This window comes from Balaenoptera physalus (assembly GCF_965194825.1).
Source record: "Balaenoptera physalus genome assembly, chromosome: 10".
NCBI classification, from domain to species: Eukaryota; Metazoa; Chordata; class Mammalia; order Artiodactyla; family Balaenopteridae; genus Balaenoptera; species Balaenoptera physalus.
Window position 1 is genome coordinate 109,005,546 of NC_138889.1, and position 131,079 is coordinate 109,136,624.

The 131,079-nt window shown below is 52.4% G+C and overlaps 4 protein-coding genes and 1 long non-coding RNA gene across 23 annotated transcripts in view; 3 read left to right on the plus strand and 2 right to left on the minus strand.

The window, feature by feature from the left end:
- Positions 1-4,617, minus strand: part of LOC309636584 — a 7,816-nt gene extending 3,199 nt beyond the window's left edge. The window contains exon 1 of one of the 2 annotated variants that reach the window (XR_014250084.1): positions 3,238-4,617. This is a non-coding gene — a long non-coding RNA (uncharacterized lncRNA). Of the gene's footprint in view, positions 51-3,237 lie in introns of those variants that run through there. The other variant, XR_014250085.1, reaches the window with a different exon arrangement.
- On the plus strand, positions 202-18,076 carry ALDH3B1 (aldehyde dehydrogenase 3 family member B1). Of its 7 annotated transcripts, none has more exons than XM_082409794.1 (11): positions 215-335; positions 839-998; positions 5,425-5,587; positions 9,137-9,247; positions 9,360-9,480; positions 9,776-9,861; positions 10,364-10,445; positions 12,657-13,043; positions 13,754-13,920; positions 15,468-15,567; positions 17,377-18,076. In XM_082409794.1, the coding sequence occupies exons 3-11, from the start codon at positions 5,426-5,428 to the stop codon at positions 17,565-17,567; spliced, it is 1,407 nt and encodes a 468-aa protein (XP_082265920.1). In that variant the 5' UTR covers positions 215-335; positions 839-998; position 5,425; the 3' UTR covers positions 17,568-18,076. The 7 variants fall into 7 exon arrangements, with proteins under 7 accessions (XP_082265919.1, XP_082265920.1, XP_082265918.1 ...); XM_082409796.1 differs by lacking the exons at positions 215-335; positions 839-998 and adding exons at positions 1,438-1,454; positions 5,132-5,216; XM_082409793.1 differs by lacking the exon at positions 839-998 and having other exon boundaries at positions 202-335.
- Positions 18,077-19,442: 1,366 nt separating this feature from the next.
- NDUFS8 (NADH:ubiquinone oxidoreductase core subunit S8) lies at positions 19,443-23,602 on the plus strand. The gene is made up of 7 exons (XM_082409836.1): positions 19,443-19,532; positions 20,493-20,550; positions 20,639-20,689; positions 21,264-21,353; positions 21,448-21,620; positions 23,200-23,328; positions 23,414-23,602. The coding sequence occupies exons 2-7, from the start codon at positions 20,493-20,495 to the stop codon at positions 23,543-23,545; spliced, it is 633 nt and encodes a 210-aa protein (XP_082265962.1). The 5' UTR covers positions 19,443-19,532; the 3' UTR covers positions 23,546-23,602.
- Positions 23,603-26,226: 2,624 nt separating this feature from the next.
- On the plus strand, positions 26,227-37,901 carry TCIRG1 (T cell immune regulator 1, ATPase H+ transporting V0 subunit a3). 3 transcript variants are annotated; one of them, XM_082409741.1, is made up of 21 exons: positions 26,236-26,300; positions 27,304-27,409; positions 28,567-28,687; positions 29,074-29,152; positions 30,006-30,226; positions 30,315-30,400; positions 30,648-30,771; positions 30,856-30,938; positions 31,115-31,208; positions 31,318-31,530; positions 32,218-32,362; positions 34,901-35,040; positions 35,153-35,310; positions 35,386-35,476; positions 36,020-36,138; positions 36,217-36,430; positions 36,808-36,930; positions 37,023-37,127; positions 37,203-37,320; positions 37,504-37,681; positions 37,764-37,901. In XM_082409741.1, the coding sequence occupies exons 3-21, from the start codon at positions 28,571-28,573 to the stop codon at positions 37,840-37,842; spliced, it is 2,487 nt and encodes an 828-aa protein (XP_082265867.1). In that variant the 5' UTR covers positions 26,236-26,300; positions 27,304-27,409; positions 28,567-28,570; the 3' UTR covers positions 37,843-37,901. The 3 variants fall into 3 exon arrangements, with proteins under 3 accessions (XP_082265866.1, XP_082265867.1, XP_082265865.1); XM_082409739.1 differs by having other exon boundaries at positions 26,263-26,302; positions 27,305-27,368; XM_082409740.1 differs by lacking the exon at positions 27,304-27,409 and having other exon boundaries at positions 26,227-26,300; positions 28,566-28,687.
- A 2,274-nt stretch (positions 37,902-40,175) lies between these two features.
- On the minus strand, positions 40,176-106,975 carry CHKA (choline kinase alpha). 10 transcript variants are annotated; one of them, XM_082409743.1, is made up of 13 exons: positions 106,153-106,969; positions 76,389-76,500; positions 66,247-66,276; positions 65,244-65,297; positions 59,035-59,148; positions 55,141-55,274; positions 54,645-54,749; positions 53,807-53,865; positions 52,112-52,199; positions 51,591-51,699; positions 48,683-48,789; positions 47,233-47,314; positions 41,208-41,408 (listed from the first exon to the last, which is right to left on the minus strand). In XM_082409743.1, exons 1-13 carry the CDS (start codon positions 106,860-106,862, stop codon positions 41,349-41,351), a joined length of 1,764 nt encoding a protein of 587 aa, XP_082265869.1. In that variant the 5' UTR covers positions 106,863-106,969; the 3' UTR covers positions 41,208-41,348. The 10 variants fall into 10 exon arrangements, with proteins under 10 accessions (XP_082265868.1, XP_082265871.1, XP_082265870.1 ...); XM_082409742.1 differs by lacking the exon at positions 66,247-66,276 and having other exon boundaries at positions 40,176-41,408; positions 47,240-47,314; positions 106,153-106,970; XM_082409746.1 differs by lacking the exon at positions 66,247-66,276 and having other exon boundaries at positions 41,176-41,408; positions 106,153-106,968.
- Between the last annotated feature and the right edge of the window lie 24,104 nt (positions 106,976-131,079).

A 131,079-nucleotide genomic window follows, 5' to 3' on the forward strand; every position in this document is an offset into this window, starting at 1 on the left:
CTCCCACCCACCAGTACCTCCCCAGGTGGGTCCCTGATTTGCCGTGTGGCCTTAGATCAGTGGCTGCCCCTCTATGGACCTGGTTCCTGGCTGACCGCTGCCAGGCTCAGCTCCAGCCCAGCCCCGCCTGACACTGGCTCTGCCTCTGCCTGGCTCAGCTCCAGACAGCAGGGCAGGGCTATCACATGCTGAGCCACGTGACAGGCAGCGGCTGGGGGCTCCATCCCACGCAGAGGACGGGGCCCCTGCAGCCCCTTACCCCAGTCCCAAACGGCTGAAGCCTCCAGGGGCTACCGGAGCAGGTGTGGGCCGGGAGACCTCTCCTGCCCTCCCAGGTAGGCAGGGGCAGCGGGGAGGGCGGGGGCAGTGAGGAGCATCTCCCAGGTGCCCAGTCGGCCCAGAGGCCCTGGGCCCGGATCCCAGGCAAGACCTAGGGCACCCAGGTGGAAGGGCAGCAGCGGGCCCAGGGCGACAGGCATGGGGCGATAGCACAAAGGATGTTCCTGTCCCCCTACCCGTAACCTAATCGCCTGCCTGTTTGACACCAGCACCTGCCAGGGGATCATCCCCCTCTGTGCTGGCTCTGACAGGTGTGCCCGGGGTGGGGGCGGGGTGAGGCAGAGGGGCAGGGACACAGGAACCTCATGGCGACACTTATATCATGACGGCTCACCTAGAGGGCAGAGGGTGGCGCTCTTTCCCGGGAGGTAGGAGGGGACAGCAGCGGGGTGGACCCAGCCCCGCTCTGGAGCAACAACCTTCTCATGTGGGTCCCAGCCTGTCACTCATGCCCTGTGCCCTCTCTCCGGACTTCCGTTTCCTCATTGTAAAATGTCAGGTTGCAGGGGTGGCAGGTGCTGTGAGCAGGGTACTGGATGAGGTGGTGCTGTTGGACACAGACGCGCAGAGGGCAGGGACGAAGCCTGCAGCGGGCCTGGGCCCTGGGATTGTATTTCTGGACTCCAGCTGTCTTTGGATCTGACCTCTTCATTTTGCAGGTGGGAAACTGAGGCTCAGAGGGGCTGGCGGGGTGGGGGGACGGCAGGTTGTGGGGAGCGGGGCTTTCCCTGCTACTCCAGGCCACAGCTTGCACCCCACACCGTAATTCCTGGGCCCACTACCCTGAGTTCATCCTCCATCCTTCCCATCAGGGGTCGAGATGGACCCCTCAGCTCAGAGCTTCCTGGAGACCTGCTGTGTGGCCCTGGCCTGCTGCTGGCCCTCTCTGCGCCCTGGCTCCTTCTCTGTGGTCCAGGAAAGGATCTAGAGGCCCCTGAGGGAAGTGATGGGGAAATCTCAGCCTGCAGCCTCCAGCCAGCCCAGAGTCAAAGTCAGGCACGAGGCCAGGGCAGCCCCGCCCCAGGGGCTGGCCCAGCCTTGGACATTTCGTAACGGAAGGGCAGCTGGGTAGAGCAGGGCCGACCAGGAGGAAGGGCAGCTTGGCAGGGCCTCAGGTACGGTGTTCTGCAGAGGCTGGGGATATAGCAGCGAGCAGTCGGGGCCAGGGACCCGCTGGCAGGTTGGCTTGGGGACTCTGGGTTGCCGTCAGTCCTGGCAAGCCTGGCCACTCACGGCCACGCACGGGGACTAGCTTTGTCTTCTCGGGGCTTCTCTGCTCGCCTGAGGAGAAAGGGGAAGGAGGAAGGGAGTTCCCTTTGCCCCAGCCTAAGAGAGCAAAGAGAGAGGGCCAAGAGTCCCCGAGGCCAGGCAGCACCCTTATTTTGTCGGAGCTGGACTGACGCCCCTCCTCTCCCTGGAGTTACCAAGGGAGCCAAGAGTCCCAGCTCTGGACCGGCCGCCCCAGGAAGGAATGCACCCCTGTCCCTGGGGGCGGGGGTCAAGCATCCATTTGGCAACACATTTCCTGGGCAACTGCCACGCATGCCCGCTGCTGGGGTGGGCTACGCAGCGAGCGGTTCTGGGCGATCGTGTTGTTGGGAATGGACTCTGCCAGGGTCCAGGAAGGAGAGACTTCGCCAGCATCAGGCAGCCGGTGGCACAGCCTCTCCGTGCGGCGGGGCGGGGGTTGGTTTGGCCCACGGCCCAGGGTTGGTCCCCAGCTCCCCACACCCACCATGGAAGGGAGGGGGCTGCTCCCCAGGGTTTGGGAGACCTTGTAAAAATCCAGGTTAAGGCTACACGGGGCAGGGAGGGGAGATCAGATTGGAGACTCTAGGGTACTGGGACCTGCAGAGCCTTCAAGGCAGCCCCGTGCCGTCCACCTTCTGACAGGCTGATGGGGGTCCCCTGGGCCCTCAGATCACCATGTTCACCTCTGTCACTCTTGCCAGCCCCGCATCCCTGCCCCCACCTGGGTCTCAAGTTGATGTCCCCTTGCCTCCCTGGTGCCCACACTGGGCCAAGGTCTCCTCGGGTTCCCACCCCAGGGTCTCCTCCCCGAGACCCCCCAGCACAGCTGTCCTTTGCAGTCTGAATAACCACCGTTCAGAGCCATCCTCACTGAGCACTCACGGGGCTCGGCCCTGCGCCAAGCACTTCCCAGCACTATGGGGTACCTGCAAGACACCATCCCCATTGCACAGATGGGAACAGTGAGCCACAGAGAGGCCAAGCCACCTGCCCAAGGTCTCCTAGCTGATAAACAGAGTTACTGGGATTGGGACCCAGGTCCTCAGGCCCCCGACACATCACACAGAAGGTGCTCTTAGAAGACCTGTGGTATAGACAGGGAAACCGAGGCAGAAAGGATGAGAGGGTGGGCAGAGGTGGGGGCTGCGAGGTAGCTCATCGGCAGGACCAGCCAGGGCCCAGGGACGGGGCTCGGGCAGCAGCTGTTTCTTGATGATGATTTGGAGGCAGCAGACCTGAGTGCCCGCCCCTTTTGTCACCCTCCTCGATGCCACATGACCTGGGCCTCAGCTTCCTACAGGGGTGCCATCCAAAAGCCATGCTGCATTCACATCAGGCATCCACGCTGGCACAGTGCCTGGCACAGTCAGTGCCTAGTCACTATTATTATTATTATTATTATTATTATAGAATCCCCAGGCTCATGGCCTTGAGGGAAGGTGGCTGGCCCTGGGGCCCGGGGAACCAGGCCCATCCCTTGTCGCATCAAGTGACTTAGCAACTCCCAGGGAGGTGGGCTCAGGGCCCCCAGACCACCTGATGAAGGAACCCTCTCATTTGTGTGTCCACAGTGGCTGCTCAGCTCCCTTGTGGGCTCGCAGGCCCAGGGTCCCCCCAGGCCCAAGGCAGCCTTGTACATCTGCTTACCTGGGTTGAGTCCAGTTCCCTGCCCTGCAGCAGTCACCCCTTGGGGCCTCGGTCCTGACCAAACTGCAATATGGTGAGAGCTGGCCTCTGTGTTGCCAGGAGAGGCTGCTGGAATGTTCCAACCAGACCTCCACCCCCACAGAGCTCCCCACCCCACACTGTACTCGGAGATGCACTATTCAAGTGACGTGCCTTGCATTTTTGTGGGTTCTGCAGACTCTTAGGAAAGTGCAAAGAACCTTGTGGAGGCGGGAGAGGGGCGGGTGTGGTTTGCCCTCAGCAGAAGTCTGAAGGTGAGAGAGGATGGGAGGAAGGAAGAGGGATAAATATTTGTTGAATACTTGGTAACAATAACCACAGCTGACCGTTATTAAGCTCTTACCACGCGCACAATGGCCAGTGCTTCATGTGGTGGAACGGTAGCACCCCCTTTTTACAGGCATGGAAACTGAGGCAGGGAGAAGATGAGTGACTTGCCTAAGGTCACACAGCCAGAGAGGCAGGGTCAGGGTTTGAGCTCAGGTGGCGGCTTTAGGGGTCAGCAAGTCTCTTGGCTCTTGGGTCTCTGGCCAGTATGCCTTCCTCCCTGGAGGAGGGTTGGAGCTGGGGACAAGCCTGGAGCGAGAGGAGCTCTGATGAGGTCCCTCTTCTGCTACAGTCACCCTCTCTGGTGGATGTGGTGCCCGCCCTGTGCCCGAGACAACTGCCCCGTTTCTCCTGATCGGAGTAGGAGGCCTGTGGGGTCGGTTTGGCCCCCATCGTGCCTATGGGGACAGCGTAGGGCTCCAGCCAGGCTCTCAGCACAGAGTGCCCATCAGGCCAGGCCATCCTGTTGGCTGGAACAGCTCAGCCCTTGGGGTCATGGAGTCCTCCAGAAAACTTAAGGCCGTGGTGGCAGTAGTCACTTAACAATGGCTGGCAACCCTGAGGGCACTGACGCCCTGTCCTGGGCTTAGAACTGGCCAGCATGGTCTCATCCTTGATAAACACCCATCAGGTGGTAGGTGGAAGGGTGACCTTAACAGATGAGGAGATTGGGGCACAAAGACCCAAATGATAAGTTAAGTAGGCAAAGAGGGGTCCTGCTGCCCAGTCCAGTGGGAGGGGAAAGAGAGGGATGGGGAGGCGGGGCAGGGAGGTGGACAGAAGGAAACCAGGTATTTATCACAAGGTATGACACAGTGCGGTGGGGAGCAGAGCCAAGGGCCCACTGTGAGAATGTGTAAGGGAGTAATCATGGTGGGCTGCCTGAAGGAAGCATCAGCCAAGCAGAGACCAGAAGGGAAGTGAGTCAGAGAGAGAAGGAGGAAAGGGTCCCCACTGGTCCTTGGCACCAGGCCGAGGACTGAGTGCATCAGAGAGCTCCTCTGATGAGCTTCAAGTAAGCAGGCGGGCGCCCGGGGGAATGTCAGAGCCCCTACCCTGCCTGCCATCCCTGGCTGATGACAGCATGGAGGCATGACTGCCCCCTCACCCCTCACCCCTCAACATTCCCTGCTTCTCCAACTCTGTGGCCGATGGGGCTGGGATGGGCAACAGGGCCTCTGGGAGGTGGGGTTCTTCTTTCCCCGTCTTGCTGCGGAGCTGGGGCACAGGGAGAGTCCTGTCACCCAGCCCTCTGAGCCACCACCAGCCAGCCTGGCCACCCTGGGCAGGGCCCCCAGGCTGGGGACAGTGGGAACAGAGCATTCCGTGTTGGGAATGTCCCAAAGTGGTGGTTGCTGGACTCTCCCTCTAGTTACCGAACTCCCCCTGCTTACTCCACTCAGGCCTGCTGGGGTAAGGGCTACCCGTCTCCAGGAGGGGCACCGGAGTAGGGTGGGGGCCATGGCTTAGGACTAATTTCCGCGTGGCAGGAAGAAGCGTGACCCCCTGGCTCCCTGCTCACTCTTAGGGGCCACGGAGTAGCTGTCCCCAAGCCCACACCCAGTCTGGTGACTGCCTTGGGGTCCAGAGCCCTCCTGCCCACTGGTTAAGAGGTGTGGTCTGTAGCTCTGTCAGTGGGTGTCCAAGTGTGCCCCTTGCGTGTGTGTTTGTGTGTGTGTGTGTGTAGGTGGGGCAGCCCTGGTCCCTGGGCTGACGTGTGAGTCCCCATGGGGGCGCCCGTGGGCCCGCGCGGGTGCAGGCAGGGGCGGTGGAGGGCGCCTGGAGGTGGGGTGCCCCGGCCCATGCTGCCCCGCCCGGCAGGATGGACCCCTTCGTGGACACGCTGCAGCGGCTGCGGGAGGCCTTCGGCTCAGGGCGCACGCGGCCGGCCGAGTTCCGGGCTGCCCAGCTGAAGGGCCTGAGCCGCTTCCTGCAAGAGAACAAGCAGCTTCTGCAGGAGGCGCTGGCGCAGGACCTGCACAAGGTGGGTTGGGGGGGAGGGGCAGGGGCGGGAGGAGGAGGGCAGGGGCGGGGAGGTTGAGACAGGGGAGATGGGGACAGCTGCACCCTCCTTGAAGGGGAACTAAAAGCCGTCAAACCCCACCTCCTTTCCTGTGCCGTAACCCGCCCTTCTGCATTCACCCATTTGTTCATTTCTTCATTCACTCCACTACTATTTTTTTCTTTTTTTGGTCGCGCGGTGCAGCTTGCGGGATGTTAGTTCCCTGACCAGGGATTGAACCCGCGCCCTCGGTAGTGAAAGTGCGGAGTCCTAACCACTGGACCACCAGGGAATTCCCTCACTCCACTACTATTTACTGAACACTTACTATGGGCCAGGTACTGTTGTAGGCTCTGGGGATACAACAAATAAAACAAAGTCCCTGTGTCCAGGGAGCTGGCCTCCTGGGGAGAGACACAACTAGACAGTAAATAAATACACAGCATGTTGGATGGTAATGAATGCCATGGAGAGACACTCCCAGTGTGAAGGGGGTGAGAGAGGGCCAGGGTCAGGGTGCTGTTTTGTATGTGGGAGTCAGGGAAGGTTTCTCTGAGACAGTGGCATTTGAAGGAGGAGGGGGAAGGATCCATGTGGACAAGGGGGGGGAAACAGCAGAGGGCACAGCATGTGCAAAGGCCCTGAGGCAGGAGGTGCTTGGTGTGTTTGTGCTTGAGGAGCAGCAAGGAGGCCAGAGTAGCTGAAGGGGAGTGGAAGAGGCAGAGGTATGCAAGAGATGAGGTCCAGGGAGCTGGGTCACACCGCTAGGGCCGCATGTGGAGGACTTCTGCTTCACTAGGTACTGTGGGCATCATGGCCTCTGTCCAAACCCTGGAGGCCTGGGGGCTCGGCCCCTCCCATCTCCAGCAGCAGCCACAGCAGGACCTCAAGAAATACACTTCCTTGTAGGCAGCCTTCCACCATCTCAGCTAGCAGGCCCCACCCGTGTGGCTGCCGCTACCCTAGGACAACTGTCCAGGGGCTTCTTCTCTGGACAAAATGTCCCTTGAGCTTGCCACAAAGGCCACGGTGTCCAAGCTCACCCCTGACGCCCCACTCCACTGGCCCCTCACCACCTGTAACTTTCCAAGGCTGTGACTCTTTACCAGCTGGTAAGGTGCTGTTTTGATACTTAACACTCAGGACAGGCCCACGGTGCATATTGGCTGCCGGCCAGCCCCTGTGGTCACCACTTGTCCCCAGGGGGCTGCAGCAGTCCCACACTGGCTCATGCTGGGCGCTGAGCTCATCTTCTCCCCAGACCTCCTGAGCCCACGAGCAGAACCCTGGGGTCATCCCTTTCTGCCCTCCTGTCTCCCCTGCCCTTCCGGTGGGCCTACTGGCTCCACCCAGGTCATGAAAGAGATGCCGGCACTGGCAGGCCTGGGCGGCCCTCTGCAGCCTCCTTGGGCCCCACCTGATTTGCAGGCACCCAGCCAGGTGTCCAGAGCGGTCACGGACTTCGAGACTAGTATCTTGTGGCATCTGGGGTCATGGATCGGGCACCCCCGTTCACGGGGGCAGCAAAAGCTGGCCACAAGGACTTGTCCTGAGGACGTGGCCTCCTGGTGACGCCTACTGCCTTTCTCAGGGTCCTCAAACCTTCTATTTATCACCACGCTCCGGGACTGTAGCCAGGTGAGACCCGGGCTCCCTCGTCAGCCATTTCTGGAATCATCTGCTATCCCATTTATGAAACCAGGGCACCGGGTCGTACTCTCCTTGGCTCTCTGACACCCAAGGGGCCTGGCTTTGCCTCCCTGTGGGGAGTGTCCATTCACTGGACCTGGTCCAGGACAGAGGGGGCTCACACCCCCTACCCTGGCATGTCGGGCTCCCTGGGGACTGACACCCCACTGAGTCTCTGCCCTGCCCACCAGCTGGCCTGGCCTGGCCGCCTCCGTGAGACCTGACCCGATGGTCTATCTGGTCCCTGTTCTCCCTACGGCTCAGATTTCACCTCCTGCCTGCAACTCTCAAGGCTCCAGGAGCCCGTGCCCCACAAAGGGAGCAGAAGCCCAGAAAATCCAATCTGGTCCCTGCCTCTGGTCTGGTCCCTCCCTCTGGGCTCGGCCAGCCCTGTCCGCCACCCTCCCAGCAGGCAGCAACTGCCCTGTCTGACCTGCACAAATCCTCCCATTTAACCCCCCGACAGCCCTTCCAGGTAGAGGTGGTCACACCCAGTCACCCCCAGAGGAGACTCAGAGAGGGCATGTTCTTGCCTAAGGGCACAGAACCCTGGTTCAAAACAGCCTACTCTTCCAAGCTCCTGGCATTCAGCAGGGTCCAGATCATCCCTTAAACAGGCCCAAACCTCACTCAGGTCACAGGAGACCTCGCTGGGCAGGAGTGTGGGCTGTGGACACAGACATAGTAGAAGGCATGCCTGAAGCAGGCTCAGCTCCTAGAAGCGCTGGTGGGCGTGGCTTCTCCCCCCCAAGGTCCCTGCACCCTCCCCCTCCCCCCAAGGCTCAGCTCTGGCACTCCTGGGCCCATCGCCCTCTCTTCTGACAGGAAGGAACTTGCACCATAATGGCTGAGTCTCAGGCATCAGGACAGCCTGGCTCTTGTGTCCTAGGCCATGGGCCTCCAGCTGCCTGCAGCCCACAGGCTGGGTCCCTCCTCCCTCATGGGGGTGGGGCAGGCATGCCGGCAGGCAGAGATCAGGACAAAAGCCCTATTGATTTTCTCCTTTTTCCGACTCCTGCCCTTGAAATCTGCCCTGGCCCCTGGGCTGTGGGAACTGATGGCAGAGACAACTGTCCCCAGTGACCAGTCCCCAGTGACCCAGAGACACCTGTCCCCAGTGTCCCCTGCAGACTGACATCCACACAGCAGGCCACAGAGGGCCACACAGACAGTCCTGTTCAAACTTAAGTTAGATCCTGTCCCTGCTCTGCTCAACAGTCCTCACCCCAGCTGCCTGGCCTCATCACCTCACCCACTCTTCTCCCTGCTAATCAGGAACATAGCAAGCCTGAACCTGCCCCAGGGCCTTTGCACAGGACATACCATCTGCCTGGAATATTCTGCCTCCAGGTATCCATGGGCTCCTTCCCTCCCTTTCCTCACTGCTCAAATGTCACCCCATCCCAGAGGCTGGCACTGACCATCTTATATAAAATAGAGCAAAGACACACACACACACACATGCGCACATGCACTCACACGCACGCACACACACTCCAGCCGTCTCTATCCCTCCTATCCTGTTTCATCCTCCCATTGCGCTTGTCATGTCCTAACGGAGCAGTCAGTGTTCTCATCATCACGTCGACCGTCCCCGCTACAATGTCAGCTCCGTGGGGCAGGTTTTCTGTCTGTTTCAGTCACTGCTGCATCCCCAGCACAGAAACGGCACCCACACACTGTAACCATTCAGTGAACATGGAGTGAATGAATGAATGAATGAATGAGTGGATAAGACAGGCCTTGCCTGGGGAGGCTTTGCCCACCCCACGGCTCCGGCCACCTGCAGATCATGGGTACCCTGGCCCAAGCCCTGCCCCTGCCCCTCCCCCTCCCTTGCAGTCAGCCTTCGAGTCAGAGGTGTCTGAAATCAGCATCAGCCAGAACGAGATTAACTCGGCCCTTAGGAACCTGCGGGCCTGGATGAAGGATGAGAAAGTGCCCAAGAACCTGGTGAGTGACCCTGGGGGTCAGGGCCGCAGGCAGCCTCTCTGGGTGGCAGGTGGTGCTGAGGGGCTGGGGTCCTGGCACCTCACCGTTCACCATCACTCCGGCCCCGGCCCAGGCCACGCAGCTGGACTCGGCTTTCATCCGGAAGGAGCCCTTCGGCCTGGTGCTCATCATCGCCCCCTGGAACTACCCTCTGAACCTGAGCCTAGAGCCCCTGGTGGGCGCCCTCGCAGCAGGTGAGAGGGAACCACCACCTTCTCCCCCCACCCCCCGCCCATCCCCCCAGCCTCACAGCCGCCCACAGAACCAGGGAGGAGGGGGGAGCTGGCACCAGGTGGCTAAGAAGGCCTGGTTCCCATCTGGCCCAGCATCCCCAGGCTGTGTGGCCTTGGGGCCTCATAGCACCTCTCTGAGCCACATTCTTCACCTGAAGGTGGAGTGAGGCCGGCACCTGCCCTGCAGGTGTGAGGACTGAATGGAGACGGGGTGTGGCTACAACTGGCCCCCTCCTCTCCCCGCCCCGCCCCTCAGGGAACTGCGTGCTGCTGAAGCCCTCGGAGATCAGCAAGAGCACTGAGAAGGTCCTGGCCGAGGTGCTGCCCCGATACCTGGACCAGGTGAGCAGGGCCAGGTACAGACCAAGCAGCTACGCTGGCGCTGAGCAGGGCTCTAAGCAGGTCCCCCTGGGCCGGGCAGCCCTTGGGTGGCTCCTCAGACAGGACGTGAGTTCCAGCCTCACTCCTGCCTCCTCTGGGCTGTGTGGCCTTGGCCAGGTCACCGCCCCTCTCAGCCTGTTTCCCTCTGAGTGAAACAGAGGGGTGGGGCCTGTTCCCCAGGGGTCCCTGTCTGTCTCTGGTCAGCCCTGCTGGCCCAGTCCCGGCCTCAGTCCCAACCCCAAACCCGCCAGGCCCCAACCTTACACCTGTTGGGCTGGGACTGCCTGTGCCCAGTGCCCCTGGGGAGCTCCCCGCTCCCCCCCCCCCAGCCCACCTGGAGCCCTGGCACCTGTGGGTCAGGCCAGGCAAGGGGGGAGCCGTCCCAGGCAGGCAGGCAGGCAGGTGCCCTGTGGGCTCTCAGGCTGGCGTGCCAGAGGGAGCCCTCCGCCCGTCTGCCTTGCAGAGCTGCTTTGCCGTGGTGCTGGGCGGGCCCCAGGAGACCGGGCAGCTACTGGAGCACAAGTTCGACTACATCTTCTTCACAGGTGAGGCACCAGTTTGGGGGCTGCGCAGGATGGGAGAGGTGAGAGGCTTGAGCCCAGCCCCACCCTCAGGGGTCTCATCTCCAACTCTGAGAGAGCCTGCAAGGGACAGAAGCAGACAGACAGCCAGGGACGATGCAGACTGGGGCAAGTGCTGGGTGGTGCTCTCGGCCCCAGGACGAGCTTGCTCCGCGCTCCCTGAGCAGGCTGGGGAGCAGCCCCGGGCCCCTGGGGACCCTTGGGAGGGATGGGCCCCATCCCGGAAACAGGCCTCTCCACCACCCACAATCTCACACATCACAGCACCTGCCCTGGCTGAGCTCCCGCTGTGCCAGGCACTCATTCAGGAGCCCACGGCCCTTCTGGAGGGCTGGACAGATGAGGGATTGGGGGCTCAGGTGACAAAAAGATGCAGTGCCCACTGCACTGGCCAGGATTGGGGCAGGCTGTATTTTGCTCCCAGAGGTCACCTGCCATCAGTCTGACATGTGCCCATGTGGTCCAGACACCACCTAGCTTCCAGTGACCAGGACGGAGCTTCCAGAAGAGATGGAAGGGCGGAGGATACAGACAAGACGAGGCCCTGGGGGAGGGAGGAGCAGACCCGCCTCCTGTGCTGCACACCTTGTCCCCATCAGAGCAGGGGACGTGCCGTCTCTGCCTTTCTCCTGCCCAGACCCTGCCACGAGCCCAGGACAAGGCCTGCCAGCCGCCACCTTAACAGACAGGGAGAGCGACTGTGGGAGCAGAGGGGCCAGGGTCCTCAGCTGCTCCTACGGATTCCCAGGGGCTGGGAGCACCAGGAGGAGGAAGCCGGGGGGTGCCTGACCACCCTCCACCATCACACCCCGGAGCTCGGTGGACTCTGGGCCCCGGCCCCCCGGACCGAGGGTGCAGCGGCAAGGCAGGCAGACCCCCGGAGGCCAGCTTCTACGCCAGGTCCCCGAGGCGGTCTGTGCAGAGGCCGATGGACCGCCAGAAGCTACTCTGCCATAACCTCCTGACTTCTCCAGGCCTCAGTTTCCTTATTGGTATGATAGGGGCCATCCCCAAGTCACAGGCCTGTCTTAAGGACAAATGAATGAATGAAAGCCTTTGTCACAGCATGTGGCCTGGGCAACATCCACTCACTCACTCAGTGAATGTTTACTGAGAGCGCAGACGGGCACCGCGAGGCCTTGGGATAAAGCAGGGCTAGGAAGGCAAAGCCTCCTACACTGTCCTGGAGCCCGTGCAAAGGTGATCAGGGTGGAGGTGGGGAATTCAGTTGTGGGCGTGGTCAGGACGGCCTGACAGACAAGGAGGTGTTTGAACAAAGATAGGAAGACCTAAGGAAGGAGCTGTGGTAGGGGGAGGCCCCTGGGGCAGGCTCAGCGGACACGGGGGCCTGGATGGGAGGGAACGAGGGCAGGGAAGCAGGAGGAAGTGAGACCAGAGGGGTGACTGGGCTCTGGGCTCCCTCGGGCCGTGGTGGCTGGCGAGAAAGGCCAGGGTCATCACGACAGAAATGGCAGCGTGGGACCCTGGGCCAGGCATGGGCAAGAGTGTCTCGAGGCCTGGGGGCGCTGTCAGGAGTGTTTGGGGGTGGCTGAGTGGAGGAGGGGACAGTGAGACCCAGGACACCAGCCCAGAGGAGAGGTGGGGACGTAGGGGAAGCAGGGGCAGACGGCGGGTGTGGAGGGCGCCTCGGCTGCCAGGTTAGGTCAGGGAGGGGAGACCCACGTGTGGACCAGCTAGAGCTGGAGCCGGCCCATAGGAGTCACTTTCAGAGGAGAGTGGAGGGTGGGGAGGGACTTCGGGCAGCAGGTTAGAAAGAGTCGCCTGCAGGCCCAGCTGGGATCAGAAGCAGGGAGACGGGGGCTCCTGGGTGTCTACCTGGGCAGGTCAGGAGAGGGAGCCGGGCCTAGCTTGCAGCTGTGGGTAGAGCTGGTTGGGGACCTTCCACTGTGTTGGGCTGGTGGGGGAGGGTGGGAGGAAGGGGAGGGGTGGACGACCTGAAAAAGGTCCCAGTGCAGCAGCAACTGACAAGGAAAAGCCAAGTGAGGGCGACTCTCCGCAGCCCCCCACCCCGCCCCCGCCCCACCCTCCACTCTACTGCCTCTCCAGGGAGCCGCAGGGCAGGGAGTGAGCCCCCTAGAGGGGTCCCAGCCCTGGGCTGAGGCCATCCCGCCTGGTCCAAGTGACCGAGAGCCACTCTGGTTCCTTCCACCCCAGGGAGCCCCCGAGTCGGCAAGATCGTCATGGCTGCTGCCGCCAAGCACCTGACGCCCGTCACGCTGGAGCTGGGGGGCAAGAACCCCTGCTACGTGGACGACAACTGCGACCCCCAGACCGTGGCCAACCGCGTGGCCTTCTTCCGCTATTTCAACTCCGGCCAGACCTGCGTGGCCCCCGACTATATCCTGTGCAGCCCCGAAATGCAGGCTCGACTGCTGCCCGCCCTGCAGAGTGCCATCACCCGTTTCTATGGCGAAGACCCCCAGAGCTCCCCAGACCTGGGCCGCATCATCAGTGAGAAGAATTTCCAGCGGCTCCGGGGCCTGCTGAGCTGTGGCCGAGTGGCCATCGGGGGCCAGAGTGATGAAAGCGATCGCTACATCGGTGAGTCCCGCCCTCCCTGCCACTGTGCCCCACTCCCAGCCCACCCCAGCTACGGCCCCTCCACGCTGGGGGCCACAGCTGGGCCCCGAGTCTGGGCCCAGCCTGTAACCTGGGGCCCTGAGGCTCCCCGACCCCACTGCTAGAGCCCAGCCTGGTGCACGGCTCTGGTGCCACGATTCTGTGACACTAGTGTTCCGCGTTGCCGTGGCTGAGCCTGTGACCCCACGACTCAGCACTCTGGCCCAGGCTCTGGATTCTCCAAGCTCAGACCCCAGAGTTCTAGGGCTCAGGCTCCAAACTTCAGCCCCAAGCTCGCTGCTCCACGGGGCCATGACCCCAGGTCCTATGAGCCCACGGTTCCTGGTTCTGAACTTCAACAGCCCGTCCTGAGCATCCGCTATGCTGTGAACAGAGCAGCCCCAGTCTCCTGGGCCGAATGGCTCAGAGGGTGGCGCTGCTCCCCAACAGGCTGGGACCTGGGACCTCGGGTCCGGTCACCCTCTGACTGTAAGACCAAGGCTGAGGGGCTCTCTGGGCCCCACGGGCCCCGGTCAGGCTGGGGAGCCCCTCAAGGTCACTTCCCGGGGGCTGTGGGGAGATCACCTTCCCCAGAACGTCCCTGAGCCTGGGGCCCTGGGGCCCTGGGTCCCTGAGCCCTGCCTGCCCAAGGCCCCACCCCTGGGGCTGAGCCGTGCCCTGTGCCCGGGCAGCTCCCACGGTGCTGGTGGACGTGCAGGAGACGGAGCCGGTGATGCAGGAGGAGATCTTTGGGCCCATCCTGCCCATCATGAACGTGGGGAGCCTGGACGAGGCCATCGACTTCATCAACCGTCGGGAGAAGCCCCTGGCCCTGTACACCTTCTCCAACAGCAACCAGGTGGGGCTGGGCAGAGGTGGGCGCAGGTGGCAGCAGTGGAGGGTGGAGTGAGGTCAGCAGACGGTGAGGTGGCTCCAGGACCAGAGTGGACCAAGGGGCCTGGCAGGAGGGGAGGGGGTCCTGGTCCCTCGGGGACAGTCATAGGAGCTCTGGGACGGTGGTGTTGTCTTGGCTCTGTCCCTCTCCTTTCTCCTCGGGGCAGCAGGGCCTCCCCCTGCCCTCCAGTCTAGGCCACATTCTCCTGGGCCTTTAGTGGGCGGCTCCCCAGGGTCTTCTCTAGGGTCCAGTGTCCCCTCTAGGTCAGCCCCACCTCCATTCTTCTGCATCATCATGGCCTGGTGGCGGCAGTGTCCCCTTTCTCTGCCTGGCTCATGGAAGGCACACACGACATGGGATGGCACGACTGGGGGAGGATGAATGACCAGGACATGCAGGCCCAAGAATGAGCCCTGGTCCCCTGCCCCTCCCTGGGATTTCTCTCAGTGGGATTTCTGAGTCGGCGGATGGGGGTCCACTCCACCCACCAGCAGGCAAGCCCCGACCTAGCTGTTACCTGAGGGTCACACGTTGCAACTAACTATAGCCAAGTTTTCGTGCAACTACTGTTTAGTGTCTACTAATCTTTTCCTCCTCCTTTCTTCTTCTTTTTTATAAATCTATTTATTTATTTTTGGCTGCACTGGGTCTTCGTTCCTGCACGTGGGCTTTTCTCTAGTTGCGGCAAGTGGGGGCTACTCTTTATTGCAGTGCACAGGCTTCTCATTGCCGTGGCTTCTCTTGTTGCGGAGCATGGGCTCTAGGCGCGTGGGCTTCAGTAGTTGTGGCTCACGGGCTCTAGGCGCGCAGGGCTTCAGTAGTTGTGGCTCACGGGCTTAGTTGCTCCGCAGCATGTGGGATCTTCCCGGACCAGGGCTTGAACCCGTGTCCCCTGCATTGGCAGGCGGATTCTTAACCACTGTGCCACCAGGGAAGTCCCCCCACTACCCCACCCCACTGCCCTCATTCTTCAAATACACCTACAGACTGAAGAGGAAGGGCCTTCATTAAGTCAAGCAAGGATCAAGTTCATGTTTCCAAAACCCAAATCTCAATGTCCTCCCTGTGCTGCACACAGGCCCCTCGCTGCATCCCTGCCCCACCCCACCCCTGGCCTCCCCACCTGCCCTTCACTCTGCCTGGGGGGCCCTCCTACTCATCTCTGCCCCCCCTTGAGACTCAGCAGGCACCTCACATCCCTCTCGGGAACGCCTCCCTGACTGCCCGCCCCTCACCCTGCACCCTCCACGTCCCCAGGAGGATGCTGGGTTTCCCGCCTCCCCATCAGGCCTGAGTCTGTGTCCACAGTCACCTGCATGGGCCACAAGCAAGGGACGCTCAAGAAACACGTCTCCAGTTGGGGATGGGTGGCAGGCTGCTCACAGCCACCCCCTTCAGCCCTCACGGTGGCCTCAGACCCTGCAGTGGGTCCCAGGGCCCTGAGGGGGCCGGACAGAGCCCCCACGGCCCCGGCAGCTCCGCCACCAGCCTCATAGCTGCTTCTCTCCCAGGTGGTCAAGCGGGTACTGGCCCAGACCAGCAGTGGGGGCTTCTGTGGGAACGACGGCTTCATGCACATGACCGTCGCCAGCCTGCCTTTCGGAGGAGTGGGTACGTGCCGGCAGAGCCATGCCATCTCTTACCGTCATCTCTCACCCTGCTCCCCTCTGCAGAGTCTGAGGCGGAACCTTCCATACCTGTCTCTGCACGTACATATGTAGGTGGACCCACAGATACACAGTTTAGGTTTTTTTTAAACATCACTGTGATTGCTAGGGCTTAGCACATGCAGGGTGGCCTTGGGTGTTCTCTTTACTCCACAGTGAGGCTACATGCTGCTCCTTTAACCCCTCCTGTGTCCCCTCTGTCCCATGCTCGGCATGTCGCACAGGAGACAGGGGCTCCTGCCGGCTCCCCCCTCCACCAAGCCCCAGCAGCCCCCAGTATCGCTGTGAAGTCCTGGCCTCTGAGGCTGGTCCCAGCAAGCCTGACGGCTGTGTGATGTAAGGCCACCACTTCCCCTCTCTGAGCCCACCTCCTCCTCAGGGGACGAGAGGGCCAGAGACTTGCGGTCCCACCACCTGCCCACACCTGGCACTAGAGTCAATGACCAGCAGGTCCTGGCGGGCTGCCCTGGTGGGCCTGGACCCTCCCTGGGGAGCGGCTGGTGTCACAGGAGCACACGGCAGGCTGAGATCGATGCCATGGTGGTGGAGGTCCAGGGCTGCACACCGCTGCTGTCCCCGGTTCTGGAACCCCTTTCCCCAGCACCCCCTCCTCAGGGAAGCGTGGGGGTCTGTCTGCGGGGGAATCTGGTCCTGCTGCTTCCCTGACAAAGCCTTCCACGGCGCCCAGGCCCTCAGACGGAGCCAGGGCTCTGACTCAGCTTCCTGAGGCCACCCTTCCTGGTCTGGCCATGGAGTCCTGCTCCCGCCTCCTTCCCCGCTTCCCTGGTTGCTGCCCCAGACACACAGAGCTCTGCCCAAGTCCCAACACACCACGGTCAGCCACCTCCAAGGCTCCCTGAGTTGTCCCCGAGCCTGGGACCCTCTTGCCCCACACACCCACTTTATCTGGTCAACTCCACATCCCTCAGGCCTCACCCACTCAAGGAAGCCCTCCCGGATTACCCCTGATTCCACCAGGCTGGGTCCCCTGGACTTCCCACTGCCGGGTCCTTGACTGCCTCCCTACCTGGACATTGCGACTCATAACAACACAGCACTTACTGTATCTATGGGTCTGAACACTTGCCCAATCCCCGTAACTCTAGAAGGTGGGTGCCACTGTCACCCCATGTCACAGAGGAGACCAAGGCGAAGTCACTTGCTTAAGGTGACATGGCTACTTCAGAGCTGAGAGTCAACCCTGGGCAGCTGCCCTGGAATCCACTTTTTTTTTTTTTACTTTCCCTCTTTTTTTTCTAATTGAAAATGTTGATTTACAATATTGTGTTAGTTTCAGGTGTACAGTAGTGATTCAGTTATATATATATACACGCTCTTCTTTTCAGATTCTTTTCCATTATAGGTTATTACAAGATATTGAATATAGTTCCCTGTGCTATACAGTAGGTCCTTGTTTATCTGTTTTATATAGAGTAGTGTGTATCTGTTAATCCCAAATTCCCAATACATCCCCCACCCCCCAGAATCCACTCTTGGCCACTGTCTACCCATCGTGCCCCAGCACCTGGTGTCCCCAATATTTATTTGAGTGGGTGCTGGGGCCAGGCTCAGGGCTAAGCCCTTTACCCACAGCATCTCATGATTAGCCCACTTTACAGCTGGGGAAACCAAGGCTCGGGGGGTGAAGTAGCCCACCCAGGTCATACTGTGTGACTGGCAGAGCCCAGGTCTGTCTGATGCTCCTCGACTGGCCACTGGGGGCCTGACTGCTGTGTTCCCTGTCACCGTACAGGCGCCAGTGGGATGGGCAGCTACCACGGCAAGTTCTCCTTCGACACCTTCTCCCACCACCGCGCCTGCCTGCTGCGCCGCCCTGGGCTGGAGAAGGTCTACGCTCTCCGCTACCCGCCCCACACTCCCCGCAACCTGAGTGTGCTGCTCATGGCGATGGAGACCCGCAGCTGCAGCTGCGCCCTGCTCTGAGCCAACCCACGCACAGGGGCTCCGAGCATCCCTCCCAGCTCATGTCTACGCGTCCTCCGCTGCCGTGGCCACCTGAGGCTGGTGGAGACACGACCTGGGGTCCACGACACAGGAGGAAAACACCTGCCGGGGCCACGGCCCAGACCAGTGCTTGCCCTCCTCCCTCCTGGGGCTTCTCTTTTCAGGCCCTAAGCTGCCCCCCAGCCAGGATGGGCCAAGGTTTGGGAGCATGGGAAACAGTGCAGTAACCTGCCCTCCCGCTCCCACGCTGGCCACCTGTGTTCCGGGAGATGAGGGCAGATGTGGGCACCTCTCAGGACCCCCCTTTCTGTGGAGGGTGCAGAAGGGGTCCTGGCATCCGGTCCATGACACACTGCAGGCCTGCTGTGACCTGGGTCGTCCCTGCCCTCTCTGAGCCTGGTTCCCTATCTGTTGCACACAGGAGGTGATTAACACCTCCTGAGACCATCGTGAGGATTAAATTTTGGAGCTTAATTGCCGACTCCAGGCTCCAGGCGTCCTGTCTCCTCATTTGGGAGGGGGGAGGCTGCTTCCCTCTACTCTCTCCGCACCTCTCCCTCCAGGTCAGGTTGATGAGATGCCCACGGTAGGATCTCCCTTCCCTTCACCTCGGGCCTCTTAGGAGCTCTGAACTGGCTCCTGTCCCCCAGGTGGCTGGCCCTGGGCACCTTCCCCTCACCGTGTCCCACACTGGACTCATCCTCTTCCCTGTCCTCCTGGGCCCCCATGCCATGGAGTGATCCCCCATCCACTCAGCCACGAAGCCAGACTCCCGGGCCTCCTGCTAGACACTCCCTCCTCACCTCCCAGTCCCATCTTTGAGCAATTCTTGATGATTCTATAAAATACCGCAGACTTCTCCAATCCACACACTAATCGCTGGGCCCCGGGCCATCCATCACCTACCCTCTTCCCCCGGGGCCCAGCCCTTCCCCTCAGAGATCTTCCCAAAGCCCACTGGACCATACTAGCCCTCAGCCTGAACCCCTTCAGTGGTTCCCCTGGCTCACAAGTCTGGACCCATAACAATCCTTGGGAGGCTCCGCACAGCCCTGTGCACGCCCCCCCGCCCCATCCTTGTCCTCTTCTAATGCACTGGATGTGTCCTCCTTCTCTGGTGGACCTCCGCACAGAAGCTGGGCATGCTCTCTGGCCCTTCTGATTCTGCTCGACTCCTCCTTGCGCTCTGCTTGGATATCACCTCCTCTAGGAAGCCCTCCCTGACCACCTTCCACTCCCCTCAACACACAGGCGGCCTCAGGGGCTTTCTCAGTGTCCGCAGCCTCTGGGGTCCCTCTGCCACACAATTCACTGGGAGGAAACACGGGTTTGCGGGCTGTTGAGGGACGGGGCTACCGGGTCATACAGATCCAGGAGTGGTTCAGGCGGCCGCACTTCGCAGATCTAAGGCTTGGGCCAAGTTACTACACAAGTCCGTGCCTCAGTTTCCCCATCTATAAAGCGAGAATAATCGTTCCTCCCCACAGGGCTGCCGGGAGGATTAAATGAAGACGCCAGGATGAAGGCTTAGCATAGAGTAGGCATGGCTCCCGCGCGGAATCACCACAGGCTACGATTCTCATCACCGTTATCACACACGCCCCGCCGAGGCCAAGCAGGTGTCCTCCGGCCCAGGGCGCCGGGTCCGACAGGAGCCGCAACCTTAAACCACGCCTCGGATGTCCCGCCTCCAAGTGCTCGGGAGTCCCGGCTCACTAGCTTCTCGCACCCAACCCGGCGGCGCTCTGCACCACTTCAAGCGCCTGCCTGCTCCCCTAGCCAATCGGAGAAAAGGTTTTTTTGATCCCGCCTCTTTCGGCTGCGCCATCAGCCAATCAGACCACACCATGAAGAGTCCGCGCCCAATGGCAGCATCCCAGAATGTAGGCTCCTCCTCTCGACGGACAGAACCCTCGGCCCTGGAAGGAGAGGCAGCGATTCAAGGTGGGTGTTCGGGGCTCAGCTGTTAAGGCCCAGCCTGGGCAGCGCGGCATCGGGGTCGAGTGTGCGGCCCCCGTTGGCTCCGCCGGCTCCGCGCCCGGGCTTTATCTCGACCCGCTCAGGACCCGCGGCCTCTGTGTCCTTGAGCGTGCAGCGGGCGGGAAACCGGCACCCTCAGGGCGCGTATGCACCTCCTGCGCCCGTCGGGTCAGAGGTCATGAGGAAGGTCGGGGAAGGAGCCGGGTTGGGCGCCTGGCACTTAAGTCAGCGGTCAAAAGAACTGGTCCCGCTAGAGGTCACAGGTCACGAGAGGGGCACTTTTGGGCTCCGGCTAAGTGCCAGGCTCTGGGCTAAACCCTTGGCGTCTTCGGACCCCCTCCATTCTCGTGACCTCCCATTTCACAAGTGAGAAAACCCAAGGTCACTTGGCAGGCGGGGAGACAGTTCCAGAAGGACCTTGAGGCTGGGGAGAGGAATTTGATCTTGAGGGTTATGTAAGCCTTTAAAAGGTTCAGCAGGGGAGGGCTGGGGGTGTAAAGGGAGGGGTCTGGCCTGGGTTCACATCCTGGTCCCACCCCCCTCAGTGTGTGACTTTGGGCAAGTCACTTAACACGACTGAGCTGTGGCTTCTCATCTGTGCCTCCCTCTGAGGTCCTCATGTGGACAAAGTGACAGTGCACGTGATCCCTAGCACAGTGCCTGGCACGGTGAGCTCTGAATAAACGCCGGTGGCAGTTGGCAGTGTTAACCTGGGTCAGGTTGGAGGCCGGGAGGGGCTGCACCTGGGAACAGGAAACCCGTCTGTGCCTCTGACTGGAATGGGGGTGAGCAGGGACAAGCTGACACAGTGGCACTGGGGTCAAGGGTCAAGGCTCCTGCAATGCTCGGGTTCCCGGGGGGGTGGGGGTGGGGAACCATGCCTGTCTGAGACCCACCTATGCCTCACTCTCTTCATGCCCACAGATGCGCTGCCTGACCACGCCCATGCTGCTTCGGGCCTTGGCCCAGGCCGCACGTGCAGGTAGGACCAAGGGAGCCTTTCCTGGGTGTGAGGGGCCCAGCCTCGAGCATGAGGTCGCATCTGCACAGCGTAACCCCTCTCCTTGCAGGGCATCCCAGCGGCCGGAGCCTCCACAGAAGCACAGTGGCAGCCACCTACAGTGAGTCCCGGGGCGCCTCAAGCCTCAGGCTTTCTGATCAAGGTCCCGCCAGAGGCAGGGGAGAAGGCCTGGGTCCTGGTCCTGGCTTTGCTGGGGACTCGCCCTCTCGGAGCCTCAGTTTCCACTCTGTAAAAAGAGGATGGTGATCAAGATTGAATATGATTCTTGGGGGCAGGGTCTGTCATTGCAGGGGGTGGAGGGCCTTCCACGCGGCCACACCGTGTGATCTCAGACCTTCCCCGTGTGGGACAAGGAGGGAGCCGCCAGGTGTGAGCCCTGGAAGCTGTGCCTCTTCATCGGGACCCCAGCACCCGAGCCCCTTCCACCCCCCATCAACTCCTGGCTTGGGTGGCCACACAGGCACGGGGAGAAGCAGGCGAGGACTGCCCAGGGCCTGAGGCTGGCCTCGAGGGAGCTCACTGAGGCGCGGGAGGTTTGGTGAATGAACAAACCCCTGGGGGGCCCAGCTGTTGCACCCAGAAGGAGGCCAGGCCTCACCTCCCTGAGCTGGAGTCCTTGGGGAGGGCCTGTGTGAGGCCTCCTGCCACGGCCTCTCTGCCCGCCTCCCCTGCAGAATATGTGAACATGCGGGAGCCCTCAATGGACATGAAGTCGGTGACCGACCGGGCAGCTCAGACCCTGCTGTGGACCGAGCTCATCCGAGGTGGGCCCTGGGGGGAGAGGAGAGGCCGGCTGGTCGGGGGCACAGATGTGTTAGGGAGGAGGGCCCCCTCCCACCGTGCCTGTGCCGCCCCCAGGCCTGGGCATGACCCTGAGCTACCTGTTCCGAGAGCCAGCCACCATCAACTACCCATTCGAGAAGGGCCCACTGAGCCCGCGCTTCCGCGGCGAGCATGCGCTGCGCCGGTACCCGTCCGGGGAGGAGCGCTGCATCGCCTGCAAGCTCTGCGAGGCCGTCTGCCCAGCCCAGGTGAGCCCCTGACCCCACCTAACCGCCCCCGGCCCCTGCCACTGGGAGAGGGAGGCCACAGCCAACTGCAGAGAGAGTGAAGCGGGCAGCCCTGGGCTCCTGCTGGGTGTGTGTCCCTGGAAAGTCCCTTTCCCGCTCTGAGCCACTTCCCCCCCATGAATGGGAGCCGACTCAGAGGCAGTGAGTCAGGGGAGGGAAGCTTCTGGCCCTAAGCAGGCCACGTGACGCACGTGGGTCCAGCCCTTGGGGGTCTGGGCGGGGGCGTGAAACCCAGGCCTCGAGCCACGAGGCGGCGCCTGAGGGGCTCCACTTTCACCCGGATGCAGCAGCAGTTTCAGGAGCACTGCCTGTGTGCCTGTCACAGGACCGGACCCAGGGACACATGTGCCGCAGCCGAGGCCCTCACTGCCCCCGGTTGCTGCTCCTTTGAGCCCCTGGCATTTGGTTCTGTCGGAGGGTCCCGCACGGACTGCCTGGAGTCACGGCCTGTTAGTGCAGAAACAGAAAGACACAGCTGGGGCTCTTGGGCTGGTGGATGTGCCTGGCAGGAGCCCAGCAGGCTCGGGGGTCCTCACTGTCCACACAGCGACCCCCTCCCAGTGGCTGCTCCAGGCCGCATCTCTTTGACTCAGGATGGCTCCTGTCCATGACCTGCCTCATTTCCTGGACCACTCCCAGGTCCTGCAGGCCTCGGGTTGTGGCCTTGCTGTCCCCAGTCTAGCCACCGACCTGGAGCACGTAGGAGAGCCCCGAAAAAATAATAACAGTGGTGGCATCCAGACAGTGAGTGCCAGCTGTGGACCAGGCACTGAGCCAAACTCGTGACTCATCTCTGCAACAACTCTAGGAGGTAGAGATTATTATCCCCATTTTTATAGATGAGGAAACTGAGGCACAAAGAGATGAGGCTACTAGCCAAAGGTCCCACTGTGAGTGGTGGGCATTACACTCCTGGGGACATCTGAGGGCCTTTGCCACATCCCTTTGAAGGTCCTCCCAGCTGTGGGAGGCCCCAGGCCACCCCTTCCCCCAGCTGGTGCAAGTGTGCGCCCAGGAAGTGAGAGTTAAGGACCTGTGTTTGAGTCTGGGCTCTGCCCCTCACTTACTTTGTGGCTTTGGGAAACCCCTCAACCTCTCTGAGCCTCAGTTTTCTCATCCATTAAATGGGGATAACTAGATGTAATTGGGAAGGTTGTTCAACATACAACCGACAGTAATGGGGCATTTTTTTTACGGGGTGGGACCCCTTGGGGCTGCAGGTGCTATGGTGAACAAGGCAGGCAACGGCCCTCTCCTCGTGGGACTCACGTTCTCAGGCAGGAGGTGCTGGCAGTTAACAAACAAGAGAATGTCAGCTAGGGCAAGCACTCAGAGGCCAACGTCACAGCCGCACCGGGCGGCCTGTTAGGAGAGGGGTCAGGAAAGGTACACGCGGGCCGAGAGTGGATGACAGAGGGTCCGCTCTGTAGGCCCCGGGGGACCAGTCCCCCAGGAGTGGGAATGAGCCGTGGCGGGGGCTGGATCCTGTGCCTGGGGCCAGCGTGACTGGCAGGTGACAGTACCCTGTGCCACCCCCCAGGCCATCACCATTGAGGCTGAGCCTCGGGCCGACGGCAGCCGCCGGACCACACGCTACGACATCGACATGACCAAGTGCATCTACTGCGGCTTCTGCCAGGAGGCCTGCCCTGTGGACGCCATCGTTGAGGTGAGCGGGCCCCGCGGCGGGGGAGGCCGGGGCGGAAGCTCCTCAGAGGGGCCTGACGTGGCTGCGCCTGCTCCCCTGCTCGCAGGGCCCCAACTTCGAGTTCTCCACGGAGACGCACGAGGAGCTGCTCTACAACAAGGAGAAGCTGCTCAACAACGGGGACAAGTGGGAGGCCGAGATCGCCGCCAACATCCAGGCCGACTACCTCTACCGGTGACCGGCCCGCCGGCTGGCCCGAGGTCCCCTTCTGCCCAATAAAAAAGCTCTGACCTGCCCACCGCCTCTGTCAGCAGTCTCCCATCCAGACCGAGACCGTCCGCGGCCTGACCACGGCCTGTGGCTTCCTGCATTGGACCAGGTCCTCGGACAGAGTCACCCTCCTGCGCAACTCTGTGGGACCTGCCAGGCCCTCCCCGTGGCTGGGCCCCGGCCCACAGCAGCATGTGGCCCACACATCTTCCTGGGCATATTCCCCAAGGCTCCGCAGGCTGGAGGTCGGCCCAGGTCCACTGTTCCCATGATCCTGTGTGCCCAAGGGGTGGGGCTGGGGCCTGTCCTCTCCTGAGGGCCACCCACAGCTGAGACCCTAAGGACCTAGAGCCTCTCCCAAGGCCGCAGGCAGAAATACATCAAGAGCAGGAACTTGGAAAGGCCAGGGCATCCTTGTTGGGAGGCAGGGAAAGCCTGCTCGGGGTGGGGGGGGGGTGACAGTCACGAGGGGGTGACACAGGCCCTGCTGCCTGTGAGCTGGCTCTGCCTCTCCTCCAGCCACATCCCCTTTTCTCCCCAGGTTCCGCAGACTAGGCTGCTGGCTTGGCTTCTGCTGCTCAGGACTTCCTGCTTTGCAGTCTCAGCCAAGTGATGTGGTTCCTTCTGGGGCCACACGCAAGCCCAGTGGCAGCACAATAGCCAAAAACAACCTCCTCTAACTTGGTGCTAAGAGGTGTGAGAGGATTTCAATTCGTTCTCAGCAGTGAGGAAACTGGCTCAGAGGGGTGAAGAGTCTTGTTCAGGATCACACAGCACACATCTGATGAAAAAACTAATTCAGGCCTGAGAGATCTCAGAGTTCCCTTTCTCCATTATTTCCAAAAGTGCTTTTTACAAGACACTGATCTCCCAAGATGCTTCTTGGAAGGGTGTTCTATGGACCAGTAAGTGTGGGAAATGCCCCAAGTGCCTCTCCCCTCTGGGACAGGCACTGCATGATAGCACATTCAAGACTCTGAGAAGGCCTGCAGCAAAGAAACCCAGATTACCCAGCTCATTACCAGGGAGCCCCTTTTGTCAGATCCCTTGCTGACACCTGGACCTACTTACCAGGCCAGGCTGGGCCATCTCCTGATGCAGAAGTGGCCCAGGACTTGTGTGGGCCCCACCACTGGCCAAGGTTTTGGGGCTATTTGAACCCACAAAATGGCACAGAGGTGAGAGGTGCAGGACCAGAAAGGAAGACTTGAGCCCGGGGAGTGTCCACTAGTCCTGCTGGCTGCTGGGGGCAGGAGCTCTCCAAAAACAAGGCCGGTTGTAAGAGGCAGGCTTTAAAATCCTAAATTGCCTCTAATTTCGCTTTTCCCACACATAACCAGCACTAGATGCTTGACATGAAGCCTATATCTGTATTCAGGCAAATAGAATACTTTCATTTAAAGTGGATGAGTCTAGGGACTTCCCTGGCGGTCCAGTGGTTAAGACTCCACACGTCCAGTGCAGGGGCTGTGGGGTTCGATCCCTGGTTGGGGAACTAAGATGGCACATGCCATGCGGCACGGCCAAAAAAATAATAATAATAATAATAATAAAATGGATGAGTCCATCCAGCTCCTGACTTGATTCTCTCCCTTACTGCTGGGTCAGAGTGCAGCTCTAACGCCATTTTGTAACATGATAGAGTTCCAGTTTGCCCTGAACAGGAAGTATTGACCCGAGGTCCCCACTGGTACTCAGTTTGATTGTGTCAAGGTTACTCCTTGAGAATAGCCCTACCGTGCCCCAGAAAGTGTCTCCCATTTTTCTGAAGACACTAGCCTTGGCTGTGACTCAGTTACCAGCCCCCAGCTCTGGGGCTCCGTTTGCCCACCCTCCCCCCACCTCTCACAGGCCCTTGCCCTGTCGGGGTTCAAGAATCACCAGAGCTGAGGGGCCCCAGCGGGTGCAGGCTTGACCTGTCCAAAGTGCAGGCAGCTGGACAGTCGTGAGCCCCAGGTTGGGGGTGCTGCGATAGGACAAACTGCATGGAGCTCAGTAGGAGCAAGGTCATGGGGACACATCCAGCCACAGGAGGAGTGACAGCCAGGGCAGAGCATTGCCCAGTGCCTGCTGGGTGCGGGCCGCATGCCCTGGCCCTCGGTGTCCTGCTGCCATTGAGGAAAGAGGCCCAGAGAAGGGCAGCCACCCACCCAAAGGCCCAGACCACTGGACCTGGAGTCCAAGGTGGTGGTCAGAAGCAGGAAGCTCTAAGGACCTGTGTAACTGTGGCCTCACGCAAGGGGGAGGGGGTCCCAGAGGTGGGGACACGTAGGTCTTGGGCCCCAGGCCTGAGCATATTGGGGTCTTATCAGCCATAGGCCCAGTGAGCCCTCTAGATGGTGGAGATCCCACCCTGTAGCCCCGGAGCTGGGCCTAGGCTGGGCATCTCCCCACATCCCGGCCACGGAGATGTGCGCGGTTGGCGCTGGTCAGTGTCTGCTCCCGTCTCGGGCCTCCTCGCCCGGATTAGGCGGCCCACAGCTCCGAATGGTCTCCCAGCCTTGAGCGAGCAAGCGAGGCTGCCAGGCCATCCCAGCCCAGGGCCTGCCTCGCACCCGCGCTCCAGCTCCCAGGACGCCGGGTGAGGGTTCGGGGCGGGCCAGGGGCGGAGCTTCCCTGGCTCCGCCCCGCCCGGCCCCGCCCGCCGCGGAAAGTGAGTTGCGTGGGCGCTGCGGCCGGGATCGCAGAGCAGAGCCGAGCAGCGCCGCGTGCGGCCGACCCGGGGGTGAGTGCCCCAGCCGGGGGCTGCAGAGCCCCCAGCTCTGCCTGCCACCCTCGCTTCCCACTGCCCCGGGAAGGGGGGGATCATGGCGCCCCCAACTAGCTGGGTCAGTAGAGGCAGCTCAGTCCGCCGGCCGCCGGCCCGCGGGTGTCAGCCGTTGCTGGGGGCCACAGAGGCGACTAAGAGGAGAAAGGAGGAGAATGGGGGTGTTAGCAGCCTGTAACAAACAACTAGTATTGAGCTCAGCTGTGCTGGGCCAGGTGGTGCTCAGAGCGTTCTCTGCTGCATCTTCCTGGCAGGGAGGGAGGGACCCATTCTACAGAGGAGGAAACTGAGGCCCACCCAACTAGAAAGAGGCGGAGCTGGAAGAGAGCACAGACCCTCGCCTCCAGCCCAGCTCATCGTAGCGGGCCAGGGGCTCAGAGGAGAGATCTGGTGGTTTTCTGGAGGAGTTGGCCTTAAGCCTCCAGCCTCCCAAGGGAGCAGGAGGAGAGGGGCACAGAGTGACTAGAGTCTGGACCCTGAAGGACGGAGGCACCTTCATTTGTTCTGTAAATGTCGCTGGGGTGGCCCCTGCCTCAGGAAGGGGCCAGGGAGGATGAGGGGGAGGGAATGAGACAGTGGAGGCCTGAAATGCCAGGGGAGGGATCTGCCCAGGTCTCTGCACCCCTGTGCTCACCACGGCTTGTCCCATCCAAGGGACGTGCCCAGGCCCCAGGGCTGCTGCCCCGCCTGGATCCCCAGACCTAGCTCCCTACAACCGCCATTTGGCCAGCCCAGCCATTCGGGGTACCTGGGTCAGAGGACAGCCCTCCCCTGAGTGCATATTGTGGGCTGGGACTTCCAAACCTGCAGCCCCAGGGCCTGGCTCCTGCCTGGCTCGGTCCTGTCTATAAAACAGGTCTACAGTGCCTCCTCCCCCAAAGATTGCTGTTAGATTTAAATGAGGTATTGTGGGTAAGGGAGTTACATGGGGGCCATGGTTATTTTTATCTCCCCACCTAGGTCCTGTCTCTGCCAGGGTGGCCAAGTCCCATTCACCCAAAGAGGAAGTGGAGGCCCAGAGAGGGTGAGAGACTCCCCAAAGAACACACAGCTAATCACAGCTTGGTAGGGCTCAGAGCCTTGGTCCCTGGCCCTCTTGCCCACCCTTCCCTGTTCAGGGCCTGGCGGTTCCACAGCCCCCAGCTGTCTCTCCGCATTCTCTCTTCTCTCCTCCGGGGGCTGGGGAAGGGGCTGCTTTTCCTATTTACATTTAAGTAAACCAGACCCAGGAGAGGAAGTGACCAACTAGGCAGGCCCCAGCCCAGCCCAGACAGCAGGCCGGGTGTCAGATGTTCACCCTCTCAGCGGGGCCCTGGCCTGTTCCTGTCCCCTCCCCTCCCCTCCCCCGCTCAATTTGAGAGCTAAGGAAACTGAGTCCCACAGAGGGGAAGGGGCCGGCCCTGGGCCCCAAGGGCAGTGGCCATGGAGTCCTGGCTTGTGGGCTGGGCGTCTCCAGGGCCCAGGGAGGCCACCCTGGCCCTCCCCCTGCCCTGCCGCCGTTTGAGCAAAGGCCTGGCCAGGCCCTTCCTGCCCATTTCAGTTTCCACAGTTTCACTTTTGCTGGTTTCGACACCTGGAGGGCTCCTCCCTCGGCCCCTACCCGCTAGGCTGCTGCCAGGCAGCGGGGCCTCAGGGGAAGGTCCTGCTTCCTCAGCGCCCCCTGCCTGTCCTCTCTACCCTTCCTGAGTCCCAGCGGAGGCCCCCACCCCTCAGTGCCCACAGACCCGCAGGGAGGGAGGAGGGCCCTGGCTGCCTGTGGGGATGGGGAGGACCTCAGCCCTGCTGTTCCTTGTCAAGGATGCTCCCCAGGGTGGAAAGGCGAGGGCAGTCAGGTGACCGGCGCTGGAGGTGGCCCTTGGCCTGGGGCCCCGAGGATGTGTAGGATCTCTGGTGAGGGCAGGTCACGGAGAGGGCACAGCAGGAGCAGGGACCAGGTGTGAGAAGAGCCAGTGTCCCCAGGAGCCACTAGGGGTGGGGGGCAGGGGTCTCAGACGGGGCAGAGCCAGCTGGGAAGGAGCTTGACGTTGGACTGTGGGTCCGGCTGTGAGGTCAGCTGTGCCGTTTACTTCCTGTGTGACCTCAGCACCCCGCTGAGCCATCCTGGGCCTCAGTCTCCCCATCTGTCAGATAGGGGTGGTAGCAGTACCTTGCAGGATCATGTGAACCCAGAATTCACACCTGGTGGGGAACCGCCTGAGCTCCCACCCCTGCCGGCCCCGCAGGACCATGGGCTCCATGTTCCGGAGTGAGGAGGTGGTGCTGGTCCAGCTCTTCCTGCCCACAGCTGCTGCCTACGCCTGCGTGAGCCAGCTTGGGGAGCTGGGCCTTGTGGAGTTCAGAGACGTGAGTGGGGCCGGGGTAGGCGTGGGAGGAGGCCTCGTCCTTGGGTGTCCCATATGGTGGACCATCTTCACCAGACTGACCCCCGGCCCTGCTTGAATCCCGGCAACCTCTGCCATGGATACTTTGCTCTCAGACCGGCTTTACTCGTGGCTGAGACCACCCTGCCCCAGCCTGGGTTCAGCCAGGCCTCCTGGGCCCTGCCTCACCCTTCCCAGGCCACATGGGGTCTGGTGTGTCTTCAGCTGGGCATCTGGAGGGTCATAGTGTACTCAGCACTTTTCTAGGGGAGGCAGCTATGGCCTGAGGAGAGCCAGGCCTGGGCCCTGGTGGGGGGACCTCCTTGGCCCTCTGCCTGGAAAACTGACCCCTCCGTTTGGCAACCACAGCTCAATGCCTCGGTGAGTGCCTTCCAGAGACGTTTCGTGGTAGATGTTCGTCGCTGCGAAGAGCTGGAGAAGACCTTCGGTGAGTTGGCCCTGGGCCCACACCCCAGGCACACTTCCTGGAGGAGGCGCCAGTCAAGCTTGGTCTGAAAGGAAGAGTCCGAGTTGCGCAGGCGGATGGCAGAGAAGGGAGGTCCGGGCCAGGCCCTGCAGAGCCGGGATAGGGCAGCTGGGATCTTTGGGGTGTTCTTGGGTGAGCTGAGCAGAGGGTCCAGGCCAGGCCTGGCTTGGAAGAGGCCTTGAATACCGAATGAGGGCTCGGGACTTCATCCTCTGGACTCCAGGATCCACCCATAGGTTCCTAAGCAGGAGAGGAGCATGGACAGAACTTTCTCTGCTGCAGATGGACTGGGGTGGGCAGAGGCCAGGATCCTGGGTCGGGTGCCCCCACGGAGCAGCTCCTTCTTGGACCTGGGCAAGAGGGACCCCTGCCCTGGGTTCTATTCTGGAAACCCCTCTTAGGAGGATCCTGCAAGGTGGGAGGATAGAGCATGTCTGTTTAATGGTTAGCTTGACTGATAGGTTTTAAGTCGTCAGGCAGGTACCCTGTGGGCCTCCATGCAAGCTCTCATCCCCTGCAGTGCTAGGGCCACCTGCTGGGGGACCGCTGTGGGACCCAGGCCAGGGGCTGGGGACGGAGAGCAGCCCAGAAGAGCCCCAGGGCGGGGGGAGGCGGAGCAGACCTGCAGGGATGGAGGTTTAGCCTGAGGTTTTTCCGGGGTCTCAGACGCAGTGAATCAGTTAGCTGGTGGCCAGCGGAGTCTGGGGAGGCAGTTGGAATTCCCTAGGTGTTAGCCATCCCTTGGCTAATAGTGGCCATTGGCTGGTGGTGGCCCCTGAGCGGGATCCCCTGACGCCCGTCCCTCTGCACCCAGCCTTCCTGCAGGAGGAGGTGCGGCGGGCTGGGCTGATGCTGCCCCTGCCCGAGGCGGGGCTGCCGGCGCCCCTGCCCCGCGACCTTCTGCGCATCCAGGAGGAGACGGATCGCCTAGCACAGGAGCTCCGGGACGTGCGGGGCAACCAGCAGGCCCTGCGGGCCCAGCTCCACCAGCTGCAGCTCCACTCGGCTGTACTGGGCCAGGGCCACGGCCCCCCGGTCAGCTCCGGCCTGGGCAGGGCGCGGGGAGGGGCGGGGGCCCCAGGCCCCACCTGGGCGGGGACTCATGGCGCCTCTCGGCTCCTAGTTGGCAGCCAGCCACACAGATGGGCCCCTGGAAAGAAGCCCCCTGCTCCAGTCCCCCGGGGGGCCGCACCAGGACCTGAGGGTCAAGTAAGTGAGGGGCAGCTTCGCTCTCTTTCCGGTTGGGGCAGGGGTGAGGCAGGCCAGCTCGGACTTCTTGTCTGGGGCCCTTCTGCAGCCACCCTCAGGCCTGGACTTGCCTTTGCCCCTGGGCGTCTCTTCTGGCCCTGCCTCGTGGGCTCCTGCCTCCTCTGTGGGGACGGGGGCAGTGTGCCTGGCTCGGGTGAGGCGGGGGGAGGTCGGAGCAGCCCCTGCCCAGCCCCACCCGTCCCCGCAGCTTCGTGGCAGGTGCCGTGGAACCCCACAAGGCCGCCGCCCTGGAGCGCCTGCTCTGGAGGGCCTGCCGCGGCTTCCTCATCGCCAGCTTCAGGGAGATGGAGCCGCTGGAGGACCCCGTGACGGTGAGCTGGCCGGGAGCAACACAGGCTGGGGTGCATCCTGGGTGGAGCGGGGACTGCAGGGTGATCCGGGCCCCGCTCCGGCAGGGTGAGCCTGCGACCTGGATGACCTTCCTCATCTCCTACTGGGGCGAGCAGATCGGGCAGAAGATCCGCAAGATCACTGACTGGTGAGCCCCCATCGGGTGGGGGGCTGGCCACCCGCTGCCCTCGTGCCCAGGCCCCTGCGTGTCACCTCCACCGAGCCCGCTCTGTCTGCCATGCTGCCCTGTGGGCTCCCTTTAGACTCAGCCTCTGCAAGACCTGGACCCTGTGCCCACCTCACCTCCCCCCTCCTCCCTGCCAGCTTCCACTGCCATGTCTTCCCATTTGTGGAGCAGGAGGAGGCCCGCCGCGCAGTGCTGCAGCAGCTGCAGCAGCAGAGCCAAGAGCTGCAGGAGGTGGGTGCCCGTGGCCTGGCTGGACCCCTGCCTTCCCCCTGCCCCTCCCCTCCGGACACCCCTCCCCCTCCCCCCCGCCACTCCTCCTGACCGCCTGCTCTGGCCACAGGTCCTGGGTGAGACGGAGCGCTTCCTGAGCCAGGTGCTGGGCCGGGTGCAGAGACTGTTGCCGCCCTGGCAGGTGCAGATCCGCAAGATGAAGGCCGTGTACCTGGCCCTCAACCAGTGCAGCGTGAGCACCACACACAAGTGCCTCATCGCCGAGGCCTGGTGTGCCACGCGCGACCTGCCCACCCTGCAGCAGGCGCTGCAGGGCAGCTCGGTGAGCATGGTGGCGGGGGGGTGGGGGTCTCCCGCCCTCCCCTGCTGCCAGGCAGGGGCTGGTTTCCTCCTCACAACACATCTCCCATTCCCGGTGCCATCAGCGCCGTGCCTTTGCCAGGGCTCATCCTCCTCCAGGGAGTCCACCGTGATGGCCCTGGCCCAGCAAGCCCTCTCCCTGCCCCGACTTCCCAGAGGCCCTGGGATGGGCCGTCACACCCTAGAAGCTGCACTGGGTGTTAAGTTAGAAACCGGGTTCAAATCCAGGCTCTGCAGGCACTGGCCCTGTGACCTTGGGCCAACTGGAGGGAGCCTTGGGTTCATCTGTGAAATGGGTTTGCTGACCCTGCTTCCAGGGGTCACCGTGGTAGGTGCTCACCTATGGCAGTGGGGCTCCCTCTCCCGGGCCACCTGGATGGGAAGAAGCACGCTTCTGTTTCCCAAGTGACTTCTGGGTCAATCTCTGGCCCTCCCTGAATCCCCCTGAACTGGGGCAGGTGGGGCTGGTTGTGCTATTTCACAGGGAGCGGAGGGGCTGCCCTGGGTCCCCTGGGTCCCACCCAGCGAGTCCCCACAGTGCTCTCCATCTCTAGCTGGCCGTGGCTGGAGGGTCCGAGGGTCCCTGAAGGCCCCTGCCATCAGTCTTGTCTGTCTGTCTGCCTGCCTACCTGCCTGCCGGGTGCCCCAGAGCGAGGCGGGTGTGAGCGCCGTGGTTCACCGCATCCCCTGCCGGGACATGCCCCCCACACTCATCCGTACCAACCGCTTCACGGCCAGCTTCCAGGGCATCGTGGACGCCTACGGTGTGGGCCGCTACCAGGAGGTCAACCCCGGTGAGAGCCGCCACATCCCACAGCCCCGGCCTTCGGGAGGCTCAGCTGCCGCCGTGGGTGGAGGCCTGGGAGGGCTGCGTCCCCACACTGGGCCCGTCCCGCCCTCCTGAGATGAGAGGCGCACTCCCGGTCATGCTCTTGGGGGTCCAGTGGAGGCGCTTCGTGTTTATCCCCCGCAAACACCCCCACTGCCCTGCTGTTAAGCTAACAGGGGAACCAGCAGAGTTGTGCAAAGAATAGCAGCTTTGCGGTAGGAATGGCCCAGGTTGGAGGTCCTACTCACTTACTTTGATGAGTTTCTTAGCTTCTCTGAGCCTCAGTTTCCTCATCTATAAAATGGGGATAATGGTACAGACCTGAGCAGTGTTGGGAAGATTAATGATCGCCAAAGGTTGCAAACCAGCGGTCCACGAGGCCAGCATCAGTCTGCGGATGTGTTTTGCTTGGCCACGTTGTCTGGCCACATTGAAAGGTTTGAATTGGGTGCAGCCCCAGGTCAGGTTCTCCCAGAAGCAGACCCTGAGATGGGGTCTCTGATGCAAGTGGCCTATTAAGAGAGGTGTTCCTGGGAGAAACCAGTAAGGGACCTCAGGGGATGGGGAAGCAGGCAGGAAGGGGAGAGCTGAGTAGGGCCAGTCTCAGGTGAAGTCCGGCCTCAGCCTGAGCCTGCAGGGAGCTCTAGAGCGTGAAGGACACTATGGTGTGTCCACCTCAAGGCTGATGAGCAGGGCTTTCAAACCCAGCCCTCAGTCGTCTGCCGGCCCTCGCGGGTGGGCAGTGAGGCTGTCAGCTCCAGGCACGTCCACCTGGGTGCTCACTGGCCTGGCGAGGCTCTGTAAGTGGCCCACTGGGCAGAGGGTTGCACAGAGCTGCCAAGGGAGCTGCGGCCGCCTGGGCAGAGCCTCAGTGTCTGCTGCGGGTGCCAGGGTTTAAAGTGGGAGTTTTTGCAGAAGTCTGCATTTTCTCAAGACTGGCGAAAAGTGAGAGATTTGGCGACATGGCCCACCTCCAACAGGCTGGAGCTGGGTGGTGGCAGCCCCCTCCTGTTTGCCAGTGCCCATCCCGAGGGCAGCAGGCACTGGCTTTCCTCCCTTCCTGGCCTCCTCCTCCTTCCTGAGGCCTGTGGGACCTGGCCTGTCATCCTCCCGGTTCCTCTCCCTCCAGACACCACCCTCCGTGTAGCAGGCTGGCTGCGGTGTGGCCAGTGGCCCAGCGTCCCCCTTGTCACTGGGTAGGGGCTGCAGTGCATCTCTGTGTGAGCCCAAAGAATGGGTGTGAGGGTGAACCGTGATGAGGTCCCTTACGGGAGGCCAGGGAGGGGTCCTGCCTCATCCAGTGGGCAAGAGGCAGGGTTTGGGGTCCCCGGGGCGGTACAGGCAGCACATGAGGACGGAATCCAGGGCCGTGTGGACTGAGACCAGGGTCACGTGGTGCTCTGGGGCCTGCTGACCCTGCAGGACCAGCATCTGGGAGCTTGACGTGGGACCCCCAGCCCATTTCACCGGCCCGTAGGCCCTCTGCATCAGCAGATGCCAGTCCGGTTAGAGCAGGCCTGATCACCAGATATCCACGGTTGGTAATATGCCACCAGCTCTCAAAGCAATAGCTTTGCGGAGGTATTCGTTTGCTAGGGCTGCTGTAACAAAGCATCACAGATGGGGCGGCTTAAACGATAGGTATTTATTGTCTCTCAGTTCTGGAGGCTGGAAGTCTGAGAGCAAGGTGTCGGCAGGGCTGGTTCCTTCTGAGAGCTGTGAGGGAGAATGTGTTCAGGCCTCTCTCCTTGGCTTGCAGACAGCTGTCTTCGTGTTCGTATGGCATTCTCACGGTGTATGTGTCTAAGGTCTAAATTTCCCCCTTTTTATAGGGACACCCGTTATATTTGATTAGGACCCACCCTAATGACCTCATTTTCACTGGGTTACATCTGTAAAGGTTGTATCTCCAAATAAGGTCACTGTCTAAGGTACTGGGGGTTAGGACTCCAACATATCTTTTGTTGGGGTGGGGGACACAATTCAACCCATAACTGGGATGTGCATTAGAATCCTAACACCTATGAGAAAATTTCCCCATTTTACTAAAGGGAAGCTGAGGCCCCAGAGGTTAAGTGACCAACTCGGCCTTCTGGAACTTGCCATGTGCCAGCCAGGACTACCACTGGGCTCTCTGTGCTTCTGCTTTAAGCTCTTCTCGTAAATAATAATAGCTAGAACTGCTAACGTTATATTGAGCATTTATGGTCTCCCAGGTACTGTCCAGGGATAAACTCATTTATAACAGCCCTATAAAGTGGTGGTATTGTTATCTCCATTTTGCAGATGGGGCAGTGGAGGTTCAGAGAGGTTAAGACACTAGCCCAGGGTTGCACAGCTAGTAAGTGCCTGGATCTTGAATGCAGGCAGGCGGTGTGGCATCCCTGCCTGGGTACACCACCTTCACGTCTCCTGGGGCCCTGGAGCCTGGCTTGGGGGGCCTCTGTGGCATCCGGTACAGGGATGGGGGTCCTGGCTGACCGCATGGCCCCTCTGCCCGCAGCACCCTACACCATCATCACCTTCCCCTTCCTCTTCGCCGTCATGTTCGGTGACGTGGGACACGGGCTGCTCATGTTTCTCTTTGCCCTGGCCATGGTGTTGGCCGAGAACCGGCCAGCCGTGAAGACGGCGCAGAACGAGGTGAGGGGCGACAGGGGGTGGGTGGTCTGGGGGGAGGGGGGGGTGGGGGTTGGGGGGGGGTCTGGGCACAGCAGGGGGCCCAGGCCAGCTCTCACCACGCCTGCACCCCCAGATCTGGAGGACCTTCTTCGGGGGCCGCTACCTGCTCCTGCTCATGGGCCTGTTCTCCGTCTACACCGGCTTCATCTACAACGAGTGCTTCAGCTGCGCCACAGCCGTCTTCCCCTCGGGCTGGAGCGTGGCGGCCATGGCCAACCAGTCGGGCTGGAGGTGAGGCCCAGCCGCGCCCGCCCCGCAGCCCCGAGGCCCCCGGGCCCCTGACCAGCCCGCCTGCTCTTGTCACAGCGACGCCTTCCTGGCCCAGCAGCCGCTGCTCTCCCTGGACCCCAACGTCACCGGCGTCTTCCTGGGACCGTACCCCTTCGGCATCGACCCGGTGAGTCCCGGCCGCCTGTCGGAGGCGGTGGCGGGCGGGAGGGCGGGTCCGGGGCTCCCCGCTCGCCCAGCCCCTCCCGAGCACCAGGCCCAGTTCCGGGTGCAGGAGGCAGGAGCCCCGCCCCTAGACCAGGGCCTGCCTGGCAGGGGGGCCTGCACTGCAGCCACTGGAAAAGCAGAGAAGCGAGTCCTAATAAGGGCAGCGCTCTGTAGTCCCCTCTGTGCCAGGCAGGCACCGTTCTGAGCCCTTGTCGAATTGATTTTATGTCTAGTCCTCGTGACAGCTCCATGGGAGCACGTCAGTACCGTCCCCATTTTACAGGTGAGGAAGCTGAGGTTACACGCCCAAGGTCACCCAGCTAGGAAGAACTGGGGTTGGGGCCCAGGCTGCCCGGCCCAGTCTTTGCTCTTAACTGTTCCCCTCTGCTGCCCCTCGTCGGGCGGGTGACGGGTTGTGCGGAGGCCCTGGAGGGGCAAACGGGCCGATGGGAGTGACTCGGGTGGAGAGGCGCCTTCACGACACCCATCCCTCCCGCCACCCCAGGTCTGGAGCCTGGCTGTCAACCACCTGAGCTTCCTCAACTCCTTCAAGATGAAGATGTCCGTCATCCTGGGGGTCACCCACATGACCTTCGGGGTGGTCCTGGGAGTCTTCAACCACATGTGAGGACCGGGGGCCTTGGGGTGGGGGGCCGGGCAGGGCCAGGGCGACCTGGTGACCCGGCTCCCCTCCTGTCCCAGGCACTTCGGCCAGTGGCACCGGCTGCTGCTGGAGACCCTCCCCGAGCTGGTCTTCCTGCTGGGGCTGTTCGGCTACCTCGTCTTCCTGGTCGCCTACAAGTGGCTGCGCGTCACGGCCGCCAGCGCTGCCTCGGCCCCCAGCATCCTCATCCACTTCATCAACATGTTCCTCTTCTCCAGCAGCCCCACCAACCGGCTGCTTTTCTCGGGGCAGGTAGGCTGGGGCGGAGGGGGCGGCTCACACCCGGCCCCGGGGGCCCCCTGGTTGCTGGGCCTCTCAGCTGCAGGATTCTCACACCCTGCCCCGGGGCCCCCTGGTTGCTGGGCCTCTCAGCTGCAGGATTCTCGTCCCAGAGGTGGGATGCAGGCCTGAGGCCGTGAGACAGGCAGGTCGAGGGGCCTCCCTGGGAGCTCCCAGCAGGGCTGGTGGCTTCTATGCCCAGAAGAATTCCACACGGGGTGACGTCCATGCCTAGCGAGGGGCCCTGGGCTGGAGTGGGCTGCGGGCTCCCTGGGCCCCCGGGGACTCGCGTGGCCCGAGCTGGCCGGTGGCTCGCAGGGGCGCCCTGACCATCGCCCCCTCCTCCGCAGGAGGTGGTGCAGCCCACGCTGGTGGTCCTGGCCCTGGCCATGGTGCCCATCCTGCTGCTCGGCACGCCCTTGTTCCTGCACCGGGAGCACCGCCGCTGCCACTCTCGGAGGAGGCAACAGCCGGTAGAGGCAGGGGAGCCTGGGGGTGGGGTCCTGTCCGGGACGTGAGCCCCGTCTGGGGCTGGGGGTCTGTGATGCCGCTGCTCCACCCCTAGGACGAGGACACGGCCGGGCTCCTGGACCCGCCTGACGCGTCCCTGGCCAGCCAGGGCTCTGATGAGGAGAAGGCAGGGTGCCCAGGGGACCAGGAGGAGGCCGAGGTGGGTATGGTGCCTTCCCGAGTCGGGGGGTGGCTGCTGGCCCCGCTCGTCCCTCACTGCCGCCTGTTCCCCCAGTTTGTCCTGTCCGAGGTGTTCATGCACCAAGCCATCCACACCATCGAGTTCTGCCTGGGCTGCATCTCCAACACGGCCTCCTACCTGCGCCTCTGGGCCCTGAGCCTGGCCCACGCCCGTGAGTCCCGGGTCCTTCCCGCACCCAGCTGCTGGATGGGTGGCCTCCTCTGGTCACTTCTTAGTATCCCTGTCTGTAAAGGGGGGAACGTTGGAGGAGGTCCCCCGCTGGCCCGCGGGGAGGGTGGGCTTCGGGACGCCGAGGTGGCGTGGTGGTCCCCACGGTTCCCTCCTTCACCTGCAGAGCTGTCACAGGTCCTGTGGGCCATGGTGATGCGAGCCGGCCTGAGCCTGGGCGGCGAGATGGGTGTGGCGGCTGTGGTGCTGGTCCCCATCTTCGCCGCCTTCGCCGTGATGACCGTGGCCATCCTGCTGGTGATGGAGGGGCTCTCGGCCTTCCTGCACGCGCTGCGGCTGCACTGGTGAGTGGCCGCCCGGCTGGTGTGGGCAGCACGGGGGGCGCCGGGGGGGCGTCCCCTCACCGGCTCTCCCTTCTCACCCCAGGGTGGAGTTCCAGAACAAGTTCTACTCGGGTACTGGCTACAAGCTGAGCCCCTTCACCTTCGCCGTGGAGGATGAATAGGGGCCACAGCCCTGCCCTTGGCTTGCTGAGCACGGAAGAAATAAAGGGGAAGGCCCAGGGCCCGTGTCTTGGTCTTGTCTGGGAGGCAGGGGCTGGGGAGGCTGGGTGTGGAGGAGCCTGGGCTCTGGCATGGGCTGGTCCTGTCCCTGGGAGCCTTTTGGTTGGATGGACACCATGCCAGCCTCTGTGCCCATCTCCCTTATGTCTGTCTCTGCAGATGAAGTTGGTGTGGGGTGGGGGGAGGTGGGAGCCACTGGCCTACGATCTGGGGCCTCAGGATGTCAGGAGAGGACCCACGAGCACATCTGCAACAATCCCAGACTCTTGGGGTAAAGGGGGGCAGAACTAGGACCAGGGAGCACTGTTTCCAGTACATTCTAGCTCAGAAAGATTGTCCTGCCAGGCTGGGCCAGGAGGAGTGAGCTCCCCATCCTTGGGGATATGCAAACTGGCTGTACAATGATGTCTGGGCTACCCTGGGTATGGAGGGTGGTGCCTGACACGAATCGGCCAATATTCTCACGTCTCTGTGCTGGCGCCGGCCCCCGGCACTCAAGATGCCCTGCAGCAGAGAGCAGCCTGGGACACCTGAGCCGAACGCGGCACTCCACGTGGGACAGTGGTGTCACACCCAAGGCCACCTTCCTGCAGACAAGGGCAGAAGCTCGTCCAGGGCGCCCTGAGACTTGCCCAGGGCTCCGAAGGTCAGATAAGGGCAGAGCCGGACTCCAGGCCCTGCCGCCCCAGAGGCCACAGTCTTCCCCCATCCCTCCCCGGTGGGATGTCCTGCTCCCAGGCCATCCTTCCGCTGGTGGGAAGGAGGTGGCATCCTCGGGGCTCTCTGGTCTGGGTCCCACCACCAGCTGGGTGGCAGAGCCAGTGCTTCTCAGAGGCCTCGTTCTCTCCTGCTGAGGAGCTGCCAAGTGGTTCTTCCGGCTGGAGGCCCCAGGAACAAAGGCTGCCTTGAAGGCAGAGACGCCCTGGGCGCGGCGAGCCGGGAGGCCTGGCCCCATCACCGTGGCTCTCGTCTGGCCAGCTGCCGGGGGGAGCCTGTCCCTCCAGAGCCCAGGGCCGCCCCGCTCAGGGCCCCCAGATGCTGGGCTGGGGTATGAGGGGCTGTCTGGCTGCGGTATGACACACCTGGCAGAGACTTGGCTGCAAGAAACGTTGAGAGCAGCGTCTGGTTAGGAACGGAGGAAGCGGTGTGCGTCTCAGGATCTGGCCCAAGCCCAGGACTCCAAGCTCTACCTTCCTGGGGAGCAGAGCCGTGCAGAGACTCGCAGGGTGAGGCCGGTGCTCAGCGCCAAGAACGTGGCACATCTCGGGGGTGGGTGGGAGGCGTGACCCCAGGGAGACGCTAGCTGGCCCTGCCCTGGCTTTGACACGTGGGCAGCTGGCAGCCTGGCTGGAGGGCTGGATGCTGCGGAACCAGCGTGCACAGAGGCCCTGGAGGGGGCGCCCCTGGGGCGTGGAGGTCACCTGCACTGGGGACAGGCCTGCTCCAGCTAGCGTTCAGTCTAATCCAGGAGGATGGCTGAGCTGAGCGAACAGATGGGCATCCCAGGAATTCCACATACAGAGAAAGAAAGTGACAGCCAGCGAGGGGACGTGAGCGAGCCTGACCCCAAAGCCGCCTGGCAGAGGAAAGCGCGAGAGCGCCTGGTGTCTTAGGGACGAGAGAGGCTGGGGGCAGGGGGCTGGCAAGGCCGGTCGGGCCCCGTGGGCACAGGCAGGAGCTGGGAGCTGTGTTCTACGATCTCACACACAGGGCAGCAGCATCTAGGGCTCAGTTGTTTTTTTTTTTTTTAATTATTAATTTATTTTTGGCTGCACTGGGTCTCCGTTACTGCGCGCGGGCTTTCTCTAGTTGCGGTGAGCGGGGGCTACTCTTTGTTGCGGTGCGCGGGCTTCTCATTGCAGTGGCTTCTCTTGTTGCGGAGCCCAGGCTCTAGGCGCAAGGGCTTCAGCAGTTGTGGCTCGCGGGCTCTAGAGCACAGGCTCAGTAGTTGTGGCGCATGGGCTTAGTTGCTCCGCGGCATGTGGGATCTTCCCGGACCAGGGCTCGAACCCGTGTGCCCTGCATCGGCAGGCGGATTCTTAACCACTGCACCACAGGAAAGTCCCTAGGACTCAGTTTTATTGCTTGGATATCATAACACACTCACCTGGCTAAAACTTTCGGTGTCCAGAAGGCCGGGCAGTGGAAAGTCTCCCTCCTGGACAGCCCAGTGCTCCCCCCTCCCTCCTGCCCAAGGGCTTTGCCTCCGGAGCCGGGTGGACGCACCGTAGACCTCCCCGAGACTAGGGATGCATCCGAGGGTGACAGCAGAGGATGGGCTTTTACCTTTTTTATTGTTTGTATAGTACAGTCTTTGTGGTAGCAGGAATGTATGCACAAAAAACAATTCAAATAAAAGTTCAGAGTGAAAAAAAAAAGATTTATCCCAAAGGACTTTTAATACATACGGATTTCACAGCTATACTCTATCCCCGCCCCCATACTCCACACACAGGCTGCGGTTTCCCACCAGAACGACCACACGAGGTACACCGGGGAGCAGTGAGGGCAAGGTTTCCCTCCCGCACCCAGCACACCGAGGCCCCAGCACAGGGGCGGCAGGAGGCTTCCCTGGGGCACGACCATGCCTGGGGGCGGGCAGCGGCCCTGTCACAGGAGCCCAGCTCCAGGCTGAGCAGAGGTGGAGGGGAAAAGGCTGCAGAGTGCGGGACAAAGCAGTCCGCTCCCTGCCAGGAACGCGGATTGGGCGGGGGCGGGGGGCATGTGTGTTCACATGTCCCCGTGCCGCCTGCTGGCCCTCTGTGGCCACGGCCCACTGCCGGCCCCCGAGCCGGGGTTAATAAAGCACTTTCAGTTAGAGGGCATGGCGGGGCTGCATCCAGTTAGGGTGAGATTCATCTGGGATTCACCTGCAGAGGAGAACACGGATGACGGGCAGCAGTCAGCGGGCAGCCAGTCATCCCCGCCTCTGTGCACCCCGCACCTCGGGGGCGGTGTGCGTCTCCCGGGACCCGGTCAGGCCGCGGGCATCGGCAGTGTCGCAGCCCACTCGCCGCCCTACACACCCATCACCTACACAAAGCCCGGTCAGCGCTGTTCACCAGCGCGGTCATTAACATCCTTTAAAGATCAACACTAACCAAAAAGGCACCTGCAGTGACACTGCTTACTCGTGCTGTTTGCCCCACCTGACTGAAGTAGAAAATGCCTTCTCTAGATTAAGGGGGTCTGAGATGTTGCACTATTGCACTAGTGTACTATAATTCTGCTTCCTGATCTCATGTCAGAGTCCTAGTGAAATTGTAAACAAGATATGAAATAAATGTTCCTCAACTTTAATACAGTCTTTCGTATCATACACATCTGTGTTCGGCAGCGAGACGTCCGAGCCTTCTTGCTGCAGGTACAGTAGTTGGAGCACAGAGGGACCCTCGGGCGTGGCCGCCCCCGCGCAGTCCAGGGATGCAGCGCAGGCGGGCCTCCCCAGTCACACCCCAAGCTTCCTCTTCTGGTCGAAATAGGCATCGAACCTGGCTTGGGCATACTCCTAGGAGACAGAAGGAAGAGGGGCCTCACCAAGGGTCCCACCCGCCCCCCGGCACAGAGCAGAGCAGCTCCGTGCGCTGCAGGCCATCCAGGAGCCACGTTGCTCTCAGGACGGTCCTCTCCCGCTGGCAGCAGCCCCGGTCACCGCCTTCCCTTTACCCTCAACGTCCCCCGCTCGATCAGTTGTGCCGGCCCGGCCCTGCCATCCCAGACGGGAGATGGGACTTCTGTCTATGTTATCTGGTGCAGCACAGTTCACCGACTCATTCACCTTGAACGCTACAGACGCGGACTGACGGACACAACAGAGGCTTCTCTGTCAAAGCCCAAGGTCCCCGGGGCGTTAGCAAGTGTAGACAGACGGTAGGTGCCACCTGTTTGCTGCAGCACGATTACTAAAAGGACACCAGGAGGGAAGTGAGAAAACCTGGCCAGCCACCGGGCCCCTGGGTCCCTTCCCCTCCCTGTCTGCCCACCGGTGTGCGGAACACAGTCTCTTAAGGACCACTCCAAATCGAAAAGTCTGCAGTGCTAACTGCCAGGATTACAACATCAGTTCAAAAACAATTAACGTGGAGGTATAATTTATATACCACAAAAATTAACTCATTTAAAATGTGCGGTGTTCGCTAATGCACACACCTAGCTCAACACCAACACCACAATCACCCTCAAAGTTCTCCTGGGTCTCTGCAGTCAAGCCCACCAGATCGCGACAGAAAGCTTCCACGTGAATGTAAGCATCCGCTACGTCCCCTCTGGTGTCTGGCTTGTGTCTAAGACACATCCACGCTGCCGTGGGCGGCAGTGTTCGTGGCTGAGCAGTTTTCCGTGATATGGCTCCAACACAGTGTGTTCACCCGTTCATCTGCTGATGGGCATGTAGGTTGTTTCCAGTTTGGGGTTACTGAAAATAAAGCTGCTGTGAGCACTTGAATACAAGTCTTGGCGTGGAAATAGGCTTTCATTTCTCTTGGATCAATACCAAAGAGAGGGACTGCTGGGTTGTATGGTAAGTGTACGTTTTTTGTTTTGTTTTGTTTTAACTTTTCATTTTATTGAAGTATAGTCGATTTAAATTTATTTATTTATTTTGGGGGCTGCTTTGGGTCTTCGCTGCTGCGCACGGGCTTTCTCTAGTTGCAGCGAGTGGGGGCTACTCTTCATTGCGGTACGCAGGCTTCTCATTGCAGTGGCTTCTCTTGTTGTGGAGCACGGGCTCTAGGTGTGCGGGCTTCAGTAGCTGTGGCACGTGGGCTCAATAGTTGTGGTGCACAGGCTTAGTTGCTCCACGGCACGTGGGATCTTCCTGCACCAGGGATCGAACCCGTGTCCCCTGCGTTGGCAGGCAGATTCTTAACCACTGTGCCACCAGGGAGGTCCCGGTAAGGTATGTTTGACTTTATAAGAGGCTGTCCAACTGTTTTCCACACTGGTTTCACCCTTTTACATTCCCACCAGCAATGTATATGAGGTCAGGTGCTCCACAGTCTTGCCAACATTTGGTATTGTGAGTTAAAGTTCTAGCCATTGTCATGGGTGTGCAAGGCATCTCACTGGGGCTTTAACTTGAATTTCTTTTATGACTTTATATCAAGCAGATGAAAAGATGCTTACTGGTCATTTATCTTCCGTGTAGTGTTCAAATCTTTTGTCCACTTATAAAGTAGGTTGTTTGGTTTCTTGCTGAGTTATGAGTTCTTCATATATTCTAAATACAAGTCCTTTGTCAGATATAAATTTGCCTTATTTTCTCCCAGTCTGTGCCTGGGCTTTTCATTTTCTTAATGGTGTCTTTTAAAGAACAAAAGTTTTAAATTTTGATTAAGTCCAATTTACTGTATTTTTTTCTTTGAGGGTTAGTGCTTTATGTGACCTAAGAAATCTTTGCCACAGTTACGAAGCTTCTCTCCCGTTTTAGCTTTTACATTCAGGTCTATTATCTGTTTCAAGTCAATTTTTGTGTAGAGCGCAAGTTCAAAGTTCATTATTTTTTTCCATATGGCTTATTCAGTTGTTCCCGCATCATTTTTGGAAAATCTAATCCTTTCCGCAATGCATCATTACCTTGGCCTTTCTGTGGAATACCAGTTACCTACATGTGTAGGAGTCTATTTCTGGGAACTCTAGTCTGTTCCATCTGATTTATGTCTATCTTACTACCAACACCACATGGTCTTAATTATTGTGCTTACTAAGTCTTGAAATTAGGTAGCCTAAGTCTTCCAACGTGGTTCTAGTTAGTTTTAGTGTTTTAGTTATTCCAGGGCCTTTGCATTTTCACATAAGTTTTAGGATCAGCTTGTCAATTTCTACCAAAAGCCTGTGGGGATTTTGCTGGGGTCACGGAGACGACAGATAGTTTGGGGGAGAATGGACGTCTTAAGATTAGGTCTTCTAAATCCACAGATGTGGTGTCTCTTTATTCAGGTTCTTTTAGCAATGTTTTACAGTTGTCAGTGTACAGATCATACACATATTTGAAAAATTTTATCCCTAAGTATTTCAAGTTTTTTATGCCATCGTGAACACAATTAAAATTTTTTCATTTACAGTTGTTTCTTGCACATAGAAATGCAGCCGGGTTTTGCATATTGAGCTTGTATCCTATGACCCTGATAAACTCACTCAGTAGTTTAAATAGCTTTTCTATTGATTCCTCTGTATTTTCTCATGTGCATGATCATGTCACCTATAAAAATAAAGGCAGTTTTTCTTCTTCCTTTCTGGTACTTTTGCATTTTATTTTTTTTTCTTGCCTTCCTATGCTGGCTAGGCACCCCAGCAGCCTGTGAGGAGAAGTGAACACGAACACCCTTGCCTTGCTGCTCTATATTTGGGGCAGAGGTGGGAGGAGCATTCGGTCCTTTACCATCGATTACCACGGCAGCTGTATAAGAGCTGTATATATGCCCTTTACCTGGTTCAGGAAGTTCTCCTCTATTACCAGTTTGCTGAGACTTTCTATCATGAACAGGTGTTGAATTCTATCAAATGCTTTTCCTGCATTCACTAAGATGATTGTATGATTTTTCTCCTTTATTCTGTAAATACGGTGAATTACACTAATAGGTTTTTCAAATGTTGACGTTAACCTTGCATTCCAGGGATAAATGCCCCTTGGTCATAAAATATTATCCTTTTACATATGTTGGATTTACTTTTTGCCAGTATTTTGATAATGGTTTTTGGGTAATGTTCATGAAAAGCGTTGATCTGCAGTTTTCTTGAAACGTCCTTGTCTAGTTTTGGTGTCAGGGTCATGCTAGCCTCACTGAATGAGTTGAGAAGTGATCCCTCCCCCTTTATTTGCTACAAGTCTGTAGGGCTGTTATTATTTCTTCCTTAAATATTTGATGATATTCACCAGGACCTGAAGTTTACTCTATAGGTTTCTTCTTTTTTTTTTTTTTTTTTTTAAGAGGGTGTATGTAGCCTTGAATGCGTGGCTAAGGAGGCTAGTAGCATTTATGTTTTTTTTTAAATTAATTAATTCTGGCTGCATTGGGTCTTCGCTGCTGTGCGTGGGCTTTCTCTAGTTGCGGCGAGTGGGGGCTACTCTTCATTGCGGTGCACTTCTCATCACGGTGGCTTCTCATCGCAGTGGCTTCTCTTGTTGCGGAGCACGGGCTCTAGGTGAGCGGGCTTCAGTAGTTGTGGCTCGAGAGCTCTTGAGTGCAGGCTAAGTTGTTGCGGCGCACGGGCTTAGTTGCTCTGCGGCATGTGGGATCTTCCCGGACCAGGGCTCGAACCCGTGTCCCCTGCATTGGCAGGCGGATTCTTAACCACTGCGCCACCAGGGAAGTCCCAACTCTATAGGTTCCTGATTATGAGTTCAACTTATTTAATAACTATATGGCCATTTCTTACGTCAGTTTTGGTCATCTGTATCGTCCAAGAAATTGGCACATTTCAGGCAGGTTGTCAAATCTGCAGACAGAGTTGTTCATCATCGTCTTCTATTTGAACATCTATAGAGTCTGTAGTGATGGCCTCTCTTTGTTTTGGTAATGTTTGTCTTCTCTTTTCTTTCTTGCTTAGTACAGCCAGAGGTTTATAAATACTTTTGTGGTATCATTAATTTTCTCTATTTTTTGTCCATTTTACATTTCAATGATTTCTGCTCTTACCTTCATTCTACTTCTATCTACTTTGGGCTTAATTGGTTTTCCTCTTTCTAGCTTCTCAAGGTAGCAGCTTATATCACTGGCTTGAGAACTTTCTTCGTATCCAAGACATTTAAGCTGCAAAGCCATAAGTTTCCAAATGCTGCTTTAGCTGCATCCCACAAATTCTGGTATGTTGTGTTTTTATTATAATTCCAAATATTTTCTAATTGTCCTTGTAATTTCTCATTTGATCCAGGGTTTATTTAGAAGTATACAGTTTAATTTCCAAATAACTGAGAATTCTCCAGATATTTTTGTGGTTGCTGGTTAATGATTTCCAATTAAATTGCACCGTGGTCAGAGAACTTACTCTGCAGTAAATTTGAGGCCTGTTTCACAGCCCAGCCTGTGGCCTATCCTGACGAAGACTCCACATTCTCTGAAAAGGATGTCTGTCCTGCAGCTGTTTGGGCTCCACACGTGTTCGTCAGGTCGAGCCGCCTGGGGTGACGTTCAGGTGTCCACCCTACCTGTGGCAGGGTTTCCTGGGTCCACCCGCTACCTAGAGGTGTGTAATCTACTTGGTGAATATGCCCCTCTTTCCTTTCAGCTTTGTCACTTTTTGCTCTATGTCTTTTGTTTCGGTCTGTTTTGTTTTGGCTGTGCTGTGCGGCATGTGGGATCTTAGTTCTCTGACCAGGGATGGAACCCGTGCCCGCTGCAGTGGAAGCGTGCCGTCTTAACCACTGGACCGCCAAGGAAGTCCCTGCTCTGTGTCTTTTGAAGAATTCAGGGGCACACACACTGAGGGTCTCTCTATGTCCTGCAGATGAAGTGATTGCCTTCACTAGGATGCAACGCCCTTCTCTACCTTCAGTGGTTCTCCTTCTCTGAAGTCCACTTTGTCTTACAGTAACATCTAACCATGACTCCAAATCTGCTTTAAAAATCCAAATTTCCCCTTCTTTTGCCTAAGAGCATCTGTGCATTACCAAACCTTCTGCCTAGAAGCAGAAACCATCCTCACTGAGGACCGAGGAGGACAGAATGCACCAGTCCTTTCCCACCACCTGTCCCAAAGCAAGGTGCTCGCTACACCTGTGTGCACCCCTGCCCCAGGACGCCCCCCACCACTCACTATGGAGCAAAGTAAGATGCCAAGGACAGCGCTTAGGTTAGAATAAAAAGACAGCCTGGTTTGGTACAAACTTGCTGCACAAAAGGGGGTCTAACTCAATCAGCACCAGCTTCCAACTCTTAAGTTGGGTGCTGTAGGCCAGAGGATGGGGTGATAACAGGCAAATAAAAGAAGGTACGGTAGGTACCCCCCCTTCACTCAGTGTCCCTTGTGTCACAGGGGACTGAGGTCGGGGCTGGACCTCGAGGGTCTGGATTTCTAACATCCCCCATCAGAACCACAGGACCACAGAGCACTTCTCTGAAGCAGGGGAGGCGGGACCTGCTGGCCCTGGGAGTGAGGGCAACTTCCACAGGCAGACACAGCATCAGCAAAAGCGGCTTCAATTATGCAGCCTTCCTTTCTCCCTCAGCTTCCCCGGGGGGAGCCCGCTGTCCTGGTGCTGGTCACCTGGTTCAGGTACTCGGAGAGGAACAGGTAACCCCCTGGAAGGAACAGGCATTTACTGCCGAGCATTCACGTACATGGAAGCATTTCTTTCCTGGGAGCAGAAGAGAAAAACCACCCCCAAAACATACCATGTACCCAAATTCAATGGATGAAATCTTGGCCTGTACGATGGACCAAAGTCCCCAGAAGAAATGGGACGCAAGGGCAAACCTGTAATTACAAAAGCAGGAAATGCACATGAGATGTGTGGGACCAGCTGGAGGACCGATGACGTCATTTCCTGCCAGATGGACGTTCTAACTCATCTGGGTGCAAACTGTCTGCCTTGGCCGACCCAGTGGGACGATACTCCACAGCAAGAGAACAGCGGGAGCCCACAGCCATCCTCTCCCCACCGCTGGCCAGTGACCTTGCAGGCGTGAACACCCCGACTCCCTGTCCCTGGCACACGGACAACACTCGAAGGACCCACCCGGAGGCCTCAGTGGCCACTGCTGGTGAAGCGTGGGTCACACAGGGAGAGAAACCCTCTGCCACGCGCGTGAGCGCACAGCCTCGGTGGCCCCTGCCCCACCAGCAATAGGTGGAGGAAAGCGCGGGCCTCCGCACAACCTGCTGCCATTCCCCATCCCCCTCTCCCCCGGAAGTGAATCAGGAGGAGGGTGTGGCCAGGCCCCCACCTCTAGGCTGTGCCATGCTCCTCTTCACTGCGAATCCAAGTTCTTCTCAAAACAATGAATATAAAGGTCTAATTCAGGAACGAGGGCTTCGGTGCCCTCACCAGACCTGACTCTGCTTCTCTTCATCCCTGACCCACTAGATCCCCTGGTGCTACCCTTTCTGTCTGGGTCTCCTCCACCTCTGCTTTCCTATTTCCATCCGATCGAGAACCGGGGAGGGAAGCTCTCTTTTGCAGGCGGAGCCGAGGGGCCGCCAGGGTGGCCTCAGCGCAATGAGAGGACTGGGGACAGTTCCGAGGACACCGAGGAGGGGCTCTGTGCTGAGGGAGGAGGGCCACGGTCACTCAAACCGTCACTGTTAACTAATAATCTCATGGAAGACCCCAAAGATTAGGAGTAACTCAGGCCTCCTGACCAAAGAGACGAGTGGGTGTGAGTACACAGTGGTCTAGACCTCTGCGGAATCTGGAGCTTTCTCAGCCCTGCTTTGACAGCTGTTGAGGAAACAGATTTTTAATTATTTTCTAGGAGAACCATGTTACTCGGTGGCACCCAGCTCTCCAGGAGCACGAGTGAGAAGAGTGAGCAGGCCCTGGTGGCAGCGGCTGTGCAGCAGAGTCCGCGGCGGGGATGATGGCTCGGAACGCCACGCACGCGCCCTGACCTGGTGCACAGGCCCTGCTCTCCTCACTGGCCATGTGCTGACATCTGGGGGATCCGAACACACCCAGCCACGTGGACGAGAACCAAACGTTCTGTTTCTGACAACGTACAAGACCTCGAGATGTATGGCTGTGAGGGAGCTCCTAAAATACTCCTGTTTGCAAGGAGCCATCCCAAGTATGCACTATATAAAGAGGGAAGCTATCGTTACAAACCGACAAAGGAAAAAAATTACCTATTGACTTCAAGCAACATTTCTTCTTCTATAACGGACTTTTCTTCATTACTGAGGTTTTCAAATTCATTTTGGAATGCAGCCAAGTAATTGGAAATGAAATGGAGCTTAAAAAAAAAGCAATGACATTAGGATCAATGATGGTTAAAAAACAGATGATGTCAATGCTGTCACGAAGCGCACACATCAAGCGTGACTCTTCTGGACATCAGCGAAGCCCGCCACCCTGCTCTGCCCAGGGGCGTGGTCCAGGGAGCTCACCCACCCGGCTGGGATCACCGGGTTACAGTCAGGGAACTAATGGACTCGATGCCGTACTGTTGGCAAGACCACTGCTTCTGCAGAAAGTAATTTAGGTAGAGCTGTTTCTTCTAACTCACACTCCTGTCTTCCTTCCACTGACCGCAAAGCAGCGTCAGCCTACTCCACACCTCCCCAGCCTGGCTGGCGCTCCACGCGGCGCCGGCACGAGGCACCACGGCACCCTGACGTTCGTCAGCAGATGCTGCCTCAGGGCAGGCGCCGGACCAGGCGCTGTGAAGGGGCCTTCCACCCCTAAGATGCTGTGATGATTTCCACACTTATGCCATAAACTGGCAGCGTCTGATTCTGGTTTGGAGAAGACACAGTTTACCCTAAGGTTCTACCAGGTTGCACGTTGAGTCTACATATGAATTAAGATTTATGAGAGCCCTTGTTCTTCACTATTTCATACCGTATCAAAAGGCAACAGAACACAGCCAACTTCGGCTTGTTTGCTTTTGTAAAGAAGAAAACAGCCGTCAGTCTTTCTTCCCTGTAAGAACCCTTGCTACCTGGTTACCCGGCTGGAAGGCACCCCCCACCCTTTCCCTGTGTCGCCTCTTCCATCTTCCTGCTCTAAAATTGGCTTTCTTACACTACGCCCCCTCCTCCACCAGAAAGCATCATTCAAGATCAAGCACTGTCCTAGGCAGGGGGCCGTAGATTCTGAAGTAAACCTGGCACAAAAAAGATGACTGCTGATACCTATTAAATTCTGTGTAACAGGCACACTCCCCGTGACAACAAAACAATTTTTGCAGATGAGAAAACTGAAGCACAGAAATAGTCAGTACGTTACAACCAGCAGTGGCAGATCTGGGATTCAAATCCAGGCCCATTAGTTTTTAAAACCCATGCTTGAACCACCACCCTAGATGGTTTAATTTCTTGGAGACACTAAACGCTGAAGGTGGCAAATGAAGATAGAAAATTTGAAGAGACTGAAACCCTAAGAAAGTGGTAATTAATGACTCTCCCTCCCCCAAAAGTTCTAGGCCCAGATGGTTTTATGGGCAAAGTCTACCAAACTTTCAAACAACACCATCTTAGATAAATTTGTTCCAGAAAATAAAAAGGGACACTCAACTCATTTTGTAAGACTAGTATAATTTTTATTCCAAAAGCAGGTATGAATAATTTTTTAAGTGAACATTAAAGTCCTGTTTCACATATATGCATAGATGTAAAACTCCTAAAATAAAAAATTGCCTAACTGGATCCAACAGAGCATTACAAAAGAACGTTAACTCGTTCAAATAGTTTATTTCAGGAATTTCAGTATCGTTTAACATTTTAAAACACTTCAATGGATTAAAGACAGAAAAGCATGAGATTACCTCAGTAGATACAGACAGGTTATCTAATAGAGACCAACACCTGTATGTGATTTTAAAACCTCTCAGAAAACAGGAATGGAGCTTCTTTACATTTCCATTGCTGTGCAGTGTCGGGGGTTACACAGCTCTGCCTTCCACTAAAATGAAATGTGTCTTCTTACTGAAAATCTCCCCTTACTGGTTTGAGAGTTCTCATCTCTGGAGCTGCCTGCCCAGTGTTTATAAAAGTCTAATTTCTTTTCAGCATGGCAGGAACCTGAAGCCTGCTGTGTGTTCCCCTCCCTGGGGTCAACAGCCCCACGTTCTCCCACCCTTCCTACCCACACAGCTTGAACTTGAGGTCCAAAACCGTCCTGGTCACTCTGCTCTGGACACACTCAAGGTCATCAGGTCAGCCTGAAAATGAGGCCAGAAGAGAGCAGCCCAGGTCTGGCCACACGGCAAGTCTGTATTTGAACGGCTGCCCTTGAGCGTGGCCACCTGCTGGAGACTCTCCCCATGCCCAACTCAGGCAGGTGCTTGAGAAACATCTCCTGAGTGAGCTACTGCAGCAACTGACTGCATCCCTGTCCTCACCCCCAGCCCCTGGGAAACGTTCTGACCAGGCGGGGATCCCGGGAGAAGGGATGTCGGGCAGCAGGGCCGCCCAGCGCGGGTGGAGCTGCTGCCCTGCAAGGCTGGCAGAGGTGGGCGCAGTGCCCCTCTCCCCAGCCTGCTAGCTTCTGCATCACTACGTACTTACCCTCAACCCAAGGCTTCGGCAGAGGCTGAAGAATGGAACAGAGGGCTTCCGGGGGAGAGAGTCCCACAGGACTGACCCTCCAGTCACTGGACTCCCACAGCCCAGGACAGGAAAGGGGACGGGAACTCGGCCACAGCTGCCGAGCCACGGCGCCCACAAGACGGCTTCTGCCTGCACAGAGTGCAGCGAACAGAGGGAAGTCAGGGATCCCCGGAAGAAGGCCACAGAGCAGGACGGGGGCTGGGCTTTGGGGAAACACTAGGAGGAGTTACGAAGGAGGCTGTGCTCCTCTCTGACTGGATGCAGCTTACCTCTGGCACAGGGATTTAAAAAGGCTGGACTCAAATACTGAGTCTCTATCTTGACACAAAATAACATTTTAAAGCAAAAGGACCTGCTTAACCAACTCCATGGTTTTAAAAGGGCATCTTTAAAAGTGAAGCTGTAATCATCTCTGACTGGGTAAAACTGAGGTATGTGATTTACTTCTCAGCAAGTGTACTGAATACAAGCACGAGTCTCCTACCTGTTGCTTCCTGGTGGGATACTTCAGGATGTTTGCTCTGAAAAGAGGGTACTTTTCATAGTTATAATCGTACATCCATTCACAGAAATGATTCCCAATGTCGAATCCCCTGAAAAAGAGCGAGAGGCACAGAAAATGAGGCAGCAGCCCCGCTGAGAGCCCCCCCACCCCGGACCCCAGGGTCCCGAAAGCATGACTGCTTCAGTGACAGGACAGACCAAAGCACCCTGGCCCGCTGTCTGAGCAACTGCTCAGGAGTGCCGTCCTGCGGTCAGTGCTTTGGTGAAGCCAACGGAAGGCCAAGTTCTGGATTCTGAGGACCTGGCCCCTGCTCCCCACTGACACAGCTAAGAACAGGCTGTGCTTGCCCCACATGGCCATCGCGGCCGCTGGGACAGAAAGTGCTGGCCTCCAGGGACGAAACTTCCAACTCAGGATGGTACCGTGACCTACTTTCTCCTTCGTTTCACACACATATTAAAATACTAACAGAATCCTGAAATAAAAGCATTTGACTTTACCTGTAGTTGTAACTGCTGTATTCAAAGTCGATGAGCATCAGTTTCTGGTTTTCAGAAGTCTCCCTGCCTTCCAGCAACAAGATATTACCTGCAAAAAGGTTTGGATGACATGACCTTTGCTCTGGGCATGTTCTGTCACTGAAGGCGCAGGTCTCCAACCGCAGGGCCCAGGGTGGTTCTGAGCCTGTCAGGGCATCCTGACCACGCGGCGAGCTGACGTGGCCCTGAGTCACGGGACAGGGGACAGGGTGCCAGGAGCAGCACTGACCTGGGAGGCCTGGCCCGAGAGCCCTGTTGCCAGCAGCCCAAGAGCAGCGTGGCCCTGGGCTCCCCTGCATTTCCACATGGGGGCAGGAAAGGAAAGGTCTGCTCGGTACCCTGGAGCTCTGGCACCCCCAGCAGCCCCGAGGCGGGCGGGCTGTGGCCCCCAGCTGGCAAGCTGGGTCCTGGTGTCCACACAGGCCCCACTGCTTTGCCCCCAAGGAGGAGAGCACAGCCAGCGCTCCCATGACCATACTTCCCTTAAGGCTGAATTCTGGGCAGAAGGGGCTTGGCTGCCAGACTGGCTCCCCAAGCACATGCTCGGAAAGCCCCACGCTCTACCCAACGTGCTGCATCTCTCACAGCGGGGCTGGCGGGTGGGATCTGGTGAGCCAGGTTCAAGGCTTTTTGGCACACATCGTCCGTTTCCGGGAGCCATTAATAGGAGAACCGGGGCCAGACCCAGTGTCCAGCTCCCGCCCCTTCCACACTCTCCCCGCGTTGCTGTCACCAGCGGGGGCCTCCCTCAGCCCGTCGGTGACGTCTGGGCCGTTCACCATCACCCGCTACACACACGAGGCTGCGGCTGACTTGGCCACACCCTGCTTGACCTGACTTGCCCAGCAATCATCAGCTAATTAGTAACAGGTATTCTGGCTCAAGCTAACGTCTCACTGATGACAAGTCTTCACCAGGGACTGTTCTCAAAATCAAAAACAAGCCGTAGAGCCTGGAAAGGGCCCGAGGGTGGACCTCAGCCAGCTGTGCTGGGCAGCATGAGGACAGCAAGGCAAAGCCAGGCGCCTCGGCAGTATCGGGGGGAGGTGCCCGGGCGGATGGGGCCTCTGACGAAACTGTTATGTCTGAATAACACTGGCTAGAGTCTGGTTACAGTAAGGGGTACATGGGAGTGCAATCTTTTAAAGCAGAGAAACCCAAAGTCATTAGAAGCATGTGAGCCAATGCTGAGAGAGAAGGGGGCTCTGGCCAGTGTTGTGGGCTGCAGGGTGCAGAAGGCAAGGGCCCCCGGACTGGTCGAGGGGGCCATCTTACTCTTTAATGCCTTTCAGACTGACAAAGTCAATTGACATGTTTACCGAAAGGAGTTAAATACTGAACACTTCGTTTATCCCAGCTCTCGGTTTAGTGGATATTCTCACATTTTTTCTTACAGAAATGGGATGATACCCTACACGTTTTTCTAAAACTTGCTTTTTCTCCTCTTGATGTATCCTGGAGATTTTTCTGTTGGTTTGTATAAAACTCGACCTCACTCTTTTTAATAGTCACACAACACTTCGTGCATGGCTGTGCCATAATTCCATGCACCTAACCCTCTGTTCATGGGCACCTGGCATTTATCACACACGCTGGAGGGAATCTTCTCAGCAGACACACGAGCCCATCTTCAGCGTAACAGGTAGCAATTCTCACCTTCCTGACAGTCATTGTGACAAAACACGACTGGAGATGGAGTGGATTCAAGTAATGATCTGGAAAAGGAAGGTTTTGCTGTTACTTCTCACCCTTTCAGCTCCCTCCCGTGGCAGGACCTCTGCACACGCTCTCCCCACTCCGGGGGGCCCTCCTCGGAGCCGTCTGACCTCGGACCCCAGGCAGAGCCCTCTGTGTCAGTCTGTTTTGACCTCTGCTTTCCTTCATAGCTCTCATCACAACCTGACATTTTTTTATTTACTTATTTTCTCTCTCTCCTAACAAAAGAGAAGCTCCTTGCAGACTGTCTTGGTCACATCTCCTCAGAGCCAATCCTGATGCTGGCTCAGCAGACTCTCAAATATGTGAGTAGTTAAAGGTGGAAACGCTGACACTCGGGCGACGGATGAAGGCTAGAAGCCTGCGTGCCCGCTGCACCCTGGACACACCAGCGTAGCCTCTACTCAGAAGCCAGCGTCAAGCTTCTTACTCCATCCCCCGCTAGCTTGGGCTGATCTGTTCCCCTCATCTGCTGACACTCGCTGGCCTGCCCCCATGGTTCTTGTTTTTTGTTTTTGTTTCAGAAAAAACCTACCGCCCTAGTCACTGACCAGGACTAGAATTCTGGAATTTTACTTCCTCCGTGAAGCCACTCATATAAAACTGTAATTCCAGATGACAGAATTAATGTTTAAACTCATCCCACAAAACCAATGTAAAACACCAAGCCTGAGGTGATGCTTCCTAACGTTCATTGAAAGCAGGTGTGGTGACTAAGAACATTTACATTTCTGGACAGATGTACTTACTAAGTTAGGAAATGGAAGCAAACACTCACCTCAGGCTTTCTAGTTCCAAAGGCAGGTTGTAACTGAGGAATTTGTGGAGCTGCTTAACTTTGGATTCCCCGGTAAATTTAATTCTCAGCACTTGATTCAGGTATCTTGCAAAAGAGGGGAACAAAGGATCAGTGCTCAATTCACCTAGCTTGCTTTTGGGGCTCTAGTTCAATGTAACCATGCAAAACCCACAGGGCCCCTGACCCCAGACGGAGAGGAGGGAAAGGGCCGGGGCTCAGCACACTCGAGGATGTGGGTTTTCTGCCCATCCAGCCTGTTCAGGAGCATTTCTGCAAACAGTCTTCCTTCCTGGTTCAGGAACTGATTTTTACTCGCAAGAACAATTTATTCATGAGACAATCATCACCAGCGGACAGCCTGTGCGCCGGCGGACCAGGGAAGGCCTCTGACCCGCACGGCAAGCAAGAGCTGCTCCGGAGCCTCTGGGAGCCACCGGCGAGAAGCTAGGTGAGAGCCCAGTGGCTGATCACTTACTTTTCCATTGTTCCAAAAAGCCATTTTGGTTCCTTATTGAATGGCATTTTCATACCATGAAATCTGGCCATTTTCTCAGCTATTTCTGCGGAAATATCTGGCAAACTTAATTCTTCAGTGTCTAATCGCCGGCTCTGGAATTAAAAAGGGGAGTTAGAAAATGGCATTCATCCAGGTAACCCTGAAGCATGAGATCACACAACCCTAGAGCTAGAAGCGTCTCTGTAGGGCATCTAAGTCTCATCCAGGGCACAAAATTCCTTCAGAATGGGCACTGTGCCCTGCAGACAGCACTTCTCAGGGAGGGGCAGGCCAGCCACAAAGGTCCATTTCGCTGTGACAAAGTCCTTCTCAGGCTCCTATGGTCCTGCCCTCCCGTCACTCTACCCCACACTGCGGGGGCCTCCTCCCTAGGCTCAAAGCGCCGGGTCGTCAGCGGTTTATGCCGTGGCCCACGTCCAGCTCCCCCACCGGCGCGGCGCTCCTCCCAGACACAGGGCAGGCGGTGCGGTGCTCAGAGCAGCCTCCCAGCAGAAGGGGCGCCAGGCGCTCGGGGCGAGGGTTTCGCACTCCTGCCCGCGGGGCAGCCCGGCGCCCCGCCTGGCCCGGAGCAGGCTCTCGGGGCGAAGCCGACCAGGGACACGTGTGGCGGGGGGCTTCTCCGTCTCCTGCAAGTGCAGCCTGAGGCCACACTCGTCCTGGCTGAGCTTTCACGGCTACCCATGGGAGCACCTCTTATCTTTTCCAAACCAACCACTTCCCTACCGAAACCCAAAGAGAGATTCTTCTGAGACTCCGAAGCCATACAGCACAGGAGTTAAGTGTGAGTGTCCCCAAGTTAGAGAAACCCCAGCTCAAATTCTGGGTTTAACGCTCATTTCAACGCTACGTGGCCAAGGGTGTACTTTTATACCTCTGTGCCTCGTTTTCCGGGTTCTGTAAAATGGGAACCAGGACATCAAGTCCCCGACAGGGCGCTCTGAACTAAAGCAGACGCTGCAGGCCAAGGCCCCGGGCCAGCACCCGGCCAGGGAAGTCTCAAAAGATGGCAGGTGCCTTGTGATTGGAGCTGACAGCTCCCTGAGAGCATCAGGCTCAATCATCCCCTCAACCCCAGAATCTCCCAAGTTATCAAGTCGCGACAACGACTGGGGACTTGGCGTCTAGCGGCGGGACACCAAGGATTCCTCAAGGCGGCTGGCGCAGCCTTCATTCGGCTCTGTTAAAAAACGCCCGTAACTGGTTAGGCAACGGGGATAATTTAAAGCTAACGTGCTCAAAGGTGAACAAATCTTGGAATCCAAGTTCTTTTCCCAGCACAAAGAAATATAAGACTGACTACCATTCTCAGAGGTCACCGCTGGAACACAGCCATGGGAACAGGTGAGATGGACTTCATCTCACCCCATTCAGCGATCAAGGGTAAACCTGGAAATAACATACGCTATCAGGCTGAGCCAAATGGAATCGCTGTTTCTGGCGGGCAGAAACACTTGAACGCTGGCAGTTTCATACGGTTCAACCTAGCATTTTAAAATAATTTAAAAAAAAATCTTTACTATGTTATGTAGTAAACGTGTACACGAGTACAGAACTTTAAAAAAGGAGAACAAGGACTTCCCTGGGGGTCCAATGGTTAAAACTTCACCTTCCAATGCAGGGGGTGTGGGTTCGATCCTGGTGGGGGAGATAGGGGGCCAAAAAACCAAAACATAAAACAGAAGCAATATTGTAACGAATTTAATAAAGATTAAAAAAAAAAGTTAAAAGAAAATAAATTACAAAAAAACCAAAAAACAAAAAAACCAGAACAGTAACTATTCCACAGACATAACCACCTACGTGCCCTGATCTCAAGCTTTGTTTCTCCTCGAGACATTTCCATTATTCTAAGTTGTGTTCACTGGTCCTCTACCTTTTCTAAAAAGAGAAGTTTTATCACATGTGTATTTATTAAACAATTTGTATCCTGCTTTTTACTGGGCTTTATACGAATGGTATGATACCATTTGTAGTCTTCTGCAATTTGGTTTTATCAACGTTATGTTTTTTAAGATGGATCCACGTTGGCATTTATAACCATATGAAATGTTTCATATTTCTAAAATTCTTTCTAATACTTTGCTATCTCATTTGATTCTCATGCTAGACAGATGTTACTGTCTTTAATGGGAAAACTATAAATAAAACTATAAATAAACTACAGGGATTTCCCTGGTGGCGCAGTGGTTAAGAATCCACCTGCCAATGCAGGAGACACGGGTTGGAGCCCTGGTCCAGGAAGATCCCACATGCCGCGGAGCAACTAAGCCCGTGCGCCACAACTACTGAGCCTGCACTCTCGAGCCCATGAGCCACAAATGCTGAGCCCGTGTGCCACAACTACTGAAGCCCATGCGCCTAGAGCCCATGCTCCGCAACAAGAGAAGCCACCGCAATGAGAAGCCCACGCACCGCTACGAAGAGTAGCCCCCACTCGCCACAACTAGAGAAAGCCCGCGCACAGCAACAAAGAGCCAACGCAGCCAAAAATAAATAAATAAATTTATATTAAAAAAAAAAAAAACAAACCTACAGCCAGGCGCCAGGGAAGAGACTGAAAGGACTCTTCCATACAGGGAGGTACAACCATTCCTTCAAACACACCCCAGGCTGGCAGCCGGCACGCACGGCACCACGTGTGAACAAGGAGAGGGCACCCTGCCCCGTCCAGCCCCCGCTGGACGCAGGCCTGGCGAGCAGAGCACCCTGTCAGCCAGGTGTCCTTGTGCTCTGCAACACCTGCACAACTGTACCGGGCGGCCCTGCACACTGAGGCCTCTCGTGCCAAGACATCACATGAGGCAAGACATGAAGGCAGCAGCCCCTAGCCCTTAGGGAGCTCACACAGCTCAAGAAGGGGAGCCCTTCCACGAGCGGGAACACAGGCCAGCAAGGCTCGGCATCTCCACCCAAACGAGCCGGTCACCAGGCCCAGAGTTGCCCCACACGCAGCTTTACAGGGAACTCTTGCGGCTCAAAGCCCTCTTCGGGGCTCGGGGCACGGGGCACGGGGCGGGGGGCTAAGCACACAGAACTCTAAATGAGGCGTGCTGGCGGATGCTAGGGCAACACTAACAATGGCTCAGCACAGCAGGGAAGGGAAAACAGTCCTGACTCCTGCAAACAGAGGATCTGAGCAAGGCCTTGAAACGTGAAGGAACCTGACGGGCACATGAGGGCAGGGGAGACCCTGAAGTGAGGGGGGGCAGTGGGAGACAAGGGAAAGAACAGTGGTGGCGGCCGCAGGGCAAACCCAGACACGTGGCACAGTGCGGGCAGGGCCACGTCCTGCAGCGAGTTCTATAACCAAGGCCCGGAAGTTGTTAGGTTTCACAAACAGGCCTCCTCGAAGATTCTGGGGGTTCGGTCCCAGACCAGCACAGTAAAGCGACCGCAACAAAGCGAGTCACGTGAATTTTTTGGTTTCCCAGCGTGTCCAAGAGTAATGTTTACACTATACTGCAGTCTATTAAGTGGCAATAACATTATGTCTCAAAAAACAATGTACATACCTTAATTAAAAAATATCTTATTGCTCAGAAATGCTAACCATTGTCTGACAATGCAGGGCCACCACAGACCTTCTATTTGTAAAAACCCAGCATCTGAGAAGCTCAGTTAAACAAGGTCTGCCTGCATGTTTCTCAATGGATGAATGTATCTTTGCAGGAAAGACAGAGGTTTTGATGTAAATTCAAGAGAAATTTTGTTTTTCTTTACTTCTGTGATAACACAGGCCACATTTACTATTACGGACCACAGCGCCTCGGGCTCCTGCAGTGACGGTGACGAGGCAGACTCCGTCTTCTCGCTGTGGCTCCCATCACCTGACCAGCCTTCCGCACATCTTACCGGGATAAACTGCTCCAGCCGGCCTTGGGGGAAGATGCCAAAGAGCTTTGGCCCCAGCGACCTCTCTGCGAGGATGGCAAACATAACGCTCTCCAGAACCATGGCCTCGGCGCCCTGAAACAGATGGCAACACACCAGCCGGTTACTGAGTGTGGACCACGTGCCAGGCGGCAGCAGTCCTTTCACATGAGCCGTTTCACCCACTCCCACAGCAACCCTGATTGCACATCATCATCATTATTATTTTTACCAATTGTTTTTATTACCACTGTCCCCACTTTAAATACGAAGAAACACATCTGTAAACTTCAGGATCCATGCTGGCAAACATCACACTATATTGATGAGATTTAAAATTCAAGTTGAATTTAGGTCACTGGTTCCAAAAATAGAACAGTATCGATATTTTATTGCTTCTATTTATTTTAAAACTCATATGAGTCTCACCCTTGGCATCTTATCAAAGGTCACAACAATTCCATCCATTCTGGTGACGGTCGATCTGCTTTTCGGTCGAGAGTGCCCAGGGAAAGAAAATGGTTCAAAGGGCCCTCTGCCCATGAAACTGGCCTGCGGGGTTCCCCACGGGGTGCGGGGTCCGTGCCAAAGTGCACCCTAGCATAGGGCGCTCAAGGTTTCTGTTTTCTGCTCTAATCCCCAGTCCCCTCTGTCATTTAATGTTTGTCTTCTTGTCTTCACCTCTCTGACACTCCTACGTTCCACCTTTAGTTACTCCTAATAACTAAGTGGGATCTAGAGCCATTCTGCCTTCAAAATCCACCTTTTGGTCTCAATTCAAATCCATTCCTTAGTCCTCTTCCCTTAAGCAGGAAATCACAGCTTAAGAGTTCCCATCGGTTGGGGTGAAGGGCGGGAGGAGCCCTGTACCCAAGTCTCTTAAGGAGCTTCTACAGATGGAGCTTCTAGGTCGATGTGTTGGGAGGGGCACCAGGTGTGGTCTGGAAACACTCTCAGGTGATTCTAGGTCACCCCTTGTTCAGAAACGGGCTGTGGGGACAGGATCTCAGAGAAACATTGCTCAATAAAACAGAGCTCTTTTAAATACACTCATTTTACCAAAATGGATGGAGAGGCTTAGCGGGACAAACTCATCAGGCAGGGACATGATTCTAAAGTTGGCGAGAAGAAAAGAGAAAGGAAAAAAGAAAAGCTACTTCCAAAGGACATGGGGCCACATTAAAGTAAAAAGTAATTCAGTCATTTTTACATTTTGGGGAAAATGGGTTTGTTGGTAACCCATCCACCATCTTGTATAATCTCCACAATTATGATCTAACCATTGTCACCTTGTGAGGCCCAATCTATATTCACTAATTTGCGGTCCTGTACATATGACTGCTATGAACTGGACTGTGTCCTCCCAAAATTCAGAGGTTGAAGCCCTCACCACCAGTGCGATGTTATTTGGAGATGGGGCCTTCGGGAGGTGATGGATTTAGGTGAAGCCACGAGGGTGGAGCCCTAATGGGGTCAGTATCCCTATAAGAGGAGACCCCAGAGAGCCTGCCCTCTCTCTCCGTTTCTGTCTCCCTCTCCGCCACGTGAGGACACAGGCAGAAGATGGCATCTACAAGCCAGGAAGGGGCCGTCACCAGAACCTGGCCATGTTGGCACCCTGCCCTTGGCCCTCCAGCCTCCAGAACCATGAAGAATAAACCCAGGTAGCTTTTTCTGGCAGCCCGAGCAGACCAAGACGACGACAACCCAGACACAGCACTGATCTGTCAAGTTGACGGATTTTAGGAGGACTTCGACCAGACGGGTTTTATTTCTTAAACGCTTAGAGAATGAGGACGAATTCCTAACAGCTCTATTGAGCTGGCAAAATGTTTTCACTCACTCATCTGACCTCACAGCAAACCTAGGCAGGAGGTACGGTCAGTGCCGGCCCCGTTTACCTCAACTCCGGCCTCAGAGACACCCCACGGGAAGTGAACCCTCTGCTGCCGCCCGCACAAGCGATGGGAGGCTGGCGTCGTGGACGAGGAGGTGCTGGGCTCGGCCCAGACCAGGCCGTCTGCGGGCAGTGGCTCTTGGCAGCCCCTTGCCCTCTGTACAGTCTCCCACCTCAAAACTCCAACCCAACTGTTTCCAAAGAGTAGGATCGGGATCTCCTCTGTCCTACGTAGCCAGAATTTTGTCGGGATTAAAATTTGGTTTTTCAACCCTTTTCTGTGTAGAGTGACGAAGCTGGAGGGCACTGGGGTTGGCATATGTAAGACACACACTTGCAGCCAATCTGAAATAGCCCTTTACGTCTGAAATGTCTAGTTCTAGACACAGATTTAACCCACAGTATGACTTCAGGAAGTGCACGTGGTGCCCATGCAGCGCAAAGGCTGCTGGGAGCTGACTTCACACGTGGCACCATCACTGGTACGCAGGCCGAAGCCACGCTGTCCAGGATCCTCCAGAGCAGGGTCCACCCGGTGCCAGGATGGTGGAGAGAAGATGGAAAGAGACTTAAAGAACTTCCCAATTCTCTTCAGCACTGCTCTGCACACTGTGAACAAGAAATACCTTTGTTCCTCTGTGATACTGCAGTTCAATATTTATTCACAGTAGGGAGAAGGCGGGGTGGTGTGTGGAGGGAAGAATTTGGAGAGGAAGAAAATGAAAGAAAATGCCAAGTCACAAGCAAGAAAGATGGGTAGGTTACGAAGGACAGCAGGTATCCTCAGGTCTCCAAACCCTCAAGGAAAGCGAGCTCAGTGAAGGACGGGCGCAAGGGCGTGACCCAGTCCACCGCCCGCAGCACCTGGGGGCTCGGCCCCCACCATCCACCCAGGGCTGGTTCTGCTTTCTCAGGAGAGCAGCTCAGTACCTCAACTTGAAACGAATCACGATGGCTTCAGAAATACTCATTCATATATTCACCCCCCAAATGTAACTTGGACATGTACTCTGTACCCGGCATGTGCTAAGCCCCAGGGAAACAATTAGAACAAGACACACGCGGCTGATGCCCGGACAGAGCCTGCATTCCAGGGACAGAAAGGGCCGGAACCGAGCAGGGCCATGGGCAGATCGGGGCAGCGCAGAGAAGGAGCAGAGGGTATCCTGACGGAGCGCGACGGGGTGGCCACCCCCAAGCAGATACGGTGACCCTGATGGGGGCAAAGCAGGGCCTGGGAGGGGCCGATGCCCGGAGCAGAGGAACCGAGGAAGAAGAGGACCGAATCAGCCTGGAGAAGCTGCTGGGGCTGCCGCGGGGTCTGGGCCAGATACAAAGTCCTCGGCGTACGGACAGCGTTACAGCTAACGAACTGGCCAAAGAGGGGGAAGCAGCACAGAGCCTGAGGACGCCCAGCACCTACAGCAATGCTTCCAACCGGCTGTGCCTACAGCAAGAAACACATTTTACACGGCAACCTAACACCCCCTGATGTAGCTGGGGCAGCAGGAGGGGAACCAGGGCAGCCGGTAGTGCGGGAGGCGAAGACGCCTGCTGTCAGGACGGGCGACAGCGTGTCCTGTGTCAGACGCTGTGGAGACAGCGAACAGGGGGCAGAGGAAAGTGGGCCTTGGATTTGGCAACACAGAAGTTGCCGGTGACAGAGCCAAGAGTGGCTCCGGGAGCAACGGGGACAGGGTCAGACGGAGACCCGGGCAGAGCGGGCAGAAGAGGGGGAGGGCCCAGGGTGGGGGGCTGGGGGAGGGTGAGACTGACTTCTCACTTCATCTGTGTGGTTTTCCTCCTTTAAAAAGTCCAGCAATAATATCGAGATTATGACCCTCCTGAGAAGACGTAACAGCATTTCTCTGGTGGGGAGGGGAGGCCAAAGAGCAAAGGTGAGACACACACAGCTCAGGCCAGGGCGCTGAGCCCACCAGAGACTCGCTGGCCCCCTTCCGAGGCTTTGCCCCACAAACGGGAGTGGAGCCAGGCCTCCCGCTGGAGGAGACCAGCCATTCAAAGAGGCTCAAAGAACACAAACCACCTTCCCCATTCTGACAGCCACCTGCCCACCTTCTGACGCAGAGGATCAAAACCAAAATCACAGCACCTACTACCGCTGCCTGCTGGGCCCCGAGCAGAGATCCAGCCGGTTCAGGAGGAGGAGGTGGTGTGGCAGTGACGCACGGGTCCCCGGCGGCGAGGGCATGCTGGACTAACGAGAGGAAGGGACAGAAGAGTGTGCACAAGCAGCGGGACCCCGCCCTGAGTTTAGAATCTCACAAGAACAGGCAGACGTTAACACGTAATACGGAAACTTACAGCCACGGAAAGTGCCAAGGAGGGGCGCCCGGTGCTGCAGGAGCAAGCCTAGACGAGAGAGCAGGACGGGGCTCCCCGTGGAAGGAACCTGGGAGCTGAGCTCCCTCCCGTAGCAGCAGCTGGGGGGGTGGTGCGGATTGCGGAGCGGGGCACTCCAGCCAGAGGCAGCAGCATCTGCACAGGCCCCGTGGCAGGAAGGGAACCTCAGAGCTTCGGGCCACACGGCTGGGGAGCAGGGAAGGCGGAGGGCGTTGTGAGATGAGACCGGGAAGCTCGGCGGGGGTCAGGCTGCCGGGACCTGGCAGGATAAAAAGCCCACCTAACTGGGACCAGGGCAGAGAGCCACCACTGAAGGACTAAGCGAGAGGCTGACACGATCGGATGAGCAGTTCAAAAGCTGGCTCTGGCAAAGACGAAGGGAATGGTCTGCAGGAAGTAAGAGTGGAAGTGGAAGCCCAGCGGGGAGCTGGTGGCAGCTTGGACTAGGCAGGTGCACAGTCCAGAGATGGGGAGAAAGGAGACAGATCCAAGATATGGTTCAAAGGAAAACCACCAACAGACTTGTGGATGGGACACGGGGGTGAGGGGACAAGGGTACAGAAGGTGACTCCCTGCTTCCTGGCCTGCCCAGAAAGGCCGGATTTAGATTTTGCTGGTTGGAGGGGTGGGGAGAGTATGGGTTCAGTCTTGGACCTGGTGAGACACCCCAGGAGACGGGTAGCAGCTAGTGTTAGTTCCAAGCAGGGCTGTGGGCTGGAGGAGCTGCAGACCCTTGGCCCCTAGGAGAAACGCAAGGACCAGCTTTAGATCAGGTGGCCGGGTAAGGCGGGGGGGTGGAAATAGGGCCTCAGGCCTGGGGACTCTGAGTACTTAAGACAATCGGAGAATGAGCCCACAAAGGAGGGAAGGAGGGGTGCAGGAAACGAGGGGCCTTTACTTCGTGTCCCTATGTCCTGGCCGCCTTAGCTGCTAAGAAGTCTAGATAAAACGGGAGCTGGAAACACACTTCAGATTTAGCGTCATGGAGGTCCTAGTGACCCAACAGTTTCAACTCCCAGGAAGGACGAAAAGTCTATACACAAAGGGCCCAGGAGGCTGAAGACAGAACGTCAGTCACGTCCCACTGACAGCTTCTCAGTCAGCGTCACCCCAGAGAGCACACATTCCAGATCCTCTAGACCACGGTCTCCGGAGCAGGGCCCGTGCAAAACATCCACGGAACCGCGAGGAAAAAACAGCAGCGCTTTTATTCCTTTATATGATCTCACCTCTTTTACATTTCTATTTCTTGATCACTTTAATAATTCGTATACAATTAGTAAAACCAGTGTATTTACGTGTGTCGATATGACGGGGTGTGTGGTGTGTATGCTACACACGCACACCCACACACTCCCCCCGTTACACACAAACCTCCACACACCAGGGGAGTGGGCTCAGAAGTTGTTCTCTCCCCGGCGTGTGGAGATCACTACTCCAGACGCCCCACCTCTGAGCCTCAAAGAGGAGCAGGTGCTCTTGACCTCAAGCTCTTCTGAATATACGCATTTCTGAGTGAAATCTCGTCTTTTAGGAAGCAGCCTTTGGGAGCCGGGTACCACGCAGAGGGAAAAACACTCCTGCCTGCCCCGGGGAAGGGCAGCCACTGAGACACCTGGGCAGTGACAGACTACCTCCGCATCAGAATATCACGCACGCAGGTCACCCCAAGCCGCCACCTCCTAGCACCCCAAATGCTGTTCAGATCACCCTAAAGGCACAACGTCCACTCCCTACACCCTCAGTAGGAAATGGAACACGGGTTGTTCGCTGGGTCTCACTGCGGCGGCTCCCAGTACCCCCAGAGCCCCTCCTCTGGGACACACAGCAGGACTCCAGGGCAGGAAGGGGCGCTGCCAGAGCAGGGGGGCAAGGCTGCCCACCACCAGCTCACACCTCACACAAATGCAGAGCGGACTGAATTACTTACTTGAAATTCATTGTCTTTCTGAGCTTGTTCGGATCCCTCCTTATTACAGGACCGCTACGAATGAGAAAAAGCAAACACTTCCAGTGAGATGGGGAACACTGAGCAGACACTAACTTTGCAACCATCAGAACAGTCGGGCTTTACAAAACATCTCAGATCTTTAGCGAGTGTTTCTCAGCGCAGTCTAAATGCACCACCAGCGTCCCACACTAGGACCGACACCTGAGGAAGCACTTCATTTCTTTACGAGAAAAGGGATGTGCTGTCGAGACCACACAGCTGTGAGTCTCACCACCACCCCGAGTACCTTTTCACAATTTCATTGCTGGAGGAAAGTCAGTGGCGGCTGCTCTCCCAATCAGGCCTCCTCAAGATAGGCGCTGGGCTGGCTTATCTTGTTTAGCCAGGTGGGTCTTTGGAGGCAACGCCAGCCCCAGGAAGGTGCTGTCCTGCAAGGGCAGGGGGCGCACATGGGCTCGCGGCCGTCGAGGTCAGCACAGGGTGGGCGAGGGTGCCCTGTGTGGGCAGGAAGCCCGGCGCCCGGCCTGCGCGGCCGAGCCTGACCATCAGGGCACCACGAGCTCAGCGTGGGGTCTCCCTCCACCCGAGAGAGGCCCGTGCCAGTTTAATAAAGGCCCAAGCTTATTTCGTATGTTAACGTATTGAGAGATACTTTCATCACTTTCCTCAATGAAATTGCAAATTATTGGTAACCAGGATTCAGTCAATAACACACCTCAACCACGAACTACCATAAGCAACTCTCTGGCCACATCCTTTCTTCATGGCAGATCTTATCTTCTAAAAGCAACCCCCCACCCCAAGTGCTTTAAAAACCTTCATACGTGTCCTGTCAAAATTTTATACTCAAATATTGCCCCTAGAACAATGTTATTTGTTAAAATTAAACTAAGTCTGCTTACGTCAGACACAGAAGCCCATAAAGGAAGCTCTTTTAAAATGTTAAGGTAAAAGATTCTTGAACATCCCATGAAAAACATACCTTTCCATTCCACAGCTTTATCAAAAATACCTGTACCAAGGGTAGAAAGTGTGGACAGGAAAAAAAAATGCCACGTTAAGCACCACCAGCTACTCTAGCATCATTCAAAACACCTCAGCGGTTTAAAGCGACAGCTCCCGTCCATCATACACGGAAATGACGTCCCGCAGACATTTAACATTTTGTGTAAACAGTACATGTTCTAGTTTACTCGATATAAAAGTAAACACAATAAATAACCACGTTCATATGAAGTTATCTGCAAAAGACCTGCACTTATACATACTCAAATAATATCTTTAACACACAGTTAAGTACACTTTGTACAAAGTACAGAAAGTACAAATGGGGGATATATGATATTTTCATTTGTGTAATCTGCATTTCTCTGATGAAAAGATGTTACAGGTTAAATCCCGTTACAATGAAAGCTACAAAATGAAAATACTACAGAAATACTTTTAGACTTTTGCTGATGGCTTGACGTAGGGTGTGACAGAAACCCTAGGGAGGCGTATCTAGGTACCATGAAAGCGTCGCTCCTTCCTTAACTCCAAAATACCCTCCCGACTGCACCGTGGCCTCAGACCTATACCTTAGTTGCTCCCTCTCCCCAGTGGCCTACACGTTCCCAGTGAACAGGGACTCCGTCTTTTCTTTACTGTTGGTCTCCCCAGCAAACCCGGGTGCTCACCGCACTTTGTGGCTGGCACAACTAAATAAACACTCCTGCGCTGGGAAGCTCAAGGAGCAACCAAGGGAGACGGGCAGACTTACACCTGTGAGCCCAGTAGTGGGGGAACTGGCAACAGTGTCAGAATGACCGATGGGGCTGAAATGTCCCCCAAATATTAAATCCTTGTGCTTTTTCTCCCCAAAGACAGTTAAGAACAAAAAAAGTTCTATAATCTGATATACTGCATATAATATATATACATATTTTTTTAATTTTGATACTTTGTAGGAAAAGACAAACAAGGAATTTGGATATCCTACTGAAATTTGTTGTAACGGGATTTGACCTGTACAAAATTCTAGATGACTATGGTTATTCCTATGCTGTTGTTACTTGAACTGTATCTTCTTAGGGAGATACAGTTAAGGGGTTATTTAGCCAGCAGAAGTTCCCTTTCCCTTGTCTAATGGTGCTCTCAACGCCAGCAAGTCACCTCATCCAAGTTACAAATTGGCTTGCTTCCGAGGCCACTGCTTTTTAACATATTAGCGCTGTTAGGTCGAAATAAATTCTATTAATAATTTCCCCACCCCTGCCCACCCCATTCCACCCCCAAGTGAATGCATTACTTATCCCATCAGAGCACCATCAGGAAGGCAAGATGGACTTCTGCCATACCCAGCCCTCTGTTCTGTTTCCTCAGTACAGAATGTTCAGGTTCCCTCAATCCTGTAGGTAATAAGGGCAAGACCAGGAAATCGCAAACCAAGCGGATTGAATATTCACGGAAAGATGAGAGAAGCAGCCTCCTGCACAGGTAAGCCAACAAGAGAGAGTGGCCAAAAAAGAGTCAGAGGACTGTTTTGTCCAGGAAGAAAGGAGGTAAAATATAACTTGGAATCTGTGGGATTTTATTTCAGAGGCACAAATTTATTTGAAGCAGATATTAAAATATATTGTACAAGCATTTAACATGACTCCAAATTCTTCACCAACTAACTTGTATATTAATAAGACTTAGCTTTCAGTAAGTTATAAAATAAAGGTAAAAAATTTTAACATTTATTAGAAATTTGGACACTAACTGGTTATTTAATATTAAATAATTATTAAAAATTTTAATGTGAACACTAATGTAGTCATGTTTTTTTTTAATCAGTTTATATGGGTACAGACTGAAACCGTCATGGAAGAAACAGTACAATGTCTGGAATAACCCTGGAGAATGAATGAAGGTAAAGACGAAAGAAAGCTGGTCAGAGAGAAAGATGGATACTGGGTACCTGGGGTTCATTATGCTCTTCTGGTCTACTTTTGTGTGCATCTGAAATTCTCCATAATAAAATGTTTCTAAAAATAAACGCTGAAACTTCAAGACCTAAGAAGTCAGAATGTATCCCACATGCTTAAGACAACGCCCAACTCTGTGAATATACTAAAAACCACTGAATTGTACACTTAAATAAATAAGTGAATCGTATGCTACAAAGACGTCATAAACACAAAAAAAGAAGACACCCAATGGTAATAAAAATATACTGCCACTGGCTTCCTCCCATCTTCCACATTCTTTTCTTCCTATTTTGGGCTTGGTTTTCAAGAGAATCTACAAGTATTCACTATGACCCATGTATTCATGAGCTGTGCTGTAACAAATAGGCTAAAGTGGTAACAATAATAAAGGGGGTGTGGCTGATATTTTGTTTTAAAGTTATAGAAGAGTTCAAAAGAGGAAACAGATCTGCGATTGACCAAGCACTTGTAAATTTAAAACCTAAATTCCTAAAAGCCCAAACTCTATTAGCTAGGGCCAGCGGTCCCCAACCTCTTTGGCACCAGGGACTCGTTTCGTGGAAGACAATTTTTCCACGGACCGGGGGCGGGAGGGATGGTTCAGGCGTAATGTGAGAAATGGGGAGCGATGGGGGGCGGCAGGGCAGATGAAGCTTCGCTCGCTGGGCGCGCACCTCCTGCTGTACGGCCCGGTTCCTAACAGTACCGGTCCACGGCCCGGGGGATGGGGACCCCTGAGCTAAGGCAGTAAGGTGAGAGCATAGAGGATTCTGACTTTTCACTTTACATATGCCTATACTTTAAAAAGTGTTTAAAAGTATATGTTACTTTTACAATAAATATATTTGGTACAAGGTTTCAAATGTTACTTTTTTGGCAAAATCTCATTTACAGGCTTTTAGAGGTTTTTGTACTTTTTAAAGAAGACTATGAAAAAAGTAAGTTACCTGATATTCCACAATATAACAGGCTTATTTCTTTAAATTTGTTTAAGCCAAATAAACGCTCATTGCTTGGCCAGTTCTTAACAAAAGATTCTGCTAATGCTGAGGGAACTAGTTTTATGATTAAACTACTTTAATAAAACCACATTTGTGAGATGAAACAAAGCAGCATCTTCATTTTTCCTAGTCTGTGTATGTGTGGCTGTGTGGAGATAAAGGCTCTTTTAAAACAGGAGTAAGTTGGCTGCAGCCTTGATAAAGTGCTTTGGGATCTATAAATGAGTGATTAAGAAAGAATAATCCAAATGTTAGCTAGACTCAACTTCTAGGGCATCTAAGATCTGGTCTAGGAAAATCACCCATCTCTTCACTAACCTGAGATTAACCTCCTGAGTTGAGTCCCGAGGGACTCCAGACTATCAGTGTTTATCCTGAGAGTAACAGGCTGGGCTGGCCCTGGAGGGACACGGGCTTCCTGACTATACTGCCTGTGGCTCTGAAGAGTCTAAGGTCCACCCTGGTTATCTGACCATGTCGACTCTCTACGAGAGAAGAGGTTCTCAACGGGGGGGGGGGGGGGGCGCACACCTGTCACCATCCCTGTTAACGATCGATCGGACTGTGTCCCACCTCTCAGGTGAGCTGGGGCAGGAAAGGGTGAGAATCCTGACTCCCTAGAATGCACAGCAGTCATGCGGTTCTTCTCACGTTTTCTTCTCAGTATCACGGACCCTAACCTTCCTGCTTCCTGATCTCTACGAAAACATTCTGCATTTACTGCTTTCATGGCTTCTTACGGCCTTTTCTGAAAATATTTTACAGAACACATTAAAATGTGAGATGACAATGCAATGATTTAAAGTATAGCTTATGTGATTACCTAGTGAACACATACGGATTACGAGAATTTAAACAGACAAATGATTCCTAACATTTTACTGGACAAATGATTTCTAACATTTTTCTAGAGTATGTTCGATCTACCCAAGGACCAATCTAAGACAATGTGATCCTGTTGAACTTCACAAAATCGGATGCCTTGATGAACATCAAGAGGAGACTAGAATGTCTAAAAGGCTCTAGGCAGGGGCTTCCCTGGTGGCGCAGTGGTTGAGAGTCTGCCTGCCAATGCAGGGGATACGGGTTCGAGCCCTGGTCTGGGAAGATCCCACATGCCACGGAGCAACTGGGCCCGTGAGCCACAATTACTGAGCCTGCGCGTCTGGAGCCTGTGCTCTGCAACAAGAGAGGCCACGATGGTGAGAGGCCCGCGCACCGCGATGAAGAGTGGCCCCCACTTGCCACAGCTAGAGAAAGCCCTCGCACAGAAACAAAGACCCAACACAGCCATAAATAAATAAATAAATAAATGTAATACTAAAAAAAAAAAAAGGCTCTAGGCAGACATGAGCTAGGAGAAAGACAGGTGAGTGGAAGTCCAGGTAAAGAAGGCGCCTTTCAGGACCTTCTCAAAATTGAGGTCTGATCCAGGGTAACCTGAGGCCCCAAGACTCCAAAGGCTTCTGAGTTCCTTCGGCATGAGCACCCCAAGGGTTGACTTGTAAGCAACACGTTTCCAGGAAGAGCGCCTTCGCTTCTCCAGCCTGTGTCCTGCCACGTCAGATCAGCACTGCTGAGCTTCATAGAGGCACAGGGTGGGGGAGAAGGACACTAAATGACTAGGACAGAAAAGGAAGTTTCTAACTCTAACCAACATATCAGTATGTACATGGCATTTCCTTAAGGCTGAAAGTAGTATGAAGGAAGAAGAAGCTAAATACTTCAAATGAATTTTCAAGTCGAGGCCCATAAATTTCTAAAATTACAAAATGTTTGTCATTTTCTACTGAGGAAACAGAAGAAAGGGTCTGATCTGCTTTGGACCAAAAAAAAACCCCCAAAAAACAAAAAACCCAAAGTGATATATTCAACATTCTGAAATCTTAACTACTGTACCTCTTTAAGCAAGCACAAACTGTAGCTGGTGCTACTTAACGTAAGCATTACAACTTTGTTTTTAAAAAACATTTCTTGAAACCAAGAACTAAAAGAAAGAAATTACAGCTGTAGAGAATGCTCCGACTTCAGAGGACTCATACTATACCGTGAATCGTGTCTGTCACCTGGAAACCAGAGTGCTCCAGGCACGATCGCATGGACAAGCCTGCAGCAGAGAACACATGCACATACAGCTAAAGTGGTACATTACCCCCAACGCCCTTCACGCCACCCAACACAAAGACATTCCTTCCCAAGAGGGCGGGCTGCGGTCACACCAGCGTTCCAGGGACCAGAAATCTGTACTGGCTTCATGCTCTAAAGCCCAAACATTTAAGACCAGCAAGACAAAGACACTTCGCATATGTCAAAATTAGACACAGTATAGTCTGTGGTTTATTTAGTTATCAAAAGAAGGCACCAAAGCAGGTACGGAAGGTGATACCACTGTAGGTTGTAATTTGGCAACTATCTTTGGAGAGTATTAATGGAAGAAATACTAGGTTAGACCAAATGGGAACACGCAATACTAGAAACATGTTTCACTTCTGAGAGGGAGGTTTTGACTGCCTTAGAAATAGGTATAATTACACCATGCTCAACACATACAAGGGGGGTTTTTAAAAGCAGAGTAAATTAGGTCATGATGACCTAATACAATGAGAAAAAAAATCGAATGCGCTGCGTTCAGTTAGCGGGGACACGCGCTCAGCCTCTCGGGACCGAGCAGGGCTCTGCACGGAGGAGCCATGCCGTCTCAGCTCCAGCGGGAAGTGCTGCAAGCAGGCAGCTTCTCAGCAGCCAAGAGGTTACTGCCAACTATCTGTAGGCTGCTCTGTAATTTATCGTGACTGAATTTTTAATTAAACTGGGGTTAAGAGAAAACAGGGAAGAAGACATTTTGTTTTCTGGATTCAAAAAAGACCGTGTCCCAAACGGTACTCTTTTGAGTCACTGATACAAATCTGCGTTGTGCCTTGATGCCTTTCATTTAATTATTGTTAGTACATCAACAAACACTAATATTAGCCTTCTACTACTCAAAGAACAAAAACAAAATTTTCCCAGACAGCACTCGAGAGATCGTTGGTGTATTATAAACGTTCATGCCTGTGAGACCGTGCAAAACGGTGAGGCCAAATCTCTCCATTCGTGCAGAGAAGGGACTGGCTCGACACAGTCACTGTTCTGACAGAGGCAGGGACAAAGCCCTCTGAGACTTCCGCCAACTGGCACAGGTTACATTGAAAGAACAATACGTACTGACATTTGTGTCTTCCACAATTCATGATAAATAAGCAAACTGGTTATTTGTAATCAGCCAAACTTGCTTCTGGGAAAAGGCTGCTACTGGACGATGCAGAGCTCATGTTCCTTCCCAATACCAGAAAGGAAAAAAATCAAGTTACATTGACAGCTAATTTTATCGTTTCAAGCTCTCTTCTAGCAATTATATCTCTTTCCACAATGGCAAAGGCTAAACCAGTACTTCTCAAAACTTCTACTGAGCTATCCTACCTGCTTTAGTCACGGGTAATTTTATAGTTGAATTCGGTTTCCATCGTCTATGCAGCTAATGAGAATAACCTCCTCGTCATTAAAGTTAAAGCTGGCCTATGTGAAATAGACACTGAATTCTACTGACATTCATTGTTTTAAGATCACACCAATATTTTTATGTTTAATAATCTCCTGCAAATAATATCGTGTGGTGTGGCAGTTTTTCGAAGCTGTGTGTGTCTTACCTTGTTTTATTCTCAAAAGGACCCATTTTTCCCCTTGTCCACTACAGGACTTTCCATACGCCCTAAAATTAACACTAATCCTAAACAAAACCTCCAAGGTACAGCTGGGAAGTCTGCTTATGTCTCGTCTTATACAGAAATGGGGGGTGGCAGAGGTAGCTGTTTGTGGGACAGAGCTGTGGGCCTTAAACCCAACCAGGAGGTTTTACCTTGGCCTTCTGCTACTTAACCCTTAGTGAACTGCACCAGAGAGCAGTCATTTCAGGGCTGCTATGGAAATCAAGGAAGTCAGACATCTCGCAACACCAAGATGAAGAAAAACGAGAAAGTCGAGAAGCATCTCGTTATTTGAAACCAAGTTACTTGTAAATGATTGCAAATGTAAATCAAAAAAATACTGCTACATAATATTTGATTCTCACAGAGGTAAAAAATTCCAAAGCTGGAACGAGGAGGAGAGAGGGAAAGAAGGGACATACTAAACTAAACCAGTCTATCACGTAATTAAGCAAAACAGCTAAACATTCTGAGAAAATACATACGTCTATCATTATGTGCAGTCATCAATTAACATGTTTCAGGGAAGGAGCTCATTCTAATCCACCTTGAAGGACGTGACAACTGCATTTACATGGCCAATTTAGGAAATACCAAGTTATATTTGTACAAATGCACATGCATGTATAGGGATGTGTGTGTGTGCTTTCCTCTAAGTAGAGTCAAAAATAAGGAAAGCATAACGTTTGATTTGCGTGATATTTCTGTCTTTAATCCATGCATTTATGAAAGTAATGTGACTTATTATTTGGGTTCCACAGTTGCTCAGCCACATCTCTTAATTAATGCAAATCCTGGCAAGTTACTATCAATTTTGGCCATTTTTGGTGAAATCCCTGGCACCGTGCTGTGAGAGCTCAACTTGTAAAGCGCACGGCACTGCCGCCGGCCTCGAGTCTTATTGACTGCTTAGTCTCGGCCCCTTACTTTCCTTCTCTCTTAAACTGAAGTTCCTGTTCGGAGTTCCTGAATTTCTTCCCCTCCTCATGTTGCCAAAGTATTCAAATGGCCAGCAGCTTACAATGGCCATTAATGTCCGAAACTCAAACTGGCAGCGAGTGCCCCTGCCAAACCTCAAAGAACTTGGGAACCAAAAATACTTGAGGCTGTAGGATTCATGGTTTTACTAAGTTCAAACTTCAACAAAAAAGTGTACTTGAACTAGGGACTCAATCAACTGAGTAATGATATTGAAAACATTGAGTCCCACCTATAAAGCAAAGGAACAGCTTTTTTCTAACAAAAATGAGTTTGTCGTCAGAGTCAGTTGTGAGACCGTCAGACGTTTGCTCATTATCCATCTCCTGAGCTACTTGCTTCCCTTTCTACCCATGTGCTTTCAAGCATAGCTTCTACTCTTCATCAGCAGATGCAGTTTCAGGAATGGAAACTAACAGCCTAGTAAAAATAGAATTGAGAAGCTAAATCTAGAGTGCTGCCCCCTCCTCCCCCATTAACTGCATGTAAAACATACTCTGATCCATTCGTTTGGTAAAAGTTAATTCCATTTTAAGTGGCTTCAACTCTTCTCTATTTTTCTACTGAGTTACCTAATAGTCTTTTTTTTTTTCCCCTTAAAAATAAATAGGGACATCGAATTCTGTTCAAACAAACTCTATTTCCAGACATTTCTATTGCACTTAAGTACTATCAGGTAATAATTCTAGACTGCTAAAATTTCAAAAAGGACAAAATATTAACTACTGATGGTGAATCTTTATTAGGGGAAAAGAAAACCGCGAGGTCACGGCCTGCGCTGCAGCCGGCTGTTGCTAAGTTACCTGTCCTTAACAGGGCACACGTGCCAGCCAACGCAGCAGCCACCAGCGCCATGTAACCACTGCAATGTAAATTAAGTAAAATTACGTAGAATGTAAAACTCCATTCCTTGGCTGCACTTGCCACTTTTCAGGCATATGAGGGCCACACGTGGCTGGTGACCGGCGTCCTGGACAGCACGCGTCAGAGCACCCCCTCACCTCCACAGGGCTCTGCTGCTCTCAGGGCACAGGGCCTGCCCCCGGCCTAGGAGGAGCGCACCGTGCACACTGAAAACGCTCCTATTTAAGTTGAAACAGAAACAAAGGCTCCATAAATCAGATTTAAACAATAGTCTCATATCACATGCAATTCCAGCAGCTGGCTATTATTTTTAAAGTGTTGCTTAAATGAAAGCACACGAAACGAACGGGCAGAAATGGGACTTAATTGCTACAGAAGGTCCTCAGAGAAAAAGATGGCTGAAGGTTGATTTCATTAAAAGTCCCAAAAGGACATTAATTGGGTAGTTCAAGAACTGTTCTGAAACTGCAACTTGATTAAATAAAAAACTGGACTGCATGGTAAGCACAGACCCTGTTCTGCTTGTACACTGTCAGTCAGGGGGCAGGGTCGGCTGTCAGTCAGCACGTGAATCTAGTGCCAAACTGGCCTCAGGTTTCCTCAGACACGCTAGCTTGTTCCTAACCTCAGACCCTGGCCACTCTCACATCTGGACAGGGATAAGGGAAAATTACCCAATGAAAAGGTTCAGTCACATCATGACAATTTTTTTAAATGAGTTAATATGCAGAGTGCCAATTTTAACTTTAATATTTCTCAACATATAATCGAATCATCACAGATATGGACGTGACCTGCTTTTTAGACTGAGCTGAAAGAGACTAGTCTTTAAAAAAAAAAACTGAGTCAGAAAACTATTCTCTGTTTCATGAAGATCAAAATGGGCCCTTCCAAGGAAGATTTAAATGGATATCAAAATTCTACCACAGAAACATACACACATTTATATGTGTGGTCAGTAAAATGATAAATTCATGGTATAGTTTTTTTTTTTAAATCCAGACATTTGGGATATCCTATAACCGGTTAAGACAATTCAACAAATAAGGTACTTTAACTGAAAGATTCAATTATTTAAGTAATATAAAAATTTAGAAAGATTAGGAATCTAACAAATTCAAAGTTTTAAAGAAATCTCAAAGGGAGGTAGTTAATACATTCGGCTTCACTGAGCTTATACTTTTCCACTGGGACTATCCTGTAAACCCTTTTTGATGATGCTATACAAACAATACTTTCCCCACATTCGAATTTTACAACCTAAATCTGAGCTGAAAATTTCAGTGTGTGGAAAATCCAAGCATTATCCAGCACTATTAAAGATTTAACCAACATTGTACTTCCTCTGGATATAAAGCTGGGCGTATTTGTACTAGTTTACTAACAAATAATAAGTAAAGACAGAATTTACTTAGAATATAAACAAAAAACCAAGTTGTGCAGCCCAATTAAAGCAAAAGCAATATATTTAAATAGCTCTTACAACACCACTAACAACGTATTTTAAGTCTCTTCCCAGGTTAATTAGGAAAGAGGAGGAGAACTGTGCCCAGGCCCCTCCCATCCCCAAGCAGCCGAGGAACTCACCATCTTCAGAATCGCGCCGTACAGCCGCAGGAGCACCTTCCGAGGCTCGTCACCAACGGTGGCCAGAGTGTCGGGTAAGGAGCACTGGAACAGCATGTTACTGAGGCCACCTCTGCCAGAAACAAGAGGACCATAAGTATCTGTATTTTGGAAGCAAGCTAAATCGCTTGTGGATGAGAAGTCAGGACCCATTCCACAAGAACTGTCCTCATCTAAGTCTTCATTTAATCTCTCAGCATACTAGCAACATAAATGATTAACTCCGCAGTTCTCAGATCAATTCCACGAGTCACATTAAAAACAGGCAAATTCTGGATCTGTTCTTCTAGGATAGTGATGGGGGGAGTTTTTATAATTGCATGTGGCATCTGCCTCAGAGAGTGACAAGGAGCGAGGAGACCCTCTTCAGCCCTGGTAATGGGGGGAAATCCCAGATGCCTCCCTTCCAGCCCACATTCATGTATGATCCAAAATTCCCATCATATACCCATCACTGCCAGATTAAACTCTTGGGGCAATACTTAAACCATCTCCTCCAGGACTTTCCACTATGAAGTGGAAAGATCCACCCCTTCTTAACCAGGTTTGCCTAACAGCCTTTTCAAAAAATTTGCAACATTAACAATTACTGGAGCTCTGAGAGCTCCAATAATTAACAATTATTGGAGCTCTCAGAGCTCTCAATACCCTAAACCTTCTACTGTGACTACCAAAGACAAGCAACAAGTTACAGGGGACGTTTAAACAGGAAAGTATAGCCCCGGGGACAAATCACCTACCTGGGTTGGAAATGATTAGATGCAGAGGGTGGTTAGTTAATGCAGGGATTGGAGTTAAATGAACACAAAATACTGTACAATCAGGAATTCGAGACCAGAGGCACCTCATCTGTAGTAGACTTCAGAGTCCCCAAACCCCATTCATAGCTAGTCAATAAAGTGTAAGGAGCTATTACATAAGCAAAGCACTATGCTGGAAGCTCGGGTAACACAAAACTGAAACAGGCTCTGGTTCCTGCCCTCGAGAAACTTGCGCTCTAATGAAGAAAGCAGACATAAAACTGTAAGAAAGAATTCAAAATCATGGGACAATGTCTGAACCAGACGCTTCAGCAAACCCTGAGTCTACACCTGCCTGTCAGATGCATCAATGTCACACAGCAGTATAGGTGAAACTCGTGGAGAAAAAGTTATCAGCAAGGTGGACCAGAGCTTCCTAGAACGACGTCCCCCAGTCACAGAAGCCAGCAGCCTCTTTCCCTGTTCTATCCACTGACAGTCTTAGTGAAGCTACATTCCCCTAAGTGAGGCTAAATACAAACCTAAATTGCATCATCACACACCCAGTCAGACAGGGATCCTGAGCACGCAGTGACAAGCACCGCCAAGAAATGGTCCAAGAGACAGAGTTCACTTTGTGTGAGGAAGAAAGATAACAGGGAGAACTTTTTATCTGGAGGTTGTTAACGTTGCTGCATTAACGGTGCCACAAAAGTGCTCAAAGTTCCACCCCTGTGGCGGACACTCCCCACCCTCCTAGGTTAGAGAACCTGGGCTGTGCTCAGGCAGCAACGTGCAATGCGTCAGGACTCTATTTACCAGTTGCCTCTACAGCTGGCCGGGCCTGTTCGACCAAGTGCTGGCAAATAAAACGTCAAGGAAGTGTCTATGTGGCTTTTGGGATATCAACGTCGACATGCTCACGCGCTTGCCCCCTCTTCCCCATCCATCCTGCTGTGTGGACCGAGGAGACAGTGGTGGGTCAGGGCTAAGCTACTGCCTCTGGGCTCCAAATTCCCACTCTAGTTCTGCTGTGATGCTGGGCTGGGACTCTGCCGATGACATATCAGCTGCTCCCATTCATCAGGTTCTGGCGCAGACGTGTCTGCCTGCTGCTCCTGCCTGCGTGCTGCGGCAGCAACCCACCCGTTCCCGTCCTCACTTCACTGGGCGACCCCACACCAGCCTCGGGGTCCCCAGCGATAGCCAAGCAGTGCCCTCTCCTTGGAGGTCGGGATCCCAACTCCGTGGGTCCCTCCTCTCAGCTTCCAGGTTCTGATCACCCCAACCTCTTCCCCTGTCCCCCAGCCCCGGGAGCCTGCTTCCTGCACCACCTAGTATTCCTTATTTTAATCACTTGTGTTCCCTTTTTGCTTTTTTGGTTCTCCACCGCCTGTTCACCCAGTTCCCTATATTAAATCCTCTATGGCTGCTGAAATACCTAGTGGTGTTTCCGTTTTCTTGCCAGGATCCTAACTAGCACATGTGGCCAGAGCTTTAGCAGCTTCTTAGATCACGAGATTAACGGCCACATCCTAGGAACAGCAGAGCGGTTAGTTGAAAGGAGTCTGCATCCCCATCAAGCCGTGAAGCTGCCACACCTGCTCAGCCTGGCTACTCCTGGACCTGTTTAATGCACAACGGAAATAAATTTCTATATTGTTTAACCACTGTGACTCTGGGGTCCTCTGTTATAAGCAGCTAAACCTAGTAGTAACTGATACAGCGTCACCACATCCACTTACTCCTGTTCTTCCAGTCTGGAAACTCCTCATTCTTCTCTGCCATCTAAAAACTACCTACTGGGCTTCGCTGGTGGCACAGTGGTTAAGAATCCGCCTGCCAATGCAGGGGACACGGGTTCAAGCCCTGGTCCAGGAAGATCTCACATGCCGCGGAGCAACTAAGCCTGTGCACCACAACTACTGAGCCTGCGCTCTAGAGCCCGCGAGCCACAACTACTGAAGCCCGTGTGCCACAACTGCTGAAGCCCGCACGCCTAGAGCCCGTGCTCCGCAACGAGAAGCCACCACAATGAGTAGCCCCCGCTCGTCGCAACTAGAGAAAGCCCACGCACAGCAACGAAGACCCGACGCAGCGAAAAATAAATAAATAAAATAAATAAGTTCATAAAAAAATAAAAACTACCTACTGTTTAAAACCAAGTTCAAAGCCCAACCTCCTCAAGAATCTTCTGCTGTCTTCCCTGCTAGCTCCTGAAGACAGGGGCCACGTCTAACTTCAATTCTCAAGGCCCAGAGGCCCCAGATGGCGGATGCTCAATGGAGACTTTCTGAAAATGACAATGACCCACAGCACTCTCCCGGAACCTCCCTTCTCCAAACTCCTCCCTGCTACATTGGGTAACTGACCATCGCACATTGTTCTCTGATAGGCTGGCGGTCAGCCTTGGCTCTCTAATTAGACTGTAAGCTCCCCAAGGGACAGTCCCCTCCTCCTGGGGGAGGGCATCATGTAAAAGAAAAGCCACAGGCTTCAGAGCCAGGGAGCCGATTCAAACCCTAGTTCTGCACTTACTAGCTGTGTAATCTTGGGCACGTTGCTAAACCTCTGTGACCCTCAAAAATGCACTCCTCTGTAAAGGAGCAGCACTTAAATTCAGTCACTGTAAGACCTCAGGGTCACGGAGCCCTGGGGCCGCAACGTCCTGAGCATGCAGCAAGGGTGGGGTCATTCCATCCTCCGGACAACCTACAGGGCAGTGCCAGTACTGCCTCCATCTCACAGAGGAGGAAACAAAGCAAGAAAGTGGCAGAGCCACGATGGAAGACGGCATCTGGCTCCAGAATCCTTGCTTTTAACCCTCATGCTGAGAGACGGGACACAAGCAGGAGGGCACCACGTGCCATGCCAGACACACAGTGGTGCTGCGGGCACCGCCATCCATCACAGGAGCCCAACGTCAGGACAAGTCTGTACTAACTTGCATAAGACAAATGGCTCTGTTCCTGTGGCTGCTGTCACTTACGACCACAAACTTCGTGGCTTTAAACAACACACGTTTATTATCTTACAGTTCTGGAGGTCAGATGCCTCTAGACAGGTTTCACAGGGCTAAAATCAAGCTGTCAGCAGGGCTAGACTTCAAAAGGACATACCTCATTCCAGGAAACACACACAAAATAACTAAAACAGATTCGGAGTGAGCTAATGAATTCAAAGAGGGGTTACCGGCAGGGATGAGGAATTACGGTTTAATGGGCACAGAGGTTCAGTTTAGCAAGATGAAAACATTCTTGCGATGAACAGTGGTGATGGTTGAACAACAACGTGACCGACTTAATGCCACTAAACTATATACACTTAAATATGGTTAAAATGGTAAATTTTATGTCATGCATATTTTACCACAATTTTTAAAAAAGGAATGAAGTCCTGACACATGCCACAACATGGATGAACCCTAAAAACATGCTCAGTGAAAGAAGCCAGAACAAAAGACCAGATATTAAATGATTCCATTCATGTGAAATGTCCAGAACGAGGAAATCTACAGAGTGGGTGCCTAGGGCTAGGGCAGAAGAGGACTAAAGGGGACAGGGTTTCCTTTTGAGGTATGAAATTGTTCTAAAATTGATTGTGGCGATGGCTGCACATACCTGTAGATATATTAAAAACCATATGCTGGGACTTCCCTGGCGGTCCACTGGTTAAGACTCTGAGCTTCCAGTGCAGGGGACGCGGGTTCAATCCCTGGTGGGGGACCTAAGATCCCACATGCTGCACGGCCAAAAAAAAAAAAACCCATATACTAAAAACCACTGAATCCTACAATTTAAGCAGGTGAATTATGTGATATGTGAACTATATCTCAATGGTTTAGAAAAGAAAAAAAAAATCTCATTTTTCTTCACCAATGAAACTTGAATGTGCTTCTACAGAAACAATGTTTCACAGATGTAAATAAAAGTCATTTTAAAGAATATTTTTCAACAGCTTATTTAAAGAAAAGCAATCATGGCATCTGGAACCTCTGCAAGAATAAGGACCTACTTCCCAGGAAGCAAGCTAGCTGTCCACCCCAGCTCAGGAAGACATGGGGAGCAGGAAAGCACAGAAACAGAAGGGCCCGGGCAGCCTTCTCCTTTCCCCTCCACTCAGGCCCGTGCCCCAAGTGCATGGCTTGTCACAAGGGCCTGCCACGTCCAGGCACAGCCAGCACGGGCTTCTGGCTACCAAGCAACAGGATAGGCATGACATCAGTTAAAAGCCCTAGTTTTCCTTCCTGTCACATACTCTCGAAAGCTCAGTCCACGGCGAGAGCAAACAGATGAACTACTGTTCTAAGCTGTGTAACTCGATTCAGTTTATCCCCAGAGTCCCAAAGAAGGAAAGCAGGCCGGCTTGGCCACAAACAAGCCCACAACCTGGAAATCCTTCATCTCTTGTATTATCTGTAGCCGCTCGCCCAATAGGCCCTAGTGGGAAGAAGTAAAACATGGATGATTTTTAAGTAACAATCAAAATAAATAAAACAATGTCATTGTCACAGATGACCCAAACTGTCAGAAACCACCTAGAAAAAAGTCAGACACCAACAAGCTAAATAATACGACTAGGAAGAAGATACGATTGGAAGATACGCCACAGAAACAACAGCAGAAACACAACAGCCAATTTACCATGGGATTTGTCAAGAATATCCAAGTAAAACCCCAGGAACGCTCAAGGATTCCAAAGAAGTCTGAAACTTCAACCTTTTTAACATGTGGCAGAAGAGCTTTATAATAAACATACATGTCATAATTAAATTTAGGAGGCACAGAGATACTCACATAAGCAAAATATCAAATAAGATGAGAATAACATATTTATTTCATATTCAACATATGTAAGCAAGCCATGGCAGGTAGGACACTGAAAAGAGAAGTCACTGCTGGCGGGAATTCTACAGTGCCCTAGGGATCCAGCTGAGTGTGCGTCCCTAATCGTCACCCCACAGGTCCCTCAGACAGTACCAATGGAATAACGAGCAGAATACAGAGCTGCTTTTACAGACTGCTGATGAGATGCGAAAATCATTATTTCAATTTCTCTTGATACACAGCTTATCAAGAATTAACTTACAATTGAGAATAATTTGACTCATCAAATGACAACACACATAGAACATAAAGGATATTTGAAAAAAAAACCATGCAAAAACAAAACAAAGAACCAACTCCAAAATGAAGAACCAAAAGGCTAACTGGTTTATCTGCTAAAGAAAATGAATTTGTGAAAACAGAGCCACAAAGCAGTTGCTTGGTAGTGCTGTGCTGCTTTTGGCACATTCAAGATCACCTACACACCACAAGTGACGAAGAACCTGGGTGACCTGGCATATTTTTTAAAACTCAATTAAGTTTATCAGTTGTTGAAGCAACTAAAGTAGGCTGCTTTAACGTGTATTAAATTGTTTGACTTTCAGATTTTCAAATCCAGGTTCCAAAAAGTTGTGTGTACGTGAATCTGAAAGACCCCCAAAATAAAAAAGACAACTACTTACCCAAATTCTATTATTCAAATATAACCACTTTGAACACTGTAGTATATATTTTTCTTGTCATTTTCCTAAGCTCCTTTTCCCAATTTCTTTCTTTTTATTAAAATTGGGATCATGGCAAATATACTGCTCTACAAAGTTCCTTTTCTACTTATATTATGAACATTTTCCATCAATTCAGCATTAAAAACATCATTTTTAATTGTGCACGGAATTTCACCTTAAAGATACACCTTAAAGAATTTCACCTTAAAGATAAAGAATTTCACCTTAAAGATACAGCATGGTTTAACCAACTGCCTAATGCTAGAGTTTTCCCATTATTTTTTTTTTTTTCCCATTATTTTTTACTTCTACACACAACTCTATAAAATGTATACCTATATCTCAATCTTTATGCACAATCTGAGGAGATCCTTTAAAGCTGGGTTTTCTGGACCAAGGGGCACTACCATTTTAAAATTTCTTGATGCTTACTGCCAAAGTGTCCTAAAACAGAGCCACACTGGTTCACTCTTCACCTGTCAGTAGTGTCAGAACTCCTGTCTCATATCTCAATTGACCTGTTTTTTAATCAATTAAAACTTGATATTATCAAAAATATAATTTTTTAAAACACTAAACTGCTAGTGAAGATAATGAAATTTTTTAATGCTTCAAGATATAAAGTTAACAAATGGCATGAAATATTTTAAAGTCAAAAAATTATTGCAAAGGGAATATTTGTAAGTACATCAATATGGGAAAAATAGTTAACGAAAATAAACTATGAAACATACTGAAAGTTAGCAACTTTATTTAAATGGATTTCTTGATGATATGCCTTAGTGATTCTACGCTAAGTAACTTCCCCCCAAACTGATAAATGTCAATTCATTACCTGCCTCAAATGAAGCCATACAATTTACTGCACTAATCATTAAGAGGAGAAAAGAAAACTGGAAGATGTAAAATAGCAAATAATCTAAAACTTTAGTTGATCTAGACCTGATCAACTAAAATTTTAGATTATCTATTTTACATCTTGCAGTCAAAGAAACTGTGTCACAGTTGGCATCATATTGATTGCAATTAATTTTATTTATTTATATTTTTAAGAGATTTCCTATTTACTTATTTGTTTGTTTGTTTGTTTATGGCTGCGTTGGGTCTTCATTGCTGTGCACGGGCTTCTCACTGCGGTGGCCTCTCCTGTTGCGGAGCACGGGCTCTAGGCACGCGGGCTTCAATAGCTGTGGCTCGAAGGCTCTAGAGCTCAGGCTCAGTAGTTGTGGTGCAAGGGCTTAGTTGTTCCGCGGCATGTGGGATCCTCCCGGACCAGGGCTCGAACCCATGTCCCCTGCATTGGCAGGTGGATTCCCAACCACTGTGCCACCAGGGAAGCCCGATTGCAATTAATTTTGAAAGAACCCTGACAAATTCCACAAAATCATTTCAAAACAAAAACCACTCCACGAAACTAAGATCTGGCATTTGATGCTACTGTCTCTCAAAGTTCCTCGCAGCAGGAAATATCATCACGCCTTCCTGGTGTGAAAGGTCTTCTTAAAATAGAAGCCTAGATGACAATTGGTTACCTACAGTCAAATATGAACCAAATGCTCCATGACTCACAGGATTATTAACCCCCCATACGTGAACCACCCTACTACAAGTACACCTGTCGCAAAAAATGCTCTAATGTTTCAGCACTCAGACCAAATACACAGGTTATAAAAGACTTCAAAATTCTGTTCTAAAGATCAGAATCTTATTTCAGAATGAAACAGAATTTTAACACCAATGCAAAATGGTGGTTACCTCTGGGCAAAAGAAGGGAACCCGAAGCCACATGTTCAGATTTGATAAAGCTATTTTATTATTTTCAAAATTTTATTCTTTACTACTTTATAAATGTTTGTAATTTTTAATAAAGAGAAGTTGTTTCACATAAAACTTTATGGCATCTAATACACAATCACCAGCATATACTATAATGAACTCTTCTCAAAAATCAGTTGGCAATTTAGTATATGTATAAAACCAAGATCACTGGCAGCAAGGGGAAAAAAGGCGCTGGTAAAAAGATCACAATGGGTCAAAGCAACAATAATCTTGTCCAATATCCTCTCAAACTCAATAGGGATATTTGTTGGGGTCTGTGGAGATCCTCTGACAGAGGGCTCAAAAGATCAGTGACATCTTCAAAAAGTTAAATGTTGAGTTACCAAATGACCCAGCAATTTCACTCCTAGACATATACCCAAGAGAAATGAAAACATATGTCCTCACAAACACTGAACACAAATGTTTATAATAGCCAAAAAAGGGAAAGAATCCAAATGTCCATCAATTAATGAGTGAATAAACAAACTGTGGTATATCAAGCAATGAAATATTATTCAGCCGTAAAAAGGAATGAAGTACCAATACATGCTACAACACGGATAAACCTAGAAAACATGATGCTAAGTGAAAGAAACTGGTCACAAAAGGCCATACATGTTGTATGAGTCCATCTATATGAAACGTCCAGAAGAGACAAATCCATAAAAATTAAGTAGATCAGTGGTTGTCAGGAGCTAGGGAGGGGAGAATGGGAAGAGAATGCTAATGGTACAGGGTTTCATTTTGAGGTGATGAAACTGTTCTGAAAAAACAGCAGTGATTGCTGTGTAACTCTGTAAAAATAGTAAAAAACACTGAACTGTACCATTTAAAAGGGTGAATTTTGTATTACGTGAATTACATCTCAATAATGCTGTTTTTTTCCTTTCTAAACCAGTGATAACTTGCCTTAAGTGGTTTATTAAATCGACCATTCATTGATTTATTTGAACCTATGAATGACCGTCCTCTTAATATTAAGCTCCGTGTGTATGATCCATGGCAATCACCATTTGATTAAAATCTGCTCCCAAGCAGTGAACACTTCCATTGAAACTGCTAGACCCTAGGAGAAATCAAGCCCTCAAAAAGATGCCTCTGATTTTAGGATCTGGAAAAAGAAGAAGCATTACTAAGGACTTTGGAATGAGAGAAGTTACCGAGTTTCAGGAAACCTCTGTGTCACACTGGGTTTCCAGCTTCCCACACCTACCTGTAACTCTATTTGGAGGTGGCACCTGTCCCCCACCAGCACGACCAAAGGTGCTTCCCTCTGGTCCTGGCCATACACTTCTTTTTCTCCTCCCCACGTTATCTTTTTGTGGCCTACTCCCGCAGCCCCCCAGTTTGAGGCCTGTCAGGGAGGGCTCACACACACACACACACACACACACAGCCCACCGCCTTCTCCTCCACTCTCCCATTACCTGGTTTCCACAGCCCAGGCACCTGCCACCATCCAGGCATCCAGGCCATTGTCAAAACCGTCAAGAGAAAAGATTCCAGAATAAAGCCTGGGGAGGGAAGGTTTGCCAACACCGGCCTCCCGTGCCCTTTGCCCTCCTCCTGCCGATTGGCTCACTTTCGTGCAGTTCATAATCTCTGGACTTGTCAAAGTTTTAAAATTATGCTTCAGTAGTTGTGAACATCTCTGAACCGGGTGGCTTCCACGGTACTCTTTAGTGCAGCATCCTGAATTCCACCCCTGCGCTGGCAGGCCAAACGCAATGCAGGAAAACTGAGAGAGGAAGACTCGGAAGAGATGAAATTTCCAGGAGCCTGTGTGCAGGGGAAAGCAGTAAAAGGCCACAACCACAACTTCAGGCATTAATTACCTGCCGTCGTATGTACACCCTACAGAATCCTACTCACCCTTATTCACAGTCCAAAACGGACAAAGGGTGACTCACAAACCAGGTCTGTTTGCAGCTCTCATCAGTAAAACAGGGTCCCTGAAAAGGTCAGACCCCTGGGGCGACCCTGCCTTCTCCACATGACTCGTCTACGAATGTCACTCGGCCCTGGACTGTGGCAGGATGCCTACCTGCGGAGGTTTCCGACCCATGGGAGCACCGACTGGACCTCAGCGTAGAGATGCCACTTGACTTTACTACTTACCTAAAATATAGGACTCGTCAACACGCTCAAGGTCATTTGAAGGCCTTGCCAGACATCATACTCTCAGGATACTTTTGCACATACCTTGCAAGCAATAGGTGCTATTGTAGAGAACTGCTTATTACAAAAAATCTGGGCAAAAATAGAGACAGGTGTATGTAATCTCTGCCTAAACTGAAGTGCATACCTGAGTGACTAGCTGAAATAACCATCATACTGTGTTAGAACTCGACAGGAGTCACCACTTATTAACACTAACTCCTGGCAAGCTACTCAGCCTCTCTGGGCCCCAGGGGTTAAGAATTCCTCTCCCTGAGGCTCGTTGCCCGGGGTTAAATGAGATAAGCACAGTCAGCGTAGTACCTGGCAAGAGTGAGCACTTAATGAATGGAATCTTTTATTACCGTGATTAACTTAACAAAGCAGAAATTCTAGTATTCAAACTGTCCTGAAAAGATCAAAATGATATTTCAATTAAAATATAACACTATATGGCTATTCAAAAGAATAAGGTAGCTCAATAAATACCAATATAAAACAATCTCCAAGACACAGTGCTGCTTTTAGTGCAAAAAAAGGGATCTAGCAGTGGGATTGCTGGGTCATATGGTGGTTCTATTTTTAGTTTTTTAAGGAACCTCCATACTGTTCTCCATAGTGGCTGTATCAATTTACATTCCCACCAACAGTGCAAGAGTGTTCCCTTTTCTCCACACCCTCTCCAGCATTTATTGTTTCTAGATTTTTTGATGATGGCCATGTACCAAAATGTTCATTGCAGCTCTATTTACAATAGCCAGGACATGGAAGCAACCTAAGTGTCCATCATCGGATGAATGGATAAAGAAGATGTGGCACATATATACAATGGAATATTACTCAGCCATAAAAAGAAATGAAATGGACGTATTGGTAGTGAGGTGGATGGAGTTAGAGTCTGTCATACAGAGTGAAGTAAGTCAGAAAGAGAAAAACAAGTACAGTATGCTAACACATATATATGGAATCTAAGGAAAAAAAAAAAAGGTCATGAAGAACCTAGTGGCAAGATGGGAATAAAGACACAGACCTACTAGAGAATGGACTTGAGGATATGGGGAGGGGGAGGGGTAAGATGTGACAGGGTGAGAGAGTGGCATGGACATATATACACTACCAAATGTAAAATAGATAGCTAGTGGGAAGCAGCTGCGTAGCACAGGGAGATCAGCTCGGTGCTTTGAGACCACCTAGAGGGGTGGGATAGGGAGGGTGGGAGGGAGGGAGACGCAAGAGGGAAGAGATATGGGAACATATGTATATGTATAACTAATTCACTTTGTTACGGAGCAGAAACTAACACACCATTGTAAAGCAATTATACTCCAATAAAGATGTTTAAAAAAAAAAAGTGATCTACTGTTAAGTATTAAAGAGGGAGGGGAAGCTACACATTCTCAGCCCCTCGCACAAGGCCTAGCGCATTGCAGCTCTCAGTGTTTGCTGAAGAAACGAATACACCCACACATACTAATATATGCATGACATCTCTCTGGAAGTGCTTGCTTCTAGGGAGAGGCGCCGGGGTCAGAGATGGGAGAAAGACACCCTTTCGTAATGTTTGAATCTTAAAGCCAGTACACTGATTATCTACTCAAAGATTTTTTTTCTTTAACAAAATGAGCAAAAATAACCCTTGTTTTTTTCCAACTGTCCTGTGTAATCCCTTCACAAATAAAAGGAATGAATGCTCAAGGAGGGAGCTATCTCACTCAACTGACTTCCTGGTTAATCATCAGGTCGGTATGAAGTACCATCCTAACCACAAGATAATGAGAGGCTAACAAATAAAACACTCTTGTGGAAAATCTAAAAACTCTTTGTACCTCCCTCCGTTCCTGCTTTAAATACGGGGTGGCAAATGTGATGTACCCGTTCACGTTTCAAGCCCCTCCCTGGCCTGGGGCCCTTATTCTGAACATGAAATATCACTACAGAGCGCTAGGGAGGTTAAGACACACACAGAGGAACTCAGATGTGAACGGCTTCCAAGGCGGGCCAGGGAATGTTCTTAATGCTTAAAGTAATATTGCTTTTTATTTATTTATTTTTTTTAAATTTTATTTATTTATTTATACTTATTTTTGGCTGTGTTGGGTCTTCGTTTCTGTGCGGGGGCTTTCTCCAGTTGTGGAGAGCGGAGGCCACTCTTCATCACGGTGCGCGGGCCTCTCACCGTCGTGGCCTCTCTTGTTGCGGAGCACAGGCTCCAGACGCGCAGGCTCAGCAATTGTGGCTCACGGGCTTAGTCGCTCTGCGGCATGTGGGATCTTCCCAGACCAGGGCTCGAACCTGTGACCCCTGCATTGGCAGGCAGATTCTTAACCACTGCGCCACCAGGGAAGCCCTGCTTTTTCTTATTTTCACACTTTCTCTTAAAAAAAAAATTAAGGAGGGCTTCCCTGGTGGCGCAGTGGTTGGGAGTCTGCCTGCCGGTGCAGGGGACACGGGTTCGGGCCCTGGTCTGGGAGGATCCCACATGCCGCGGAGCGACTAGGCCCGTGAGCCACAATTGCTGAGCCTGCGCGTCTGGAGCCTGTGCTCCGCAACGGGAGAGGCCGCGATGGTGGGGGGCCCGCACACCGCGATGAAGAGTGGCCCCCACTTGCCGCAACTGGAGGAAGCCCTCACACAGAAACGAAGACCCGACACAGCCATAAATTAATTAATTAATTTAATTAAATAAAAAAAATTTAAAAAAAATAAAAAATAAAAATAAAAAAAATTAAGGAAAATGTTTAGTAACTTGCGCTCCAGTTAATTGAAACTTTCCTGCTAATTTCTTTCCTCTAGTCACATAACAGATAATATCCTGTGTACGTTTCAGGATTTTTAGGCCCGGGCCTCATTTTCAGCCCTGAACTGCCTGACTGAGCCCTTTAAAAAGACAAAATGTTTTTCAATGATATCAATCTTCAGTAATAATGATCAATTTGTTTCTTGGTGACTTTTCCAACCTTCAACTTTAGAGGCAGTTCTAGGTTTAGGCAAGTTGATTCTCTCCTCCCTCAACTCATCTTTTTCTACGTTAGCCCCACTGTTCCAGAACCTGAAGCATAATCTTTTCCAACAGAAGTCGACTGTGTTAGACAATGAAGCATCTCGGGGAAATTTACATGCTACCTAAACACAGGACAAACCCCAAAACCCTGGTAAGGCACAAAATCAATCAAGACCCTCTTAACTTGCTAACAGGTCACTACACTTCAAACAGGTTACCCTCACATTTGGGATAAAGTACAGTTTATTTCCAGACTTAATGGCAGTGGAGATTTTCAAGGAGGAAGAAAAAATGAACATTTCCCCGCCATGAGGCAAATGAGGAAACACTCCTGACTTAAAGGTCTATCAGCTCACCATTTATGGCATGGCTGTACTTTACCCAGGAGGCCAGAGGTGGCAAGAGGGCTCCCCACTCAAATACAGAGAGTACTCAACCGTAACGCGGGGAAGCAAAGGAAGGTGGCTGGGCCACAGCAACTGTAAAAACTCTCCTTCCAGCTCCCCACCTGCTACGGCTCAGTCCTCAGGGTGGGACCACGACACGGCGCTTCCCTCATCACTCCCTCTCCAAACACGAAGCCGCAGCGCAAGATGCCATCTTGGTTCCTGGCCGCTTCACAAATCCTCCCAGACTGTTCACCCACCTTGCGAAAAACACTTAATGCTACTGGCAGGTGTTGGCTATAAAAACTATCATTCAAGTTTGCTTGCTCTGAAAAGTTCTCATAGATTGAAAATATACTCCATGTGTAGAAAGGAGGTCAAATCCGAGTCAATGATAAGGCCGAACAGTCCAGTAGATGTGGTCCATTCATGCTGTGTTGTGTGTCACTTTAACACGGCAGCAGGAAGCTGGTCTACACGGAGCAGGTCCTGGGCACTTGGGAACGTCACACCCTGTGCTTCAAGTACTCAGTGTGTGACAGGAAGTAGTTGGTAATTTTAACTACACGTGATAAAGTGAATGCAGGGGAGACAGCCTCTGCACTATTGTGTGGACTCTCTCTGCCCCACAGAAACAATTTTTTAAGTTTTGGAGTAAAATCACTTCACTAGATAGTAGTTTACTGTATAACACAGTTTTTATTTTAGCAACATGTATTTAATACAAGTAGCTTTACAAATGGTTTGTATCCTTTATTTGCAGACTTACCAAGTCTTAACGAGGTTATTTCTGTTTTATTCTACAGCATTCTACATGGGGAAAATGCATGCTGTAGTGATACAACAAGTTAGTGAAGTGCCCATGGTCTTGAAATATGCCATTCCTCACGTCAAACCTCTAGATTACTTTTTTTCCCCATATTTAAGTTGAGGTGAAACACACATAACATACAATTTGCCATCTTAAACATCTGTAAGTGTACAGTTCAGTGGCATTAAGTACATTCACATTCTTGTGCAACCATCACCATCTTCTACCTCCAGAACTGTTCATCTCATAAAGCTGACACTCCGTGCCCTTTAAACACTAACTCTCCATTCCCCATCCTCCAGCCCCGGGCACCCACCAGGCTACTGTGTCCCTATGAATTTGCCTTCTCTAAGGACCTCACAGCAGTGACATCATACAATATTTGTCTTTTTGTGACTGGCTTATTTCACTTAGCAGAACGTCCTCCAGGTTCAGCCATGTTGTAACGTGTCAGACTCTCCTTTTTATCACAGCTGAATAACATCTGATTGCAGGTATATGCCACACTCTGCTCATCCATTCATCCATCAAAAACATGTAGGTATTTTTAACCATTTGGAAAAGGAGTCCATCTCGGTGAGTCAGCTCAGACAACGAGAAACCTGAGACACTGCCTGCTCCAGAGAAGCCTTTAGCACAAAGGTTTTCACCTGCTAAACTGAGATGGGAAGTTTCTGGTCTGCACCGAACCAACTGTACCTTGCTGAAAACCAAAAAAGTCACTGAAACCTCTGCAAACTGTCCGCAAGTAACATGGCGCAAAGCCCAGCACACACAGGACTCAGTCTCCTTAAGGTTCAGGGACTGCACGGAAAATAGAAGCGTAATATCAAAAGAGCTACTGAATTTAGAGCACAAACAAGAAAAAAGGAGATTTTTGCAAAATTTCTTCTAACCATCTAAAATTCAACTTGAAACGACCACAGCTCAGGGGGAAAAAAGCACTTGAGTAAAATGACAGCATCAATACACAGTAATCAGGAACAGGTGTCTTAACTCCCAGCTCTCTCAACACCAAGTCTGCAGGCACAGTTATGAGAACAGGCTTTGTCCCAGGTGGGTTGCTGGCTCTGCAGACAGCCGCATGGTCTTGGGCAAATTACTCTGTAAAATGGTGTAACAGTATCTAGTAGGGGTCTGTGAAGATTACAGAAGATAATGTCAGTTGCTTATTATCATTACCAACTGCAAAGCAAAGGTTAATCTTTAAGAGTGTGTGGGACAGAGCTTCCCTGGTGGTGCAGTGGTTAAGAATCCGCCTGCCAATGCGGGGCACACGGGTTCGAGCCCTGGTCTGGGAAGATCCCACATGCCGCAGAGCAACTGAGCCCATGTGCCACAACTACTGAGCCTGTGCTCTAGAGCCCGTGAGACACAACTACTGAGCCTGCATGCCACACTACTGAAGCCCGCATGCTGCAACTGCTGAAGCCCACGCGCCTAGAGCCCGTGCTCTGCAACAAGAGAAGCCACCGCAATGAGAAGCCCACGAACCGCAACGAAGAGTAGCCCCTGCTCGCCTCAACTAGAGAAAGCCCGTGCACAGAAACGAAGACCCAACACAGCCAAAAATAAATAAATAAAATAAATACATTTATTAAAAAAAAAAAAAAAAAAAGAGTGTGCGGGACAGAGAAAAGCTCGGGCTTCAGTCCTCTGCTCCAGGCTGCTCAACCTCAGCACCGTCCACGTTCAGGGCACGGAGAGGGAAGTGCTGTCCTGTGCACTGTGGGATGTTGAGCAGTATCCCTGCCCTCTACCCACTAGATGCCAGTAACACCACCACCACCACCACGAAATTGTGACAATCAAAAATGTGTCCGGACATTACCAAATGTCCCTCAGAAAGTATTTCTAAAATACCCATTTCAAGCCACCAACCTTAGCATCCTTGGGACACAGCACACCTCTGCCTCCTCTTCCCACCTGAAAGGTCCTTCCACATTTCAGAGTTCAGGGATGCTCCCACTTTCTCCACAAAGTGCCCCACATCCCTTCTAGCCCACATGGACCTCCTGGGCCTTATGTTTTTATTGTTTCATCACCAGGCCCTGGACTTCTGTGATATTCAACAAAAAAAGTACTAGGCACAATGAGATGAGTGAATGTTGATTTACAGGGAGATGGCAGTCTGGTTGTGGATGCAAGATGGGCTAATGCAAAGCTAAAGATGAGGGTTGTCCTAGGGCAGTACAATATTCCCTGCCAGAGGACAGAGGATGGTGAGATCATGGAGGGAGTCTAGGCTGACTGCCAGGCTCCGCCAGAGAGGAAAACCGGGAAGGAGACCGTGGGCATAAGGGTCAGAGATGAGCAAGCCAAGAGACTAGACTGAAGAAAAAAACTCCTGGAGTTAATAAGCAATTATAGCAAGGTTATGCGATACAAGGTTAATATACAAAAATCAGTTGCTTTCCTGTATACCAGCAATGAAGTAGACAATGAAATTAAAGACGTGTTACCATTTACATTAGCACCCCCCCAAATTAAATATTGAGGTATAAATCTAACAAAATATGTACAAGATCTATATGAGGAAAACTACAAAATTCTAACGAAAGATATCAAAGAACTAAATAAATGGAGAGATATTCCATGTTTGTGAATAGGGAGACTCAATATTGTCAAGATGTCAGTTCTTCCCTACTGGATTTATAGATTCAGTGCAATCCCAATAAAAATCCCAGCAAGTTATTTTGCGCATATCAACAAACTGATTCTAAAGTTACATGGAACCGCCACAGCAACAGTCAGCTCTACCCACCACCAGAGCCTACCATCAAGCCTCTTAGATAGCCTCAACCACCAGAGGGCAGAGAGCAGAAGCAAGAAAAACTACAATCCTGCAGCCTGCGGACCAAAAACCACAGTTACAGAAAGATAGAGAAGATGAAAAGGCAGAGGGCTATATACCAGATGAAAGAACAAGAAAAAACCCCAGAAAAACAACTAAATGAAGTGGAGATAGGCAACCTTCCAGAGAAAGAATTCAGAATAATGATAGTGAAGATGATCCAGGACCTCGGAATAAGAATGGAGGCAAAGATTGAGAAGATGCAAGAAATGATTAACAAAGACCTAGAAGAATTAAAGAACAAACAAACAGAGATGACCAATACAATAACTGAAATGAAAACTACACTAGAAGGAATCAATAGCAGAATAACTGAGGCAGAAGAACGGATAAGTGACCTGGAAGACAGAATGGTGGAATTCACTGCTGCGGAACAGACTAAAGAAAAAAGAATGAAAAGAAATGAAGACAGCCTAAGAGACCTCTGGGACAACATTAAACGCAACAACATTCGCGTTATAGGGGTCCCAGAAGGAGAAGAGAGAGAGAAAGGACCAGAGAAAATATTTGAAGAGATTATAGTCGAAAACTTCCCTAACATGGGAAAGGAGATAGCCACCCAAGTCCAGGAAGCGCAGAGAGTCCCATACAGAATAAACCCAAGGAGAAATACGCCGAGACACATAGTAATCAAAGTGGCAAAAATTAAAGACAAAGAAAAATTACTGAAAGCAGCAAGGGAAAAACGACAAATAACATACAAGGGAACTCCCATAAGGTTAACAGCTGATTTCTCAGCAGAAACTCTGCAAGCCAGAAGGGAGTGGCATGATATACTTAAAGTGATGAAAGGGAAGAACCTACAACCAAGATTACTCTACCCGGCAAGGATCTCATTTAGATTTGATGGAGAAATCAAAAGCTTTACAGACAAGCAAAAGCTAAGAGAATTCAGCACCACCAAACCAGCTCTACAACAAATGCTAAAGGAACTTCTCTAAGTGGGAAACACAAGAGAAGAAAAGGACCTACAAAAACAAACCCAAAACAATTAAGAAAATGGTCATAGGAACATACATATCGATAATTACCTTAAACGTGAATGGATTAAACGCCCCAACCAAAAGACATAGACTGGCTGAATGGATACAAAAACAGGACCCATATATATGCTGTCTACAAGAGACCCACTTTAGACCTAGGGACACATACAGACTGAAAGTTAGGGGATGGAAAAAGATATTCCATGCAAATGGAAATCAAAAGAAAGCTGGAGTAGCTATACTCATATCAGATAAAATAGACTTTAAAATAAAGAATGTTAAAAGAGACAAGGAAGGACACTACATAATGATCCAGGGATCAATCCAAGAAGAAGATATAACAATTATAAATATATATGCACCCAACATAGGAGCACCTCAATACATAAGGCAACTGCTAACAGCTATAAAAGAGGAAATCGACAGTAACACAATAATAGTGGGGGACTTTAACACTTCACTTACACCAATGGACAGATCATCCAAAATGAAAATAAATAAGGAAACAGAAGCTTTAAATGACACAATAGACCAGATAGATTTAATTGATATATATAGGACATTCCATCCAAAAACAGCAGATTACACATTCTTCTCAAGTGCGCACGGAACATTCTCCAGGATAGATCACATCTTGGGTCACAAATCAAGCCTCAGTAAATTTAAGAAAATTGAAATCATACCAAGCATCTTTTCTGACCACAACGCTATGAGATTAGAAATGAATTACAGGGAAAAAAACGTAAAAAAGACAAACACATGGAGGCTAAACAATACGTTACTAAATAACCAAAAGATCACTGAAGAAATCAAAGAGGAAATAAAAAAATACCTAGAGACAAATGACAATGAAAACACGACGACCCAAAACCTATGGGATGCAGCAAAAGCGGTTCTAAGAGGGAAGTTTATAGCTATACAAGCCTACCTAAAGAAACAAGAAAAATCTCAAGTAAACAATCTAACCTTACACCTAAAGAAACTAGAGAAAGAAGAACAAACAAAACCCAAAGTTAGCAGAAGGAAAGAAATCATAAAGATCAGAGCAGAAATAAATGAGATAGAAACAAAGAAAACAATAGCAAAGATCAATAAAACTAAAAGTTGGTTCTTTGAGAAGATAAACAAAATTGATAAGCCATTAGCCAGACTCATCAAGAAAAAGAGGGAGAGGACTCAAATCAATAAAATCAGAAATGAAAAAGGAGAAGTTACAACAGACACTGCAGAAATACAAAACATCCTAAGAGACTACTATAAGCAACTTTATGCCAATAAAATGGACAACCTGGAAGAAATGGACAAATTCTTAGAAAGGTATAACCTTCCAAGACTGAATCAGGAAGAAACAGAAAATATGAACAGACCAATCACAAGTAATGAAATTGAAAATGTGATTAAAAATCTTCCAACAAACAAAAGTCCAGGACCAGATGGCTTCACAGGTGAATTCTATCAAACATTTAGAGAAGAGCTAACACCCATCCTTCTCAAACTCTTCCAAAAAATTGCAGAGGAAGGAACACTCCCAAACTCATTCTATGAGGCCACCATCACCCTGATAACAAAACCAGACAAAGACACTAAAAAAAAGAAAATTACAGACCAATATCACTGATGAATATAGATGCAAAAATCCTCAACAAAATACTAGCAAACAGAATCCAACAACACATTAAAAGGATCATACACCACGATCAAGTGGGATTTATCCCAGGGATGCAAGGATTCTTCAATATACGCAAATCAATCAATGTGATACACCATATTAACAAATTGAAGAAGAAAAACCATATGATCATCTCAATAGATGCAGAAAAAGCTTTTGACAAAATTCAACACCCATTTATGATAAAAACTCTCCAGAAAGTGGGCATAGAGGGAACCTACCTCAACATAATAAAGGCCATATATGACAAACCCACAGCAAACATCATTCTCAATGGTGAAAAACTGAAAGCATTTCCTCTAAGATCAGGAACGAGACAAGGATGTCCACTCTCACCACTATTATTCAACATAGTTCTGGAAGTCCTAGCCACGGCAATCAGAGAAGAAAAAGAAATAAAAGGAATACAAATTGGAAAAGAGGAAGTAAAACTGTCACTGTTTGCGGATGACATGATACTATACATAGAGAATCCTAAAACTGCCACCAGAAAACTGCTAGAGCTAATTAATGAATATGGTAAAGTTGCAGGATACAAAATTAATGCACAGAAATCTCTTGCATTCCTATACACTAATGATGAAAAATCTGAAAGAGAAATTATGGAAACACTCCCATTTACCATTGCAACAAAAAGAATAAAATACCTAGGAATAAACCTACCTAGGGAGACAAAAGACCTGTATGCAGAAAACTATAAGACACTGATGAAAGAAATTAAAGATGATACCAACAGATGGAGAGATATACCATGTTCTTGGATTGGAAGAATCAACATTGTGAAAATGAGTATACTACCCAAAGCAATCTACAGATTCAATGCAATCCCTATCAAATTACCAATGGCATTTTTTACGGAGCTAGAACAAATCATCTTAAAATTTGTATGGAGACACAAAAGACCCCGAATAGCCAAAGCAGTCTTGAGGCAAAAAAATGGAGCTGGAGGAATCAGACTCCCTGACTTCAGACTATACTACAAAGCTACAGTAATCAAGACAATATGGTACTGGCACAAAAACAGAAACATAGATCAATGGAACAAGATAGAAAGCCCAGAGATTAACCCACGCACCTATGGTCAACTAATCTATGACAAAGGAGGCAAAGATATACAATGGAGAAAAGACAGTCTCTTCAATAAGTGGTGCTGGGAAAACTGGACAGCTACATGTAAAAGAATGAAATTAGAATACTCCCTAACACCATACACAAAAATAAACTCAAAATGGATTAGAGACCTAAATATAAGACTGGATACTATAAAACTCTTAGAGGAAAACATAGGAAGAACACTCTTTGACATAAATCACAGCAAGATCTTTTTTGATCCACCTCCTAGAGTAATGGAAATAAAAACAAAAATAAACAAGTGGGACCTAATGAAACTTCAAAGCTTTTGCACAGCAAAGGAAACCATAAACAAGACGAAAAGACAACCCTCAGAATGGGAGAAAATATTTGCAAATGAATCAACGGACAAAGGATTAATCTCCAAAATATATAAACAGCTCATTCAGCTCAATATCAAAGAAACAAACACCCCAATCCAAAAATGGGCAGAAGACCTAAATAGACATTTCTCCAAAGAAGACATACAGACGGCCACGAAGCACATGAAAAGATGCTCAACATCACTAATTATTAGAGAAATGCAAATCAAAACTACAATGAGGTATCACCTCACTCCTGTTAGAATGGGGATCATCAGAAAATCTACAAACAACAAATGCTGGAGAGGGTGTGGAGAAAAGGGAACCCTCTTGCACTGTTGGTGGGAATGTAAATTGATACAGCCACTCTGGAGAACAATATGGAGGTTCCTTAAAAAACTAAAAATAGAATTACCATATGACCCAGCAATCCCACTACTGGGCATATACCCAGAGAAAACCGTAATTCAAAAAGACACATGCACCCGAATGTTCATTGCAGCACTATTTACAATAGCCAGGTCATGGAAGCAACCTAAATGCCCATCAACAGACGAATGGATAAAGAAGATGTGGTACATATATACAATGGAATATTACTCAGCCATAAAAAGGAACGAAATTGAGTCATTTGTTGAGACGTGGATGGATCTGGAGACTGTCATACGGAGTGAAGTGGGTCAGAAAGAGAAAAACAAATATCATATATTAATGCATGTATGTGGAACCTAGAAAAATGGTACAGATGAGCCAGTTTGCAGGGCAGAAGTTGAGACACAGATGTAGAGAATGGACATATGGACACCAAGGGGGGAAAACTGCGGTGAGGTGGGGATGGTGGTGTGCTGAATTGGGCGATTGGGATTGACATGTATACACTGATATGTATAAAGTTGATGCCTAATAAGAACCTGCAGTATAAAAAAACAAACAAAACAACTAATACTAAACTTTCATTGGGTTATTTGTATGGAAATATGTTAATATAAATGTTTCAGACATTACATGAAATTCCTAAAAATCTTATATTTGTATTTGTATGGAAATATGTATGGAAATATGTTAATATAAATGTTTCAGACATTACATGAAATTTCTAAAAATCTTATATTTGTATTTGTATGGAAATATGTATGGAAATATGTTAATATAAATGTTTCAGACATTAAAAAAATAAAATAAAATAAAATAAAGTTACATGGAGAAGCAAAAGACCTAGAATAGCCAACTCAATACTGAAAAACAACAAAGTCTGAGGACTGATCGTACAGATTTCAAGACTTACTATAAAGCTACAGGAATCAAGATAGCGTGATACTGGCCAAAAGAAAAAAAAAAAGACAAATAAATCAATGGAACAGAATGCAGAGGCCAGAAACAGACCCACATCAATACAGTCAACTGATCTTGACAAAGAGCAAAAACAATAACTGTGGAGAAAGGACAGTCTTTTCAACAAATGGTGCTGGAAGGACTGGACAGCCCCAGACAAAAAAATTAAATCTAGACACAGACCTTATACCTTCACAAAAATTAACTCAAAATGGATCATTGACCTAAATGTAAGATGCAAAACTATAAAACTAGAACATAACATTAAAGAAAATCTAGTTGACCTTGGGTATGGTGATGATGTTTTAGATACAACTCCAGAGACATGATCCATGAAAGAAATAACTGATAAGCTGGACTTCATTAACATTAAAAAATTCTCCTCTGCAAAAGACACTATTAAGAGAACGCAAAGCAAGCCACAAATTGGAAGGAAATATTTGCAACAGACATCTGATAAAGGACTATTATCCAAAATATTCAAAGAACTCTTGAAATTCAACAATAAGAAAACAACCTGATTAAAAATGGGCAGAAGATCCAAGCAACCACCTGAGCAAGGAAGATAGATGGCAAGTAAGCATAGGAAAAGATGCTCGACATCATTTGCCATTAGAGATTCACAAATTAAAACAAGATACCACTACACACCTACTAGAATGGCCAAAATCCAGACCACTGACAACACCAAATGCTGGTGAGGATGTGGAGCAACAGGAACTCTCATTCATTGCTGGTGGCGATGCAAAATGGTGCAGCCACTTTGGAAGATGGTTTGGCAGTTTCTTACCAAACTAAACATACTCTTACCATATAATCCAGCACCTGGGCTTGTTGGTATTTACCCAAATGAACTGAAAACACGTCCAGAGAAAAACCTGCACACAGATGTTCACAACAGCTGTATTCGTAACTGTCAAAACTTGGACGCAATCAAGATATCCTTCAGGGACTTCTCTGGCGGTCCAGTGGTTAAGACTTCACCTTCCAATGCAGGGGGTACGTGTTTGATCCCTTGTCGGGGAGCTAAGATCCCACATGCCTCGGGGCCAAAAAACCAAAACATAAAACAGAAGCAATATTGTAATAAATTCAATAAAGACTTAAAAAAAAAAAAAGATATCCTTCAGCAGGCAAATGGATAAACCGTGGTACGCCCATACAACGGAATATGATTCAGCACTAAAACAAAATATGCTATCAAGCCATGAAAAGACACGGAGCAAACTTAAATGCATATTATTAAATGAAAGAAGACAATCTGAAAAGGTTATACTGTATGATTCCAACCATATGACATTCTAGAAAAGGCAAAACTATGGAGACACTAAAAAGATCAGGGTTTGAGGGGAGGGAGGGATAAATCGGCAGAGGACAGAGGACTTTTTGGGCCATGAGGCTATTCTGCAGGATTCTACAGTGGTGGATACAGTACACATCATTATACATTTGTCCAAACCTGTACAAGGTACACCGCCAAGAGTGGACTTTGGGTGATGATGTGTCTGTGTAGGTTCGTGGACTTAACAAATGTACCACTGCAGGAGAAGAATGATGTCAACAGTGAGAGAGGCTGTGGGGGGTGGGGGGGGGGTATAATGGGAACTCTGTACTTTCTGCCCAATTTGGCTGTGAATCTAAAACTGCTCTAAAAAAACTTAAGCTTATTCATTTTTTTAAAAAAAGTAAGGCCCCTTAAGGGACCAAATTTTCACAGTGTGTAGTAAAAACAAAGTGTAAATGAAACTTTATCTTGAAAAATGAAACAGATTTATGTCTTTACATGTAAGATAATTTAGATTATCAAAGTAACTATGTACATATAAAGGAAATCAAGTAGGGAGTTTTGGCATAATTTTTCCAAAACCCTTTAAGATAGCACCCACCATAAAGCACAATTCACTCCTTCGACTTTTACTGTATACTTTTGCAAATACAGCTGAGGACTTTGCCAGTCTTTTCAAGGCCCTCTCTGTCTTTTGATATTTAAATGATCTGATTTTGAAGGGCCCATGGTACCATCTATCCTATCGTTTCTCAACTGGTAGTGGGTCTGTGGGGAGATGTGTGTATAACTTTAATAGTCCACAAACATTTCTTTCATCAAACTTCATGATATCTTGCATCTTTTGCAAGATTTACAATTTCATTTCACAACTCACTGTGACTGTTTTATCCACCAGCAGTGAGAGTGATAATAACAAACGTTGATTTGACGGGCGGAGACAGAAGCTAGTGTTCAGCTGTGATGTCCGGGCATGGACAAAATTTCCAAGTGGTCAGGACCTTAATGACAATTTTCATGTTACGGTAATTTTTATCTTTCCCTATACCACTCATAGCTGGAGGGACTCAGGCAACCAGTAGTCTGATTACAAAGAGCGCTGTCATCACATTAGGAGGACAGCAAAGAAGCCAATTTAAGCTAAAATCCAGGGGCTCAACTCAGGCACTCTTCTACTACTGGAGATACAAAGATGAACACGACATGCCCTCTAGGAATTCAATCTAACAGACTTGAACGAATAAACACACACAATGTGGTAAGTGCTGTGACATAAAGGTGTGTATGCATGAAGTCCTATGGAAGAAACCTAAACGAGGAAGAAACTAATTCTGTCTGGCTCTCTAAGTTAGGCCTTGAAGGAGGTATTTTAAAAGCAGACACCAGGGGGTTTCCCTGGTGGCGCAGTGGTTAAGAATCCGCCTGCCGGTGCAGGGGACACAGGTTGGAGCCCTGGTCCAGGAAGATCCCACATGCCGCGGAGCAACTAAGCCTGTGTGCCACAACTACTGAAGCCCGCGCGCCAAGAGCCCGTGCTCTGCAACAAGAGAAGCCACCGCAATAAGCCCACACACCGCAACGAAGAGTAGCCCCCGCTCACCGCAACTAAAAGAAAGCCCATGTGCAGCAACAAGGACCCAACACAGCCAAAAATTAAATAAATAAATAAATTTATTTAAAAAAAAAAAAAAAAAAGGCAGACACCAGGCTGCCAAGCAGAGTGTAGGAACAAAGAAAGGTCTGGAGACTGAAAACACAAAGCTCATTCAAGAAGTGCAAGGACAAGTGTAACTAGCTCACTGTTAGTTGCTGCTGGTTAGGGGAAAGGAATGATTTTAAAACAGCAACAAAAAAAGAAGCACCCTGAAAAATTAAGGCTGGGGCCCAAGTATAAACCATGCAAACAAGTTTGGATTTTATTCTCCAGCTACAGGACGCCACAGTAAACTTTTAAACAAAGGAGTCGGCATATTTGAGAAATCCCTGGCAATGGGATACAGAATGGGGTGGGGGGGGTCACCCAAAGCACAAGGATATCCACAGGTGCCTCCTGTTACAGGGTCTAAGCAAGGACAGCGGGCCCGGAGCAGACAGGAGGTGTGGGCACAAAAGCAGTTCACTGGGGTTGAGTTGCCACTGAGTGCTGAGGAGGGCTTTCTGAGCAAACGCAAAGGGTGAGAAATAATCCTGAGGCACCAGCCAGCTGCTGTTAATAACTCAAAGAAAAAAAGCAGGAGAAGCATATTCCAGGGTGGGGAGGAGCAACAGGGTTAAGTGTGGGACAGACTGGATGGACTGCACTGAGGCGGTGAGGTCTCACACACCCCAGAGACCAGCACTCAGCAAAAAGCCGGGGCTGCAGAGATGGATCAGAGCACGTGACAGCCAGAACCTGTGCATGAACTGTCTACGGAGGGCCACTGAATTTCAACCAAGTGTATACCTTTCCCCACTTGAACTACCTCTTTTGCCTTTTTTTTAAAGCTAGGCATCACCCACTTTCCCATATCCTAAATCACCTCTTTTCTCCTTATTAAACTCATTCCATAACTACATTCTATTCCAGAAAACAGGACTGCGAGGCAGTGTATCATACCATACAACATTATTTTAAAAGGTCCACCAAACCAAAAGGAAAGCTGTGTCTTCCAAGACCACTGATTCCTGGAGAAAAGAAACAAAACATCCTTGATGAAATAAAAATTCATATTTTAAGGCAAGACAAGAAAAATTTAAACATAAAATTTTTCTCTGCCCATTTGGCCTCCTCCCTCCCCTCTGGTGCGCATCGCGCATCTGCATATTACGCGTTAACCAGACCTCCCCAGTGACAGAAATACCTGCTCAACCATAAAGATCAATTTTTCTTCTTCTGGAGCCAACCATGTAACTCCTTTCCCAATCCTGTTAGGGGTCACAATGACCCGCCACTCACTCACCTTGCACTTGAAGACATCTTTGGTGAACTTCACATACAACGCCAGTATATTATTTCCCTTAAAGACAGCAACTGGCCCAGAACAGACTGGTCAGACGACCTGGGGCGATACTGGGCCAAACCTAATGGAAGTTCTTAGTTTAAATACTTACTTATGACCTTATTAATGTCACTAGCTATATTACCAGTAATCTGCCTATTTTACAAGATTACTGTTTCTTGCATTACCAAGTGTGTGACTAAGCCTCCAATAAAATTAATGATGATTAGCCAACTTGAAATGATTGACCAAACTTATAGTTCTATAAGACCAACGATTATAATAGTATAGCTCTAGATATGGGAAGAAGCAACAAGAAGGAACCTTCGGGGCTTCCCTGGTGGCGCAGTGGTTAAGAAGCCACCCGCCAATGCAGGGGACATGGGTTCGAGCCCTGGCCCGGGAAGATCCCACATGCCGCGGAGCAACTAAGCCTGTGCGCCACAACTACTGAGCCTGCGCTCTAGAGCCCGCGAGCCACAACTACTGAAGCCTGCGTGCCTAGAGCCCATGCTCCGCAATAAGAGAAGCCACCGCAATGAGAAGCCCGCACACCGCAACAAAGAGTAGCCCCTGCTCGCCGCAACTAGAGAAAGCCTGTGCACAGCAACAAAGACCCAACGCAGCCAAAAATAAATAATAAAAAAAAAAATTTAAAGAAAAAAAAAGAAGGAAACTTTTCCTGGAGCATAACAGACTACTAAGATAGGTGGTCCAGAGGCTTTTCGCTACTGTTAACAGGGCCTAGTCCACTAACAGCACATTAAGTGGCCTATTAACGAAATCTTCACCTGACCTGGGAATGAGCATTCTTAACGCAGTGGGACAGATTGGTCACGAAATGCCTCCCAAACCTTGGTTGAAATTACAACCGGAAGGGAAGGGACTGCAGAATAAAGAATCCTGCCCACTATCCAGTTCAATGAGAATCAAATCATTAGCCACTGTAGTCGCTGACTTACAACACACCCTGAAAGGAATTCAGGGCAAAGATCAGGATGAAGTACTTTGTGCCCTCAGAAAAATGACAGAACTGACCCTCAGAGAGATACTATATCTTCTGGAGAAATATTTCATTCTTGCACCTTCCCACACTTAGAAAGGCACTAAGAGCATGAACTGAGAAGTCACTCCTCGTGACTAGCAGCAACCTTCGGCTGAGACGTGTGCTTGACTGCACGCACCCCCTTTGCAACCATCACATATATTTGGGCCTCCCCCTTGACCTCTTCCGAACAGTTTTCAGAGCTCTGTGAGAGGCTGTCTCTGGGTTATAACCCTCAGTCTGACTTGAATAAAATTTTCCATTTCTTTCTTAGATTGACTACCGATTAGTTTTTTCATCGACATCCTCAATGCTTTCAGAATGTCAGGTTTGAGCAAAACACAAAGGTTTATCTAATGAGTGACACTCCCCAGAAAAGCACCTCAAAAACATCTTACAGCTGGATCCAGGGTGTCCAAAACGTTTTCAGAGACAACAGGCAAGAGCACTGGAGTAGGAGGTGGGTTCAAGAGACCTGGCAGATCACGCTGATGTCAGCACAGAGCCACTGACCTCAGGCACTGCCCCTCTACGTTTTCCATTTTACAGCTGGATGACCTTCTGAAGATCACATGGCCTAGGATGATCTTCTCACTGAGAATTTTCAGCCCTAACTAAATGTGATAGTTTGGGAGACAGTTTCATTTCAGGAAAAAACAAAAAAAGGTTTCATTAAGCAATTCTTTGGTTTTCTTTTCTCTTTCTACCTTTATGATTCTCACTGCTCCTAGGCATATCTGTAAGAGGCCACAGACACAAAAAGAAAGTGAAGCTCAGTTAATTTTGCTGCATTTGCGGCTCTGGCGAAGCACCGGGCACAGAAAAGGAATCAAATGACTAAAATTGGATTTGGGGCTTATCGGCAGCAGCCAGCCAGCCAGTTTCTAGATACTGCACTCAACCTGGTCAACCAGTTACAAGAAAATTAGCAGAAAAAGAAAACACATTTTTAAAGGTCTCAATAGAAGGATGCCCACTAAATGTTAAGTGATCATCTCATGGGAGCAAGTGGGACAAAAGCCAAGTTTATGTTTTGCTGTTAAGTCTGAATACGTACACACTTACTTTTTTTGTAATTTAAACTTATGATTAGTTTTTTTAAGCTTAGAAAAGGGGGGAAATTCTTTCTCCCTTGCTCTTAGTTATTTTTGGAGCCACACACCCTAACTTTGGCTGGTCACACACCTACATGTCTGAGCGGTTAGTGGGGAACTAACAAACGTCACCCCTTCACCGCTAACAAATGTCTCTTTCAGTGGGAAAAACCTAATCATGGAATTGAGGAACTAAAAGTAAGTCACCAAGTGATTTTTTTTAAGCCAGCCAAAACATCCCTCCTTCATTCAAGGCCCTAAACCCAAAGAGACTTGCTAGACACAGTTTAAGCTTCTGGACAAAATGTACTTTTATGATTGAACAGTACTGTTCTCCTTAGAAGAGACGTGTTTTCCCACGAAAGCGGTATGTTTTCAACAGCCTGCCTTCTGGAAGGTCTTCGGGGGCCCGTTTCACGGGATCTGGCCTGGATTTCACAAAGGCTCCTGAAAGGTGGCTTCGCGGGCCGCAGAGCCCCCGGCCCCGCCCCCGACCTCAGGTTCCGCCCCCGGCCAGCGTCACCCGACCGCGTCCGCGCAGCCCACCCTCCCTCCCGCCCGCCCCGGCGCGCCGCCGACACCGACCTGATGACACTGATGTGGAACTGGTCCTCGCGAAGGCCCCGCCAGGCGCCGGACAGGAACTCCTTGCACCACAGATAGGCCCTGCGCCGCGTCCTGGGCTCGGGCTGATCGTCGGCCGGCGGCGGTGGGGGCAGCGGCAGCGGCGGCGGCGGCGGCGGGGGCAGCGCGAGCTGCGGCTGCCGCCCGCCCAGCTGCTTGGGCTCGAGGTCACTGGCGGCGTCGCGCTGCTGCCCCACGCCGGGCGCCGGGGCCGCGCTGCCGCTGCCGCTGCCGCAGCTCAGCAGCAGTCCGAGCGGCGAGGGCTCCGCCTCGCCCCCGTTGCAGAACTTGGTCTTCATGACGGGCAGGCGACCGAGGAGGCGCGGTCGGCCGCAACGCGAGAGGACGAGGCTCAGGGTCCGGCTGGACGCCCCCCTCACGGAGGCCGGGCGCGGAGGCCGCTCGCCCGCTCGCTGACGGGCAGGCCGGGGGCGGCGGCGGTTGGGGGCGCGGCGAGCGGGCGCGGGGCGGCGGCGGCGTAGAGGCGGCAAGCGGCGGTCGGCGGCGGCGCTCGGTTGGTCCTGCTGGTCGTGGCGCTCGCTCCTATACCGCCGCCGCACGAGGAGCGCCGTCCGCGTCACAGCCCGCCCTCGCGCTCGCCGCTGATTGGCCGCCGCCCGTCGGCCTGGCGCATCACAACCGCCTCCGCTCTCGCCACGCCGCCTCCCCATTGGCTGCGGCAGCACACGGCCCCCCCCCCTCCGTTTCGTTTCCTGCGGCCGCGGGAGGCGGGGCCTCGAGGGGGGCGGGGCGTTGAGCCGGTGCCCGGGGTCGCGAGAATGGAGAAAGCTAGCGAGGCGGCGGGTTGGGGGCGGGGGTGGCCGAGAGCCGGTGGGGGCTGCGCGGCCCTTGAGCCTCGGGGGAGCCAGAACTTGGCTTTGGTGGCTGAAACTTTGCTTGACCCCTCGAATCCTGCAGGACATTAGAGGCCGGGACCTGGCCGCGGGCAGTTAGGAAGCCGGTCCCTGGAGGCTGGCTTCTCTTTCCGCATGACCTTGGGGCGAGGCACCTCCTTCTGCAGCTCCGTACGTGTGTTTTTATAACACTTCCCAGCGCCGGCTCAGCTCCTTGCGAGGCGCGGCCACGCCCCGTCCAAGCTGGAGCCTGAGAAATTATTGTCCCCGGGTCACACAAACCGAGGCCCGAAAGGGGGAAGAGGCGACTGGTTCAAGGACGCACAGCTGGCCGCGGAGCCCTCTGAAGCCTCTTGCAGCCTCAGTTTCCCTGTCCGTGGTGCTGAGGATGCCAGGGCCTAGAGGCTCGGGGCGGGCGGGGCGGCATCCCCGCAGCTGCCCTGCGTACTGGCCAAAGGTGAGTGCCACGGGGCTGCTGGCTTTGTGGATGCCGCCCCGCCCGCCCCCACGCTGGAGGCAGCCCCGTGACTGTGACTAACACACCTTTGCCTGCGGAGGGGAGGCAAGGGCCCCTGCTCCCATTTACCACATTTACCCCATTAACTGCCCCATGTCCCTCACTCCTCTCTCACCCCGCCGCCCCAATCCTTTCCGAAAGCAATTGGAGTATGGATAAATTTTAAAATTACAGATCCTGTTTTTACCGGGCATGAGCTGGGACAAGAGGGTTCCCTGGCTGCTTAGGAAATTCAGCGCCTGGCATGCAGGAAATGGCTTCTATGTGGGGGTTTCATAGTCTTCGGGAAGAAAACATCTCTTTTTAGCAGTGTGCACTTGGCTGAACTTGCTCCAAGAAAAATGCGCTCATTGAACAAAAGGATTATGATGAAAGGGGGCTTTTGTCAAGGCAGCTGTGGAGGTGGGCGTGGACATTGAACTGGAGGGAGCTGGGAGCCATCCGGCATTGAGGCGGGGGCGGAGGAGGAGTCCCATTGGATGTTGGAAAAGCTGAGAAATCAAGGTCTACAGTCAGGCCATTTAGATAAGAGAGCCAAGGACTTTGTCTAAAAATACCAGCCCTCGGGGCTTCCCTGGTGGCGCAGTGGTTGAGAATCTGCCTGCCAATGCAGGGGACACGGGTTCGAGCCCTGGTCTGGGAAGATCCCACATGCCGCGGAGCAACTGGGCCCGTGAGCCACAACTACTGAGCCTGAGCGTCTGGAGCCTCTGCTCCGCAACAAGAGAGGCCGCGATAGTGAGAGGCCCGCGCACTGCGATGAAGAGTGGCCCCCACTCGCCGCAACTGGAGAAAGCCCTCACACAGAAACGAAGACCCAACACAGCCAAAAATAAACATAATAAATAAATAATAAATAAAAATTTAAAAAAATAAAAAATAAAAAAAATAAAAATAAAAATACCAGCCCTCAGGTGGTGGGGCTGTGTCTATGGTCTGCCCAGGTGACAGGCCTTTATCCCACTGTCCCGTGACAGCAGCCTGGTAATCTCAGAGGAATGCCAGAAACCTGGCCAGGAGGAAGGGGCACAGGAAGTAGGGGTTGAGCCTCTGTCATTTCAAGCCCGGTTTAGGCTACTAGAACCCACAGACCCCTTTGTGGGATCGCAGTTCCCTGTGGGAATAAAAAATTGCCTCATTAAAAGTGTTGGAAAGTTATATCTGTTACTGCTTCCATTAAATGGATATGAAGACTGAGTCCTGGCAGAGGCTGAACAACTCAGGTGAGGTCCCTTGGCCAAGGTGAGGAGCAAAGCAGGTGTCCTGGCTCCTTTGTGTGAAGAGCACCATCTCCATATGGACAAAACTTCCCTCTCCTACAGTCAAACTAAAGTCCTGGACTTAGCTCTCAATGGCCCATCCTTGGCCTGGCCAGTCAGGACCCACCCTTAGCACCGGGGTGGTCAATTCCACGCAACACCGCCGAAGCAGAGACTGCAGAGACTGAGGAAGCTTGGCATATAGTAATGCTAAAATATTAGGTTTTACATTAAGGGTGTTTGAGCTAGTTGAGAAGGCATCTCTACCAGGCACTCAGGAGCCTCAGTCTGCTTACCTCTGCAAGGGGCATAATAATAGCAACTTTCCAGAGTCATCTCTGATGATGTATACAGCACACGGTAGGTGCTCAGGAAAAGTGCCAGGCGTATCACCACCCAAAGGAGAAATCCAGAAGGATAAATATGCCCATGACCCTTGAGGTAGCAACCCCATTCTCAAGACTTCCTCCCAAGAAAAGAAGTCATCGGCAGCAAAAAGCCCTATGCCTAAAGCTGCCCATCACCGTGTTCTCTCTCACTGAAGAAAGCTGGAAATAACCTAAATGTTTGTCTAGCGCCCTGGACTGCGCTATAAAAGATGTTGGTGTATCAGACAGGAGGGAAGTTGGTAAGCAGGGTTCATTTTCCGCACATTTCTCGAGTGCCTTCAGTGTGCCAGCCAGAGGGCTTGGCAGTACTGGGCAGTGAGGAAAGCAGCTCTGCCTGGCCCCTGCTCCAATCTGGACGAGCAACGCTGCCCACCCCACGCCCCCCTCTCCCTCCCGCCTCCCCTTTGTTAGTTGCTCTATTGTGTATTGTCCGTGTCCCCACCAGACTGGAACCTCCAGGAGAGCAGGGACCTAAGTGTCTTGTTCTTCATCACAGTGCCCAGCAGGCCCTGAGGTTTGTAGGCCCTCGGAAGTATTTGCTGAACAAATGAAGTTCTGGCTCAGCACTTCCTAACTGTATGACTTTGGGTTGAGCCTCAGTTTCCTCAGCTGTAACCTGGGGGTTATAATCCGCAGGGCACAGGGTTGTTGTGAGGGATGAGCGAGAGGATGTACAGGAAGTGTGCGGCGAGCAGGAACCCCCCGCCCCGTATTGTTGTTACGTGCAGCATGCTGCATGGCGTGGCTTCTCGGCCAGCAGCTGGCATTCGGCAATGAATAACGCACACACTTGTAGCAACTCAGCCTCGGAAGACGACGTCGTATAAGAAAAGAATGCAAACTGGAATGTACATTCTGATGACCAGAATGTGATCATTTGTGCACAGGTGGACAAAGCTTGGAGAGGAATTTGCTGTGGCAGCCACTGGTGCTGGAGAGAGTGTGTTCCAAGTGTAAAATCTTTTCTTCTAGGACATCGGAAAAAATTTTCCAAAAGCTCCTTGATGCTGAATTCTGAGAGCAGACACACGGTGTGGGTGATGTGCCTTGGACAGATTAGAGGGGGCAGATTAGGAGGTCCCTGTCCAGTCTCTGGCATTCCTGCAGACTGGTTCCTCTGGTCTGGCCTGAGGAACCTGGCAGAGGAGTCACCAGGGCCACTGCACAGGCCAGGGGCCTGCCCCAAGGAACAACGGGATCCACCCAGGGGCCCCAGCCCTGCCACCAGCTCCAGCTGCAAGGCCTGTTCCTAGGAAAGGTTTTGTGAGTCTACCTCCTCTCAAAAGAGAGGGGCCACTTGTCAAGCACTTGGTAGGAGTGGGCCCTGTGCAAGCCCCTTACTTGTATCCAGCATCTTTGAACTTTCACTGCCAGCAGTGTGGTGAGTGTAATTAGCACTTCATCTCTCAGGTGAGAATGGTTTACCAGGAGGTAAAACCATTTGTCCAAGGCAGGCAGCTGGTAAGGACAGGACTCAGGACCCACCCAGGGCTCCACCCTCTGAATGTAGGAGAACCCCATCCTTCTGCACCAAAAGCACCTTTGACCCAGAAAGTCCTAGGCACTTGGCACAGTGGGAGTTCCCTAGAGGGCTGGAGAAGGACAGCCCTGTCTGGGCTGTGCTCACCACCCCCTCCCAGGCTACACTCAAGACCCAGCACCCCAACTTCAGCTCTGAGCCTTAAAATATTAATGTGAGCGCAGAGAGATCAATGGACTGAAATCCTACCTGCTCAAGATTGGGTTACAAAACAGAAACACAGATGTAGAGAACAAACGTATGGACACCAAGGGGGGGGGTGAATTGGGAGATTGAGATTGACATATATATACTAATATGTATAAAATAGGGCTTCCCTGGTGGCGCAGTGGTTGAGAATCCACCTGCCAATGCAGGGGACACGGGTTCGAGCCCTGGTCTGGGAGGATCCCACATGCCGCGGAGCAGCTGGGCCCGTGAGCCACAACTACTGAACCTGCGCGTCTGGAGCCTGTGCTCTGCAACAAGAGAGGCCGCGATAGTGAGAGGCCCGTGCACCGCGATGAAGAGTGGCCCCCGCTCGCCGCAACTAGAGAAAGCCCTCACACAGAAACAAAGACCCAACACAGCCAAAAATAAATAAATAAATAATTTTTTAAAAAAATTAATTAAAATAGATAAATAATAAGAACCTGCTGTATAAAAAAAATAAATTAAGAAAAAAAAGATTGGGTTACAGCCCTGCCAGCAGTGTGACATGGAACTGGGCCCCTTCACTCAGTGCCTGGGTTTGGCCCCAGCCCAGGAAGCTCTGTCAGCTAGAGTCTCGGCAGGCCAGCAGCTTCCGGAGGTCTCAGCCTTTCTCAGAGGCATCCTTCTACCGTACACCTAGCCTCAATGCTTCAAGGCCACAGGTAGGACCTAGGGCCCAGAGAGTTTAATGAAAGCAGGTGACTTGTATGCCCATGCGTCCGGTGGTTGGGACAGGCCCTCGCCCCATCCCCCATATGCAGGTATCCTGAGTATAGAATTAGAGGTAAAAACCTGTCTTTGGAGCTTTTGCCTCCACCAACTGTGTGACCTAGGACAAGTTACCTACCCCTCTATACCAGATGGAGATAATTGTTCCTACCCTACAGGTTTGTTGGGGGGAGTCATGGAAGCCAGCAGGGAAAGGGCTGGGCTCAAAGTCAAGGCCACACAAAGGGTAGCTGTGCCCTTCTACTGATTGTTCTCTGGATTCCCAGAGACTGGCAGAGAGCAGCCATCATCTGTTGTTAGTAAGAGTGGCCCTGCAGCAACTCATCCCAAGTACCATGAGGGAAGCAAAGTCTGCAGGAACTATAGCGATGCAGGGCCTCCCAGAAGTCTGCCAGGGCCTGGGGACTTTTCCATTCTTTGAGGCTCCTAGCACTTTCAAAAATGAAGAAATGCAGGCATAACTTGTTTTATTGCTCCTCACAAATACATTTTTTCCAAATTGAAGGTTTGTGGCAACACTGCATGGAGCAAGTCTATTGGTAGCATTTTTCCAACAGCGTTTGTTCACTTCATATCTATGTCACGTTTTGGTAATTTTGGCAATACTTCAAACTTTTATTATTATTATATTTGCCACTGTGATCTGTGATCAGTGATCTTTGATGTTTTTGTGGACAAAAAACATTGCGCGCTATTTCAGTAAAAAACAAATGTTGTGGCCATCAAGCCATCAACCACTGCAGCCATCCCCCTGCATCGCACCATGAGGGGAATTCAGGATGGAGAATAACACGATACTGGCCTTAGATAGCTAAGATGCCTGTCAAAGGAATAATTTCAACAAGCCCAGACTCTTGCATCTTCCCACACAGAGAAAAGCACTAAAATCATTAACTTGAGATGTCTGGTTTTTGTGATCAGCAGTAATCTTTTGATGCTTGACTATAAGTTTGTTTGTTTGTTTTCCAACAAAAAATCCTATATATCCCGGCTCCTTCCTTACCTCTTTGGAATGTTTCCTCAGAGCTATCTGAGAGGCTGTTTCCCAGACTGTAGTCCTCAGGAAGGTCCCCAAATGAAACATAACTCAGTTTTTAGGTTGTGCATTTTAAAAAAATAATTAATTAATTTTTGACTGTGTTGGGTCTTCGTTTCTGTGCGAGGGCCCTCTCCAGTTGTGGCGAGTGGGGGCCACTCTTCATCGCGGTGCACGGGCCTCTCACTATCGCGGCCTCTCTTGTTGCGGAGCACAGGCTCCAGATGCGCAGGCTCAGTAGTTGTGGCTCACGGGCCCAGTTGCTCCGCGGCATGTGGGATCCTCCCAGACCAGGGCTCGAACCCGTGTCCCCTGCATTGGCAGGCGGACTCTTAACCACTGCGCCACCAGTGAAGCCCCTAGGTTGTGCATTTTTTCAGTTGACATATTGCAAAAAGATTACCGCTCAGAGAAGGCTCAGATGATGGTTAGCATTTTTTAGCAATAAAGTATTTTTAAAAGTATGTGGACAAAGAATGTCACCTGCCATATTAGTGAACAAAGGATGTTGTGGCTGTCAAACCATCAGCCATTGCAGCTGTACTCAACAGTGCACTCTGAGGGGACTCAGGATGGGAAAGAATAGGATGCTGACCCTAGAGAGTTAAGGTGCATATCAAAGAAATTACTTCAATGAGCCCAGACTCTTGCATCTTCCCATACACAGAAAAGCGCTAAATTCATTAACTCGAGATGTCTGATTTTCTTTATTTAACAGTAATCCTTTAATGTTCTGACTACCTGGTTTTTGTTGCAAAAATCCCTATATATCCTGGTTCCTCCCTTACCTCTTTGGAGCAATTCCTCCGAGCTGTCAGAATGTCCTCCCAATAAAACGTAATTTTCAACTTTTAAGCTTTGGGTTTTTTTTCAGTTGACAGGGTGTATACTGTTTTTTTAGACGTAATGCTACTGCACACTTAATAGACTACAGTATACTGTAAATATAACTTTTATATGCACTAGGAAACCGAAAAGTTCATGTGACTTGCTTTGTTGCGATACTCGCTTTATTGAGGTGGTCTGGGACCCAACCTGCAATATTTCCAAGGCATGCTGGTAGCTCAACATAATTATCAAAACTGGGGCATATTTGAAACACTGAATTTGAACGAATCAATGCTTTTAACACATGCAAAGGGTCCTATACAAGATAATTTTACTGTTCACAAGCTAATAGCAGGATTAATCAAAAATAATTATGGTTTTTGGAGCACTGAAGTGGTACGGTGTGAAGAGCGTTTTCAAGCCTGACCATGTCTCTCTGATTATCCTTATTTAGAAATGACACCAGAAATCTAAATCTGAGGCCCTAGGGCACAGGAGGCCCTCCTGGGGCCCCAGTGGTAGACCCTGATAACGGCTCTCCATCACTGTCCTGCAGTGATCCCCGGGGCAGCCCTCAGTGCACTTCCTGTGTCCCCACAGCAGAGCCTTCCCAAGTCACCTTCCAATTTTGGTGAAAACCTGTTCCGTGGTTTTGTGCCCTACATGCCTTACTTTTATTTTATTTATTTATTCATTTATTTTTGGTTGCATTGGGTCTCCGTTGCTGCGTGCGAGCTTTCTCTAGTTGCAGTGAGCGGGGGCTACTCTTTGTTGCGGCGCGCGGGCTTCTCATTGCGGTGGCTTCTCTTGTTGCGGAGCATGGGTTCTAGGCGCGCGGGCTTAAGTAGTTGTGGCTCGTGGGCTCAGTAGTTGTGGCTCACGGGCTCTAGAGCTCAGGCTCAGTAGTTGCGGCACAAGGGCTTAGTTGCTCCGCGGCATGTGGGATCTTCCCGGACCAGGGCTCGAACCTGTGTCTCCTGCACTGGCAGGCGGATTCTTAACCACTGCGCCACCAGGGTGTCCCTGCATTACTTTTTTATAACACAATAAATGCAGTTTTGGGCTTCCCTGGTGGCGCAGTGGTTAAGAATCCGCCTGCCAAGGCAGGGGTCACGGGTTCGAGCCCTGGTCTGGGAAGATCCCACATGCCGCGTAGCAACTAAGCCCGAGAGCCACAACTACTGAGCCCACGTGCCACAACTACTGAAGCCCACACGCCTAGAGCCTGTGCTCCGCAGCAAGAGAAGCCACCGTAATGAGAAGCCTGCGCACCGCAACGAAGAGTAGCCCCCCACTTGCTGCAACTAGAGAAAGCCCGCGCGCAGCAACGAAGACCCAACACAGCCAAAAATAAATAAATAAATAAATAAATTTTAAAATAAATAAATGCAGTTTTTAAAAGATCCCTGTTATGATGGAAGTCACACTGTGGGGACCAGACTCCTGGGCTAGCAGTCGGGAAACCTTGGTTCAGGAACTGCACCCCACTGGACTACTTTCTCCTTGGTCAGCCCTGGGCCCTGCAGGCTGGACTTGTGTCAGGTGGCCTTGGGATGACTCTCCTCTCTGTGGAGAAAAACCAGCAGGACCCAAGGGCCCCATGAGCAGATGTGTAAGCTGAGGCCCAGGGGCACAGGAGGGAGGCAGTGGTTCTGCTTACCCAGGATGCCATGGCTGGCGCCGGGCCATCCCCACTCCGCATTCTCCAAGCTCAGGATCTGGCCCCTTCCTCCTCGGAGGAGACACCCTCGCCTGGATGCCCCAAGCTCTATCCCCAACACCCTCCTTAGTGACCAGCTTGGAAGCAAGGGAGCTGGCAGCCCCCAACTCCCACCTCGGCCTGAAGAAGCCTCCCAGAGGTGGGGCCCCCCTGGCAACCCTCTGTGTGACCTTGGCCAGTACCAGAGCTTCTCAGGAGGCCATCTAACAGGGCAGAGGGACGGTTGGTGTCAGGGAGGGGGACACGGGAATGAAGAAGGGGGAAAGATGGCTTTGGAATCCACGGGGTTCTGGGAAACAGTGGGCGTACCCACCACTCCCAGCCCAGCTGCCAGGCCAAATTCCAAGGCCAGGGGTTGCTCCTGGGGAAAGGAATCCGGCCGGTTGGGATTCCTGCACCCCTCTGCTGTCGGTGAGAAGACGCTGCGCCGAGGGTCAGGTGGGGGGCGGCTGGGGGCGCCCCAGACGTGCCTCTGCGGCAGGGTCTCAGGGGGGCGTCCCAGCTGGACCGCCGGGCCTCCCTGCTCTACAAGCCCCTTCCCCGCACTTGGGACCCGGTGGGAGCTGCTCCGGTGTTCGGTTAGGAGAGCTAAAGCCTTTTCTGGTTTCCTCCGACAGGCTTGATGAAGCTGCTTTTGCAATTAGAGCTTTTATTACCACGATAACAACAAGGCACCGCCCGAAGCTGTGGCGCCAGCCTGGCCGGGGGGAGGGTGCGGGGGAGGGCTCTTGGGCCGAGAGCAGCTCGAGACTTGGGACAGAACAAAGGTTCTGGTTCCCCGAAGGCACGAGTGATCCTGGTAGCAGCGATGGGTCAGCAGATCCTCCCAGGAAGCCGGGCCTCCAGACTGAGGCCAAGGACCCACGCAGGCCTCCCCCAAAGCCCCACAGCCCTGGCCCTCCTGCCGTGAGACTCCTCACCCTCTCCTGGGCTGGCCGCTGCGTCTACCGACCCCTCGGTCCATCTTCCCCCTTCAGTGGCTGCGTAGTGTGGGTGCGCCGTGAATGAATGGGCTGGGATTCCCTAGGTAGTGGGAACAATTTGAGTCACTACCTCATATGGTTGTTAGAGGATTAAATGAGCGAACAGTTACAAAGAGCTTTCAACAGAGCCTGACCCACAGCTGGACGGTGAAAAGAGCAAGAACGCTGTGCTCCTGGTCTCCTGGTCTCTCGTCCACCCGTCCACCCGCACTGACCCGTACACATGGCCCTGCACTGCCTCACCACCAGAAACAGCCCAGTCCTGAAACGCATTTCCAGCATCCTACTTTGGGTCCGCCAGCTCCTATCGTCTGAGCTTAGGGCGCTCCACTGGGACCTTACCTGGCTACCATTTCTGACCCTTTTTAACCCTCCGTGCAAGCTGTAATTACCACTTTCTCCCCTCCAGCCTTCCCTTCTCCCCACCCCCAGTGTAGATTCCACGCCCTCATAAACACGCCTGACCCTCCTGGCAGAGACTCCATGAGTACTTCCTCTACACAGGTGCCCTTCTCCTTCCTGGGAACACGGGAAGACCACATTTCCCGGTCCCCCACCCCCTTGCAATGGACTAGGACCACGTGACTCCTTGTGTGGGTCACTTCTCCCTCCTGGGAGAGCCTCTTTGCCCTCCTGCTTCCCTGGTTCCAAGGGAGGAAAGCCAAGGCAGTGGCTCTGGTTGGAAAGTACCTGGTTCCCTGAATCTCCACATGGAAGGAAGGCTGCCTGCCCACCACATGAATGGACTAAGACACACACAGAGGTCAAACGTGTCCCTTCAGGGCCAAGGAGGTTAAATATTTGATATGCCTTCCTCGCACCTTCTTTCCCACTCTCAGACCTAGGGAGCTGAGAGTGAAGACAACAGCATTGAAAGAAGGAGGGAAACTGGATCCCAGAGTGACCGTGTGGAGGAGAGACGCCTGACCAAGAAGAAAAAAGGATTTTATGTGAGCCAGAAGCAAAGCTTTGTGCTATTTAGCCAGGGTGATTTGAGGGCTCTTTGTTTTAGCAGCTGGCCCATCCTAACACATCACTCTCTTCCTCTCTTACATCCACCTGGCAAACCCCCACCTTAGGCAAACCCAACTGGCTCCTCTCCACCTGCCCTTCTCAACTGCCCCTGAAAAGGCTGAATATTCCAGAGGAACCTCCCGTGACTGGCTCAACTGGTTTTCCTTTCAATTCATGACCATGGGCCCAGTGGGGTCCTCACACTGTCCTACTGCCTATCCTAGGAAGTTGGTCTTTCTCATCTGAGACGACCAACTTTGCCATCTTAAACATTTTTAAGGGCACAGTTCAGTAGGGTTAAGTAAATTCATATTGTTGTGCAACCAATTTCTGGAACTCTTTTCATCCTGCAGAACTGAAACTCTGTACCCATTAAACAACAACTCCCTGTTCCTTCCCCCATCTGGCCCCTGGAAAGCACCATTCTACTGTCTGTCTCAATGAATTTGTCTATTCTAGGGACCTCATATAAGTGGAACTATGCAATATGTGTCCTTTCATGTCTGGCCTATTTTATTCAGCACAGTGTCTCTGAGGTTCATCCATGTCATAACATATGTCAGAATTTTATCCTTTTTAGACCGAAAAATATTCCGTTGTATGGATAGACCATGTGTTGTTGTTTAATATTTATTTATTTTGGCTGCACCAGGTCTTCGTTGTGGCATGTGGGCTCTTAGTTGCAGCGTGCATGCGGGATCTAGTTACCTGCCAGGGATCGAACCCGGGTCCCCTGCATTGGGAGCGTAGAGTCCTACCCACCAGGGAAGTCCCGGTTAGACCACGTTTTAAAAATTCATTCATCTGTTGATGGACACTGGTTGTTACCACCTTTTAGCTATTGTGAATAATGCTCCGGGAACACTGGTGCCCAAATATCTGTTCAAGTCCCTACTTTCAATTCTTTGGGGGATGTACTGCAAAGTGGAACTAGTGGATCAAATGGTAATTCTATGTTTAGTTTTTTGAGGAACCACACACTGTTTTCTAATTTTTGAATTTTATTTTATTTATTTTTTTAAACAGCAGGTTCTTATTAGTTATCTGTTTTATACATATGAGTGTATACATGTCAATCCCAGTCTCCCAATTCATCACACCACCACCACCACCCCGCCACTTTCCCCGCTTGGTGTCCATACGTTTGTTCTCTACATCTGTGTCTCTATTTCTGCCCTGCACACCAGTTCATCTGTACCATTTTTCTAGGTCCACGCACTGTTTTCCTCAGCGGCTGTACCATGTCAAATTCCCTCTATGCACAAGGGTTCTGCTTTCTCCACTTCTTCACCAACACTTATTCTTTTCTGTTTTGTTTCCTTTTTTACAATAGGCATCCTAATGGGTGTGAAGTGGTATCTCCTGGTTGTTTTTTTTGGCCACGCTGTGCAGTTTGTGGGATCTTAATTCCCTGAACAGGGATTGAACCTGCACCCTCGGCAGTGAAAGCCCGGAGTCCTAACCACTGGACCACCAGGGAATTCCCTCTCCTGGTAGTTTTGATCTGCATCTCCCTAATGATTAGTGATGTTAAGCATCTTTTCATGAACTCATTGGCCATTTCATATCTGTTAAAGCTTTTCGTAGAAAAGTATAACAAGCATAACACAGTACCCAGTCTCTTCCTCCATTGCCTTCTCCCAGATTTCATCTTAGACGCTGCTTGTGATGAGATTCTTCCCGCTATTATTGGTCACCTCCAGCTTGGGGTAGAGTCCCCAAAACCCTTCTCTCATACCTCTCAGGGTCAGGAGGCTTGTGGGGGGGGGCAGTTTGCCTTCATTCTATTTCCTTCAGTCTCTCCCCCCTTTTCTTCTTCCAGGGATCTCAAGCCACATGTCCAGGACTGAGCTCTGATCCCCACATTCTGAAAGCGCCTGCTGGACTCAGAAACCACCAACTGCCTGGATCCCTCTGGGGCAGCGTCATCAGCTTGGGTACCATTCTTTCTGCCCCTGGGAGTCCCTGGTAACCACACCTCTGTCTTTTTTTTTTTTTTTTTTTTTTTTTAGCTGCATTGGGTCTTCATTGCTGTACCCGTGCTTTCTCTAGTTGCAGTGAATGGGGGCTACTCTTCATTGCTGCGTGCGGGCTTCTCATTGCGGTGGCTTCTCTTGTTGCGGAGCACATGCTCTAGGCGCACGGGCTTCAGTAGTTGCAACACGCACACTCAGTAGTTGCACCGCGTGGGCTCTAGAGCGCAGCCTCAGTAGTTGTGGCGCACGGGCTTAGTTGCTCCGCGGCATGTGGGGTCTTCCCGGACCAGGGATCGAACCCGTGTCTCCTGCATTGGCAGGCGGATTCTTAACCACTGCGCCACCAGGGAAGTCGCCACACCTCTGTCTTATGGAGAGGCAGGCGGGGGCTTTTGCCCAGAATTGATGCTCTACCCCCAACCTCCCGCTCTTCTTTCTCCAGGTGGCACCTGGTTCCTCCCTGGGTTCCTTCTCTGTTTGAAGGGGGTGCGGCCACCCTGCCCTTCTCCCCATCCTCATCCCCTCTCCCCTCCCCATTGCTTCCTGTCCCCAAAGAGGGAAATTCCAATCCTATAAAAGACAAAGCTCTTTTTTATTTAAAATGGACTTTTTTCTTGATCAAAAAAATTAATACAAGTTTATTGCAGAAAATTTGGGAAATCCTAAAAAGAAAAATGTTTAAATCCTACAAGCAGAGATCTCTGTGGCCACTGGGGCTTTGCTGCGTTTCCTCCCAATATCTCTGGGTCTATGGCTTTTGGATAATTTTGTATCCTGCCTCTTTTTTTCCTTAAAATTATACTGTTGCATCAACAGAAGTAGAGACATTAATGAACGGATAGAGGGATGGACAGATGGCTAGAGATATGATCAGGCAATTATAGGAAAATGTGAATTGTGGCATCCAGGTGGAGCAAATGTGGGATTCACTGAACAATTCTTTCAAATTGTCTGTAGGTGTGAAATTGTTCGTAACAGTGTTGAGAAACAATCAGATTGCGAGCATACATGTATCTTAGGAAGCAGTAATGACACTCCTGGATATATACCTGATAGAAATGAGTGCTTATGTCCACACCAGATGTGCACGAACGATGCCCAGCAAATAGCCCCAAACAGGAAACAACCCAAATGTCCAACACAAGTAGAATGTGTAAACAGATTGTGGTATATTCGCACAATTGAATAGTACACACAGCACTGTGAAGGAATCTCATGGACATAACATGGGGTGCGAGAAGACAGACAAAAGAGTACCCACTGTTTGATCCCATTTATAGGAGGTTCTAGAACAGTGTATGATAGAACAGAATCCATGATAGACGTCAGGATCATGGTTTCCTTTCGGGAAGTATTGTTTGGGAGGGGACACTTCTGGGGGCTGGAAATGTCCTAGGTTTTGAGCTGGGTGGCAGTTACACAGGTGCGTATCTTGTCCAAAAATGATTGAGTTGTATCTTAAAATTTGTGGACTTTATGTAAATCATACTTCAGCTGAAACATTTATCATGAGCGTTTTCCCTGTTCTTTGAAGATACCAGCTTCAGTGGCTACACATTTTCCCATCCATGGATGTGTCCCTGTTCACTCTCACCCGCCCCACACCTCCCCCCAGAGCAGATGTGAGAGCCGCAGCCCCACAGCCGCCAGACACCCCAGGTGGGTCTGCTGGTTTCAGACCACAAACACCGATCAGGTCAACTTAAGAAGTAAAAGAATTTTCGGGGAGGCTCTCAAGAGCCTACAGCCTGGGTTCTGCCCTAGGAGCCGCTGTGGCCGCCACTGACACCATGGGTGCCTGACGCCACCAGGGAGAGTGTCACGGGGGGACGCTGCAGCCATGGCCGCCAGGAAGATTCCTTGTGGTCCCTGATTCTCTATGGAAGGATGACAGGTCAAGACCCTCACAGTGGGGAATTCCATCCTGCAGAAGGCACAGCGGAGGTGGGGCCGTTAAACAAAGCAGCCCATGGCTCCTACCCGAATAAATGTCATCTCACCCAACAGCAGCTGGTGTTCGCTGAGTGCTTCCTGGGTACCCGTTTCTACACAGGTTAGAATCCTCACATTAGCCCAGTGGGATGGGTGATGGTGAGGCAGGCGTGGGGAAATGTGGCCATCGGCCCAGGACCACATGGTGGGTCCCAGAGTGCCCTGCAGTGGGATTCTGGGTTAGATTCTGACAGTCTCAGGCATTCTCCAGATCTGAAAGGCTGGAGGGAGACAGATGTGACACTTGGCCAGTGGCTTCTGGGGTCTTCCTGGGGCTCACCCCCCTTGTGGTGCACTTCTCGCCCTTCCCGATTTCCAAACGCCAGGGTCGGGGGTACTGCCCACCCTTTACTGCCCCAGCTCTTCCAGTGGTTTTGCAGCCCCTCAGGGCCTGCAAATCCATTTTAAATAAAAAGGAGCTTTGTCTTTTATAGGATTGGAATTTCCCTCTTTGGGGAAAGGAAGCAATGGGGAGGGGAGAGGGGATGAGGATGGGGGGAAGCGCGGCCCCCTCAGGGCCTGCAATCTTGTTTTCCTGGCTGAACCTTACCTGAGACAGCACCTGGTAAGGGAGGCGGTAAAGGAAGTAGTTGGGTGAAACTAACACAATACTGTAAATCAACTATACTTCAATTAAAAAAAAAGAAAAAAGGAAGTAGTCGGCGACACTGGCTTTAGACCAGAAAAACCAGGGTTCAAAAACCAGCTCTGTCAGTTCTGTGGGTCTGTGGTCTTCTTCACTGAGAACACGCAGTAGCGAGGTCTGCCTTATGGGCTCGTAGGAAAAATCAAGATAACATACGGAAAATGCAAGCCCAGTGTCAACATTTAGGTGACAGCTGATGATTAGTTTTTACTATTCCCATTTGGCAGATGAAAAAAGTGAGGCTCAAAGAGGTGATGTCATTTGTCCCAAATGACACAGCCATGAGGTGGCAGGGTGTGGATTCAAACCCAGGAGTGAGACCTCCAGAACCTACCTCCCTTTCTGCCTCTGTGTGTGCCCTGGGCCTTAAACACTGGGCAAGCCCGGTATGGTCAGTGCCCCACGGAAGGGGCAGCAGCATGATGGGAGGGAGCAGCTGACAGCCGGCCTCCGTTCTCTCCTGGGGCCGCCGAGTGGGGCCCGGCAGCATGGCCCAGACCTGTGTACTCACAAGGCAGGGAAGGAGTTGGCTGTTGGCAGAAGCTTGGAGCAGGTATTAAAGGCAGTAGTGGGGGACTTTGGCTTCAGAACAGAAAAACCAGGGATCAATCCCCAGCTCTTTTCACCTTGTGGGTCTATGGTTTTTGGGCCCAATGCCCGGCCCTGGTCACCCAGCAATTCAGTGACTTGACCTCCAGCCTCTAATCCCATCACCAGGCCCAGCTTGCTCAGCGCAGTAGCAGTGTGTCAAAGGGCTGGAGGAGGTATCTGGGTCGCGGGCTGAGGTACCTGGGGTTGCAAAGCTGGCCTGATACAGCCTGCCCCCTTGGCGGCCTCTCCCTGTGGTAGCAAGAAGATGGGTGGCAGCTCCAGGCTCACGTCCTACTGGTGAAGGAACCCCAGTGGAGAGAGGGTGCCCCTTGCCGCAGAGTCCCGGCCAAAGTCCCATAGCTGCATTTCATTGCCCTAACTTGGTCATATGTCCATCCCTGGACTGGCCGCAGTGCCCAGGGACATGCCCTCTGACTGGCCAGCCCTGGAGTCAGGCTGGGGTGTGTGGTCCATCCTGAGTCACATGAACTAAGAACGTTTCCAAAGAAGGGGAACGGCCTCCAGGAGGGGCATGTAGCAAATGACCCGACAAGGGAACCGGGGGCCCACACCTGTCCTATCCCAGCCCTGCTGACAGTGGCCGCCCTGGCTTCTTTACCCCCCTCGGCAGCAGGGCTGGTGGACTTTGGAGGTAGGCAGCTGGGATGTGCTGGAGCAGCTGACCCTCAGGGCAGGTCCAGGAAGCTGCAAAGGAAAGAATGTTCTCTTGGGGGAGGGGAGTGTTTGGTCCTCTCCCCCCACACAAACACTGAGTGCCCGGGCCAGCCTTCATTGTGGGTGGCCTCCATCTCGGGGGGCCTCCATCTCAGGGGGGCCTCCTCCAACAGCCAAGATCAGATCGAGAGCTGATCAATTGCTAGGCACCATGCTAAGCACATTAAGCCAGTCATCTCATTCAATCCTCGTCCAAGCTCCATGAGCACCCATTTTACAGATGAGGAAATTGAGGCTCAGAAAGACGAATCTTGCAGCAGGCACGTGGCTGAGCCCAGGCTCAGACCCAGGTCTATCTGACTCCACCACGCCCCCCTCTTTATTTTCTTTTTGAAATATCATCCATATGTCATTAAAGCAGTGCTGCCACAGCTGTGGAACAAGTAGTATCAGGTCAAGGGCCGTGTCTGAGGCCTCAGCTCTTGGCCCAGGGAGGGGGGTGTTGTGAGGGAGTGCAGTGAGAGGGCGGGCAGGGCCTTTACTCCTGGGGCAGCTGAGACCCTTCCCTGGCTCTCCGGCCCAGCTGCTGCCTCAAAGGACACTTCCTCCGGGAAGCCTTCCCTGCTGTGTTCACCACCCTCCCCTGTGTACCTTGTCCCCTGGGCTGCTTTCTTCAGAGCTCCAACCACATCATGTGTGTGCGTGTCTGTCTGTCTGTCTATCAGACTGTGGATGAGGAGTCCCCTGGGAGAAAGCAAGGACAGGGGATTCCCCGGTGCCCAGGGTGTGCTTAGCAAACACCTCATGAGTGAAGGAACGAGGGCGGGAGGGAGTGAAATGAATTACAGGGTGAGGGGCCTGGCGGGCAGTCCGTGGGTGGCCGAAGCTGGGTTCTCTGCAGCTCCTGATGGCCGGAGTCCAAGGTCAGCCCACGGTAACAGGCCCTTCTCAACCCAGCTGACACCGAGGCCTTTGGAAGCCACGTGACCAATGCTCGCTGCCGCCCTGGATGCAGTCTGCGTATCTGACCCAGCACCCGGAATTCGCCTGGCCCCGGGGTCACCCACACCCTTCTCAGTGCAGGGCAGCCCGGCCTGTCTCTTCTCTGACCCAGGTGCGGATGCCAGCCCCGCTGCCCCACTGGCCCTCACCGTGCCCACTGTCCAGTGCAGGCAGGCTGGCAGGCGGGGCGGGACTGCCCCCAGGGCCCTTGGTCTCCCTCTGGGCATCCTGCAACTTCAGCCCCTCGTATTCCTTCCCTCAGGGGCGGGCAGCCGAGGTGCCCTGTCCTCTTGCGCCTCCAGCTTTGCTCCCTCATCAGGAAGTGCCTGCCATCCCCACAGGGAGGGCACTCGGCCCGGAGGAGAGAGATTTAGACCCTCGTGCCTGCTCTGCCCCTGCCCAGGGCAGACCCTGGCCCTCAGGGGCCTGTTTCCCTCTCTGTGCTTCCTGGGTGTCCAGAGGCAGATCTAGAAGGCTCCTTGAAGCCGAATGAGGCTGGGTTTGTGAGTTCAGGGCTCGTGCGGCCCAGCCCTCGGGGCTGTGTGGGAAGCCCCGGGAAGCAGCTGTTTCTGTGCCCAGAAGCGAGCTGGGCGGGGGTGGCGCGGGGAATGTGGCAGAGGACCACGGGTTCCCTGCCGGTCCCCGCTCTCCCCTCGCATGACGGCTGGGGCAGCAGCAGGTGGAAGCAAGAGAGGCTGCTGAGCCCGCCCACTTCCCCTTGGCCAGCGGCCCTCCCCACCCCAGATCCGGGCCATGTCCCTGGGCCCTCCACAGAACCCGGGCTCTGCCCCCCATTTCCTTCTCTCTGGGAGTCACTGTGTGGGGTGAAGGGTCCTGGGGCCCAGATCTGCTCGGGCCCCTTTGTCAGCGTGGCCCCTGCGCTTCCAGCCTCACCAGTGGGGAGGAGGGGAGGCCAGCCCAGGGGGTCCCATGGCTGGTGGCAGCCTGACCCCTGCCAGCCAACCTTTGAGGACGGGAAGTGGAAATCGCTCGAGGGGTTCTTTCTCCAGGGAGGAAGCCCCTTCCCATCAGCCTGGGTCCAGCTCGCCCAGGCCTCTTTGGGGTTGATACCTGTCGGGCCACAGGGGCCCCATAGGGCACCAGGGATCAGGCTGAGTAGACAGGAAATCGGGGTTAGAGAGGATTTGGAAGGTGGCATCTGCACGGAGACCTGAGAGGTGAGAAGGAGCTGCTCAGGTTGGGGTGAGGGTGGGCAGGAGGGGTCCAGGCTAAAGGAAAAGCAAGCAAAGACCACCTAACCCAAGTGAGCCCCAGGGCCACTGACAGACACACCCCGCCCCCATACTTTGTGTCCCAGCCCAGCAGGGCCTCCCAGGGGTCCCCATGCCCCCAGCTCAGCCCAACGTCGTGGAGGCCTGTGGGCTTTCGTGAAAATGTCCCACTCAGAACCACGGGCTCCTCCTCCCAGGAGTGGCAATGAGGAGCCCCACCTGCTGCCTTTGTACACCTTTCCCAGAGATCCGAGACAGACCCTGGGAGACCTCGCCCGGTGCTCCCCAAGGCGAGGGCTGACTCGTATCTGGGGGGGGTAGGACAGACAGGCTGTGGGCCCAGCGCTGGCTGGGGGTCTCACCACCTGGCTCCCTGCTGCAGCTCCAGGGCTGGAGGGAGTTGAACATTAACCCCCTTGGCAAGTGGCCCCAGCTAAACAAACACACGTTATCACAGGTCAACAGCAGTTGTCTCGCTGGCCAGGCTGGCCCGCTGACTCAGAACACAGGGGAGCCCTGCCTGGGCACTACCTGCCACGGCCAGTGAGGGGGGCTGAGGCTGCCCACACTGCCCTGGGTTCAGGTCCCAGCCTCCTCTGCCTCCAGCTCGCTATGTGACCCCAGGCAAGGCAATGTCCTTCCTGGGGGTCAGTTTTCCTCTCTACAGTGGCCTCCTGGGATGTGGGGCCACAGTTGGGGCTGGGGTCCAGAGGGGGCCTGGGGAGGTCCAGGCTGAGCCTGGGTCTGAGTGGGTGAAGCCAGAGAAAAAGCACAGCTTTTGGAATTAGATTCCAGGAAATGAAAGCAACTATCAGTTACCCATCACCATGCATCTTTCTGCTGTTTGATTTAATCCTCCACAAGGTGGACGCGACTCTTGTCTCCATTTTACAGAACAGGAAACAAAGGTTACGAAATTAGGAAGTGGTGGAGACAGAATTTGCCCCGAGGGCGCCTGACCAGAGCCCTTGCCACTCACCCCAGAGGGGCCCTGTCTCCTTCCCCCTGACCCCCGGTCTGCTCAGGGCTGCGGGCTGGGCCCACCTATTTCCTTTAAACCTCCTAGACTGGCCACACTGAACTTCTCACCATCCTTCTCACCTGTCCTTCCTTGTCTCCAGGACTTCGCGCGTGTCCGCTGCCTCTCTGCTCTTTGAGTTTATGAACTCCTATTCATCCCTCAGGGCCCTTCTTAATCTCGCATCCTGCTTGAAGCCTGCCTTGATTCCCCAGCAGAAGTGGGGACACCCTCCTCTGTACTCCATCAGTGCTTCTCACACACATCTAGTCAAGCACTTCTCACACTTGTTTGCTGTTTGTGTATCTGCTGTGTGTGAGGGAAAGGGCTGGGTCCAAATCACTCCTGTGGCCCCTGTGCTTTTTTTTTTTTTTTATAAATTTATTTATTAAAAATTTTTTTTGGCTGCGTTGGGTCTTCATTGCTGCAAGTGGGCTTTCTCTAGTTGCGGCGAGCAGGGGCTACTCTTCGTTGTGGTGCACGGACTTCTCATTGTGGTGGCTTCTCTTGTTGCGGAGCACGGGCTCTAGGCACACGGGTTTCAGTAGTTGTGGCATGCAGGCTCAGTAGTTGTGGCGCACGGGCTTAGTTGCTCCAGGGCATGTGGGATCGACCCAGACCAGGGCTCGAACCCGTGTCCCCTGCATGGGCAGGCGGATCCTTAACCACTGCGCCACCAGGGAAGCCCCCCCCGCCGCTGTGCTTTTGGAGTGAACGTCCAGCATCTCTTCGGTGCTCACGCAGGGAAGGTCATCAAGGGAGCAGATGAACCAGAGAGACCCCGCAGAAGCAGGAGACGAACAGGGACGGAGCAGCGTCCTCTGGTGAGCAGAGGAGGCATCGGCCAGAGGAAGAAAGAACCGGAACCATTTGGAACCACGTTAATGGTGGAGACCAGCTCCGGCAGCCGGCGTTTTGAGGTTGGGATGGAGGAGGTTGTGATTTAGGCCCTCTGAGTAGGTGTCAGCTGGCGAGCGCAGAGGTCAGAGGCCCATGAGGGCCGGGGGTGCCACACACAGGCTGCTGAGGTGGCACATGTTGATGCCAGCTGACACCAACTGCTGGCTGGGGTACCAGGCCCCACATGAAGGCCCAACCGGTGGTCTCACTTAATCCTCAACCATCCCAGAGTTAAGTGCCAGTATTACCCCATCGTGCAGGGGAGAACGCTGAGACGAGAGGGGGCAGTGTTTTGCCCATGCTCACATAGCTAGGAAAGGGCAGAAAGACCAAAGGTGCTGCTCAAACCCGTGTGGGCAGCCTGGGGGAGGCGTCGGGGGGGAAGGCCAGGCATCAACCACTAGCCATGAGCCCAGACTGAGCCATCTCCAGGGCCAGCTCTGGTCCACTTGGAGGCTGGCAAGGCTCGGTCTTTCACTCACCCTCTTATCCCAAGAAGAAAAATGTGCTTTAACTGGCAAGAGCAGGAAATAACTGTCGTTCTGTTTGGTTCCTAGGAGAGTGACGTTGCGAAGGGCCTCCTCCACCTGCCAGAAGCAGGAGGGAAGGTAACAGCCTCGGGCTTGATCCCGGGCACCTCTGCCAGTGCAACGTCCAGCCTGCGGTCCCAGGGAGGGGCTGCGGAGAAACCTCAGAGCCTGACCTGCTGGGAGCCAAACACGGGGTAACCCGCTTCCCGGGTGTGCTTCCGACATGGACATCAGCTTTCTGTCCTAGAATGGAACCCTGCTTCCCGGGCCTGTCCTTACAGCTTCCGAAGTCTGTCCCGTGAGAGGACAGTTGTCCCGAGGGTACCACAGGCGTATTTTAGGGGATAACACAAGAAACCTCCTGGTCAGATTCAGTCCCTCCTTCACATCTGGACCTTTGTGTGAAGCCACCGTCACCACCGCAGAGTTGCCAGGCTGGAGGATACCTTGGAATTCTTCCTTTGCTGTCTTGAGGTATCCTCGTGTTTGACTCACTTTTTCAGATAAATAGTCCGCACCCCTCGGGGGCCCAGCAAACACACGTGGCACCTCGCCCACCCTTGACAAATGGGGGTGGCTCACCCGGCATATCTGCACGATAACCTCTGGACAAAGTTCTCCTGGCTGCACGTCACTGCGTGGAAATGAGGGTAAAACGCAGTGACTGCTATCTGTCACTCAAGGGAATTCTTAGGAGACGGAGACTTCCAGAATTAACCTGGGGAAGGCGGGGCCTCGAGACTAAGGCTGGAGCGACCCTTGGCTCTGTGACCCTCACCAGCCAGCGCTCTCCAGGCCCGACTCCAGCAGGAGTGGGGCCCTGGGGCCAGAGCTGCCACTCGCCGCTAGCCACGTGGCCTCAGGCAGGCTGACTCACTCTCTCCCTGAAACGTAGTTACAGAGCATTTACTACCCGCAGCCCCGGGGCCGGGCCCCCGCAGCCTAAAGAGGGCGTCTCCCCGTGTTTGTCCGCCACAGGCTCAGTTTCTGTCTGGCTTCGGGGTGGTCGCTTGCTTCCCGGGGCTCACAGCGAAGGCTGATCTGCTCTCATCTTGGTTGACCTTGGTTCTGTTCGACCTCCTGCTGCCTCAGGACCACAACGCTCTCCCCCAAACCCCACTGAAAATGAAGCTCTTCCAGTCTCGAGAGCCTGCCCTCTGACCTCAACCTCCTGTCCTCCCTGCGTGCTTGTCCAGCTACCGCTTGGCTGTTCTGACCACAGGGGCGCCGCCAGGCCCTGGGCAACTCCACTTTCCCTGGTCAGGGGCCTACTCTGGCTGCGGACTCCTCCTCCCTAACCTGAGTGCACTCCAGGCCTTTTCATTCACGCCCTCTCCTGCCCACCTGCACCCTATAGCCTCCAGCCCTGTTGCCTTCTGTGGCCCCCACGTGGCTGAGAGCCTCACACCTGTGCGGAGAAGTGCTGCCACCAGCCTTTGCTCCCATGGGTGCCTAGAACACTGACTGGTACCAAGACTTCTGTGATGCATCACACTGGGTTCCTATAGTCAGCTTGCGTCCCCTTTCTTGATTTCAAACCTCCTTCATGCTCAAGTTTTGGGCCCCTCATCTCCTCCCAGTCAGGTGACCTCACCTCCTACTTTAGACAAAATAGAAACCTTCATGCTGGAACTGGCTCCCGCCTCTTCACCTACCACCTCTTTTCTTGTTGTTGCCAAGGAAAACAGACCTATCATCCTAAGACCACCCCTCCTTCCCCGGATTCTGAGTAACCCCTCCCCTCCCCCACCCTGTGGAAGCTTCCCATCTCCACGGTCAGACCCGCTTGTCCTTTGTTAATCCTTAACCCCACCGCCCTTCCAGTTTCATCATTTCCACCTTCAGTCAAACCTCCTCTCCGCCTGCCTGGCTCCTCCTGGAAGGGCCTCCCCAGACTGCTCTCCCCCAGGGCACGAGGACCAAAGAGCGATAGCACCTGCCTGACCTCCTTCCCCAGGTTATCTCACCTTCTCCCAGGGCTTTAGTTACCCACCCCCCCTCCCCCGCACTGAAGACACACACATCTTGCCTCCCCACCCCCAGCAGCACCTAACATCATCACTGCTTGACAAACAGCAAAGAAATGCAACTTTGCCCCTGCCACTCTGGACACTGCCTGCTCAGGGTCTCAGCCTGGGGTGGGGGCCACCTGCCGACTCGCTGGCAGCCCTCCTGTGGGCCTGAGCAGACCCAGCAGTGCTCTGCTTCCCCTTCGCAGGGCAGGCCCGACAGGGTGGGTGACGCCCAGAAGACACTGTGCACTGCAGCTCAGCAGAAACACTCACAAATCTGACAAGGAGAAAACAGGATCTGGTAAAAAGGACTTTACCAAAGTTAGTTCTGTGAGGCTGTAGGCCGTCTTCTGTCCTCCAGGTTAGCAGCTTTTCAACTGCTTCCAACAACGTAAGCTTAACCCTCTGGGAGAGGGCAAGTGGCAGAAGTGCAGCAAGAAGGGTGGAGGGAGCTCGAGCGGGAGACCCCCTGCCCAACCCTGCCCGTCCAATGTACCCTGACCCTTCCTCAAGAGTCAAAATCCACTTTTCTTCTGGGCCTGTAACTAGCAAACACTAAGCGCTGCCCAAGCTCTATGACATCAGGGAGGGAGGAGGCTGGAGACCTTCTCGTCCTCTTTTGCAGGACAGGTCACACTTACCGTAGCCCTGGGGCTACTGAAGTGCCCCTGAGGTCAGCAGCGTGCTTGCGCCCCGATGAGTGCTGCTGGGTTCTGCAGTGAACATCATGGGCACGTGTTAACAACAGAGTCGGCACTGGAGAAACAGGACTCACACGAGGGCTCTGGGTGGCGAGGGAGCTGCCACTGGTTATGGAGAAGGAGCAACTCATTTCAGCGTAGACAGCAAACCCGAGCCTTGAAAGGGGCTGTGGATTTAACAGGTGCGCCACCTCTTAGCCTTTTTTCATACTGGGAACCCAAGTGCGCGTGGGTGTTTCGATTCATCGGGAAGTCTTCCCAGCCTGGTCTGCACCGCTCACCCTGACCGCCCGCACCGGGAGTGGACGCGGCTCATCCTGAAGCTTAACGCAACAGGACCGGGTGTCCACGCTGACCTGCAGGTGCTGCAAAGAGGAGATCTGGGGGTGAGCAGCTTTCTCGGGGTCACCCACATGTTGCGGAGCTGGGCACATTCAGGTTTCCTGACTCCTAAGCCAGTCACATTTCCTTTCTCAACTAAGTTTTGCTACAGTAACTGGGAGAAAAAAACGACCCACGCCAGTGCTGGATACGCCCGTTCTGTCCAATTCA

Excerpts from the sequence above, each read along its gene's own strand:
- NDUFS8 (XM_082409836.1), top strand. The coding sequence starts at position 20,493 with ATGCGCTGCCTGACCACGCCCATGCTGCTTCGGGCCTTGGCCCAGGCC. Across the intron at positions 20,551-20,638 it reads GGCCCAGGCCGCACGTGCAG|GGCATCCCAGCGGCCGGAGC; the intron begins GTAGGACCAAGG and ends CTCTCCTTGCAG. Across the intron at positions 21,621-23,199 it reads AGGCCGTCTGCCCAGCCCAG|GCCATCACCATTGAGGCTGA; the intron begins GTGAGCCCCTGA and ends GCCACCCCCCAG.
- TCIRG1 (XM_082409740.1), top strand. The coding sequence starts at position 28,571 with ATGGGCTCCATGTTCCGGAGTGAGGAGGTGGTGCTGGTCCAGCTCTTC. Across the intron at positions 29,153-30,005 it reads AGAGCTGGAGAAGACCTTCG|CCTTCCTGCAGGAGGAGGTG; the intron begins GTGAGTTGGCCC and ends CTCTGCACCCAG. Across the intron at positions 36,139-36,216 it reads CTGGGAGTCTTCAACCACAT|GCACTTCGGCCAGTGGCACC; the intron begins GTGAGGACCGGG and ends CTCCTGTCCCAG.
- CHKA (XM_082409742.1), bottom strand. The coding sequence starts at position 106,862 with ATGGGGAGGCGGCGTGGCGAGAGCGGAGGCGGTTGTGATGCGCCAGGC. Across the intron at positions 51,700-52,111 it reads TACAGCAGTTACAACTACAG|GGGATTCGACATTGGGAATC; the intron begins GTAAAGTCAAAT and ends GCTCTTTTTCAG. Across the intron at positions 41,409-47,239 it reads ATTTCATCCATTGAATTTGG|GAGTATGCCCAAGCCAGGTT; the intron begins GTACATGGTATG and ends TCTGTCTCCTAG.
- ALDH3B1 (XM_082409793.1), top strand. The coding sequence starts at position 5,426 with ATGGACCCCTTCGTGGACACGCTGCAGCGGCTGCGGGAGGCCTTCGGC. Across the intron at positions 5,588-9,136 it reads TGGCGCAGGACCTGCACAAG|TCAGCCTTCGAGTCAGAGGT; the intron begins GTGGGTTGGGGG and ends CCTCCCTTGCAG. Across the intron at positions 15,568-17,376 it reads CCTGCCTTTCGGAGGAGTGG|GCGCCAGTGGGATGGGCAGC; the intron begins GTACGTGCCGGC and ends GTCACCGTACAG.